General features: G+C 39.9%; 5 protein-coding genes across 5 annotated transcripts in view; 3 read left to right on the top strand and 2 right to left on the bottom strand.

The window, feature by feature from the left end:
• The window catches only part of LOC139721897 (elongation factor Tu, mitochondrial-like), a 15,867-nt gene extending 12,574 nt beyond the window's left edge, over positions 1–3,293 (top strand). The window contains exons 8-10 of the mRNA XM_071633218.1: positions 475–626; positions 1,569–1,704; positions 3,104–3,293. Coding sequence (XP_071489319.1) covers positions 475–626; positions 1,569–1,704; positions 3,104–3,243 — 428 coding nt within the window. The 3' untranslated portion in view covers positions 3,244–3,293. The remainder of the gene's footprint in view (positions 1–474; positions 627–1,568; positions 1,705–3,103) is intronic.
• A 6,180-nt stretch (positions 3,294–9,473) lies between these two features.
• On the bottom strand, positions 9,474–27,761 carry LOC139721896 (nuclear pore complex protein Nup88-like). The gene is made up of 15 exons (XM_071633217.1): positions 27,519–27,761; positions 23,932–24,101; positions 23,295–23,420; positions 22,223–22,495; positions 20,202–20,388; positions 19,419–19,578; positions 18,714–18,812; positions 17,791–17,884; positions 15,459–15,563; positions 14,421–14,570; positions 13,259–13,381; positions 11,857–12,003; positions 11,048–11,174; positions 10,197–10,312; positions 9,474–9,537 (listed from the first exon to the last, which is right to left on the bottom strand). The coding sequence occupies exons 1-15, from the start codon at positions 27,759–27,761 to the stop codon at positions 9,474–9,476; spliced, it is 2,184 nt and encodes a 727-aa protein (XP_071489318.1).
• A 7,082-nt stretch (positions 27,762–34,843) lies between these two features.
• LOC139721852 (uncharacterized) lies at positions 34,844–35,908 on the top strand. Its single transcript, XM_071633171.1, has one exon. The coding sequence runs from the start codon at positions 34,844–34,846 to the stop codon at positions 35,834–35,836; it is 993 nt and encodes a 330-aa protein (XP_071489272.1). The 3' UTR covers positions 35,837–35,908.
• Positions 35,909–67,958: 32,050 nt separating this feature from the next.
• LOC139721918 (protein GUCD1-like) lies at positions 67,959–105,537 on the bottom strand. Its single transcript, XM_071633245.1, has 10 exons — positions 105,226–105,537; positions 84,390–84,508; positions 83,067–83,144; positions 82,254–82,353; positions 80,487–80,587; positions 77,794–77,899; positions 70,496–70,540; positions 69,842–69,917; positions 69,208–69,282; positions 67,959–68,368 (listed from the first exon to the last, which is right to left on the bottom strand). The coding sequence occupies exons 2-10, from the start codon at positions 84,500–84,502 to the stop codon at positions 68,277–68,279; spliced, it is 786 nt and encodes a 261-aa protein (XP_071489346.1). The 5' UTR covers positions 84,503–84,508; positions 105,226–105,537; the 3' UTR covers positions 67,959–68,276.
• Positions 105,538–112,205: 6,668 nt separating this feature from the next.
• Positions 112,206–134,509, top strand: LOC139721851 (serine/threonine-protein kinase Chk2-like). The gene is made up of 13 exons (XM_071633170.1): positions 112,206–112,395; positions 120,348–120,478; positions 121,601–121,679; positions 122,493–122,558; positions 122,999–123,089; positions 123,707–123,815; positions 124,453–124,506; positions 125,625–125,689; positions 127,273–127,372; positions 128,674–128,712; positions 129,431–129,758; positions 130,504–130,667; positions 132,796–134,509. The coding sequence occupies exons 1-13, from the start codon at positions 112,206–112,208 to the stop codon at positions 132,976–132,978; spliced, it is 1,599 nt and encodes a 532-aa protein (XP_071489271.1). The 3' UTR covers positions 132,979–134,509.
• Positions 134,510–144,179: the final 9,670 nt, after the last annotated feature.

The raw sequence follows: 144,179 nt of genomic DNA, 5'->3' as shown, positions 1-144,179 counted from the left end.
TAGAGCTCAAGCCGTACCCACAAGAATCCGTATTTTGATATGAGCGATTCATGAGGATTGATATTTGAATTTGAGATTGTAATTCTTCTGTGGTTATACATTCAAAGAACAAATTTTCTCTGTGCATTACCCCTTAAAATAATGCAGATTTTAAAGGTGCTGTTCCATGAAAAAACAGAAATCGGTCTTAATCACACATGTCTTGCTGCAAAGATGAACTGATAATGTCATTGTCTCACAAGTCATTCATAGCTAATGCAGAAATCCTTAACTGGTTTTGATGTAAATTACCAAGAAAGCGAAAGAAATCTTCCTGCTTTCAACACCACTAAGGCAGCAAAAGGTGGTGAGGTGTCAAAAGCGGAGTTTAGGTATTTGATTCAAACATAATGGGCAATTACCCCTTTGGTATGCATTACCCCTAGACTATCAGAGTGAGAGTTAGGGAATCTCTGGTTTCTTGCTTTGCACCAGGTCTGGAAATGTTCCACAAGATGCTGGACCAGGGCGAAGCTGGGGACCAGATGGGGGCACTGGTGAGGAACGTCAAACGAGATGAGATCCGGAGAGGGATGATCATGGCAAAGCCGGGAGTCCTGTCAGCAAACAACCACTTCAAAGCTCAGGTAAGGCAGATTAGTAGCCTGGCTGTTCATAGCAAACCGTGTAGCATTATCCCATTTGTAACTAAACCTTCTGAAAACTCCCTGTTTTAATGCCTGAAACCACCTGTCTGCTGTTTTAAAGCTTTTTGCTTTGCCATTTTTATTGTTTTCATATAGAATATATGATTACATAATTTTAAAGAGGTCAGAGGTCAACAAAAGTATGCCAGAATTACTTGTGACACTCAAGTCTCTTTATAAAGTCTTAAGAGGCTTTCAAATACATATAACTTATAATGCACAAAAGTAAACATGTTGTGAGCTATTTTGCATAATTTAGAAAGTTGTCAAAATGAGAGCAATATTGCTGTACCTTCTAGGGAACAATAGGCCATTATGTACAGAATATTCGGTTGCTAAAGGGCTACAGGAGAATAAGTTGAATGCTTAGTTAACATTGGCCCCACAATTTGTCCCTGTCTTTGATTCAAAATATTATACACAGATGTAAGGCACTCAACCGAAGTTGTTACTGGAAAACTAGATTGTAAGACAACTGCCCTTTAAGTATACATTGTATGAGAAATTCTAGTGGCTTGAGGTTCAATGATTTTGATTACTGACTACATAAAAAAACAGTTATACTGCAACTGATGTATCCCTTCACAGTTCCGGGTAAGATGTTACATTCTAAATTTTGATTCTGAAGACATGTGGCAATCTTTGCTCGTTTCACAGCATGAGAAAATGGGAGTTCTACATAATTATATCTATTATTCCATGCATTCCTGCACATATGTGGTACACTTGTCGACAATGATGAAGTAAATATGGTTACGATCAAAATGCTCATATCATTCCCATGTGACAGTTGCATCACTGAAAGTATTGGATTTCCCATTTGTGTGTCAAGGTTGAAATAACGACAGGTTTTCCACACACACTTTTCTGACATGACTGCAGGTTTATATTCTCAGCAAGGATGAGGGCGGCAGACACAAACCCTTCACAAGTAACTTCACCCCCATCATGTTCTCCTACACATGGGATGCTGCTGCAAGGATCACGCTGCCAGAGGACAAGGAAATGGTCATGCCGGGTAGGTGAACATTCAGTCTAGCCTCTTAGGCAGCGTTGAATATGAACCTCCCTTGATTTTGGTCTGGCCTGTATAGAAAGGTCAGGTATGAAGGGAGAGCTCCTGTTTGTTTGTTATTGGGTTTTTTGTTTTTTTGTCTTTGCCATGCTTATGAATTGACTATACGGTAATGCCTTTTTAAACTGAACTGGTACCACATATTAAATTTCACAAAATAAAGAGTATAATGGTGTGTAAGAATGGGTTGTTTCTGCTGCACTTACATTTTAGCTCAACATTCATCCCCAGTTCTTTAAACAGAAATCTGATTGTTCTATGGCATTTTGTTGGGGGAAAAAATATAAAAAAACAGGAGTCCAGTGTCATATCAAAACCTGCTGCTTTGTGACAAATAGCCTCTACAAAGGCACAAGTCTGTTTAGTACTTGGCAATTGTGAAAAACGAGTATCAGAATGTCAAATCGAAAGAGCTTATAACACAACTTACTTTTCCATGTTTCTCATGGAAACCCTTGTCATTTAAATCTGAAGTTGTGTAGTGCATGTGGTTTTCAAAAGTTAAAGAAAAAAAACTAGTAAAATACATCTGCTTTAACCCTAAAAAGGCCGGGTGGGGGGGTTGTATCAACCCCCCCTTTGACATTTTTCGCGACTACTCCGCCGCGCGAATTTTTTTGACTGCGCCGTTCGCTGACTCTTTACTTTCAAGTCTCGCGCATTTTTTGACACCATTTCCGCGAAAATCTTGCATACCGTTACGGCGCTGCACTACCTTTTAAACATGCCTGTCAGACCCGAAAATGGCTCAGTCAAAAACGTAATTTTGTGTATAAAGTCTATGCAAATGAAGTTTTCTCTTCTTATTCATAAAGATATGATTATTTTCACTGTGATAGGCTGAAACTAATTAATTTTAGCATAATTATGCTTGAAATAGGTTCTGTCATAATTGTGAGAAAAAAAATGATAAAACAAAAGGTCGAAAAAACAGAGCAATACATAAGAAATTCATGAAACAATAAAATATATAAGATATTGATTTTGATACCGGATTTTTTTTTCAAGCACATTGTTAAGAATGCTACAAAGAATGTTGTCACCAAAAATTAGGATTCTAGGAGCTTTAATTTCTGATTTAGAGCAAAAAGTATGATTTTATGCATATATTAGCATAATTAATCATCATGACAAAAATTTCCATTTCTTTTTATATAGTTTGGTAGATTACGCCACAGGTAATGTATGTGCCAATTTTCATGGCAATTGCGCAAGCGACGGCCGAGATCTCGGGGGGTTTGAATCAACCCCTCCCCAGCCACAGAACACCCAAAAAAGCCCCGCCTGGTTAGGGTTAAATTGAAAATGCCTTTCCCCTTCTCACTCCTCTCCCACTCTCCAGGCGAAGACACATCGCTAACTATCCACCTCAACAAGCCCATGGTGTCCGAGGTCGGGCAGCGCTTCACGTTACGAGACGGCCGCATCACGTTGGGAACCGGAGTCATCACTGAAGTCTTACCGAACATCGAGACCGACTAGGATTCTGCGCTGTGCCCGGTCAAGTCCACGTCAAAAAGATTGGGAAACGTAAATCACACTTCAACCTTCCTTGAAGGCTGCTTTGCTGGTGACAAGTCTCCCTCAAGCAGTCCAGTTTCCTCAGGAGGAGGTGCACTTCAAGGGGAGTTGACGTTTATGTACTAGAAGAGTATGCGATGTATGCAGCAGAACCCTAAGATAGGACATTTTACATCTGTCTCCTCCTCCACCCACCCCACTCCTGGAAAAGTCAAACTAAAGAAGGCACCATTTCTTCAATGCATTTGGAAATCACATGTGGACAGTGGCAGTAATGACAGCAGCTGTATCCCTGTTGAGGCATTACAGCTTTACCAATATTTTCATTAAATGCATATCTATGCCCGATATATTGCACTGTAAGTGTCCGCATTGCTCAGAATCAATGTGATCCAAGTTTAAGAAAGCGTTATTCCCACAGATGCTATTTCTTTAATAGCCAACTATTACCCCTATTCACAATGTGTCCTGGGCTCTTATTGTAAAATCTTTTGGGTATCTTCAGGGATGTCAGGTAGCAGACAGACAGTAGTCTATATTCAGACTTCCCCATTATACTTTTCACAGTCAATGCTGTGAATATAATTATATCATCTTGTTAAGTAGCACACCCACTCTGTTGTGTGGACTTCCAATCTTTTGATAGAATGTACAGGAACATTCATGTTATATTTATCTTGTGCCCATGAATCGATTGCCACATTTAACTTTGCAATAGGCTCTTGTTTTAAAGAAAATGAAAATAGATCTCATGACGGCAGCCAAATTGCAGACTTATTTACTGTGTTACAGGAAGATGACATTTGCATAATTGAAGCACTACTAATGAATAATTATTCTGATTTGCAAATGTGATCAGCAGGCTTTCCTGTCTAGTCTGTGCCTCTAGATGGAGGACACAGTCTTTTTTCCCCAAAAATAGCCCAAATGAGGTTGAGAATTATCTGCATAGCTCATGTTGTCTTTGCTTTTGGTTGGTTGTCAGCATTAATCATTGCCTGTGTACACTTTTTTCTGTTCTACAATCTAGCTCATCCCATGACATTCTCCTTCATGCAAAGCTGAATAGATGACATGTAGTCATGAATTCCACTCTATATGCCTATATCACTCAACTGTCTGTCAACTATTTTGTCTTCTGTTTTGCTTACCTCTCATCAAGACTGCAGGCTGTGTTTTAAAGTTGTGCATTTATTGTAATTGTCTCTAATTCAGTTACATTACTCAGAATGAGTTTTATACGATTGAGTATTTTTTTCTTTTTCTTTTTTATATTGAAGTCTTGTTACCACTGAAAGTTTTCTTCCAATAAATCTGGATGCAGTTGTTTGGACTGTTATACAAAACTGCAGACCTGAGGTGACAAACACTAATGGAAATGAGTGATTGTAAAATTGTCAGTCACAACCAACATAGTAAAATGTATGAAAGTTAAGTTATTGACAAACCACCTCCTATCATGATCAGACATTTGCTTTTCCTTGAAGATATGGTTTTTCATTAGAGATTATTTACCACCCTACTGCTTCTGGATTAATTTATTTGTTGAATTTCATTTTATAGCTCACAGTTCAGTGGCTTTCGAAATCCTTTTATGTGTAAAGAGTTTCATGAGTTTGATAATGTGATGTCGATTAGAAAGATGTTCTCTTTCTGAAAAGAAATAGCTATGGGCAAAACGTACCAAACATGATCGATGCACTCCTTAAAGGTGAGAAATGCAGAGCTCCAGTGTTAGTGGTGTTCAGTGATTTTGCTATGAAATACACATGCATGTCGTGTCATGTGAAGATTTTGTCTGTAAGACATGACGGTGTGAAACTAAGAGGGTTCTGTAACCCTTTGAGCTGTCAACATTTGTAAAATATTAAAATGAATAAAACATGAAATAATGTTCTCCCGGCATTATAATATTCTTGCTTGTGACCTGACACACTATTTCTATCACGTGTGTGATTGAGTGTGGGTTGTTCGTCTTCTGAGCATTGATTACAAGGCAGCTGCTTTACCCACTGTCTGTTTTGAAAATGCAGATGAAATTGTCTGTGTGTACGCCTGTAAAGCCGCTTTGAGTGGGACATTTAGCAGTACCAGTGTGTATGTAAATATGGGGCCCATGTTGTGATATTGTAATGCAATGTAGGAAGTGAAATATGAACCAAAGCACACATTACAACAGACTCAGTTCATATGATTACTGTATGTCAATGGCGATTGTTCCCCCTCATTTGCAAATGTATCGACTCCGTCCCCACAACACACTGAACCCTGTCAGCACCTGAAAATGATTACATGTGTATACAAACCCTCTCTCAGCCAAACTTTGATCACATCAAACCAACATTTGCTTCCTTTGTATACAATGTACCTCTGTAGAGCATATAATTTATTCACAGACTTGTAGCTCATTGGAGCATAATGCCTTGAACTTTTTAATCTGAAATGAAGACATTGATGATCTATTTGATGATCGTCTTACAAGGATTGATGAGCTACATTCCATATGTACAGCAAGACCCAAGACTTCCTGAAAGTAGTATTTTCACTGCTACATGTACATGTACCTTGTGTTCACATAACATTGTTTGACATCTCTTGATATCATCAAGGCTGACAACATCCACATGTCAGAATCATGGAGGTTCTGCAGAGCAATCACAGAGATGCAATAACCAGGTACTTGTGAGTTACATTCATCTTCACGGGCAAAAACCCTTCCCAAGTCTTGGAGGCATGTCATATCATCAGCTGAGTACCAGAAGGGCGCTATCGCATTCTATGATTTGAGCGTAGGCCTAGATATAAACAAAACAGTATTTTATTTTTTTTTTAAATTAAAAGGTTTATTGAACCAAATTGGGTAGATTTATATTAAAGCATTGTTCCAAATATAGGGTAAAAAATCATCCTTGTAATTCCAATTTTTTTTTTTTACATTTTACTGAGAATGAAAATGCAGTTGTAAAACAAAATTCACAATTTAATGTAGAGGAGATTGAGCTCTGCAACATGATATCAATAATTCAGTGACACCCAAAATTGTGATAAAACATTCTGGTTCTCAGCTTACAATATGGTCTTGTCAATACATGGATGAGATGATAATGTATTCAGTTTTTCAGGGAGCTTTGTTTAGCATGGGGGAAACTTAGCAGCTCTTGGGAAATATCATGTAAATAACCCTCCACTGCCTCCCCCCACTCCAAATACAAATATACACAAATACACATGTTCACACAAATACACATATTCACAAATACACATAATTATACACATATTCACTTCACCTTCATCGCTTCACCCCCAATCCACAGAGGTTTTTTTCTGATCGGTCACTCGTAGGAAGCAAAGTTTGTTGCTTTGGCCACCAATCGATGTGTATCAGATCACAGTCTGATGAATGCGACTTGTGTTGGTCAGCTATCAGGTCAGTGTCATACATGTTGCGCGAGATCCTCAGCGGACGATCTTGCGTCATCGGATCATGCCTGACATGTCTGACATGGACCTGATAGTTCACCAACAAGTCGGATTTATCAGACTGCGATCCGATAAACTGTTTGATGGCCAGAAGCAAAAAAACTTTGCTTTGCTTCTGACAAGTGAGTGATGAGAAAAAAAAAATCTCTGTGGAACAGGGCTTTAGCTTTAAACATAATGAATATCTGTACAAGGTTATCGCAGGATAATGATACATGATTAATAACAGTCCTTTTGAAGGCATCATGTTTGGAGCTTCCACATTTATTTACAAATCATTTTCTGACATGGATACATGAGAGGGACATTATGATATTATTCATCTAGGCACTTCCATTTTCCCAAAAGTAGGCGAAAACAGGCAAATGAATATAGATAATACATCAACAAAATATGACACATTGATGCACGCTGCATTGTATATCTATCTTGGAAATCTGCACTTTTCTTTGAATTGGCATTAGCCTGGGTTTCTACTGCATAAACTCTGATAGCAACTTCCCCTGTTTTAGATGGCTACTATGGTGAAACTTCATTGCAATGAGGTCAGATACAGGAAAATACAATGTACCTGATGTAACAAGGTAATTTTGCAGGTCTCATCCTTTTATATTATTTTGTTTTAATCCAGGATATAGCGAGAAACCTGATACAACAAGGAAGTTTCAGTGGTACTATGCAGCTTGTTATAACCAGGTTCCCCTGCATTAGGTGAACAAAATGGGAATTCCTGAAAATGACTAGATGTTACTGTGTTAGTTGCCATGGTAATGACAGAAATGCCAACCTTGTACACACCATTGCAGTATTCTGAGGGCTGAAAAAGCATTTTGGTTTTTTTTATTATAGAAAAACAGTATTATTACCATTTCTGCCACAAATATGTGTATCAATACAACTAGAGAAAAACAGTATGAAGCAGTATTTTAGGCAAAAAACAGTACTTAATGCTGCAAAAAGGGAACAGCTGGCATCTCTGTAATACTGTAAATCAAGATATTCTCGCGGCATGAAATTTTTGCAAATTGGAGCCGATGGACTTTTTTGTGACTCTAAATATTCACCAATTGCCACTGGCATTCAATGCAAAGTGTAGAGAAGAACTCTTGTGTGCAATTTCGCGAATCTTGGCTCTCATGAAATTTGCGAAATTAACCCATTGAGGACGGGCTAATTTTGCTGTAACATGCATCTCCCATAGACACCTGTCTGAGTATACTCAGGACTCGTCCTTTTAAAATGTACACAAACATTTCAGGTTTAACAGCAAGTCATTATTCCAGTACGTCATACACCAGGAGACTAAATGTGAGTCCCAGGAACAGAAGGCAATGGCGAGCTGAGGGTAGTAAATGTGGTGCTCTTTGACATGACGTTGCTTTATGTTGCCTACCACTGAGGCAGCTTGCTACAACACCAGTCCATCTCTGTACATTCATATGGGTTGTCACCTTTAATTGGGTGTTCATGTATGACGTGTGTGAATCTTTGGCTCTACTGGCAGTTTTTGGCACAATTAATGCCTGCATTCTTCTCAATAATCTCACATGATTTTCGGGAGTGGCAGAAGTTGCTGATACATATGTAATGAAGCAATGTATGCATTAGGACATCAAATATACTCCTATGACAAGGAGATGCCAGAAGGATAAGGGAACCTTCCAAGAATCAAACTATCACCACTGATGTTATCTTGTAGCATCCCATTAACCCTTCAATACTTCTCTTGATGCAATAACTGTACTGTAAAAGTGGACATTGTCGCGTGACTAATTTTTTGTGCTCCGCCGGGCAAGAAGAGTTTCGCATGTTTTTCATTCCTTGGAATCAAGACATCAACTACTGGAACATACGACAAGCAAAAATATCCATGTGTTTTCATTTTCATGCTAGTTTCTGGTTGCGCGAAATGCGCGAAAATTTCAACACTGTGAAGACTTCCACTTTTACAGTATATGCTGTTATTTTTGCATCCAGATATTTCTGCAAATTGGGAGGTCATGGAAATTTTCACAAGATTTTTGCAAGTGGACACCGAGGCTATCATAAATGCACTATTACCCTAGCACACTGAGACATTTTCGTGGGTTGTTAAAGTTGGGGTCCGACAGTAATTAATGGAATTAGCAAAAATTAAACCCATGCAAAAATAAGAGCTTATACAGTACAATACATGTGGTCACAAAGAGTCCAGTACAGTAATACCCACTTGCATGGGTAAAACAGATGTCCATCATGTCAAAGAGAACATGATAATAATGTACTAACCCTTTTTAACCCGAGATATGAAAGTAGACGGAAACCACAGGTGTGTTTTGAGAATGTTCAGTGAAAGAAGTTAAAAGAGAACTAACCACTGAGAGACAACATAACATTTTTTTTTTTTTTGGTGACATCAATGACTGTTTGGCGGCTGTCCATCATAGCGCCCTCTCTAGTCTGATGTGTCTTCAAGATAAACCCAACATCCACATTCACTACTTTGGCATCACCACTTGCATTCATTCACTTCTTCATCACTTGCCTTGGCCCTCCATTCACTACTGAAAAAAAAGAAGAAGTATGAGATGCACTGGAAGAATGTGACCTAAATCATACACATGCAGCAGTCACTATCACTGTCAGCCTGCCACAGAAAATGTGAGATTCTCTCGCTAGTGTCCCATCAATGTCCAAGCAAAAAGGCATCACAAGTCCCATCTGACTGGGAGTCAAGGCCCAACGACTGTCGCCAGATTCTGCACTTCTGCAATGAGAGATGAGATCTCTTCCGTTCTGTGGGGAAGACATCAAATGAAAAAGGCCAAAATAATATGTGTGACAGGTTTTAAAAAAAAATCATACTTTGTGCAACTGACAAATTGTTCACTTGAGTTGAGGATCTGTTATACATTCAACTACTGACATATAATATTCCATTTTCTTTTTTATTTCATTGGAATGTTTTATGACATAAAATTTGTTTCAATTATAACCAAAGCAAGTACACTGTAACTACAAGAAGACCACGTGTCTTTGAGACCATAACACAATAACTTCTTGGAAAAACTAAGCAACACCTCTCAGTATGATATTCTATTATTTCTCTCAACACAAAATATCAACACAATCAACTGATTCAACCACCTAATTACACTGTACATGGTTTATGAGTATATCATCAAGACATTTTTCTTTCTTTGCATTGCATAATCACATGGTTAATCAATTTTTGTTGGTGGCATTGTAGACGGATGATTGCTAATGCAGGTGTGACTGTAGATACTTTAAACATAAGTGGCTGGAATTCACAAAGGTAACTGAAATTTTGTCCATGGACTAAATGAAAAACCATGGATTCATTTGAGACCAAAAGCTTTGCTAATTCAGGCCTGTGAATCTATTGAACCATTAAAAAAAATCTTTCAGATTTATGAGAAAGATGCAGGACTTACTGTTCTGTGAGGATCTTTCTCAGATTCTTTTCTTGGTTCTGACTCAGTGCTGGTGTGTTGCTGATCTGCTTCTCTTTCTCCTTGTACTTATCCTGATATTTCTTCTTGGCTTTCACCTTACAAAGGTCACACACACATAGAATAGATAAGCAAAATCAGAAGTCTGTAATTGGTGGATGCCAACTTTTGGGATTAAAATACAATGAACATGGACAGTTTTGTGGTTTGAAAACTTTCACAAATTTCTTGCAACCAGAAGATGGTGCGCAAACAAAAGCACGCAAATATTTTTACATGCCACATGCTCCGGCAACCTATGTCCTGATTCTGCAGAATCTAAAACATGGGAAATTCATCTCACCTAGCCGAGCGTAAAAAAATTACTCGTGCCAATATATCCATTCTTACAGTACACATCCCCAGAAACTGAGAGCATGAGAAAATGTTTAATATTTTGACGATGATCCCATAACAGTCTAGAGCTGTCAAACAAATTAATCTGTGTTTCATTAAATCATGAAACACCCAAAGACAAACTCAATTCTACGACATACATATAAATATGTGAGTGTAGGAAGTGGGGGGGGGGGGGGGGGGGGGGGAGAAGAAGGGTCTGCCATGGGACAGAAAAACTGATGGCACAGTACAAAGGAATTTCCCGTTACATCAGTCTTCATGGTATGTAGTAATCTCTACTGATTAAACAACTGGTCTTCAGCATAATTTTATCAAATATTTCAGGACAAGGAACAACAGATGTCTTTTGTTTTGTTTTGTTTTTTACTATTTGCCAGTGTGTGCGTGTGTTTATGTAAATGAAGACAACACACAGGATTTGAGAAAGTGGTTACCTGGTCAAGAGCTTTCTTGAGATGGTCCATCTTGTCGGTCAGCGACTCCAGCTCTGTCCTCATATTTTGCTCAGCCTCGGACAAAATGGGCAGCTGGCTCTGCAAGGTGTGCAGGACCACTCCAACCCTGAAACAAACACACAGACAGACAGACAGACAGACATGTAAGTTAGCACCTGCCCAAGCTAGTGAAAGCTATCAGTGACAGAAATACAGCTGCTGCATGCATTACTTAAAATTTAATTCAAATTAATGATTCAACATGATTTATGAGCATTACTAATTCAATGCATATCAATGATAAAGAGATTTTACTTCAGAGAATGTTGTTCTATTTTGAATAAAATGTGTAAAGTACAGCACAAATTGCAGCAGTGTTGCTGCCACTGCTCCTCCTATATCTACTGCTGCTACTTTTACTACCACCACACCAACAGAAGAATCATAATGACAACATCAACAACAAACTTGATTAAAAAATTACCATCATCACCATCACCATCATCATCATCATCACCATCGTCACCACTGTCACCATCGTCACTATTGTCATCACTATCACCATCACCATCATCAACATCACCATCATCACCATCACCATCACCATCATCATCATCATCACCATCACCATCATCACCATCACCATCATCATCACCATCACCATCATCACCATCATCATCATCCTCATCCTCATCATCCTCATCATCACTGTATCATAATCATAATTGTCATCATTATCATTACCATCACCACATCATCATTTTTAACCAGTGGATATTGTAATGGTATAGCAGCTCCAGAGTTCTGACCTGTTGATGAGCTCCTCCTGCTTTTCTTCAGCATCACCGTGCCTCTCGGCCAGCTTCTCCGCCTTCCTGCTGATCTCCGCCTTGAACTGCTGACACTCGGCGATGTCGGCCAGCTGCTGCTCTTTCTGCTGCTTCAGGATCTTCACCCTACATCAATGAGTGCGTAGGATAGAAGTTTAGTCCGAATGTGGACACACAAACTCTGTGGTTATCACTCAGAATCACCACACAAGATTTTAGAAAGTTTACCATTGACAGGTCTCTTAAGGAATACAAATTTGTAACTCTATTTCAAATGCAACTAGAGTAGTGTATATGTTATTGTACAATGGCATTTTTTCCCAGTATGTATTCATGCAAAGACAGCAGGTGACAATGAGAATAAGCCCATGAATTTCTTTGCACTTACACTGAACTGCCTCATCATTGTCAAAGTGGAGGCCTGCACCCACCCCTCACAACAATCAGTAAATATGACCAGGCCACGTTTTTACAATGTGTGCATGTTAGTGTTTATGTTTGCAAGTGGAGTGCAGGTGTGTGAAAACGTGTCCATTTCTATGCACAGCTTATAAGATCCCTGACTCGCCCTTCCCTGCAAATCGATCTCCAGTACACTACCACCTTGTCTAAACCAATCCCAAATATTGAAATTTACTCTTTATTGTGGATTTTTTTTTCAGAAGTTGTTTGGTCGTGATCTACTGAAAATTGTGAGGTGATGACATCATCAGCTCACTCATTCCCATATTCATATGAACTGTTTGAGTACTGTTTTGTAAAATATATTTGGTACTCTCTTACATTTCATAACTTCCTTGTGTCTAATTCCATTTTGATTAAATTTTCAATGTCATACTTGTAAATTGCTTGTCTTGTTTTTTCTTTAAATTGAGCCATTTTTAGTCAAGATATTTACTCTTGTGTGCAGTGCAATCGAATTCTTTAATGGGGCACTATCCCTGCAAGAATCTGCTTTTCTGTAGGTTCCCCTGCAAATTATCTTAATTTTCCAACATGAAATTGATATCCTCTGCACCAATCTTAATCTATTCTATATCATGAAATATCACTGCCAGTCTGTGAATAATTTTAAAATATTTGTTACTATTCACTGATCTGTACATGTACAGTCAACCTTGATTAAGTCAACCTCGCAAAAGTCTAATAATCACCTAAGTCAAAGGTTTTTCCAAGTCCTCTTCTCTTTATATTCTATTGATTTTAATCCCTCATAAGTCAAATTTTCTGTAAGTTGAAGCTATTTCTTCAGTCTAAATTGATTTGACTTAGGCAAGGTTGACTTTACAACTGTAACTTGTGTGGAAACTTAATGAATGAATGAATGAATGAATGAATGAATGAAGAAATGAATGAAGAATTGCCATAGAGATGGTCTCACCTCTTCTCCATCTCCTCCCTGACAGTGTCCTGGCGGTGGATGTACTCTTCCCTCAGGGTCTTGGTGGCTCTCAGCAGCAGCTGGAAACACTCCTCCAGACCCAGCTGGGTCTTGGAGCTGGTCCTGGGAGATGGTGAGAGGGGGGGGGGGGGGGGGGGGGGGGGGAGAGGGACAGTGGCCATGATATATACTCAGCACTCATTGACAATAAAATCACTCTCTCATTTTTCCCTTGGGAATTGGTGTTTTGATATCAGGAAAGAGAGAGGCTGGTAAACTAAGGTAGCAATTCATTGGTGCTTAAAAGAAATAGCACAATACTAGATCTTTTTATGGTAAAAACAAGCAAGCAAACAAACAAACAAATAAGCTTGTCTTCCTGCCGTCATTTGATTCTTTGTTCAAATGTCAAATCTTAGGGAACACTATTACTGCCAAAGTAACAATCATACTATTGGAGATAATAGATTGAAACAGACACTGATAAACTGATATCAGCTCCCAAAAGGTGGTTCCTTACACCATCATGTCGTAAAGCTTTCCACTCATGGAGTTCTACACTGTCTTTGGAGTCCTGCCGACTACCAAATATTGAAGGCGGTATCTCTAATTGTTTTCTTTTCCTCCCTTACTGTAATGACTTGACTTGTGAATCTTTCTGATGAGCAGAACGAATTAAAAGCTTACAACTGTAGCTACTTTAAAGTTGTTCACAAACTCTTCACATGTAGCATCCATATCATTTTAAAACCTGCTTCATCTTTAGCCCATCAATTACCAGTTGGAATGGCATGGACACTTTCCCCGAGTTGAATGTGACAAATGGAGAATTTCGCTGGGAAACTACCTGCATAACCTTCTAAATTTTCTTCAAGTCAAATGCATTATTTAAAGTGCTGATTTTGCATACTGTTGACAGAGTAGAATCTGTATCAAAATCACACAATGACAGACCAATAGAGACATAAGATGAAGTGGATTTCATTTTCACTTTTATATCCTCTTGAATGTTACTTATTTTTGTCCATCCCATTCCGTTTCCTAAAAATTAGTGAGGATTTTTTTTTTTCCATCAGATCATCTGGAACTGATGGACAATGCAATTAACATGATTCTATTCCACACCAGGATTTTGTTTGTTTTAAGTCCCTGTAACACTCACTTAAGTATAGGGTTTGAGTGGCTGCGTTGAAGAAGGCGCTTGATGTAATGATGGAATGGTTCCGACATCGTCTGCCTGAGGGGGGACACGGCTGGCTCATCACCCCGCCCCTCTGATATCAGTGCGGGTGGGGTCTTCACATCTACTGGCCTGGCAAACAAAAACAAAAAACAAACAAAAACAAAAAAAAGACCACTTTGTGAGGGTAGAGTCTTGCCATGAGTACACAGTTATCTGATGAATCATGTCCAAAGTTATGTCACGTCTCGTTCTATACGAATACACTAATGGGAAAGAAAACTCGGCACAAACACAAGCACTCCACTTGACTCTAGTACTATGCCAATATCCCTAGATTAAATTTGGAAGAACTTCCTTACACAAGATGATGGAAAAGTATAGTGTTGACACTGCATTATCGCTAAATTTCCCTTCTCTTGACAGTCGTATGCTCCAGACGTTTTGCACATGAACAGGTATTATGGTACAACAGATGCTGTAACTGATTGTACAAGTATCTGTATATTCCTGCCCTCATGATGCTTGGTAACACAATGAAAGTTACATCACAAAAGCTTGCTTGAAACTAGCAATATTATTCATACATGGAGTTAGTCTAACACAGTAGTATTATCATATTTATGAGCTCAAAAAAAAATCAAGTTTGTAAACTATTTTAATCTTTAATTCAATGGCCTTAATACAGAAAATCTTAAAAGGGGAAAATAAAATCATAGCTGATGCAATTGTTTTCTTTTGTCTGACTGTGAAAGAGCGATGCCTTTCCAAAAACTTCATCAGAGCTTTTATGATGCCATAACTATATTTCTTCAAAGCATTTGAAGTTATTTGCAGTGGTGCACTGAGGAAAGAACTAAAAAACATTTGTAGAGGATGTAATTCTCTGCCCAGAAAAAAGCAAAGAGAAGTATATGAAATATCCCCAGCAATAGCTCACATGCTATGAAAGAGACACAATTATATCTTGTTTCATGTAATCTTGCAAACATACGAAAACAGAGGAGCCAAGATACTCACGATAAGGGCGTGGTCATGCACTCTCTGGTCTGTGTCATGCAAAGGAGGATGTTGCCTAGCAACTGATCCATTATGACAGCCAACCCAAGAGGAGGAGAGGTAGGGCTGAAATATGGAGAAAGGGGAAAATATGCTACCATATCGCATCTCAGAGTGCATTAGTCATTCTGATGCATCAATATCTTCAAGGGAAGAGAGGTGAATCTTTTATAGACCATCACTTTTGCGTCTACAAGCCTGTCTTGGCAACTGCAGATTTTGCAGCCATCTGTCTTCAGATATTACTCTACATTTTCCCCGTGGTCCTTACAGCAGTGTTTACTGGTTTGTTTGTTTGTTTATTTGTTTGTTTCCAGCACATGCATGTTATTCACCATTTCTACCAGAGTCATATTTTGATGCTGACTAACAAAAACATGTTTCCTTGATAAGAATATTTTCAAAAGGTTAGAGCAGATCACTATTTCAAATTCACTATTCAAATGAAGATTGAAGATAGTTTATTATGATATTCAGAGTGACACTGATATCATTTCATCAACTGTGCATGTAGAGGGATGATGTATTATCAAGTACATAATATGGTGTACGTTTCATTGATGTCATAGTATTCGGTGTGTGTAGAAAAGAATGGTAAAATCATGTAATTGCCGTGTGTCCTCCACACATTGACATAACTGCCTTGTGCTGGATACTATAATCCCACCATGTTCACTTGCCAAGGGCAACCGACCTGCATTGTTGAGCAAGTACAACGAATGACCACTTCATTGTTATATGTTTGGAGCACTTGCCAGAAATATCCATTAGGGCGAGTGGGAAATAGATTTTGCATAGGACATTGATTGAGTTTTCAACCCTTTGTGTGCTTTGAGTGCCACTGGGTACAGAAAGCTTCATCAGTCACCCTTGTACACACAGTCTGAAGTCCCTGGCACAGACAGTGTCACCAAGTTAGAACATAGTACAGTACTTGTATGGGCTCAAAATTCATCTGTCACCAATTCAAATTTGCTAGCCATATTTCGGAAGGCTCTACCAAGAAACTTGTCTGGCTGATGCGAGTTGCCTGGATAATGAGCTATTTGTTATAGTATACTGACTTTTATTCCTGATGTGCATCTCTGCATGGTAATGTGGGTATGCAGCATGCTGCTAATACTTGATGATGGAATTGTGTCCAAGCAGCAGTATTGAATCGCATGCTCAACAACCAGCAGGCAATTCACTCTCACGTGCAATAGATACCGCTGTGGCCAGATATATTGTAATCGATGTAATCAAACATGAAAAAAATCACGTAGCAACAACGAGTGGGTAAGCTCTGAGATTGTAGTACATCTGGTGAAGCTTTTTGGCTCATACTTCGTTACCCAAGTGAAATTATATTATTCAGCATTATAAAATGGGTTCAAGAATGTAGCCAATTGGAAGCGCTGAAATGAGTCACGTGTGCTTGTATTGATTTCTCACTAACATCCACGGCCGACGTCACAATGTTTGCACTAGCAGTGCGCACTCAATCAGTTGTTACAAGTGCGTCGCGCGCTACTATACGCGCTGTCAATCCTGTAAACAACTTCTAGTTCGGGCTGCCGGACGGCCTTTCGTGTGTGCATAACACTTTGGCATAACATGTGTGGCGTACGTATACTCTTATACGTACAGTACTTATATGTGCGGGATTTCCGAGTGCGACGTGCGTAAATGTTTGGGACAAACATCTTCGGACATCTTGATCCACAAAGGTACGTGAAAAATGCTGTTAGTTTTCGACCCATTTTATAAAACAAATGATGCACAGGATTATTTTGTGGCGTTAGTGGAGATGCTCGTGCATGTTTCACAATTGTAAATACCCTCGAGTGCGCTACATCTCCACTAACGCACTCTATCCTGTGCATCATTTGTATACTATTGCACACATTCCATATGCATTTATATATATCGTCACTGGGGTGACAAGACCTTGTATCTGCAATTTTGGTGAAAATGACTTTTTTGGATTAATGGTCAAATAATAAGTTAAGTGATGTCCTGTTCAAATCTCAACTGTCTTACTCCAAAAATGAACCCACCACGGCATGTCAAAGGAAAGGCTATCCTGTTCGCCACAGTGCTTTGGCAACCATGTTTTTTGGCTCTCCTGAACATTTGACACTTTGTAGATACGAGGTCTTAGGGCATAAATCACCAGTTCTACAGCCATATGAGAACTATGCTTTCACTTTAACCCTAAAAGGGATAGGGGGGGGGGAGGGTGAATAACCCCCCACTCGACATTTTCCACGACCATTCTGGTTAGGGTTAAGCATAGATAGATCCCACTCACCAGGTGTCAGAAGGCATGGTACAGATCATGTGTCTGACCACACACGGCTGGTCCTGACCAACCTCTTGAAGGCTGTCCTCCTCCTCAGCACCCTCTGGAGGATGGTAGAGATGAAGAAAGAGGAGTGAAGTGGATGATTGAGACACCAGCCCATCACAAATGGTTTATTGCCACTTGGTGTAATATCAGATGGTCTACTTCCCAGTTCGTCGAACACCAGTATGGCTAAACTCATTTGGTCAACTATCCATTTCGTCTAATGCCCGTTTGGTCTAATCCTCACTTGGTCTAATGCCCAGTTTGGCTGATCATCGTTTCGTCTAATGACCAGATGGTCTAACTTCAATTTTGCGTCCTTGGATTTTTTCCCATTTTGTCTAATAAACTGTGGGTATTGGACGAAATGGGCATAGCCCATGTGGAAGTAGACCAACTGGTAATGAGGCTAAGTGGCAATTAGACTAAATGATCATTAGGCGAACTGGTTGTAGACGAAACGGGATTAGACTATGTGGGTTGAGACTACATGGCTATTAGACAAAGTGGGAGCAGACCAAGTGATAGATCACCTCACAGATTATTAACAAGAAGTGCATGGGATAAACAAATAATTACTTAGTGTGCAGCTTCCTACAGGACACGGCATGTGACGCTGTCTGAGCTTAACCTCTTAATAGCTTCGGTGAGTAGGTTATCCTTACAAACAATTTGAGTTACATTGGATAAATATATCGATACAATCTACACATTTTGAAAGGCACAAAACAACATATGGTATCGCTAACCAGAGAAATCTATGAGATAACATCACTGAAATCAATGGATATTAGTGAAAACAGCAGTCAATCAAAAAAGATGTTTTACAAAAAGTTTATAGAGTTTACAAAGTGTTTGCAAATGGGAGCATAATGTTTAAAATTTACCATCTTGACAGAACTCTTCCAGTTTTCCCAGCCATGGTAGCAGCAGACCGTGCACCCCTCCACTGTGTGAGCAGAAGTACCTCTTACCACATGATATGTCTGCACCAAACAAAGAGATAAGAACATTATATGAGTTCCTCATAAAATTCACATCCAAAACAGTTTGTTTTCATGCTTTACTTTATATATTTACCACTGCACACTCCTGTTTACAATCTGCAGAGCTGCAATTTGGTTTAAAGGAATTATGCAATGAAAATGCATCTTGACTTGTATTAATTCATAATATGCTGATCATCACTTCATCCCTGCAATGTCTTTTGTTAACCACAGCAGCAACATGGAAACATGCAAGTTATGGTCAGTCTACGGAAAGGTGCATTCCAATGTCTTTTGTTCATCATATCAATTCTTTAGCAATGATTGACAGATGATGTCACTGGCAGAACCCTGGTTTGGGAGGTTTCTTTTAGGGCGTACCCAAGTAATCTGAACACTAACAGTAAAAAAAAAATATTATAAAATAAGTGACACATATTCAGATATCCATTTGGCCGCAAACACATGTAAGTGATAAGGAATACAACAGACAAACAATGTTTTGCTGGCTCTGCTAAAATCAGAGCTGTCACTGACAGCATACAAACCGAGAGGATTCACAAGTATGCAAATCAAGAGAACGTTATTGGAAGACAGTGTGCCTACCTGCATGGAGCATGATGGGATAGGATATGTCACCATCGTAGTCATCCACTGAGACTGGACATCTGGTCAGTTCTACTGTCTCGTAGACAAAGAGAGAGAATGAGGACGTGGACAAGGCCAGGGAACTGATGCTGGATAGATCACTGGAGTGTATGCTGGACTGGAAAACGAATACAACAGTGCATTCCATTGTTTAACACAGAAAAAACAACAACAAATTAAAGCAAAGCACAAAATGAAACTTCCAACTAAACCTTGCTCTATTTCTCCAACACAAAACTGTTGCCCAAGAATGAGGAATGCCACACATTAAATATCTGACTTATTCTAGATGAACTTCTGTAGAAACATTTTACTACAAAAGTATGTGATTACCCACGTTCTGTTGGAGCCACATAAAATCTAAATGGTTAAATGTTGCAATCACTGAAACCATACCAAACTCTCTTGCTTTATTGTATGCCTATAGGTTATAGGGTCTCTTGTATCTACATGATAACCATCTATTCTAGTTAACAAATAGTGTAAGCATCCTGTACTGATGATCAGCTGCAATATCACATGTTAATAAAAAAAATCAAAATGTGATAACAATTTAGTCAATTTGACACAAGAAATTTGAGCATTCAACACACTTGATTGAAATGAAACAGAAGCACTATTTGGCTTTTGTAGATTTTTATTTCTACTAATATCTACTTATCATCTTTGTTTTTCCGACTAAATCATATGGGTGAATACATTATGTAAAACATCAAGTTTTCATCAAAGAAATACACATACTGCATCATCTCTGTCCTCTGTTTCCCCAGCGACCACAATGCAGTGATGGAGCAGACCGGAGGATGTGGCAACGACCAGGACCGGTGGACTGGAAGCCAGACAGCACAGGCTGCACGCATCCATGCCATAGTTATCTTCTGCAGGAGGGTGCATGGTGAGGGGTCCCTGCAGCTTGGTGTGGGAGTACCTGGGAGTTTCAGTTATCATTACAATCATCAACAATGAGTTTCACCATGGTATGGCAAGCAAAATCAAATAAAAACGAAATTAAGTTATGTAAAGTTTTAGTTTATTCCACAGTGACTCCGGCTGCCAAGAGATTCAAATAGGTTACTTTAATCTGAATGAGAGGGGAGATGCAACCAAGCGTTTGGATATCATTATCCTAAGATTTTCTGGAGTAAAATGATATGAATAGTTCACAGTACAGTGCTCCAGAGTAGCACCGTTGGTGTGAAAAAAAATAATTTCTTCAACAATTTCCAAATTTATGCCGAGGTGGGGAAAATATTTCTCTGTAGGTCTCCAGCTCACGATGTACAAGCACGAACTGGCATTTATCCTACATGTATGTAATGAGATTGTCTGATCACAAAATAGGAGATAGAATATTTTCCAACAAGAGTTGAGGGCTCTATAGATCTTAAAACATCAAAAACATCAAAAACAAGTGTGATGAATAATAAATCTGTGATTTTAGGTATGATAAATTAAAAGCTATCATACAGCAAAGGATAAAATGACTTGGCAGATGCACACATACATTTAGTGAGGGTGAGGAGTTTCATGAAATTTTGAACTAGAAATGTCGCTACGGCGACTGATGCCTCCGCCATAATGCATGATTCTCCCAATAGGTGTATAGTACAATGTCTTCACAATGTGTGATGACAGTTTCACATAACTGGCAAAATATTGAAATAACAGGTTTATCAGAAATATCTTGAATGTTCACTTTCCACGAACTGGGTTTGCTATAATTGTCTATTAAAGAGTGCAGGTACATATATTTGGGGAATTGAAAATTTTTACTTAACTTCTGACCGACCTTATTATAAGTTTATGCATTGAGTATAATTTTCAAGGTATGAAGAAAGAGTGTAATTACAGTACAAAATATATCTTTTTTTTTTCATTTAAACCTAACCTTTGACCCTGAACCTTTGACCTTTGACCTTCTGGCTGGAAATTTCCAAGAGAATCTCCATTAAGTAATACATGTACATATATTAAATTTTAAAACTAATAATGCAATCACTGCATATACTAGTATATGAGGGAAATAGTAACATTTTGAGGAGTTGACCTTGACCTTTGACCCCCTGACTATTGACCCATGACCCCTAAATTCCCTAGATAATCCCTGCCAGTCAGTACAAGCATATGTACCAAGTTCCATGAAGATACATTGAACCATTTATGAGAAAAGTGATATTGCAACATTTTCACCTAACCTTTGACCTTTTGACCTTTGACCTTATGACATGAAACTCTCTCTGGAGAATCTTTATGCAGTAGTACATGTCTACACTAAGTTTCAAGAAAATAACTGCGGGCATTGCATAGATATGGGGGAAATAGCAACATTTTTAGCATTTGACCTTGACCTTTTGACCTTTGACCTCTTGTCAATGTCACTAATATCTACTCAACTAATTGTCCCATCATACATCATCCTTGGACCAAGTTTGGTGAAATTTGCTCCATACAGTCTTGAGTTATCGCGTAAACGGATAAATTTCATGATTTGACCTTGACCTTTGACCTTCAGCCGATTTCACCTAAAATCTAATCAAATCATTGCCCCATCATACTTCATACTTGGACCAAGTTTGGTAAAATTCCAGTAAATATTACTCAAGTTATCGCGTAAACGAAAGCGGATGGACGTACGTACGGACGTACGTACGGACGTACGGACGGACGGACGGACAACCCGAAAACATAATGCCTCCGGCACCACTACGTGGCGGAGGCATAAAAATGCTTGACCCTGTGCAATATCTGATTTTCACTCCTACCTGACATCAGTAAGGCTTGTATTCAGCACATAGATGTCACCATTTCCCCGGAGGACGAAGACCGGATGGATGAGACTGTCCTCCTGGTCTCCGCCCCTGCCCCGCCCGGCAGTCTGAGGGGCCTCCGAGGGAGGGCCAAAGTCAAAGGCAATGGCGATCTCTCCCAGGGCTGCATCAAAGGTGGAGTGGGAGGTCGAGAGGGCGTAGCTGGTGGCATGGGAGCCCAGACGATGGGTCTGGACTGGCTTCAGCGGAGACCTTGTATCATACAACCTGCAATGAATAGGACAACATACATGTGTGTGGTACGTGTAACTGTGTCTACTTGCTTGTATAGATTTATTGGCTTATACATAACACAAATGGGAATGGGGAAGACATAAATCTTTACACAAGTGTTCTTATAGAACTTTTAGTGGCTAAAAGCCATGTAATGTATTAAAGACAGTGAAGGTGATGAGGCATGATAATATGACACATATTAAATGTAAGCATGTGCAAGAAGACTTAATTATAATTATTCCCAAATATTGAACACATGTTATCAATTTTCAAGAAAGAGCCAAGCTATGGCTCCATGTTGCCCACATACATTCATTGAATCCTTTCATTTTTCCCATATGGTATCTTACTGACACAGTGCATTTATGAAATGTCATTTCCATTCCAAATTTAAAGCAACGTTTTTCATTGCATAAAGCAACACATTTTCCAAAGATTCAAGAAACACAATCTTCACAGTGAGCATATTTATCTACATATAACTCATCATGAAAAAGACTATGAATTAATGCTCTGGACAGAATTCCCTTTGAAATGCAACTTGATATCTTTCTGCAAGAAATTAATGGATACTATACATTGCTCACTGTAAAAGCAAACTGAACCCCTTCCCAGCTTTTCATTGCCCCTTGTAATTTCCTCTTGAGTTGACTACCAACAGTGCATAGAAAAAACAAACAACAACAACAAATTGAGGGCTTTTCTATGAGGCAGTCACTGCGAAGGATACAGGTAATCATCTTCCTCAGAGTGACATGTAACAAGCACTAACCCTGAACCAAGGACTCACCTGAAGAAGTTGTCTGAGGTGAGAAAAGCCAGATGCATGCCGGTGCTGCTCCCAGGGTACCAAGCAGCCTTCAGCAAGGTCACAGTGGAGTTGGAAATGAAGAATCTCTCAGCTATTCCTGTGACCCTATTCACATGATAAATACAAATGACCATCATTGTCACTGAACCAAAATCGTGAACATGTTGCATTATGTGCCCATGTTGAATATTTAATAAATAATTACAAAGCTATGTGCTGTCTGTCATGCAGGTGTCACAATGACATACATAAAATTTAGACTTCCTTTACGTATCATGATAAACCTTTATCACTGCATCTAGCAACTTCTTGGAGTGTCAACCTCTACTCACTGAAAGACATTTATGTGATGCACAATCTCAGACATACTGGTTATGAAAGAATGTACTATGGAAATCAAAGTACAGAGTATGGATGATGTGAACCATAATTAATACATTACCACACACCCCATGACACTCACACAAACAAGCATACAACATCAGCCACAAGCATTACGAGAGTTGGAGGTTAAAGGGTTATGGCATGACCCTATCATTGCCATTCATTCTTTCTTTCCTTTTTCTGTCATTACTGCACACTGGAAACCTCTGCAATAATTGTGAGGAATTCTGACCTGCAGTTAATCTTGACCTTGCCTCCCTCAAACAGGCCGTGTTTACCATGCCTCCTGGGTAGCTCCAAGACACTGGCTCCTCGCTTCCCGGAAAGCAGCACATGCTGACCTGTTGGACTCAGGGCGAGGTGTTCGACTTCAAAAATTGGAGCACTGATGCACAGCAGTTCCTGGTGGAGAGGATGATATATAATTTGCACAACCACAGTCTAACTTTATAGGGTTCTAGATTTACAGTGTATGTATGTCTTAGCAAAGATACAAAAATAAGACTGACAAACAAGTAAGATTACTTTCTGGAGTCTCATAATGCTCATCTTATTGTTTCCATACAGTGCACTCTGGTTTTAACGAAGTAAAAATTCAGGCCGCAACATTATCCACCCTTATGTATTTTTATTGTTTATTTGTTTCAATATAATGAAATTTCAATGTATCGAAAGAAAACTGCCAGTTCATGCTTGTTGTTGGTGCTTTAAAGGCGCTTCATTCAGTTCAGTATTGAATATTTGTAAACGTCAATTTATTAACTCGATCGGAGCTGCACTTTTAAAGGTCACGCTGCACATAATCTTCGTTTTCAGTAAGTTGTGAATTATGTATGTCAATATTGACAACATTGACATGAAGTCTAATTAATGAAGATTGTCTCTAATGAGTTTGAGGTGACAAAAATGATGTCAAGTATCAACACTCAATGCAATCGACATGTTCGCTTTGTGTTTGCTTTGTTGTTGTGCACCATCCTGGTGATGATATGATGTACGGTCGGGTGCCCCAACACATCGACACCCTATCTTTTTTTTCTATCAATAGAAACGTGAATAATCTCACAATTTGCCTGAAATTTTACTCACATGTGGAGAAAATACTCTGGATTCACAAGTATGCACTGAAAATGCGATCTGACGTACCGGTACGTGCTCTACTCTAGATGGCGGCTTTAAATGTGTGGGGTGTTATTTTTTCCGCACTCAGTAAGTTGCCCTGTAACGGTTGCATTGAAACAGACCACCCCCATCCGCATCCTAGCTCTCAACCCTCTATTGAGTATTGACAATACATATAAAGCACACATTAATTCGATTTTGCTAAATTTAGGTACTTTAGAGCTAATACTTAGATCTCTTCTACTTGTTTTCCCCTCATTTCACTTGGTAGCATAGCCCAGTGAAGAATTACTAGGTTTCACAAGCGATCTACACAAGAACTTGGATGAAGGGCGTCAAACGGATGTCATAATCATGGATAATTTCTCAAAAGCTTTTGACAGGGTTGGACATGAGCGGCTTTTACGTAAACTGGACTACTACGGTATCAGGGGAAAAAATCTGAGATGGATTCAAAGCTTTCTCAGTGGAAAAAGTCAGAGGGTCGTTTTGGATGGTATTAAATCTTCTCCAATAGCGGTAGGATCTGGAGTGCCTCAAGGGTCGGTTCTTGGGCCTTGCCTCTTTCTGCTTAACATTAATGACTTGCCTGATGGTCTAGCGTCAAAGGTTAGCCTTTTTGCTGATGATGCAATTTCCTACATGACCATTGACAATCAACATCATACGCAAAATCTTCAAGAGGACCTAAACAAAATTGGTGACTGGGCGAAAAAATGGATGATGGTTTTGAACACAGATAAGTGTAAGGTTTTGACAATATCCAGGAAAAGAGGAAAGGTGCAACACGTATCATCTAAATAACGCCCCTCTTGAATCTGTTGAATCCGTGAAGTACTTGGGTGTAACCATCACTTCTGATTTGAAGTGGACCCAACACATCAACAATACTGTCAATAAAGCCAATAACGTCCTTGCATTTCTAAGATGCAATCTTCGCATAAAATCTTCTCATGTTAAAGCCACAGCTTACAAAACGTTGGTTCCACCAATTGTTGAGTATGCTTCCACAGTTTGGGACCCATCTTCCAAGAACCTAATCCACCAAGTGGAAATGGTCCAGAGAAGAGCTGCGCGATTCACTTTAAATCGCTACCATAACACCTCAAGTGTCACCAAAATGCTACAGAGAACTTGATTCGACCAGTCTGGAACAACGCAGAAAAAATGACAAGCTCATTATGATGTACAAAATACATAATAATCTACTCCTCTTTCAGCACAGGACTATATTATCAAACAGGCTATTCAGTTGACGAGAGCCTTGCAACCACGCTCCTATCAGGTACCATACTCGAGAACTGAATCGCATCGCCATCGCGCCATTCGCTCATTCCAAGAACTGTAAGGAACTGGCATTCCCTGTCGTCAGAAATTGTTTCAGCGCCATCTGTGACTGTGGGATCATTTCGAAACCGTCTAACGGTTGATCACAGTGGCTAGTTATTTTCATCAAATTTTCTATGTGCTTGTAAATATCTGTAAATAAATTGTATTATAATGTAAATAGCACACAGTCTACAAGAATCTTCAGTCTATTGAAGGAGGCAGACAGACTTAATCAGAAGAAGAATAATTAAACACCATTTATTGCATTGCACATCGCATGCGGCATAACTATACACAGCCCAGTCGCTGTACATGGTACGTCGCATAGCGTCGCATAGCGTAACAGTGTCTGGTCGGGCTACATCAGTTCGGGAAACCCACTCACAAGGGGGGCCCCTCCTTATAAGTAACCCGTCCCCCTTATAAGTAACCCCGTCCCCCTTATAAGTAACCCCCGGGGCACCCCTTATAAGGAGTCTCCACGCTTTTTTGCAATGCAACGCGAAAATGAAAGGACTGCGGCAATTCGCTTGATTATGTCCATAAAGCTTCACAAGTTTCCTAGTTACTCACGAAATTTGAGCAAAATCGGTTTGAGGCATCATATCTAAAATCATGGATTTAAATGCGATGTCAAACGACCCATGCGAATGCTGAAATGCGAGCGATTACTGGCGCGAGTGTCGCCAGGCGCGGCGGCGCGGCAATGCTTGAGTGCAGACGTGGCGAGTGAGTACATGTACTCAGTCGCCACGTCTGCACTCAAGCATTTGCCGCGCCGCCGCGCCTGGCGACACTCGCGCCAGTAATCGCTCGCATTTCAGCATTCGCATGGGTCGTTTGACATCGCATTTAAATCCATGATTTTAGATATGATGCCTCAAACCGATTTTGCTCAAATTTCGTGAGTAACTAGGAAACTTGTGAAGCTTTATGGACATAATCAAGCGAATTGCCGCAGTCCTTTCATTTTCGCGTTGCATTGCAAAAAAGCGTGGAGACTCCTTATAAGGGGTGCCCCGGGGGTTACTTATAAGGGGGACGGGGTTACTTATAAGGGGGACGGGTTACTTATAAGGAGGGGCCCCCCTTGTGAGTGGGTTTCCCGAACTGACATGCGGCATAGCTTGCAGTGTTGCACATAGTCCCATGATATGTGTGTACATTTTCGTTCTGTAAATTTACGCACAATCACGAGACAAATGCCATCATCGTAGAGGGTGGTCGGTTTCTATGCACAGCGACTGGGATGTGTATAAATTACAAGTCACATACCAGGTAAATTTACACACAACACATTGATAGACACAGCAAGTCACAAAAGTACATACAAACGTCGATATCAACGGCTGGGACTAGTTTCATTACCTGTAACGTGTTCAACGTTTGGTCGTTCACAAGAATATCACGAAGACTTGCTGTCAAGAGGCTTGAGTTGTCTTTATCCCACACGAAAATCTGTCCTTCGTGCACGAACATGAGACCCTCTGGCTGCACTTTCGGATCATCTTGAATGCATGACTTCTGTTGTCTCAACTTCTGGAAAATTGCGTGAGAATTCAAATCGTAGCGCCACTCGTCGATGTCGCTTGTATCGCTGAACTCCGCCATTTTCACGTGGGTTTCCCCGGCCAGTCAGTCGGATCGCGATCGGAGTGGAGTACGAGTTCACGAGTGATACAAAAATTAATGTGTGGTACTAGTAATCGCTCTGTCGACTCGCATTGTGGTCGCGTCGCATTGCGCTGCACACTTCAATAAAATAAAAAAGGTACAAAAAGTAGCTCAGTAGCTCGCGCGACATCCCCCCCCCCCCCCCCCATGAAAGCATTTGAAATATTAATGATGTTAATCAGAGGTGAGACTATAAATTATGCAAGTTATAAGGAAAAAAATCAGGTAAGAATAAGGAAACACAATTAAGAAATATAGTTAAGTTAGAAGTAACATTGATATGAAAACAACAGAATAAATAATTTATGTCAGAATTAAGAGTTTTAAGAAAAGAGGAAAAGTTTGGATAAAATTACACTGGAAAAAGTATTTCTCCCCTGATATTGAATTTCATGGCTATATTTGGTGAAGAAGTTCTCAAAATATTTTTTGAACTTGCCTGGGAAACCTTTGTATAATGCCGTAATTTAAACATATTTTACATACAGTTTGTTGATAAAAATTTAAATGATTTGAAATCAACAACATGCAATATCGGGGGAAGTAGCATACATGTATTTTTGTAGTTCTTTATTTAAAAGGCAACATAATGAAGGAATGGATGTGCAATGAAATTTAAAGTATGCATTATTCCATGGTTAAATGATACACTAATATAGATTATCTTTTAAAAGTCCTTTGCTGCAAAGAATTAAAACAAATTTTGAGAAATGTGAAGGCCATTAAATCTGGAATGGATGGGTTTACTTTGGAATTTTTCAAGGATGTTTGGGAAGAATTGAAGTTCTTTGTGTGGGTCTTTGAATTATGAATATGCCTACTCCAGGAAAGATGTCTTTTTCTTTAAAAATTAGGCATTATAACTTTGATACCCTGGTACCTATAGTTTAGAAGGTAAAGACAGCCGTTGTTTAAAAAAGAAATGTGACCTCTTTCTCTGGCGAATGTTGTTTATGAATTAGCATCTAGCTGTATCTCAAATCTAATGTCTTGCATTTGGTGATAAGATAAAATCAGAGAGGGTTTTTATCAGGTAGATCTGTCAGGCAGAATATTCCCTGTTTGTACGATTTGATTCTATACACAGATATTAGGGAAATTCCAGCATTGTTATGCTTGATTGACTTTGAAAAAGTTTAGTCAATTCAATCTCTCACAGTTTTATAACAAATGCAATGGCATTTTCAATTCTGGTCCCTCAATAATTTTCTGGAAGAATATGTTGTATGATGACACTTTTTCATCTGCCCAAATTCAAAGTTTCTTTATTGAGCAATTACAATAAAAAAAGAAGAAGCTGCAATTAAGCAAGGCATCCTCTTTCGCCAATATATTTTTATTTTGTTGCACTGCAGGGAAGTGTAAAATTTGATGATCTGAGGACCTAAATTAATTTGAAGGGATAAGGATAGATAACATGTTTCATAGTTTAAAGGGGATGGCTAGTAACTGATCGGTAGAAATCAGTGGGAATGCTGGGGGATGATTGTTCCAATCCTTGTGGGATTCATTTAAAAGTGCATTATAAATCTATTGTTGTGTGAAAATTGTTTGCTTCAGAATGTTCTCATATTCAAGTAATGTGCAGTTTTATGTTTCCAGGTTAGCATGCCTGTAAAGTGATGGGGCATTAAACTGCACAAGAATTGGAACAATCATCCCCTGGCATCCCCACTGATTCCTACTGATCTGTTACTAGCCATCCCCTTTAATATGCAGATGGCACACTGTTGACATTGAATCATATGGAGAATGATTTCTTTATTTCAATGAATAGGCCGGTTCATTGATTAAAAAGCAAATCAATTCTTGGCATAAATGCTTGGTGCTTGGTAGAGTTTCAGTAATTAAGTTCACTGTTGGTAACAAAACTGAATTATTTGTTTCTGTCTTTGCCAAGTCCTAAAGGTAATATTTCCAATGTAATAAATGATTATGTGTTATAATTTTATATGGGATATCCAAATAAATAGAATGCAAATGTCTCAGGCAAATGCAAAAGAAGTGAAAAATTGTAAATATTTATGTACAGGTTACAGCCTTAAGAAAAGAAACAAACAAGGATTAAATGATTGTTATACTACAGATATATAGTGAGAAAAAAAACTGAGTTATTTTTTTATCAAACTAACAAACTAGACTTGAGCCTTGGAAATGATTTCCAAGTCAAGCTAAGCTCACATACCTTTTTTCTTTTTTTTTTCTTTTTTTGAAGGAAGCATTCAATCTAGTGATTTCCTTTCTGTTGATTGAAATCGATCAATGTCAACTCTTGTGGAGAAATAACAAAACTGTGGGAAATGTGCCTTTTTTATTTTTAAAAAGTGTGCATGAAAAAAAAAAGAATGAATTTTGTTGATGATTTCTTCTACAAAAAAGGAAACATATCATCTTAAAACAATGATACATTTCCTTTTGATAATAAATTTCATTTGATTCTAAACTCTCTCATTTTCAGGAAGAAATATGACGTGGATGTTAATTTCTTACACATATTTTGGAATATCTCAGGCTGTAAAGAAAGGAAGTTGCAATAGAAATGTAAGATGGAAAGGTACTGATGCTTTGAATTTGGTTGTTGAACAAAATAAATGATTTTCGTATATTTATGATGCTTTGCTGAAGAATCAAGTATATCAATGTGAAGTTTTTTTTTTCTTTAAATGGCATTGATTAGTACAACTTGAGGGAGAAAGGTGTCAATTATTTTTGTTAGCCCCGTATATAAGAGTTCACTGGATGTTGATTCATGGGGGTTTCACTTCAAAATATGAAATAGAATACTATACAGATAAGATGTTGAAAAGAGTTGGGTTCATTGAAAGAAAATAATGTTCATTTGGAAATGTGCGTGTAGAAATTTTAATACATCTCTTGAGTGAGTGTCAATATGTTGATATACAAACTGAAGGAAGAGAATGTTTGAATACTTATGTAAAGATAATGACAAGAAAGTAATAGGGGTAATAATAATGACAATCAAAAAGCATTGATTGTAATAATATTATTATCATTACAATAACACATTAGCCGTGTGGAATTGGTATGCTATAAGCACCGTTTATTACAATAATAATAATAATAATAATAATAATAATAATAATAATTGTTATCACAATCATATTATTATTATTATTATTATTATTATTATTATTATTATTATTACTACTACTACTACTACTACTATTATCATTATCATTATTATTATTATCACATACACTATATTATCATCATTAGGCACTGTCATATTCATAAGGTCTATCATCACCATCATTACTGACAGCAGCAGCAGTACACATCATATACATGGACATAAAACACTTTTCCTCATATATTTTTGTGGAAAGATTTATTCTTTGTAACATGATGGTCATAGAAACATAGTCATATAAACACAAATATAAATACACAATTTTTTTCACACACAAAATAAATTCACATCAAATTTGAATGATGAGTGTAATTGTCGCTGGGGTGACACTGCAATCATAGGAAAAGAAACCACTTTCAGGTTTTTATGAGTGATTGTATATTAATCTCCTTTAGGCTATAATTATGACTTCTATGAGCATGTATATGTTGCTTTATGTTTTATCAGAACTAAGTAAACACACTAGAATGACCTCACAATGGTTTTCACACATGGTGCATACTATACTTATACTGTAACAGGGTAAATTTTTGTGGTATGGACATTTTTTTGAGTATTTTATGCAGACCAGAAACTAGCTCAAAAATATAAACATGCAAATATTTTTTTGTTTGTCATACATTCCAGTAATCAATGCCTTGATGCCATGGGATTAAAAACATGAGAAATCCGGGTGAGCTCAACAAATTACTCACATGAAAATATTCACTTTTACAGTAGCCTAAGTACATCAGCTGTCAATTGCCAGGTCCCTGGTTCAAGTCTCATGTCTTGTCCACAGTGGCTGTGGGCTTAATAAAAGTATCAACTTTCTTCCTCGGCTGTCTTGTATGACAAATCGGTTCAAATTCTTCATGTCCAATCTAGGTATATATAACTCTCAAAACGCTTTTAGGGATATCGGATATGAGCTAGTGCAGAGTATAATTAGCATTAAATTATTGAGAAAGCAAAGAAGGTAGAAGTCAGGTGGACTCCTTCCACATGTAGGAACATGTGAAATTGTAAAAGAGCCCATTCAAAACGCAAGTATACTTGATAAACTGTGGGCATACAGAGTTGATCTTGACTTCCTAAAATTTGATGAGCCAGGGCAAGCTATCATGTCCTTGATTCTCACACACTGCATGCTCTGACAAGACAGGACAAGTAGTTACCTAGCCCATGTCATCAGAGGCCCATGAGGGCCATTATTAATGCATGGAGAGAGGGTCAAATGCGAATAACTTAAATATTTAGAAATATACTGTTCATTTTACCTATTTCCTACACTTTGTACAATGTACTATAGAAACCCAATGGGACATGGCAAGCTACCGTGGTCTGGATTATCAAGGCGCTAAATTACCTAACAGGACAAGTGGCTGTCTGGCCCACGTCGATAGAGACCCATCAGAGCACACACTAATTTTGAAAGTCTTCAAAAAGAAAGCAGGAAAGTTCACTCCTTTTATGTATTGCACATTTCAGGTAAGGCAAAATCTGCAAAGCACAAGATACTGAATAAAGATGTTGAGCAATGCGAACCCCTTCCCTGCAAAGTAGTTGGAGCATTGCAGACGTCGGTTTCTTGAACATGCAGATTATTCCAGGACACTACAGATTTGCCCTGATGGATGTGTAAACACATACATCTACCACATGGCAAGGAACCAATATTTAGCCAGCGAGGCAACCTCACAGAGAGAGATCTTTGTCATTCAGAGCAAAACATCATCTCCATGTCCAAATCCTTTGCCCGGTTACATATTCTTATTTGAAAAAAGAAGAAGAAACACTGAGTAACTACAAGGATGTACATGAACTTCTCCTCTATTGCAGCTGTGGTGAATATGTTTGGGAAAACGGACAAGATAGCAGAGGTCTGCAACATGTGTGGAGTTCAAGTTAGTCAGGATAAGGTCAAGAAATTGGAGTTTTCTTCTCGTCATGCCGAATACATATGATATAGCCATAAGGGAGACCCTTCTTGGAAGAGTAATGGGTCGTGTTCATGATGAAATCATTTTAGGCATTATTGACGCCAAGCATTTGCTGCCTATAGTAAGTGAAACAGGTGACATCTTCATTTTGAACTTGTTCTCTATTCTGTTCTTTTCCATTTTGATTCAGCAGGGAACACAACATCTCTCTCACTGTGTACAGTGATGTCAGAGATGCAGATCTTGACCGGCTGGTACACATGTCACAGCATCACAAGGGGCAACACAATGTAAAACCTTCCACTGTAAAATGCATATTATAACTGGAAAAGAAATGTAATCTTGAGATACAGGGAAGTAACAATGAGAGTATTTTTAATATTTCACTTGATAATGGTTTGTAATACAGCCTTTACACATGTATATGCCATTCTACAGTCTAATTTCTGATCCACTGTAAGATACACTGAATGCAAGAATTTTTTGTAGGAGTTTGAAACCATTATGAACTCCAGGTGAGCTGTATAACTAAATTTTGGAAAGTTGTATTTTGCAACAACATACACTCCAGACTGATGTAAAATCATTCAAGGTAAATAGAAAGATTAAATGAGAACTTACCTGTTTGAAATTTGATCTTTATTTTACTTCTGGAGTCTCCGAAAGAGACTACATTGAGAGACCCGCTTTGTGCATGCGCAGTCATATCGCTTTTCTATGCACGAGTATTTGAACGTAGTTCCCTTATCACAGTCAAATCATCTGTTTTTTTATCGCATTTTCGCGGTACTAACGGTTCTGGAAACCAGCAGTTAGTGGAATTTAGATTTCCACAATCTTCCTATATCGTACAACGATTATTCGGTGCTTAGCAAGGTGGCAAGCACACAGCTTCTTCTGTCTCATTCCACGAAACCCTAAATAGAGCTTCAAAATTCCTTTGACTTTATTAACAGCAAACAATGCGTATGCTGCTTCGAGAGTTCAACAGCGGATGGGAGCCTCAAGATACCAAATCTCACGCCAGCAACTTTAAGTTTGTAGCGTCTCGTATCCTACCTACATTGTAGATTCCTCTATCTTAATTCATTGGCAACAGGTGCGTTCCGTCACCTCACCCAGGTTCGAACCCTAGTCAATGTTTTGTAATCGTAGCTAGCCAGCGTCCCGTGACAGGAGTGGCCAATCAACATGTTCTTATGTGGTCAAGCGGCCAATCACCTTTATGCCAAGGCGTGGTCACTCGCTGGCGTGACCAGAACATTTTCCCGAATCAGCAATTTCTGGACAGGAGCAACCGCGTCAGCATTATCGTACTTCACTTCTCCTCGCGATCTCGTTACGATCACTCCGTAGCTTCGCACGTCTAAGGAGTTAGTCGTCCATTGTATTACGTTCTTTTCCCTCCTCCAATCTTGGATATTATACATCGAGTTTCGCTGCATTTTACACCGCGACTCGCCTTCTCTTCAATTTCTACAATCCACCAGCGGATTTCTTATCGCTACGATTACCGCGATCTCCGTCCAGTTTGCATCGCTGCCTCGGTTCAGTTAGCGTGCTGTACATAGCGTGACAGACTCTACCAGGGACTTTAGCGTCTTCTCGTCTCAGTGTTCTAGCTGTGGACTATTCTCGCTTGTGCTAGCCGCGACATCCGGAGGTTTTTCTACGCTGTCGCTGGACCTTTTGTCTAGCTCCTTTCATATAATCTCGGGACGTGCAATAAGGGACATTGTCCATATCTTCCGATGCCCTGGTGATTATTCCGGTGTTCCCACCTCTTCACGTCCAGTTTCGTCTACCAGTACCGCATCTACCTCTCGTGTCACAGTCCTCCGTTCCGTAGTTGGTGAGTAGGTATTTCGTTATTGTCACATACCCGCAATATCCACATTGGTGACCCCGCTATTCTTTTACGGAACTCTTTTCCCGTCGCGTACGTCATGCCTGACACTGAGGAGCAATCTGCCCAACTCCCCGGCGCCGCCGCCCAGCAACCCGGCGCCGCCGCTCAACAGCCCGGCACCGCTGCCCCACCACTCGGTTCCACTCCCCAGCAACCCGGCGCTGTTGCCGCCGCTGTCAGCATCAAGCTGCCCCCGTACTGGCCGGACGATCCCGTCCTATGGTTCGCCCAAGTCGAGGCCCAATTTTCTACGAAAGGCATCACCAGCGAAAAGACCATGTATCATTATGTGGTCTCTTCATTACAACCCCAATATGCCACCGCTGTCCGTGACCTACTCGTTTCTCCACCTCCTTCCAACCCGTACAAAGTTCTCAAATTGGAGTTAACGAAGCGTACGACTGCTTCGGAGCAGCGACGGATACATCAGCTGTTAACCGCCGAAGAACTGGGAGATCGTTCCCCCACGCAACTTCTCCGGCGCATGGAGCAGCTGCTCGCCGGCAAGACGTTGGAAGACAGTTTCTTCCGTCAACTTTTCCTTACACGTCTTCCTCACCACGTCCAGTCCATCCTCGCGTCCAGCAGGGACTCCATGACGGTCCATCAGCTCGCCGAACTCGCTGACAAAATCATCGAGGTTGGTTCTCCTTCCACGTCCAGTCTTCCTATCTTAAATCTTACCGCCTCCAATCTGCCATCAGCACCGGCACAATCTGCATCTGACGATGTCAAAAAACTCGCCGACCAAGTGCAGCATCTCACCTTGCAGGTCCAGTCACTCGCCAAGCAGCTACAGCAGGACCGTGGTCGCTCTCCGACCAGGTTTTCTGGCAGGAATCGTAGCCGCGGTCGTAGTCGAGGTCGCAATTCCGCGGACGAACGCCAACCCAAACAACACGCAGGAGCTGAGTGCTGGTACCACTGGCAGTATGGGGAGGACGCCAAAAATTGCTCGCCTCCGTGTTCCTGGCAAACCAAGCCACACCCTTCTTCTACGCCTCAGGGAAACGCCCCCGCCAACGAGTAGCGGCGACCGACTCGTTTGGTACTGACGCGCCCCCGAGTCGCCTTTTTCATGTCTACGACAAATGTTCAGGTACCAAGTTCCTCGTTGATACTGGAGCTGAGGTTAGCATTTTGCCAGTAACACACAAGCTAGTCTCGTCTACTCAGCCTACTTCCGTCAAACTCCAGGCGGTAAACAGGTCACCCATTGCCACGTACGGACAAAAATCTCTCACATTGAACTTGGGACTGCGGAGAACATTTCGTTGGGTGTTTATCATCGCCGATTTGCCCTCGCCAATCATTGGCGCTGATTTCCTGCGCGAATTTGGTCTGCTGGTGGATGTCAAAAATCGGAAACTCATTGACACTACTACGAATTTAGTGATTCATGGTTTTCAAACCACCCACGCGCATGTCACACCGACTATCATGACTGCTACTTCTTCTTCACGCTACGACGTCCTACTTCGAGAATATCCTGACATCGTGCGGCCGATATGCAGGTACGATGTAGTCAAACACGGCACCACGCATCACATTCCCACCCGGGGCCCGCCAGTTTCAGCCCGCCCGCGCCGCCTCGCTGACGACCGTCTGCGTATAGCGAAAGCGGAATTCGAACACATGATGGAGCTCGGAATAATTCGCCCTTCTCAGAGTAATTGGGCATCGCCCCTACATATGGTTCCGAAGAAAACCCCCGGCGACTGGAGGCCTTGCGGTGACTACCGTGCCCTTAACTCCCGCACCATCCCAGATTGTTATCCAATCCCTCATCTACAGGATTTCTCCACCCATCTCAGCGGCAAACGAGTCTTCTCGAAGATAGATCTAGTACGTGCCTATCACCAAATTCCGGTAGAAGCCGCCGACATCCCCAAGACTGCCATCATCACACCTTTCGGACTTTTCGAATTCGTTCGAATGCCTTTTGGCCTTCGAAACGCCGCGCAATCTTTCCAACGCCTGATGGATGAAGTTGTCAGGGGGTTACCTTTTGTTTTCGTCTATTTGGACGATGTGCTAGTCGCGAGCGACAACGAAGAGGAACATGAGTCACACTTACGTCAGCTTTTTGACAGGCTACAATCATACGGCATTGTCATTAATCCACTCAAGTGTGTGTTCGGTGCTTCGTCGCTTACCTTCCTCAGCCACGTGGTCGACGACCACGGGATCCGCCCACTGGACGATAAGGTACAACACATCCGCGATTTCCCGACACCTACTTCTCTTCGCAAACTCAGAGAATTTCTTGGCCTGATTAACTTCTATCGGAGATTCGTTCCCCATTGTGCCGATACACTTCAACCTCTCACTGATCTTCTCAAAAACAGGAAGAAAAAACATCAATCCATCGAGTTGAACAATTGTGAACTCTCAGCTTTCAACAAAGCCAAGAACGAACTGGTAAACGCCACTCTTCTTGCTCATCCCCAATCGGATACGCCACTCAGCCTTTCAGTCGACGCATCCGATGTTGGCGTCGGCGGGGTCGTTCATCAGCTCGTGAGTAACGAATGGCAACCATTAGCTTTCTTCTCCAAGCGCTTACAAGATCGCGAGACACGATATAGCACATTTGGCCGAGAACTTTTGGCAGCTTATCTCGGTATCCGACATTTCCGACATCTACTGGAGGGCCGGTCATTCATCTTGTTCACTGACCACAAACCTTTGACTTATGCGCTCAACGCGAAGCCCGATCGCTATTCGCCGCGCGAAATCCGTCAGTTGGATTATATCTCGCAATTCACGTCGGATATACGTCATGTCAGCGGTAAGGACAACATACCGGCGGACGTTTTCTCACGAGTTCATATTGACAACGTACGTCTTTCCCCCTCCGTCGATTTCGACGCGATCGCACGCGCTCAGGAGGACGATGAGGAGATTGCAGGCCTCTCAGATGACGACTCGATCAAACTGAAACGTATGCCTATTCTTTCTTCAGGCAATACCATACTGTGTGATGTCTCCACAGGTACACCACGTCCTTACGTCCCTCTTCCTTTTCGTAAGTCAGTTTTCAGTGCCCTACATAATCTCTCACATCCCGGGATTAAAGCGACACAAAAGCTCTGTACTGACCGTTTTGTATGGAAAGGAATCAACCGTGATATACGTTCATGGGCGAAGACGTGCCTTCAATGTCAGAAATGCAAAGTTCATCGCCATACCAAGTCGCCACTGGGAACGTTTTCGACACCTGACGCGAGATTTAATCACGTTCATCTCGATATCGTTGGTCCCCTTCCCCCGTCCGACGGTTACCAGTACCTCCTCACTTGCATTGACCGTTATACACGATGGCCTGAAGTGATTCCAATGAGTGACATCTCAGCAGACACGGTCGCGCGAACGTTTGTTACACATTGGATAGCTCGTTTTGGCGTACCGTCGACGATCACGACCGACCGAGGCCGTCAGTTCGAGTCCCAACTCTTCCGCTCCCTCACTGACCTCCTCGGTACGACACGCATTCGAACCACATCGTATCATCCCATCTCCAACGGTCTAGTAGAGCGACTACACAGACACTTAAAGTCGGCAATCAAAACACACAACAACATACGCTGGACTGAAACCTTACCACTGGTGTTACTAGGTATACGGACTGCCATCAAAGCCGACATCGGTTGTTCATCAGCTGAATTGGTTTACGGGACAGGGATTACATTACCTGCACAGTTTGTTACACCAATTCAGCCAGACGTACATCCGGACCCGACCAACTATGTCCATCGACTCAAAGAGGTCATGCGAAACATCCGCCCCACCCCCACGCGCGGACAACAACGTCCATCATATGTGAATTCTGACTTATCCACGTCTAGTCATGTTTTCATACGGCAGGATGCAGTCAAGCGACCCCTCGAGCCACCCTACCGAGGTCCTTATCCAGTCATCCATCGTACCGGCAAGTTCTTCCGGATCGATATCGACGGTAAACATGATAATGTCAGTATAGATCGACTGAAACCAGCGTATCTGGAACATGACTTCACCTTTCCTCCCGTCTCATCGCCCCTCACAACTCCGGCGGCCACCTCAACGGCACCCTCCACGAGACCACCGACACCGCCACCGCCCGCCCCTTCCCCCGTGCCAGCCTCCCCCGACCCTCGCACGACTCGCTCCGGTCGACAGGTCAGGTGGCCGGCTCGATACGTGAACATTGTTAAACATGGTTGAAGCTATGTATGGACACAGCTCTGTGACTTCACTTTTCGCTTTATGTTTACATCGATATTTTGTGTGTAGTGGTATTCTGGTATGTGACAGCGAAACACGTGGTCGGTGTTGACAAGCGGTCACCTCGGAATTATTTTTTTTTCTTCGCGTTGTGACGCCGTATATTCTAGCACCGCTTACTTGACGGCCATGATATACAACTGTAGTTAGGATCATGATACAAACGGTGAAATGAGTGTCCAACGCGAATGTCCTACATATGACTGAGTTGTTGTTGTTTTTTTTTTTTTTGTATCACTTGCGATTATATCGTGCTTGTGTAAAATCCAGCTATCGCGGTTGACGAAGACTAACTGTAGCCAACATAGGACGCGATATATTCTTTCTAGCATTTCATACCTGTCTACTTTTGGCATCGATTTTTGCTTCTCTTCATTTCGCATCAATCTAGAGGGGAGCTGCTGTAGCGTCTCGTATCCTACCTACATTGTAGATTCCTCTATCTTAATTCATTGGCAACAGGTGCGTTCCGTCACCTCACCCAGGTTCGAACCCTAGTCAATGTTTTGTAATCGTAGCTAGCCAGCGTCCCGTGACAGGAGTGGCCAATCAACATGTTCTTATGTGGTCAAGCGGCCAATCACCTTTATGCCAAGGCGTGGTCACTCGCTGGCGTGACCAGAACATTTTCCCGAATCAGCAATTTCTGGACAGGAGCAACCGCGTCAGCATTATCGTACTTCACTTCTCCTCGCGATCTCGTTACGATCACTCCGTAGCTTCGCACGTCTAAGGAGTTAGTCGTCCATTGTATTACGTTCTTTTCCCTCCTCCAATCTTGGATATTATACATCGAGTTTCGCTGCATTTTACACCGCGACTCGCCTTCTCTTCAATTTCTACAATCCACCAGCGGATTTCTTATCGCTACGATTACCGCGATCTCCGTCCAGTTTGCATCGCTGCCTCGGTTCAGTTAGCGTGCTGTACATAGCGTGACAGACTCTACCAGGGACTTTAGCGTCTTCTCGTCTCAGTGTTCTAGCTGTGGACTATTCTCGCTTGTGCTAGCCGCGACATCCGGAGGTTTTTCTACGCTGTCGCTGGACCTTTTGTCTAGCTCCTTTCATATAATCTCGGGACGTGCAATAAGGGACATTGTCCATATCTTCCGATGCCCTGGTGATTATTCCGGTGTTCCCACCTCTTCACGTCCAGTTTCGTCTACCAGTACCGCATCTACCTCTCGTGTCACAGTCCTCCGTTCCGTAGTTGGTGAGTAGGTATTTCGTTATTGTCACATACCCGCAATATCCACAAGTTCTTCTGCGGTTGTGGATTTCATATAAAAGACATGGTAAGCATCCTTGGAGTGTCATAAAGTACAGTCCGACGTCGCCTTAGGTATCTAAGCAGTTTGATGTTTTCTTCTTTTAGGACCCTATAGCGTGGGGATTTATAGGTGGTCCCATCCATTCAATGCCCACAGTCACACAGTTGAAGAGATGCAAAGGCAGAGAATTGATGCAGCAGAATCTGGATCACTGAAGGAGAAAAGGGAGTAAGTACACCTTCCCTCCTCATGTACTTCAACATCACTGCTGGCTCTGCCCCTCAGTAGGGCCTATATGCACTTCACTGTGCCTGGTAAACAGTGAAAGTGTTCATCAACCTATGGCTTGATTTAACTACTACAGGCGCTGCCTTTTACAGTTGTCAATATGAAAGAAATGATCGATGAGCAGATATCAAAGGCAAAAGTAGTGAAAGGCATTACAGGATGCCATGGTCACTCAAAATCATTCGCTTCTGGAAAGCATTCGAGAAGCATATCTTTTTGTAATTGTAGCCCATCATAGTGCAAGGTCTTTTGGAAGAGAGGTATATGACCCACTGGGTAATGCTGGTGTGGTTTGGATATCATCTAAAATCAAGAAAGTTATTCATCAAGAACTGAAGCATAGTGACTTTTTGCTGGAAAAATTGGTCATGTTTGTTGAACCATTATATGGTCTGAAATCATAAACTACATAGGTAACAAGCATGAACAAGTCTTCAGGGAAGTTCTCCCTCTTGTTTACACACAAGAAGACCCTGTTAGTGTCAGTTTCTTGAGAAATGTTACGTCTGTAGACCTACAGCGTCAAGATTGGCATGATATCATAATTCAGATTATGGCGCTAATTGCAAATTAACAATGGCTTAGGTGGGGTGCACAATAGAAATGCCATTTTTATGGAAAAAAGAAAAACATATCCAGCACTCCACTAAGATCAAAGAGCATCACAACATTTGCACACAACAAGCAGAAATTGTGTTTGAGTAAAAGTTCGAAATGGAGGTGTCGAACTGGTAATTCTTTCCAAGCTGAGATTGACAGAGGATCTTAAGAGAACAGATATAAACAGAAGAGGATACAAATGTAACTTTAGAGCTCAAAGGTATTTCTTTCATCGTTTCGTCTACAATGGCTTGCAGTTTCTGTAAGTGTGTGTACCTGCACATGTGCACTGTGTCCGACTTCTATAATCCCTGGTCATTCTACAACCTCTTCCGCATGCTATCACCCATCGAGGTGCTGAGGTGGCTTCAGAAGGAGAGACCCATCACTGATCACCAGGAGTATAATGTCTGTGGTCATCTTTGTACACTCGCAGAACGGAAGGGCAAATATCACGTACTTATCATGGCACTAATGGCAGAAAGGCTGTTGATCATCCACATGATCGTGAGTTCTCGTTCATGACAGGCTCGTTCTTTCAAAACCACCAATTCACGATACAGGGTATTTCAGAATTTGTCTGCAACATGCTACTTCAGGCTGGCCTCGACTACAAGCGCACAGCTGTGGATTGGGCAAACTTCATGTGAGACATCTTCAAGAAGTTGGAAATGGAGGAGTCAGACTGACAATTCTTTCCAAGTTAAGCATGACAAAGGATCCTAAGAGAATAGACATAAATAGCAGAGGATGACTTCTAAAAGTTAAAGCTCAAAGGTATTTCTTTCATCATTTCATCTACATGGCTTGCAATTTCTGTAAGCGTGTGAATCTGCACTAGTGCACTGTGTTCAACTTCTACTATCCCTGGTCATTCTACAACCTCTTCCTCGTGCTATCACCCATCAAGGTGCTGAGGTGGCTTCAGAAGGAGAGACCCATCACTGATCACCACGACTATGTCTGTGGTCATCCTTATACGCTCGCAGAACGGAAGGGCAAATATCATGTACCTATCATGGCACTAATGGCAGAAAGGCTGTTGATCATCCACATGATTGTGAGTTCTCGATCATGACACGCTCGTTCTATCAAAACAGCCAATTCACGATACAGGGTATTTTAGAGTAAATTTGTCTGCAACATGCTACTTCAGGCTGGCCTTGACTACAAGCGCATAGCTGTGGATTGGGCAAACTTCATGTGAGACTTCTTCAAGAAGTTGGAAATGGAGGTGTCAGACTGACAATTCTTTCCAAGATAAGCTTAACAGAGGATCCTAAGAGAACAGATACAAGTATAAACAGCAGAGGATAACTTCACAGCTTAATGGTATTTCTTTCATCATTTCGTCTATGATGGCTTGCAATTTCTGTAAGTGTGTGAACCTCCACATGTGCACTGTGTCCGACTTCTACTATCCCTGGTCATTCTACAACCTCTCCATCGTGCTATCACCCATAGAGGTGCTGAGGTGGGTTCAGAAGGAGAGACTCATCACTGAGCACCAAGAGTATAATGTCTGTGGTCATCCTTATATACTCACAGAACGGAAGGACAAACATCACATACCTATAGCACTAACGGCAGAAAGGTGTTGATCATCCACGTGATCATGAGTTCTCGATCATGACACGCTCGTTCTTTCAAAACAGCCACTTCACAATACAGGACATTTTAGAATTCATCCGTAACATGCTTCTTCAGAGCTCCCTCTGTTCTTCATCCCTTCCGGCTGGCCTTGACTACAAGTGCACAGCTGTGGATTGTCTAAACTTCATGTGAGACATCTTTTAGAAGTACTTTGACAAAAGACAAAGTAGACACTCAAGAAGATTTGATGAAACTCACTGGCAAAGTAGAGAAGGATGAGTCGCTGTTCGGAAGAAGATGCAAATGTAGCGCCGAAACTCTTAGGGTGGGGGAGGACCTTTCCTAAAACACAGATATTAATACGCAGCGGAAGAATTTTGTTGGGCAAGTATTGTTATGTGTATGTACTATTATGTTAACATACACTAACACTCACAATATATCCCCACCTTTCGGTCTACGGGAAGGTTTCAAACATATGTACAGTGTGCAACAAGTCACATCAACATCACTCAGTCACAACTATACACATTCACACATACAGCATGGTGAAACACTTTCATTTACGCTCACCATCATGCATACTATGCTCACCAGTAAGGAGTAATTAAATAAATTTACTACCATGACTGCTAATCAATAACTATTAGACAACTGTCTTTAAAGGAAATATATAGCTTCCTTTAATGATTATAATAAGAAACACATATACATTATGTACAATATGATTTAGTCATGCCAAGGGCATTCCAATCAGACCCTACATGTCTGGATTTAGTTGTCCTGTTTCTCGACAGTTTTATTTCTTAAGTCATTACAAGCTTGTTCCTAACAATTTAACAAAGTACAAGCCATTGCAACGATTGAGCAAGTTTTCAGTGCAGACATTTTACTTATGCCATTGTTTCAGGTCTCTGTAGTCGAGTTGACCTGAAATACCAAAAGTTGTGAAGACTGTCAAAAGCTGGGATGCTCAACACATCCTCGCTCTTTGAAGAGCGGGAGCAAAAGAGGAGATTATCGAATGATTTCTTATATCTAACTTCAAAAACATAATTTATTAAATGAAGCAAAACTTCATGGATCAAACATGAATCAATTGAATCTTGAAACATTGTGTTAAAACATAAATAACATTCGATACATAAATGCATTGAAAGTAATATACGGCAAGTGCATGATCTGTTCAGTTAAGCTTTACATAAATGCATTGTGAGCCTAATGTGATATCGCAGCAACAGATAGCTGCAGTCTATCTGGTTGTCCTGACAATACCACTTTATTTAAATCCAAAACAAATGTGACTTTCACTTCAAAGTCATGCAATTGAAGCGTCAAACAAAGCACCATGTGCGGCGTATATTAGCAACACTGAACAGATGAACAAATGACCTAATGTACAATTTACCAAAGTGTCAGTACTTATCATTAAAGCAAATGAGCTTAACTTGTGGAATCAATGAAATGTTAAGGCACGTGTTATCAGTTGACTTGTTTCAAATACTTGAACTACAGCAAAATCTCATTAATCCTAAATGATATTACTTGAAAGCAATCACACATATCAATAACTACATACATTAAATTGAGTGCAAATAGCTTACCTGAAATACCAAAAGTTGTGAAGACTGTCAAAAGCTGGGATGCTCAACACATCCTCGCTCTTTGAAGAGCGGGAGCAAAAGAGGAGGAAGTTTGAGCCAAGATGATGCAAGTTGAGGTGGACAGTACCACCTTGCTAAATTAGAGGGTGGATACTGTAATCTGAGGGGGGGGGGGGTGGTTGTGGAGTCTTCAGTTAAAGCATATTTGTACTACATAGTGTGCTGTTTTACCACATTGTAATTAGCACTTATACACATAACACATGAAACACATTGTCTTAAACTAATTACTCTCAAATATCATGATTTCAATATACTCGAGTAACTTTTATCCACCTTCATCTGTTGAGATGGAAGAGCCCATTTCTCATTAAATGACTAACGCTACTTTCTCGAGAAAAGGCAATAGAGAGGGGTAGGGAGAGGAAGTGGTAGGTAGAGAGAGTAAGGGGAGACAGAGAGAGAGGGAGTTTGGGAACCAAGAGTGGGAGTGGATAAAGCAAGAGAGAGGAGAGAGGGAAAGAAAAGGGCAGTGACGCAAGCTCCTACCAGAAGCTGGTATATATCATGTGCATTACCATGGCAACCACACTGGCTGGACTTCGGAACCTGTCAGCACACAGGTGTGTGTTTAGAGCGGTCCATTACTGACCGGTAGTGACCACAGTGCTTAGGAATGTGAGCTGCTTGCCCACTTTCATTTCGTTGCAGCATCCTGGTCATCCTATATACTAGTTTAAACCATTTAAACTATACAACATGAAACATATCATTTAATGTTGCACCAAACAGGGGCTACACAAACATCATCATCAAAAATCGAACGTAGGAGTGAAGGTAAGGATGGTGGGGCTTGTAGAGTGATTGTTAAACAAGGTCATCATGTACTATGTTGACGATCAATCAGAAGACACACTCCTTCACATCATTGAGCACCATGTCGAGATCAGCTCCACCGTCTACACGGATGGCTGGGCAGGGTATGCAGCTCTCAACAGCCAAGGTTTCCATCACTTCTCCATTGTGCATAAGGAGGCATTCAAGATGACCTATGTACACACTGTCACCGGGGGAGAAGAGACAGAGGTGTGTACCAATCACAATGAGGGGGCATGGAAGCATGCCAAAGATCACTTTCGGTAAATCAACAGGACACGATCACTATAAACTTTGAAGCCCATCTTGCCGAAGTTATCTAGCACAACCACAACAGCGGCAGGAATGTTGTTTGAAGCTTTCTTCCAACTGTTGAGGAGCTGCCACCCTCTAACCCCACCCCCCCCCCTTATCTGGAGATGCACTCCCCCCTCTTTGACACATCGTCAGTATTGAATGCCAACACTTCTCAGACGAGAATGAGTGACACCAACATTGCCACCAAATCCTGTTGGATCTTCAACTCCAATAGCTGCTGGCACATCTGGCAGTAAACAGTGGCACAAGCATGGCAAGAGGCCATGACTTTGCACAAGCAGGAGGATCGAGGTGCTGCCTGGATGAGTTCAGACCCATGCAACCAGCTGCAACATTCACTCCTGTTTGTCAATACCACTACAGCAAACAGGCATTCGTCAATCTGTCTGATGACTATGACTTCCAATGATTTGTCATTTATGCAATCTAAAAGGCTCTGTTCAGAGCCATCCTATACTCGAGAAAGAAATTAAAAGAATCTCAAGTGTACATACACATACCTCATACACTCTGCTCATATATTCACCCCTACCTCTTTCCTCCTCGTTTTTGTATATCAATGCAAAATGGAAAGTGGGTTTGAACTATGAACAGAATTTGGATCATGCACATTTAGTTTGACACACATTTATGTACATTAAAGTGCCAGTTTATGCTTGGGGGTGACGGGTGGCGTGGGTTTTTCCTTCAATGTTTATTTCACCAAGCATTGACGGTAAAGGAACGAAGAGGAGACCCTGTGTCTCCTCTTCCGAACAAAATAGAAAATTAAAAGAAAGACAGAAATTATATAGGTCTCGGACAACAGCCATATCTGTTTTGCGAGAAACAATTCAACAACTACGGGCCATTGGCCGAGAAAGTAGGATTTCCAGCAACCAGGTAGTAATATCCCTGCTGATTTCAAGGTGAGTAGCTGGATCATAGACACTGTCACGTACAACTGATAGATTGTATGTAAGATTGACTAGTGAGAATTAGATTACATGAGAGCTAGAGGAGGCTATTGGGTATATTCTTGAAGAACACACTTCTGCATGACATGGCACAAGGTTTTCATGTGCTTTTTGAACATTTTACAGGTGTTCATGCAGTGGGCAGTGTCAGGAAATGCCAGCCCTCCGGGAAAGCACATGCTGCAAAGAGGTGCCACGTGTTGTATAAACAATGGATGACTTTCCAAATGAAAGGGAAGACGAAGCCACAGAGTAGCTACTGGACTGTATCACAGCACACCCTGGTTTCAACCCTGTCTGCCTGAATGGATGGGTCCTAAAAATGGCATATGACCAGCACAGGCAGCAGTATGGATAAATGTGGAGATGGGATGCAAGCATAAACCAGGAAGTGTGATCTTGGTATGATACACATCGATACAGAACCCGTAAATAGGCCCTCATAACATTTTTTTCTTTCTGTACTATGTCAAAATCACAGTCACACCAAAAAACATCTTGTTTCACACAGTCTCTGCCACTTCACTACATATATTCTAAGTTCTGTGGCTCTTCAGTTTTCTGTTTTGCATGATTTGTATTGTGGTTTTTATTTCATAATTGTTTATTTCAATGTGGTATAACACACTGGCACTTTAATTTTGCATTAGCCACTTTCTCATCAAGTCTTCTATTTGGTGCTTCACTACTGTCTCTTATTTTCATTTTGACATTTTGTTTGTGCCACATCACCACCACTCTTTTTTCATTGCTCCTCCCCTTATTTCTTTCTCCATTGATTTCACTAAAACATCATGCCTGATACTGATGTCAGCTCCTCATCTTCTCCCACTGTGGGAGCTTTCATCCCTGTCTAATTCCCTCCTCCTTTTTCTGGCGATGGCACGCCTGACTTTAGGCAGATATTCCAGTGGAATAAATAAAGTACGCTGAACCGGATATATGAATCGGAATATCTCTCTCTTTTGTCGAGCAGATATCATCCATGTGACACCAACAATATACGCCATGGAAAGATATCAAATATACAAGGTGTTACACTGACTTTAAGTGTGCTCCAACTGGAATGACAGTGAACTCTAACTTTACTGTCCTTACATCAAGAGGGAAGTAGATAGCGTGGATGAATAGCCAGTGATTCTTGGTGCTAGTGCCTATCCATTCCTACCATGGCTGATGAAGTCCTTTCCTGATAATAGCCAGCTTTCATGAGAGTGGTGTGAATTCATATCCACGTAGAGCAGGGCAAGGAAGACAGCAGAGAACGCACTAGGACTGAGAGGCAGATGGCAAATTCTACTGAAGGGGGCCGACACTCTCATTGAATTTCTTTGTAACCCTTTGTAACAAATATATTTATTGAGTAAGATCTTTTTAAATCTTGCTGGATCCGTTTATGTGATTACATAGGGGTGAGTTTCATTCTTGGGACAGCCTAGAGACTTAAATCTGTGAAAATTTTGATGTTAGGGTAATTTCCCCAGTAGAGCACAAATCTAGTGATTATTTCTTGTCAAACACTTTCAATTTATGGCTGCCGCTGGACAATGAACTCTATATGTAATGCCTCCTTCACAATGCCCCTCATCTCAGGAATTGAGCTGTCAATCAACATGACGTAATATATGTAACTAAAGGAAGGCACTCTCGCTCTAGCTTGCTTCCAATGACAGCTGATAGTGTATCAACTAAAAAAAAACCCAAAACAACAACAACAAATAAAAATCTGTGTAGCCTACAATGGATGTCAAGTATGTAAGATTGACTCGTGAGAAGTAGATTACATGAGAGCTAGAGGAGGCTAATGCCTATATTCTTAAAGAACACACTTCTGCATGACATGGCACAAGGTTTTCATGTGCTTTTTGAACATTTTAAAGGTGTTCATGCAGTGGGCAATGTCAGGCAATGCCAGCCCTCCGGGAAAGCACATGCTGCAAAGAGGTGCCACGTGTTGTCCAAACAATGGATGACTTTCCAAATGAAATGGAAGATGAAGCCACAGAGGAGCTACTGGACTGCATCATAGCACACCCTGGTTTCAACCCTGTCTGCCTGGGTCCTTAAAATGGCATATCACCAGTACAGGAAGCAGTATGGAGACCAGGGGAGATTGGATGCAAGCATAAACCAGTAAGTGTGATCTTGGTATGATACACAATGATATACCAGGTAGAACCCTTAAATAGGCCCTCATAACATTTTTTTTTTTCCTGTAATATGTCTATATCATACTCACACCATTGTACTAGTGGATACTCCTTTACACATGAAGGATTCCTTTAATCTATGCACAATGATATGGCCTTCACTTCGTTTAAAAAAATCCTTGTTTCACACAGTCTCCGTCACTTCACTACATATATTTTGAGTTCTGTGGCTCTTCAGTTTTCTGTTTTGCATGATTTGTATTGTGGTTTTCATTTCATAATTGTTTATTTCATAGTGGTATAGGACACTGGCACTTTAATTTTGTATTTGCCACTTTCTCATCAAGTCTTCTATGTGGTGCTTCACTACTGTCTCTTCTTTTCATTGTGACAATTTGTTTGTGCCACATCACCACCACTCTTTTTTCATTGCTCCTCCCCTTATTTCTTCCTCCATTGATTTCACTAAAACATCATGCCTGATACTGATGTCAGCTCCTCATCTTCTCCCACTGTGGGAGCTTTCATCCCTGTCTAATTCCCTCCTCCTTTTTCTGGCGATGGCACGTCTGACTTTATGCAGATATTCCATTGGAATAAATAAAGTACTCTGAACCGGATATATGAATCAGAATCTCTCTCTCTTTTGTCGAGCTGTCGAGTAGATATCATCCATGTGACACCGACAATATACGCCATGGAAAGATATCAAATATTCAAGGTGTTACACTGACTTAAACTGTGCTCCAACTGGAATGACAGTGAACTCTGTCCTTATATCAAGAGGGAAGTAGATAACGTGGATGAATAGCCAGTGATTCTTGGTGCTAGTGCCTATCCATTCCTACCATGGCTGATGAAGTCCTTTCCTGATGATAGCCAGCTTTCATGAGAGTGGCGTGAATTCATATCCACGTAGAGCAGGGCAAGGAAGACAGCAGAGAACGCACTAGGACTGAGAGGCAGATGGCGAATTCTACTGAAGGGGGCCGACACTCTCATTGAATTTCTTTGTAACCCTTTGTAACAAATATATTTATTGAGTAAGATCTCTTTAAATCTTGCTGGATCAGTTTATGTGATTACATAGGGGTGAGTTTCATTCTTGGGACAGCCTAGAGACTTAAATCTGTGAAAATTTTGATGTTAGGGTAATTTCCCCAGTAGAGCACGAATCTAGTGATTATTTCTCGTCAAACACTTTCAATTTATGGCTGCCGCTGGACAATGAACTCTATATGTAATGCCCCCTTCACAATGCCCCTCATCTCTGGAATTGAGCTGTCAATCAACAAGACGTAATTCACGTCACTAAAGGAAGGCACTCTCGCTCTAGCTTGCTTCCACTGACAGCTGATAGTGTATCACCTACCCCCCCCCCCCCAAAAAAAAAATAAAAACCCAACAACAACAACAACAACAACAACAAAAACCTGTGTAGCCTACACTGGATGTCAAGTATGTAAGATTGACTAGTGAGAAGTAGATTACATGAGAGCTAGAGGAGGCTATTGGGTATATTCTTGAAGAACACACTTCTGCATGACATGGCAAACGGTTTTCATGTGCTTTTTGTACATTTTACAGGTGATCCTGCAGTGGGCAGTGTCAGGAAATGCCAGCCCTCCGGGAAAGCACATGCTGCAAAGAGGTGCCACGTGTTGTCGAAACAATGGATGACTTTCCAAATGAAATGGAAGATGAAGCCACAGAGGAGCTACTGGACTGTATCACAGCACACCCTGGTTTCAACCCTGTCTGCCTGAATCGATGGGTCCTCAAAACGGCATATCATCAGTACAGGCAGCAGTATGGATACATGGGGAGATGGGATGCAAACATAAACCAGTAAGAATGATCTTGGTATGATACACATCGATAAAGAACCCGTAAATAGGCCCTCATAACATTTTTTTTTTTCTGTACTATGTCAAAATCATAGTCACACCAAAAAATATCTTGTTTCAGACAGTCTCTGTCACTTCACTAGATATATAATTTGATTCTGTGGCTCTTCAGTTTTCTGTTTCGCATGATTTGTATTTTGGTTTATATTTCATAATTGTTAACTTCATAGTGTTATAGGATGCTTGCATTTTAATTTTGTCTTGCCACTTTCTCAACAAGTCATCTATTTGGTGCTTCACTACTGTCTCTTATTTTCATTTTGACATTTTGTTTGTGCCACATCACCACCACTCTTTTTTCATTGCTCCTCCCCTTATTTCTTTCTCCACTGATTTCACTAAAACATCATGCCTGATACTGATGTCGGCTCCTCATCTTCTCCCACTGTGGGAGCTTTCATCCCTGTCTAATTCCCTCCTCCTTTTTCTGGCGATGGCACGCCTGACTTTATGCAGATATTCCATTGGAATAAATAAAGTACGCTGAACCGGATATATGAATCGGAATCTCTCTCTCTTTTGTCGAGCTGTCGAGTAGATATCATCCATGTGACACCAACAATACACGCCATGGAAAGATATCAAATATACAAGGTGTTACACTGATTTAAACTGCGCTCCAACTGGAATGACAGTGAACTCTAACTTTACTGTCCTTACATCAAGAGGAAAGTAGATAGCGTGGATGAATAGCCAGTGATTCTTGGTGCTAGTGCCTATCCATTCCTACCATGGCTGATGAAGTCCTTTCCTGATATCATGAGAGTGGCGTGAATTCATATCCACGTAGAGCAGGGCAAGGAAGGCAGTAGAGAACGCATTAGGACCGAGAGGCAGATGGTAAATTCTACTGAAGGGGGCCGACACTCTCATTGAATTTCTTTGTAACCCTTTGTAACAAATATATTTATTGAGTAAGATCTCTTTAAATCTTGCTGGATGAGTTTATGTGATTACATAGGGGTGAGTTTCATTCTTGGGACAGCCTAGAGACTTAAATCTGTGAAAATTTTGATGTTAGGGTATTTTCCCCAGTAGAGCACGAATCCAGTGATTATTTCTCGTCAAACACTTTCAATTCATGGCTGCCGCTGGACAATGAACTCAATATGTAATGCCTCCTTCACAATGCCCCTCATCTCTGGAATTGAACTGTCAATCAACATGACGTTATTTACGTCACTAAAGGAAGGCACTCTCGCTCTTGCTTGCTTCCAATGACAGCTGATAGTGTAACAACTAAAAAAAAAAACACCCAAAACAACAACAAATAAAAATCTGTGTAGCCTACACTCGATGTCAAGTATGTAAGATTGACTAGTGAGAAGTAGATTACATGAGAGCTAGAGGAGGCTATTGGGTATATTCTTGAAGAACACACTTCTGCATGACATGGCACAAGGTTTTCATGTGCTTTTTGAACATTTTACAGGTGTTCATGCAGTGGGCAATGTCACGCAATGCCAGCCCTCCAGGAAAGCATATGCTGCAAAGAGGTGCCACGTGTTGTATAAACAATGGATGACTTTCCAAATGAAATGGAAGATGAAGCCATAGAGGAGCTACTGGACTGCACCACAGCACACTCTGGTTTCAACCCTGTCTGCCTGAATCGATGGGTCCTCAAAATGGCATATCACCAGTACAGGCAGCAGTATATGGATACATACAGAGATGGGATGCAAGCATAAACCAGGAAGTGTGATCTTGGTATGATACACATCGATACAGAACCCGTAAATAGGCCCTCATAACATTTTTTTTTTTCTGTACTATGTCAAAATCACAGTCACACCAAAAAACATCTTGTTTCACACAGTCTCTGTCACTTCACTACATATATTTTAAGTTCTGTGGCTCTTCAGTTTTCTGTTTTGCATGATTTGTATTGTGGTTTTTATTTCATAATTGTTTATTTCATAGTGGTATAAGACACTGGCACTTTAATTTTGCATTAGCCACTTTCTCATCAAGTCTTCTATTTGGTGCTTCACTCCTGTCTCGTATTTTCATTTTGACATCATGTTTGTGCCACATCACCACCACTCTTTTTTCATTGCTCCTCCCCTTACTTCTTCCTCCATGGATTTCACTAAAACATCATGCCTGATACTGATGTCAGCTCCTCATCTTCTCCCACTGTGGGAGCTTTCATCCCTGTCTAATTCCCTCCTCCTTTTTCTGGCGATGGCACGCCTGACTTTATGCAGATATTCCATTGGAATAAATAAAGTACTCCGAACCTGATATATGAATCAGAATCTCTCTCTCTTTTGTCGAGCTGTCGAGTAGATATCATCCATGTGACACCAACAATATACGCCATGGAAAGATATCAAATATTCAAGGTGTTACACTGATTTAAACTGTGCTCCAACTGGAATGAGGGTGAACTCTAACTTTACTGTCCTTACATCAAGAGGGAAGTAGATAGCATGGAAGAATAGCCAGTGATTTTTGGTGCTAGTGCCTATCCATTCCTACCATGGCTGATGAAGTCCTTTCCTGATAATTGCCAGCTTTCATGAGAGTGGCGTGAATTCATATCCACGTAGAGTAGGGCAAGGAAGGCAGCAGAGAAGGCATTAGGACCGAGAGGCAGATGGCAAATTCTACTGAAGGGGGCCGACACTCTCATTGAATTTCTTAGTAACAAATATATTTATTGAGTAAGATCTCTTTAAATCTTGCTGGATCAGTTTATGTGATTACATAGGGGTGAGTTTCATTCTTGCATGGGACAGCCTAGAGACTTAAATCTGTGAAAATTTTGATGTTAGGGTAATTTCCCCAGTAGAGCAAGAATCTAGTGATTATTTCTCGTCAGACACTTTCAATTTATGGCTGCTGCTGGACAATGAACTCTATATGTAATGCCCCCTTCACAATGCCCCTCATCTCTGGAATTGAGCTGTCAATCAACAAGACGTAATTTACTTCACTAAAGGAAGGCACTCTCGCTCTAGCTTGCTTCCAATGACAGCTGATAGTGTATCACCTAACCCCCCCCCCCAAAAAAAAAAACCAAAAAAAAAAAACAAAGCAAAACAAAACAACAACAACAACAACAACAACAACCTGTGTAGCCTACACTGGATGTCAAGTATGTAAGATTGACTAGTAAGCAGTAGATTACATGACAGCTAGAGGAGGCTAATGTGTATATTCTTGAAGAACACACTTCTGCATGACATGGCACAAGGTTTTCATGTGCTTTTTGAACAGTTTACAGGTGTTCATGCAGTGGGCAATGTCACGCAATGCCAGCCCTCCGGGAAAGCATATGCTGCAAAGAGGTGCCACGTGTTGTATAAACAATGGATGACTTTCCAAATGAAAGGGAAGACGAAGACATACAGGAGCCACTTGACTGCATCACAGCACATCCAGGTTTCAACCCTGTCTGCCTGAATCGATGGGTTCTTAAAACGTTCCAGTACAGGCAGCGGTATATGAAGACATGGGGAGATTGGATGCAAGCATAACACCAGTAAGTGTGATCTTGGTACGATACACATTGATATCTAGAACCCGTAAATAGGCACTCATAACACATACTTCTGCACGACATAGGACAAGGTTTTCATGTGCTTTTTGTACAATTTACAGGTGTTCATGCAGTGGGCAATGTCAGGCAATGCCAGCCCTCCGGGAAAGCATGCTGCAAAGAGGTGCCACGTGTTGTCCAAACAATGGATGACTTTCCAAATGAAATGGAAGATGAAGCCATAGAGGAGCTACTGGACTGCACCACAGCACACTCTGGTTTCAACCCTGTCAGCCTGAATCGATGGGTCCTCAAAATGGCATATCACCAGTACAGGCAGCAGTATGGATAAATGTGGAGATGGGATGCAAGCATAAACCAGGAAGTGTGATCTTGGTATGATACACATCGACAAAGAACCCGTAAATAGGCCCTCATACCATTTTTTTTCTTTCTGTACTATGTCAAAATCACAGTCACACCAAAAAACATCTTGTTTCACACAGTCTCTGTCACTTCACTACATATATTTTGAGTTCTGTGGCTCTTCAGTTTTCTGTTTTGCATGACTTGTATTGTGGTTTTTATTTCATAATTGTTTATTTCATAGTGGTATAAGACACTTGCACTTTAATTTTGCATTAGCCACTTTCTCATCAAGTCTTCTATTTGGTGCTTCACTACTGTCTCTTATTTTCATTTTGACATCATGTTTGTGCCACATCACCACCACTCTTTTTTCATTGCTCCTCCCCTTATTTCTTCCTCCATTGATTTCACTAAAACATCATGCCTGATACTGATGTCAGCTCCTCATCTTCTCCCACTGTGGGAGCTTTCATCCCTGTCTAATTCCCTCCTCCTTTTTCTGGCAACGGCACATCTGACTTTATGCAGATATTCCATTGGAATAAATAAAGTACGCTGAACCGGATATATGAATCAGAATATCTCTCTCTTTTGTCGAGCAGATATCATCCATGTGACACCAACAATACACGCCATGGAAAGATATCAAATATTCAAGGTGTTACACTGACTTAAAACTGTGCTCCAACTGGAATGACGGTGAACTCTAACTTTACTGTCCTTACATCAAGAGGGAAGTAGATGGCGTGGATGAATAGCCAGTGATTCTTGGTGCTAGTGCCTATCCATTCCTACCATGGCTGATGAAGTCCTTTCCTGATAATTGCCAGCTTTCATGAGAGTGGCGTGAATTCATATCCACGTAGAGCATGGCAAGGAAGGCAGCAGAGAACGCATTAGGACCGAGAGGCAGATGGCGAATTCTACTGAAGGAAGCCGACACTCTCATTGAATTTCTTTGTAACCCTTTGTAACAAATATATTTATTGAATAAGATCTCTTTAAATCTTGCTGGATCAGTTTATGTGATTACATAGGGGTGGGTTTCATTCTTGGGACAGCCTAGAGACTTAAATCTGTGAAAATTTTGATGTTAGGGTAATTTCCCCAGTAGAGCACGAATCTAGTGATTATTTCTCGTCAAACACTTTCAATTTATGGCTGCCGCTGGACAATGAACTCAATATGTAATGCCCCCTTCACAATGCCCCTCATCTCTGGAATTGAGCTGTCAATCAACATGACGTAATTTACATCACTAAAGGAAGGCACTCTCGCTCTAGCTTGCTTCCAATGACAGCTGATAGTGAATCACCTAACCCCCCCCAAAAAAAAAAAAACAACAACAACAACAACAACAACAACAAAAACCTGTGTAGCCTACACTGGATGTCAAGCATGTAAGATTGACTAGTGAGCAGTAGATTACATGAGAGCTAGAGGAGGCTAATGTGTATATTCTTGAAGAACACACTTCTGCATGACATGGCACAAGGTTTTCATGTGCTTTTTGAACAGTTTACAAGTGTTCATGCAGTGGGCAGTGTCCGGCAATGCCAACCCTCCAGGAAAGCACATGCTGCAAAGAGGTGCCACGTGTTGTCCAAACAATGGATGACTTTCCAAATGAAATGGAAGATGAAGACACACAGGAGCTACTGGACTGCATCATAGCACACCCTGGTTTCAACCCTGTCTGCCTGAATCGATGGGTCCTCAAAACGGCATATCATCAGTACAGGCAGCAGTATGGATAAATGTGGAGATGGGATGCAAGCATAAACCAGGAAGTGTGATCTTGGTATGATACACATCGACAAAGAACCCGTAAATAGGCCCTCATACCATTTTTTTTTCTGTACTTTGTCAAAATCAGTCATACCATTGTACTTGTGGATACATCTTTACACATGAAGAATTCTTTTAATCGATGCACAGTGATATGGCCTGCACTAAAAAAAAAAAAAACAAACAAACAAACAAACAAAAAAAACAGTTTCACACAGTCTCTGTCATTTCACTACATATATACACTACTCAAAAAAAGTTAAGGACCACTTTTTAATGTGTGTATACAATTTTCAAACCGGGTGTTGTATTTCTAGAAATACCCGAATATGGCTGTCTTGAATCTCCTCAAACACCCTGTAACAATTTCACACATGGGTGGTTTCAGTTGTTGCATGATGTCTCTCGCGTATTGAGGGGATTGAGCGTATGGAGTGGCCAGCGAGGTCCCCGGACTTAAACCCGATAGAGCACGTCTGGGACATGATGGGGAGGAGTCTCGAGCAGCTCGAAGCCCATCCACTTGGACTGCAGCAGCTGGGTGTTGCTCTGGAGGCTGCATGGGATGCACTGGATGTCAGAGACATCAATCGCCTCATCAGCTCCATGAGACAGCGCTGTGAAGCCGTTATTGCTGCAGGAGGTGGTCACACTCGTTACTGAACTGCCTGAAAGACACTCAGACATTCGTTTTTACCACTTCATGTCGGTAGCTGATACCCCTCGGGGCCCACTTTTCAGGATGTGCAGTGATGCGAGAGACATTGTGCAACAACTGAAACCACCCATGCGTGAAATTGATTACAGCGTGTTTAAGGACATTTAGGACAGTTGTACTGAGGTATTTCCAGAAATAAAACACCTTGTATAAAATTTTTATGTACGTTAAAAAGTGGTCCTTAACTTTTTTTGAGTAGTATATTTTGAGTTCTGTGGCTCTTCAATTTTCTGTTTTGCCTGATTTGTATTTTCGTTTATATTTCACAATGGTAAAGAACGCTTGCACCAAGGAGGTATGACAGAACTGGAGTTACAACAGAAAGTTTTACGACCCTGAATGTCCTCCAAGTTACGAAACACTCGTAATCTAACCCGAAGATCAGAGTGCCGCAGCGATCTTATCAGCTCAGTCTTGCCAGCGGCGACAGCTGCAAGCTCGGAGCAGCGCATTTGATGTCATGGGTTCCTTGCCGCGACGAAAATTCAGTGGAGGAAAGAGTTTATCTTCTCCTTTGGACAAACCAAGGGTCTGCTCATGCGCAGTTCTTCATTTTGGGTACTAGCCATGCGTGTTGCCTTTCGATGTTTTCCCTGAGAAATTCTGATTCCAACAATGCTTGACTTGTAAAAATACGTCCAGAAATGGGTGAGTTATTACATTTCTTGTATGAAATCGTATTCTATGATGATTATTTTCATAATTTTATGACAATATGTTCCGCTTACCACCGATGCTTGAGAGATATTTCGTAATCTTCGAGATTCAATCAATCGCACTAACGACCAATGGCGACCACTATGTAGTAATGTGGGTTCTTTGCACCACTGTTTACATGCTCAAATGGGGCGCTCGGATACGGTGTTACACAAGATCACAGGTTAGTCCCATACATGTCATATGATGTGTGTTTATGGAAATGTCATTTTAAGCTATGTTCGTTTGTTCATTTTCCATCTGAGAAGATGGCTGGATAGCTCATATTTTATCCATTATCTAGAACAATGAATGTGATGTAATGTGAGACATTCTTTCTTGCATAAAAATGTTTGAGATATTGACGTCTAGATTTGATTTGCTAGTGGTGTGTCTGTGACTCAGACAAGTGTTTAAGAGTAGACAAGAAAGTGTTTACACTGTTGATCGTTGCCGTTGTGTTGGTGAGTAGATTCTAAAAACTTGAGAAACCAAAAAACTGATACCACCTTTTCTTTACATAGACTCACCATAGACTTGATGGCAAATTTGTGTTTAGAATTTGAGTTTTCTTGTCAATATGAATTAATTTTAGTCATGCTTATGTTACGCGTATTTGAACAAACAATTCAAACTCAAAATCCAATGTACAGTCCAATCACAAGGGACCGATTATTCTGACTTAGAAATATTGGATTGAAAAATAGAAAAATGAAATTTATTCTTTGCAACTGATTGACAAATTGCCCTGCAGCAAGGTAAATTTATTCTTCAAGCAAAATGTATTTTCTGTGTGTAAACCTTAATAAGGCAACATTGTCATTAACTGCACATAAACTTACATGTATAAAATTAAACAAGTTTATATAATAAAACATTCAGACACAGGGTCCTGAAACCTAATTATTTCTTACATTAAAATATGAATAATTACATACCTTCGATAACATACATCTTGGATGTTGGGCGTAAAGTTAAACACAACTTGCACCTCGGTGTCGTCATTACATGACATTATTTACTTTTTGTTACAATAGGTGCTGTGCAGAAACTGTATTACATGGACAAAAAAATATCCCTTCGGGGTTGTATTTGTTCTTGTCTTGACTCCAGAACCTCTCTATGTTAGATTTGAAACTGTTTACAGATGGGCTGTCAACTACAAATGGTGGCAACTTATTCCACTCGCTAATTATTCTTTGAGAGAAAGAGCACTGTCTCAATTTAGACTTTACATGTTTCTTCAGTATCTTGAATTCATGACCACGCATCCTTCCTCCAGATGAGAACTAAAAAAACTTTTTTATTTCATGACTTGTCTAGAGTGTTTAGATGATACATTTGTATTTTTTATTCTTTTTATTCATTCCTCACAGAAACTCACAAGGAGTGGCTGAAGAGTCTGTGCAGACTTTGTGGTGGCGAACTACCAACTGGTCGTCAATATCCCAAGCAACTTAAAAGTTCCAGCATTGAGTCAGCATTTGGATTCAATGTCAACAAAGACAACAGCAAAATTCACCCTCCGTCAATCTGTGGTGGATGCAATGGGAAACTCCATAGATGGAAAGGAGGGAAGGACAAACGGAGAAAAGCGGTACCGACAAATATCACCCTTCACGAGTACTTGCCACATGATGAAGAGTGCAAATGTACGAAAGATGAGCACAATTTTGGAGATGTATTGCAAGATGTTTTACAGGATGTTGGAGGGCAATATCCAACACTTGTCATTTATCATCGAAGCAACAGAACACATGTAGTCGAACTTGATGAAGATGGGAACTCAAGCAAGGTAATCATGGTAAAAAAGGATGGTACATGGACTATTCGTGCATATGGCAAACTGGTGAGTCCAGATCACACCATTTCTCAAGCATTTCATCACCGATCAAAGACGTTGAGGGCGTGAAGTCACTGCTTAAGACCTTCAATGAGCTGAAGGTGTGCGAAAGAAATGCTGAATTTGTGTTATCTGATGAACAATTATTGCACAAACCTGCATACCGGCATTTGTTGCCAGACGCTGCCACCATCAGGCATGAAAGCTGCCCATTTCTCTCCGAGAAACCACGATGTGGACCTTGCACCATATATAGGAGCACGCTGGCTACGGCTGCGTCGAAAGTCACCACAACTACAAGTAGTTCACAGTATGTTCCCTTCCAGCATTTGCCTCGGACAGAACTGGAAGCAAGATTGAGGACTTCCAAAGCCTCAATTAAAAGCATGAAGAAACGAATAACAACAATGGAGCACAGGATGGCAGAGTTAATCAAACACAATGGAGAAGACTTACCGGCTGACCAGGCAGATTCTTTCGCCAGCATACTGACAGTCAGGATAATCATCTGGGCGGCAGAATGAAAGGAATGAAAGGGCCGGAAAATGGAAGAGAAAATGGCTTATTTAGTCTGCAGGATGTGTTCATATGAAAGTAATTCAGTGGTAAATATAGATATTTGTAAAAAATAAAACGATGTCATCCGTTTATAAGCACGCATGATTGTCAATCCCGGGATGGAAGTTTGCGGAATATCAAGATGCTGGAAATCTGACAGCATGCTCCACTGGTCAACATGAACCAGCCTCACACACAGAAGTTCACTAGGAGGGTAAAGTAGAGACAGAGGGACATAGCTCTCCTTTGATGGACTTGGCTTTTACTGTGTGGTATGCTTTGACCACAGATGTTAGGAATGATGATGATAAGGCAAAACAGGGGCTGAGCAAAATCTTCTCAAAGCATGATGAAATAACATACTTTCAGAACATGATCAAGCACAACTTAATCAACCTGGCAAACCACTACAGGTCAATTACACCAGGCTCAACATTCTGACCCCATCTGGAGTGAGGTGGTGTCGTGGGTTCGGTCTGGCCCGTTTTCACCCAGGTCAGCCATCTCTAAGTCTGAGGTCGCTCTACGGGAGTTCTATGTAGAACGCAACAGATTGCAGATTCATGATAGTCTTTTGTATTGTACAAAACTGTCTCCCCTCTGGTGCTACAGAGGATCAAGTTGTCATTCCCCATTCCCTTATCCCTAAGGTTCTCTTCATCCTCAATGACTTCCCTCTCTCTGGTCATTTTGGGTCTGACAAGGTTATATAGAGAGTCACTCAAGTGTGCTTTTGGCTGGAAATGCCTGCTAATATCACAGATTTTTGCAAGCGCTGACTCCCAGGCGTTAACTGTCCCAGCGCTTTGTGCTCCCCTTCAACTGATCACCTCCTTCCAACCTTTTCAACACATTCGTGTGGATATTACTTAAATGCCTCTAATGCCTCAAGGAAGCCAATATGTGCTTGTAGTCAAAGACTACTTTACCAAGTATATCAACCTCTATCCACTACCCCATCAAACAGCAGTGGTGGCGAGCTGCCTATTTGACAAATTCATCTGCCAGCATGGCACCCCGAATTAATCCACTCTGATCAAGGTCGTCAATTTGAGTCTCGTGTTATGAGTACATTATGTCAGAAGATTAGTATTTCTAAGACTGGCACCACCTGATACTACCCTCAGTCTGATGGCATGGTGGAGCGACAAATCCGTACTCTGAAACTTGAAATTGAAAAACACCTCTCCTCTGCCCTCACTGACTGGGACACTGTCCTCGGTCAACACCAGCTTACATACATCACAACACACCACTCATCTACTGGTTTCACCCCTTTCTTTCTCGTTCAGGGTCACGAGGCACAGCTGCCCTACAAGGAAGATGTCAAGGAAGAAATTGGAATACTTCTTCTCATCTCAGGGTGGGCAAGTGAGGTACCATGGGAAACATTACTTCCTAGAGGAACACTTGCACAATTGATTACATGTTGCTAATTATATCTTGTCTTGTTTAATCATACTTACAACTTCATGATGACAAAGTCATGTGCAAACTGCTCCTTGAAATCAAATAACTCTGCAATGATGGAAAGTGGTTATTTGCAAAGTTCAAGAGGCTGCATGAATGCACAAAGTTAAACTGAAACACAATGGATGTCATACCACAGTAAATCCATGTTGCTTTAAAGTGCAACAGAACGACAACACCATACAGTCGGAAACAAGAAGGTATACATGACTTAAAGTGATTGCCATTTGCATGTTTGGTGGATGTTCAAAGTAGTTTTTGTCACAATTCAGAAGTGACCAAAGGGAAAAAGATTGGTGAGGATGAGTATGACTCGAGCTGGGGATCTTTGTCACAAAGGGAGATGAGAGTAAAAAGAGACATATGAAAGGAGAAAGAAGATCATCAGTGGGTGAAGGTATGCAAAGGTCAACAGTTCAAACCTGGTATTACACCACCATTGGATCTATGTCATAAGACAAACAATGTCTGTATCGTCCCCTGCTCAATTGTCCTGTGTTCATTAGCAAAGAGGGTAAAGAGCTGTTGTAAACCCCATCTAGTCACAAACGGCAACATTTGCCAGGATGGGAATTTTCCAATGTATCGAAATCGGGCCAGCCCTATCACTCTGTGAATTGACATGCAACCTTATGTGGCAGTGAAAGGTCTATTTGTTGCTTCTTTTTTTTCCATCTCTTTCTCATGTCCTGGAAGTTGTAGAGACCAAACGATGCAACTGATTCACGATGGCACTATGGACGGAGTATGGACAAAGGACTGGAGGCAAGCCAGAATAAGAACAGACCTTCATACTTACCTCCAGGAGAAACTAAAGTCAGCCATCAAATGCTTTAAAGGTAAGAAACAACAGCGAGCATTGCTTTCAATGATTGACCAAAGTCTAGTTGATCCTCTGAGCGTCAAAATGTAAGAAATACTTAGATTTCTTTTATTAGGAACAAGAGAGTGTGGTATGACAACTTGACAATCGAGGGAACCGTTATGTTCTTGTCATGGATTATTTCACCAAATATGTCAATCTCTTCCCTCTGCCTAATCAGAAAGCTACCACTGTGGCCACATGTCTTTTTGACAAGTATGTGCATCAACATGGTATCCCAGAATCAATCCATACAGACCAGAGACGCCAATTTGAGGTCCAACTGGTTCAAACATTGTGTCTAGAGATGGGTATTACCAAGAAGAGAACGACCCCATACCATCCCTCATCGAATGGTATGGTGGAACAATTCAATCGCACCCTAAAACAAGAGCTAGGTAAGCGTTTGACCCAGGCTGGTTGTGAATGGGACCAGATACTTGTCCTATAACTCAACTCCAATCAGTAAGTCTTTGTGTACATTCACAGTGTCTGTATTGCAAGTTTTTCTTGAAAGCCAGTGTTTATATAAGTCTTCTTCAAAGCCAAATTATATCATAAATTATATGCTTTCTTGCACAGAAATAGTCTTGCCAATTGCACAGAATTAACAAAATATACATGGTGTTATGTCACGATAGACTACTATGTAAGTTGATAAAGCTGACATTGCCCACTCATCTGCATTTGTAATAATTTCGCTACTCAGCTGCACTGTTTCATGCATACACTGTAGACATTTATAGGTAGCAGAATACTTAATGCATCTGGACGTGGATATCACTCCATGCCGACTAACTGTTTATTTACCCTGAAGCTTACATCACAAGATGTGAGAAGATGTATTTTCTAACACTTGTGAAATTTTGAAACGCATGAAAATGTCGATCCATTTTCGTCTCACCTGCCTTCATTGTAGATGTCACTTTCTTTCATTAGCGATGTTGTCAATAATTTGGTGTACTCCCTCTAACTTTCCCCAAATATAAATGTTACCTTGAAGTTTTTCCTACTGACCCACTTGTCAATTTGCTTTCATTTCTTCAAAGAATTAGCCCAGAACTTGAAGGTGCTCAGCCTGTCAGGGAGGAGGAGGAACTGATTGAAGAGGACCAGGAGGAGGAGGAGGATGGTGGGTGTGGAGCAGGACGAAGGTGTGGAGGGGGGGGGGGGAAGAAGTTGTGGCTAGGAAGGAAGGTCCATCACTGAGCAAATCTGGGCTGCATGTGAAGGCAACAGCACAGAATGCTGTTGATGCAGAGTTCAGCCTAATATCTACAAAAAGACTGAAAGAACTGGCATCAAGAGCAGCTGGACGATGTTTGACATGTGGCGGACCAGTGACCACCACAGTGTCACGAGGGAGAGGCACTTGCTGCCCATGTCAGTTGGGTAAGGAAAGCTTTTTGCCCTAGCCTCAACCGTCGGCATCAAAATTGGGGGACCCGGAGGCAGCCAAGAAGAAGGTGGCCTGGTCGTCAGCATCAAACCCATCGCCACTGAGGGAGTTAGGGTCTGCAGGGGAGGAAGCTAGACCATCCACGTCCAGGATGGGAGAGCTCCAGGCCCAATCGCCCGCATCTAAACTGGGGGACGCTACTCAACCATCCACATCCAAGATGGGAGAGCTCCAGGCCCTGTATGCCTCCCTGGACGACGAGAGGGAGTGGGGACAGCGGAAGGGGAGGCGACACTGCTGAGGGATGAAAAGGCAACAACGCCGGAGGATGGAGCTGCTAAAGAGGCCCAAACAGACAAGAGGGATCGGCACGGGGAGCCGAGGGAGTTACGGTGCCCGATTAGTATAACGGCAATCATTGCAGATAAGTGCGTGAAAATCATAGAAAAAAACTGGATCAAAGAATATAAGGGGAACGCACTAAGAAAGGAAAGGACCTTCGAAGGAGTATATATGTTGAGGGACGTAGACGGGGATGAATTCAGAAAAAATTTCATGAAAGAATTCCAGATTCCGAAGTGATTATGAGTAAGTAATAAGACACAGATGTGTCAAAACATTTGTTTTGTTTTTTTGGTAATGCGAGATCAGTTCAGTTTTTTAACATTTTTTTTTTTTTTTTGTATACGTAGTTTCTATATTTTACAGTGTTAAGTAGATGTGTTGTGGTAGTTGTGTTTTCTCGATCCAGGAGTATCGAGCTGGGGAGGGGTTAGTGTAACAGGAAATACACCCAGGACACGCCCTCTGCGGCCAGAAAAGAGAAGGCTTCCTGTCACTCAGCACAAGCCATTCACTCTCAGAGCTATTTACAGAGTAAAAGATAGAGGTTCACAGAGTTAATACTTTTTACCACGTAGACTTCCAGGTGCCAGTGTGGACAATGGCAGCTTGTTAAGTATACATTTAAGACATCTCTTACTGCTGGGTATCAATCGCACTATCCTATGACATTAATCAAAGACTCCCAAAAGTAAAGAGTTAATTACCTTTTGAGATTTCATTATACAGCCAAAAACAATAGATCCCTGTGGGAAGCCTACATTAATTCATTCACTGCCGATGTTTCAGTTGTACACATAAAGTAGGTATATGCAAGAGATTCAGTTATTGGTAGAGTTAATTTCCTTATGCTTTTGAAGACTCTACCTAAAACAATAGAGACCTGTCGGAAACTTTGATTAAGCCATCTATGGCCGCTTTACCCTTGGCACATTTTAGTAACGCCACAGAAGAGTCTAGTTAATGGAAGTGTTAACTTTGATATATGTCTAAAGAAACCTTCCCAAACAGGTGGTCCTTGTCCAAAACTGCATAAAGTCCCTCCCTGTTGTAGAATGTGCAGAAGGTACGCCAAAAGCATTTAGCGATATGTTCCATAATATAAGGAGTTAATTAATTTATGCTTTATATGAAACCCCGGAAAGAACGGTACCGGCGATATGTTCCATAATATAAGGAGTTAATTAATTTATGCTTTATATGAAACCCCGGAAAGAACGGTACCGGCGAGTGTGGTGTTACAGATAGGGTAACAGATAAGGTGTTAAGATCAGAAGCCAAATCTAAACGTAGGGATTGAGTGGAGATATTTTGGTCATCGCTTGCATAGGTTACTTTGTCTAAAATGGGAGAAACGAGAGTAGTTTTCAATTAAGAAGTAATGACCAAATGTAATGTAATGGTTTTCTTTATTTGCCCTTCCATTTGAGTGGTCGGGAAGTGTATAAATATGTCCGGATTTTGGCCTAAAAAATCAGAATCCGACGAGGATCTCAGAGAGCAGACAAGTTCGAAAGAAGGTACGGGCCTGGTCAGGTGGAGGCATTGGGTGCTGCATGTCCCAGCATAGAGCAAAAAGCAACTTTGGTTTGTAAGCTACGAGTTTATTTGCACATTGGCTTACGTCGGGCGGTGGGCCGGAGTTGGTGAGGAACAGAGGATAGCACAGACGGTTACTGGGCATCGGCTTGGTAATAAACATGGGCAGCGGCCCGTCAACGCAAGTATCCCGAGTTTCCTTGCTGCCCAGCTCTCCTCCCTCCCCTGTCAATCTAGTCCCGTTATAGTTTAATCCGTTAAGTCTGTCCCCCTCCCATGAATATGGTAATTCTGGTTGGTAAATATAATGGTAGGTCGTGAGAACTTGACCTCGGCTGATGCTGTTTTTGTCTGGCAGAGCCTTATAATAAAAACATTAGGAGCAGCACCCGATGCTCTCATGCTGCCAGGCCCGATCGTCATTTTCCCATGTGTTTCATGTCATAATTTGATGTAGCAATGTTCTGTGCCACCCAAATATTTGTTTAAACAGAGTTTCACGATTAATAAAAGATAGTGTCTTAGCTGTGCTCAGACTCCCAAACAAACTGTTTCGCAGTCACTGATTCCAGTATTAACCACTAAAGTTGTGATTCGTGAGCTGCTTGCCCACTGACTGCTTTAGACAGCTCGCTACCAGGAACGTTTGGATGTGCTGATGTGGTCGACGCTGTTGTGATGGTGGTGTTGGTGCTATAGTTATTGGGACAAACGTACGGACATAGACACACATCCCTGAAGACACGTGTATACACAGGCACACAGACATTTATATATCGACACGTGATATTATAGGTGATATATCTTTCGCCACGTTGGTGGCAATATTATATCAGAGGACAAATTTTCGCCACAATACATTCCGCTAAAGTGGATGATTACCACAAACTCTATACAGTACATGTATAGCAGAGCATTGCCATGGGGTGGCAAGCCATCGTTCACAAACAATGTGTTTTTGTGGAGAGACGCTTCTGGTACATAGTGATAGACTTATTTTGTATAACAGTGCAGTACTAGCATGCATGTGTATGTGTAGATTCTGCTTGTTGTAACTGTACTCAACTCCTACTCTTAGAGTTTTAGATCATGGCAGAGAAAGGAATGCCTGAGTTGGAAGAAATATTGAAGTTTTGTGTCGTTGAGCCGGGAGTTATGAGATGGGCTGGTGCTCGGAATTTTCTACGATGTGCAGTAACTGGTGAGCGGGGACAGAAATATAGGAGTGAGGTGCACGAACTGTATGTTGATCGTTTTCCACAGTCGGAAGACATAATTGATGATTTGCTGGACATTCCGAGTGGCCACTCTTTCATGGCCAGAGGCATCAGGAAAGGAGAAAGTGGTCTCAACATGGTCATGTCAAAAGCAAAGGTAATTTTGAAGAAATAGTTTAAATCGTTTTCAATTCTAACAAGAGCTCCGGGGGAGCTAACGTAAAGGTTTAGTAAAGCCTTAAACTTTGAAGGATGATGAATTTCAGAATAAAATTTGTCATTCTGATACAAGCTCTGTGTGCAAAAGCCATTGACATTGTGTTGCCAGTAGGAGTAGTATTGCACTTTGAAGAACATAAAATTAATGTTAGCACTTCAACGTAATCTAATTATCATTATCCCAGCAACTGTTCAGGATATAGTACAAGGAAATATGCTGCCACAGAAATATGCTGCAAATTGGCAGGCTGAAGACTTCGCCCTCTGTAAAACCACTGGGCATAGGGTAAACTGGACTTTTTTTTTTTTGTAAGACGTTTTATATAGAGGAGCTTCCTTTCCCTTTCTCTGTTTGAAAGAGAGAAATTTCTCTTTTTTCCCCCTCTTAAAATGTGGGAAAGTGAGAAAAGAGGGGATGTTTGACAAAAGTAGGGCTTTTTGGACAAACTTCTGCAGGAAGCCTCAAATTTGTTTGAAAATAAATATTGAAAAATTTGCACCAGTTATGCAATGATGATGATCCAGCTGGAAGTTGATCCAGCTTGAGAGACTGTAAGGAAGTAATATAGGACTAATATAAGAATGTATAAGGAAACCCTGAATGTCAGGTCATACATTCCATGTAAGACTACATTCATGTTTACGTTGGATTATTGGGGAAAAAATCACTTAACATAAAGTAATGAAACAGAGTGTTATCTATCATGGGACCAGAAAGCGACAAAGTGGGAAATGCATTCAAGTCACCAGGGATTCTAGAAATACAAACTTGTAAGTACACATTGTGTGAGTAGGATATTCAATTGTGCTGGAAGTGGGTAAAGCTGTTGCACTTGCAAGTGAACGAACAGGCAGCACACTGATTCCTTCCCAGTTCCACCAGTGTTGGATGCTGGGTACAAAGATGCTGTGGCTATGGGATTGCACTGCTGAGGTATTGCACTGGAGTTTAGCAGTTAACTACAGTAACTACTCAAACCGCGGGTTCATGAATTCATGTCTTGCCCCAGGCAGATGGAGTCCCAAGATTTTTGCTGCTGGTGTACTGTCGCAGCATCCAGCAAATCGTCGCAAGAGGGAAACTTCTGCAAGTCACAGGAACAAAAATCCTCCGGTCACCGCATGAACTCCTCTACCGCCCTCTATGGATGAACAAGATGTCCTCATCTGTACCATGTGACCGCCTGGCAAGGTCAAAGTTGTCGTATGAGCAACAGCATGTATCTAATCCAAAGACATAAGAAGACATATTATGCATGTTAAAACATGGATTTGACCAATTTCCTTCATATGTATTGCACAAAGAAGAAATCTACATGACAAAGATGAATATGTAACCACCAATTTACTCCATATCGTCGCTGGGGTGACAAAACCTCGTATCTCAAAAATGTCAAATGTTCAGGAGAGCAAAAAAATCATGGCGGCCAAAGCACTATAGTGAATGGGAAAGCCTTTCCTTTGACATGTCATGGTGGCTTCATTGTTCTAGTAAGACAGTTGGGATTTGGCCAAGACATCACTTGACCAATTATTTGACCATTAAGCTAAAAAAAAAAATTGACATTTTTGAGATACGAGGTCTTGTCACCCCAGCGACAATATGAATATTATATTGTACATGAAGAAAAATCAACATGACAAAAATGAATATGCAACCACTATGCCAGATATTTTGAACAAATGATTTCATTATCACTGGAATTATTTTGGAATTGCGATTGACATGAAGCTTGATGTAATGCAGTACGGCGTTGATATCAAATTCACATAATCTGCATGTTGTTACAAACAAAGAGTTACACAGTGCATGAACCTTCACTGCTATTGATATGTCTCTGATATCGTACAATAAACTAGAAATTACATACAAGATTACATTCGTTGCAAGAACTGGAAATGACAAAACTTATCTTCTACAGTCACATGATACTGATTGAAAAGGCTAAAGGAAAGCTAAGGAAGCTGTAGGAAACCATCAAGGCAGATTGTTCTTTACTGTCATTCTGAGCCAAACTCTTTATGGAGAGATTCATTGCACCTGACAGCAAACAGAAACTCACCACAAGATCTGGCTGGATTCTTGTGAAATATATGCTTCTTCTCTCGATCGAGGCCACATATCACCACAAAATGACCTGTAGAGGGATAGAATGTTTTCATAGTGTACAGTCATACTAACGACTAAAAAAAACAAAAACAAAACAAAAACATGCGGTGTTACAAGATAGACGAAAAAATTTCATCACACTAAATTCAATGATTACTAGAATTTGAAACAAAACTCAACAAACCAATCACGTATACAAACTAAATATCCAAAATTGGGTGTTCAGGACCCTATTTTCTTTAAATCAGTGCAAAATCAATCCCCAGTGGCACAAGCAAAGATGCAATCAATGATATACTTATTTAAGTACAATGTAGCTTCAAAAATATGGCAGGTATATGTCATCTAAAAGAAGAAAAAATAACAACAACATAGTCTTAAACCCATAGATCACAAATCTGTTCCTTTTGAAAAAGATTTTGCAATGCCTGTTTATCAGGAATCATAAAAGTCTGGTAAAATACTGTATCATGTGAAACACTGCACTGTGTGAAATCATGTTGCAGGAAAGGCAAATCTGGGCAGAATGTAAGGGATATTGACTGATATCAAGATTAGTAAGAATAGCATGAAATAATCATTATTACCAGCATATCCCTTATCCTCCTCCGTCTCTGAGTCTCCACCCTCGTGTTGGAAACAATTTGTAAGACAATCTGATATCTGTGGACCAAAAAGTGGTGAAAACAGTGGATTGTTACAGAGTGTACACTGAGATACCAGTCATTATTTTCCTTATTATCATTATCATCTTTATTATCACTACTATTACTACTATTACTAGTAGTAATAGTATCATTATCCTTATTATCATGAACTTTACTGTCATTACCATCATTGTCATTTTGATATTATCACCTATTTGTGATATTCAGACGACAATTAACAGAAACAAGGCAATGCTACTCACACAAATACCAAGATGCAGAGTCTTGCAACAGTTATACAGTTCCTCTATCTTTTCTGCACCACAGGGAATATCATCACATCCATGAACGGGTTTGGGTGACAGACAGAATTCTGGTTGGGTCGCTAAGTTTTGTTCTCTTTTATGAGCCACATACAATGTGTTCATCATCAGCCTTCGCACGAATAATGCTTTTCTACAAATTGTGCTATCTTTAGAAATTGTTGCTGTTTTTACCAATTAGCCAGAAAAAGGGGGAAAAAAAGCATACATGAAGAATGAATCCAATAATTAGACTCTCCCGATGGACTTATTCTTGGAATTGATAGCTTACCACATTGCTGGACTCCCCTTCCACCTCAGAGTCCTGTGAACTGAACTGTATGGGGGCGGAGGAGAAAAGATACACAAATGAGATATCACCTGCAATTACCATGGTGCTATAAAAGTGGAACTTTCCATGATGTGGGGCTGAAATTTTCGTGCATTTCGCGCAACCAGAAGCTAGCACGAAAATAATAGAATGTGAATATATTTGCTTGCCATAATGTTCCAGTAGTTAATGTTTTGATTCCGTGGAATTAAAAACATGCGAATCTCTTCTTAACTGGCCACACGCGAAAATATCCACTAATACAGTACTTGTTTCAAATTAAAACATCTGTGCATTCTTTAACCCTAACTAGGCCGAGCTATTTAGGTAGATGATAGAACCAAGGGGGGCCTCCCAGGCCCCTCCTTCATGCCACTGCAAGTCCATTCTTCATTTACTCAAAGTTGCATGTAATGTAATAAGGGATGTACATCTACCACTGGTGTACAGCTAAGGTGTATTCTGCCCTTATGAAATTATACACTTATGACAAAATGTGAAATAGTTCAAGGGTTTTTTTTTTGTGCATTATCATGGAGTTATCAAATAAATGGTTTCTTTACAACATTGACAGATGTTGACCCTTCACGCGAATTGATAAAATGTCCTTAACAGAGCTCAACCATGCTAAGCAGATTTACACTGCTAGTTACAGTATATACCAAAATAAACTTTGCGTTAAATTTACGTGTAACGCAAGCGCCGATCGGTACTGCGTTAATCTTTCTGCGTTACAAAATTAACGATCACCGTGCGTGAATGATCGTTACAGATCGTTACAGATCGTTACTGTGCGTTACAGATCGTTACTGTGCGTTAATTTTTAGATCTTGCGTTAGCGGACTTGTCATGTGGACTGGCAAGAAATCTCGGAAATTGCGAGACTCGGAGATGCCTCGGTTAAGTAACTGTCGTTCGTAATATTTACTACGGACAATTTCCTGCCGGCGGAAGGCATTTAAATAGCGATATCAAATACCGAAAAGATTTTGTAGTTGAGCAGAACTCCCCTGGCAATGTCGTATTGTCATGGTCGTCAAATTTGTACTCATGGGCGCAGTCAATGGAATCGGGCAAGTAAAAATTTCGAAGCCACATTTTTCCCCACAGCCAACATATTCCATCGAACATTGAACCCATGAAATCACGCATACGCAAGCCTAAAACTAACGCCGACTGTCTAACGTTAGCGATGTCACGATTTCAACAACGGTCAGACACTTACTCGATTCAGGAAGGTGCAAAAGTCCATTTATATTCCAATACACAACGTGTGTCTCGCCGAATAACTGGTGGTAGTGTGTGGTGACAAAGCCGAGTATTTCGGCAGTAAAAGTAGCTGCAGCAGAAGAAAATGTCTACCACTTTCTGCTCGCATTATTACACTGCCAGCAGGTGAGTCAAGTGGTGACTTGATAGGCACGCTTCACATGAAAGTTTACCCAGAAACATGAAAAATCCCACGATGCCAAGGTGCCAGAGTGGGGAATGGGGAGGGGTGGAGAGATAGAGATACCAATCAACAGAAGAAACCGCGCGTACTGGCGCATTCTCGGAGGTCATGAACAGTCTGGGGTCTTGGAGTTGAACAGAGAAGGAATGTTTAATTAAAGATAGCTCAAGTCGAAGACCCAGGATTACAAACGTTGATTCTTTTTTTTTTCTCCTTTCATTTATCATGCCTTCACGTTTAGAAATGGTTGCACTCCTTTAAAAAAAAAAAAAAAAAAAAAACTCTCCTGCGATTTTTAAAACGTCAAACTTACCATGAAAGTGTTACTACGTGTAATACAATAGCTAATACTATACCTATTGCTTTAATCATACAATGTATCTGTATAACACAAATTTGACTACCAATGACAATAAAAGATACTTGTATTTGTTTTGTGTGGAGATTTTTTTGTCTTTATCCTGACTAGTTCCTATGAAATTTCTAATGTTTTTACGGCAGCATCAACAGCCTAAAATAAATTACTGAGAGATTTATAGATTATGAAATTTTTGGCAACCATCCATCTGAACGTCAGGCATGAAAAGCTCCTGATATTCAGCAAAAACAACTCAACAGATCAGAGACAAAGTTCCTTCAAATTTTTGAGAAGTAGCACGCAGATTTGCTGGGCGTGGTAGGGTCCATGCTTTGAGATCGTCACAATCGTGTTGTCACCAGGGAGGTGGAGTGTCTCTCTTCCACCTCCCTGTTGTCACCGAGTATCGGGAAGTTCCCACAAACTCCAGGATCACCCCTCCCACCTCCCTGCCAACTCCATGTTGCTCCCAGGGAGGCGGGAAGAGTCTCTTCCCACCTCCCTGTTGCTCCCCAACGTGCATTGTGAATGCGTGGCGTTTCTTGTCACCGTCAGTACCCGAGGCTGCTTTGTATTTGTCTTGGAATATTGATTCTTCTTGTCATAACATGAGTGTAGTAATCGTTTTGCATGGCTATGTAAAAAAATTGTGATACAACGTGTACTCAACTCGTCTTTGTGATTTTTTTCTTCAGTCCAAAAGGAAGACAAAAATTTTAATAGTATCATGACGTTTGCAATTGTTCGAAAGGTCTGCTTTTGATAACTCACAGACTACTCAGTAATCACCCTTGTTTTCCCGCTCCCAGGCCCTCCAATTTTATTGAGCAATCCACAAGCGCGCGCAAATTCCTTTGCCATGTGGTTTTGCCAGCCAGCTGTCGGAATGTGCTTTGAAGTTACATTTCAGCCTGGCCTGGCTGGCATGAATGGGTGTCGAGTTTCAATCAATACCTACTGTTGTTTTATTCTTGTATTTGAACATGTCGTTTCACCTGACAACACACGGAGATCGGGAAGGTGTAGGGCCAGGGAAGAGGTTTTTGTTGTGTGTTGCAACCTAATCCGGGTAATTAACCCCAGAGGGCAATTACCCCCCCCCCCCCCCCCCCCCCCCCCCTCCCCCGCTAAATACTGGTTAATGGTAAGGTTAGAGTAAAGATTAGGGTTAGGTTTAGGGTGAGGAGTTTGGGTTATGGTTAGGATTAGGGCCAGGGGAAGGGTCCGGGGTAATTGCCCAGGAAGAAAAGAGGGACGCGCTTTTGTTCTTGGTCAAATCGATTTCCTAGGTGATGCTGTGGAGCTAGAAAGGAACAAAAAAAGCAATTATGATGTCTGGCGTACTTCCGGGACGTCTTATTTTTCTTGCACTCTGAAATTTCCTATTGTTTGGCGTTATCAATGTCGTTAATTGTTATATAGTTACCCTCTTTCGCATTATAAACTTAAAGTCCATAGAACATTCATACGCATTAAGATCACACTCGAAAAGCTATACTGGTGTATAGTTAGAACACAGCAAAATGAAATAACGAATATCCCGCAGATTTACCAAAATTATGCGTCATGTGGGTCCATTCATTTTCTTTTCTTTTCTTTTTTCATTTGTCTTCTTGTCGATGTGGGGGGTATAGATTCAGGGTGTACTTTTCCTTTTCCCCTTTCGGCCCGGTGCGATTACTCCTGGTACTGACATTCTTTCTGCTCGTCTTCCGATTATACTGTTGTTGTAAATAAATGCGCATGGAGCCCCAGCTGTATCGCACAAAAAAAAAAAAAAAAAAAAAAAAAAAAGTCTATCTAAAGTTGACCTTCAAGTACATGTACTTAAGTAAAATCTGAATCAATTAGCCATGGTACGGGTTTGCGGTTTCAATCCTCTCGAAGCCCGATATTTGCCTTTAAGCAAGACACTTTATCCACAAAAGGCCAGGGCTCCACACTAACTTTTATTTCGGTGGCCCGATCGGGCCACCAAAATGATTGATTTTTATTTTTTGGTGGCCCGAAAAGAAAAACAAACAAGCAAAACTATCGGTCCTACTAAACATAGAAAAATAAATATCAAGTATTACTGAAGTGATACAGGTACCCACGTCTAAAATAAGGAGAAAATTTAATCATCTTATACCGTTATTCTGAGTTCTAAGATTTCGCAAATAGGCTTATAATAGATTATTATAAAAGTTGATGCCTATTAAATTGGTCAAAATTTACGTTTGAAATGAGAAAGTGGGAGCATTTGCAGACATTGTAAACATCTGACATTTGTTTTAGCATCGTAAAGAGCCAAAAAATTACCGTTATTTATTTCTGATGGAAATTCAAGCAATCATTCAACATTTACAAGTATTTTAACACCTTCCGGAATGTAAAACCAAGCAACCGACATTCATTCTATCATCTAACGGACCCGAATATCATCCTTATTCATTTCCGAACGTGAAAGCAAACATCCGCTCTTTATTTTATCATCTAACTGAGCCGATTGATACCGTTTATAATTTCCAAATGTACAAGCAACAATCTGTTACTTATTTTAGCATCGTACGGAGCAGAATATTACCGTTATTCATCTCCAAATTCAAAAGCAAACACCCGACATTTTCTTTATGATCGAAGGAGCCGAATGTTACTGCTGTCCACTTCCGAAAGTGAAATGAATCATCTGACATATTTCAGCATCGTACGGAGCCGAATGTTATACTGTTTTTCACATTCAAACGTCATCCGACATTACATTTACCATCAAACGCAACTGAATGTTATTGTTATTCATTTCGAAATGTTAAATTTATAGCAAATGTCTGATAGTTATTTTAGCATCTTAATTATGGAGCAGAATGTTACTGCTTGTCACTTCCGAACGTTCAAGCAATCATCTGACATTTATTTTGGCATCTTCCGAAGCCGAATGTTATTGAGCACTATTTACTTTCGAACGTAAAAGCGAACATTCGGCATTTCATCGTCGTACGGAGCTGAATATCACTGTTATTCATTTCCGAACGTCAAAGGGATCATTCGACATATATTTTAGTATCTTCCGGAGCTGAATGTTATTGCCATTTACTTTTGAACGTAAAAGCGAAGATCCAGCAATTATTTCATCATCGTACTGAGTTGAATACTATTGTTATTCATTTCCGAACGCCAAAGCAAACATTCAACATTTATTTTAGCATCTTCCGGAGCTGATTGTTATTGCTATTTACTTTCGAACATAAAAGTAAACATCAGACATTTATTTATCATCGGACGGAGTTGAATACTATTGTTATTCATTTCCGAACGTCAAAGCAAACATTAACTTCACCATCAAACGCATTTAAATGTTACTGTTATTCATTTCGAAATTTAAAAGCAAACATCCGACAGTTATTTAGCATCGTATGGAGCAAAATATTACTGTTATTCACTTCCGAACGTAAAAACAATCATCTGACATTTATTTCAGCATCTTCTGGAGCCGAATGTTATTGCTATTCACTTTCGAAAGTAAAAGCAAACATCCAACATTTATCTCGTCGTTGTACGAAGTTTATTATTATTGTTATTCATTTCCGAACGCCAAAGGGATAATTCGACATTTACTTTAGCATATTCCAGAGCTAAATATTATTATTATTTACTTTCGAACGTAAAAGTAAACTTCCGGCATTTATTTTATCATCGTATACGGAGTTGAAATTCATTATCATTTATATCCGACCGTCAAAGCAAACATTCGACATTTATTTCAGCATCTTCCGGAGCCGTATTTTATCCCTATTCATTTCCGAACGCAAAATCAAATATCTGACATTAATTTCAGCACCGTACGGAGCTGAATCTTACCACTATTCATTTCCAAAAGTATGAGCAAACATCCGAACATTTATTTTTGTATAATACGGAGTCGAATATTACCGTTATTCATTTCCAAAATTAAGAGCAAACATCTGACATTTAATCTAGCAGCTTTACAGGCCTCGAAATAGGATTTTGGAGGGGCAAGGCCATTTAGAAAAGGGCACTTTTTCCAAGAGGCCAGGGCACTTAAGTCAGTCAGAGGGGCACCAAGGCCACATTGGAAATGGCATGTTTGGTGTTAATGAAAAAAGAAAGAAGAAAAACAAACCGAGAAAAACAAACACACACACACACACACACACACAAAGTGCAACACACAACAAAAACCTCTTCCCTACAGCTGTAACACATTCCCGATCTCCGCGTTTCTATCAGGTGAAACAACATTTTTTTTTAAAAACAGGAATAAAACAACAGTAGGTATTGATTGAAACGCGACACCCATTCACACCCAGGCTGCCATGAAACTTCAAAGCACATTCCGACAGCTGGCTGGCAAAACCACCAGGCAAAGGAATTTGCGTGCGCGTGTAGATTGCTATGATTAGTCTGTGACAGACAGTTCATGACCTCCAAGAATGCGCCAGTACGCGCGGTTTCTTCTGTTGATTGGTCTCTCTCTCTCTCTCTCCACCCCTCCCCATTCCCCAGTCTGGCACCCCTTGGCATCGTGGGATTTTTCTTTTTTCTTGGTGAACTTGGAGTTCACTCTTTACTCTATCTGAATATGCGCTGCCTAGCTAGTACAGTACTCGCGGCCGCTGCGCTGCGGAGGCAGTCGGGACGGTAAAAGCCGGTCGGGCGTACATGTACGTACACGTCGTCTCGTATATATCTCGGAAAGATACTTTGAGTTTGAATCAGATACATCGGGACGCGAGTGAACTGAAGGTATGATATTTGAGATCAGGAAAGTTGTTCAAGCTTATTAAAGAGACTTTGAGAAAGGGCATATCATACGTCATAAATAATAACTTTCATTCTAAAAGGGCACCACGGCCCCAAGAAAAAGGGCACATTTTTTTTTGGCCGTAAACAAAAGGCATTGCGGCCAACGAGAGGGGCACCGACGGCCATGGCCGTCGGTGGCCGTCGGTTAATTCGAGGCCTGAGCTTACGAAGCCGATAGTTGTTACCGCTGTTCATTTTCAAAACTGAAGGCAAACATCCGGCTTTTTTTGGTGGCCCGGCGTGCGTTTTTGGTGACGCCGGTCGCAAATAAACCATTCGCGAAATCGTGATTCGATTCGCGAAAAGACTCCGCTAAATCGCTACACTCGGCAGGGGCTACGTCGTCCTTTCACCAGGTCTCGTTACAAAACCAAAATCTCGTGTGAGTTCTTGCGTTACCTATCGTTAATTTTAACGAAACATCGTTAATTTGCGTGAGGGATCGTTACTCATCGTTACTCATCGTTACTCATCGTTACTACAAACGTTAATTTTCCCGATCGTTACTTTGCGTTACTAACGATTCGGGTGAAACCGCTTGCGTTAATGAAACGTTAATGTTGATTAACGCAAAGTTTCTTTTGGTATATACTGTACATGTACATCTTGTTTGGATCATAGAAATCTCGGTATAAATCAGCCTACCTGATATCTGTAGCAGGCATCACAGTGTAGAATGTTGGCATCTACCAAAACTATTGCAGGATGGCCATCGTCCAACTGAGAGAGAATTTCTTCTCTTTCCAAAGACCTGAAAATAGAAAGGTAATCAGGGGTCAATAATCCCTATTATATACCTCATATATAGATTCCTCTCATCTGATTGGTTAAAAGTGGAGTCATGAAAATAACTGTGCCCCATTTTTTTATCAAATAGACGTCATGATTTACTGTGCCCGGGGCATAGAATCAACTGTGCCCTGTAAATAGGTTTGGAGACAGTCGCAACCCCGTACACATAGATCGCTCATATTTACGCACCAATGATATGACCGCCGCGCTGTCGATCAGCGTTGATTACGAGTGCTGTAAAAGAGACTAGCGGTCACAGGTCGCGATGAATTTGACCTTTCATTCACGTTCGCAGACGATTGACCTTCGCCAGTTCACGGTAGTAGCGCATTTGTTTACATCTGTCAAAATAGCGAGAACATGGCTGAAAATCAGAGATTTCACCCAGTGGATGACGAGGAACTCAAGGCAATAATGGATGCCGCTGCTAGCAAGAGTACTAAGAAACAAGTGAAGTACGAGGTGAAGGTGTTTGAAGATTACTTGAAGCTTACTGATATGGATTTCGCAACGGCAGTTGCACTGCCGAATTCTGACCTGGATGATATCATCGGGAAGTTCTATTGTAGCGCACATCAACAGAATGGTGAATTGTACTGCAAAAAGACCATGCAGGCAATCCGTTTTGGGCTCCAACGTTTTTTCATCAGTGAACGTAAATCTGACATCATCCTGCATGCTGATTTTGCTGGATCATCAAGAATCTTCAAGAGCTTCTCAGCAACATTGAAACAGAAGGGAAAAGGATATGTAAAACATAAGATGGCAATAGCCGAGGAAGATATGAGCATCATTCAAGATTCTCTCGATGTATCTGATCCATTGGGCCTTCAGAACAAAGTATTTTGGGATTTCATGTTGTACTTTTGTAACAGAGGACGAGAGAATCTGTGAGAAATGACACGTGACAGTTATTAGGTAAATATGGAGTCGCACACTGGAAAGCAATACATAACTTTTAACGATACACTCACAAAAAACAACCGTGAGGATGATCTTGAAAAGAGCCAAGGTGGTGTGATGATTGAAACAAATGAAGCGAGATGTCCCAAGGCTTCTTTCTTGTCACTAATTATGTGGAAAAGCTAAACCCAGAGTGTGAATGGTTCTGGCAGAAACCCAAGCCAAAAGTGCCAATGTCAGGTCCATGGTACTGCAACTCTCCACTTGGGAAAAATAAGCTTGGTGATAAGATGAAGGAAATTTCCCTGAAAGCTGGAACCCGCGTGTATACAAATCACTGTCTGCGTGCCACTAGCATCACGTTTCTGAGGGATGCAGGTTTTAAAGACAGGGACATACATTTGTAATGTCACTGTCTGGTCACCATTCCGAATCCAGTTTGAAGCACTACGCAAGAACCACTGAGAAGAAGAAGGAAGAAATGGCCCGTGCCATAAGTTCAACAATTAATCCAAACCAGCAACTCCAAATCGCACCATCTGCGGGACCATCAGCTATTTACATCCCTTCAACTTCCTTGGTTGCTGATAACATTCCTTGCCATGTAAATCAGGATCTTGATCTGGAGGCAATCTTGCGTGACATTGCTAATTCACCACGGGGCACAATGAACATCCCTGTCACTATAACCAACACCAGCAGCCAGGAGAACAAACCCACCAGTTTCAATTTTCACAACTGCATGGTGCATTTTCATCAGAAGTAACTTCAGAAGTATGATATCAGCCACCTGTAAAATATGTTAAACTGTTCTTGACTGTGTTAAATCATTTGTGTTGGAACAGTTGGATTGATGGATTTCAAATGTTATCCGTGTTGGATTTTAATTGTTAATGACTTTTTTGAGGAACTTGAACTTTCTGATTTGGATGGATCGACACAGTAGGAGAGGTCATAATTTTGGTAAGTTCTAACAATTTTATTACATTTCAAAATCAAAGCTGATGCTATAATTTTAGATAGCTTTTAGTCCTTGTTTAATTCAGGTAACCTTTTAACCAATCAGATAAGAAGAATCTATATTTTCGGTATATAAAACAAATAATGACAGCTTGATATTCGGGACACAGTTAAAATTATGTAGGCCCTCGGTGATGTGAAAACCATAACTATGCCCTCAGCTTCGCTTCGGGCATAGTTATGGTTTTAACATCACCTTGGGCCCATAATTTTAACTGTGCCCCTCATACATGTAGCAGTCATTATTTGTATACTATTGTACAGACCGACTCTGTGGAATTATCTGTATAGAAGTGTTGGCCAGCATATACAATCATATACAGGAAAGACAGAAACAGTTTTGCGCTGTAGAAGAACATAACTTCCCTAGGTATAGGAAAATTTAGTAATTATTAAAAATTGAATATTTTCCTTTTCAAGTAAAATTTTGAAAGTGACATTCCATTTGCAGTATAATAGAAATATGTGCATTATGAACACAAGACTGCATTTACAGGTGAGAACTGCAGCTTTTTTCCCTATGCCACTGTGATGTCCCTTTCATGACACATCCACAATACAAGGGGTGGCACATTGTTGTCGTTTCTGATGTAAGAGTGAATACATTCCTTTAATGTTCCTACCTCTTCTGGACACTTATGCCCTCCTCTGCTGCATTCTTGAATAGATGATTGATTCGTATCTCCTCCTCAGAAAAGTCAAAGTAGTCGCTATTGTAAAATCCCTGGAAAATATAAAATTGGGTGGGAGTGAAAATGACATACATGTGTAAATGCAAATTATTACATTTCACTGTCTGATGAACAAAGGTGTTCAAGTACAATGTATGTAAAATACTGTGGCATGCATATCACAAAGACAGTATCTCACATCCGCTTATAAACTATACCCAAGACAACCATTCCTCGTTGAACATAAATCTATTCTTGTAAGTTTTATATTCAATTTTGATAGACTGTTATGTATAGTGCATTTACTTTGATCCTAGGCTGTTACTTCTGTTTTGCTACACTTGTGCACACCAGATTAAGAGGCTTTTTGTGTGAACCCCCCTCCCCTTCTCTCATCCTGTTGTTATTTCACCCTATTCTTACCCATGGTAACACAATGTCGTTCCTACCACTAAATCTTGCTGGATGTTGCCACCCCAATCATCCTCATTCTTCATAGACTGATGCAAAAGCTTCCCAATCATCACTGGTCCTACCTCTCCTTTTTGCTTGCTCAATCCACTGTTTTACTCCCCCCCCCCCCCCACTTCTTAATAGGCTCCCTAATCTTGCCACCCAAGCTACCCTATTTGTTTTCATTGTTCTGTGTCACTTACAATGTACCCCTCCAAGACAGTGCATTTTACTATACCTCTTGCTTGCACACTCCATTACACATTAATCCCCTCCCCTTCTTAACAACTGGCTCCCTGTGTCCTTTGTTTCCAAGAGGTCTGTACTCCATAAAAAGTGTCTGCTTTAATACCCTTTATGTTTGTCATGGCCACTGATAACGATGCTCTGAGGATCAAAAAGCCCAGTTTTTCATAAACACATACCCCCCCCCCCCCCCAAAAAAAAAGAACTTTAAGTCTTGGATTTGGACATCTGATCTTGTGCTATGATATACTTTGCTGTTATGAATCATTAATTTACATTGCATATTTGGCAAACAAAACTGTGGTACAGTAGTCTCTACATAATCAGGGAGTATGGGACAGAAAATTTCTAACTGAACTGAAGTAGTCTACCTAATTATAAATGGGAGGATACACTTCATTCATATCACAGCAGACATACACTAAATCAGGCACCTTTCTGTATAACATACACAGTATGGTAAGTCACTATTAGCAGAGTTGCACAACAGCCATATCATATTTACACCCATTTTAGAAACTTTATATCAAAATAGGAAGCTATGAGACTAGAAGTTGTTTGTCCAGAAAATTTCCACCATTCCATCCCTGCTACTATAAATATTGTACTCTCTCTTTATTCATGTATAGCACCTTTTGTAGGATTATTCTACTTATCAATGTATAGACACTGAGGCCCGAATTCACAAAGGTGATACAATCTTGTCCATGGTTTAAACCATGGACAAAGACCGTAGTTTTTTACAGGGTGCCAAGTGTCGCATGGCCTACTTCGTTACAAAATCAGTCATTTTGAAGATGAAATGATCATTTCGTAACAAAATGATTGTAATGACAAATATTGTAACAAAATAGGCCATGCGACACTTGGTGCCCCCCAATAAACTACATGTACGGTCTTTGCCCATGGTTTAAGCCATGGACAAGATTGTACCACCTTTGTGAATTTGGGCCCTAGTGATTTCTTGAAGTTCTTTGTCCACTATTGTAACTCTATTAAAATATTCAAACACAGACTTACCACTGAGCTGTATGTTGGATCCACTCCCAGTGTTATTGTGAAGAACTGGTGTTTGATTCCAAAATGGGCCATGAGGTGGGCAATATCTATTGTCCAAACACTGAAGATCAAATGTAACAATTGATGGAGGCTATTAATACATACAATTTTGTACATTGTATGATACAATGTATAAACATTGTCTGTTTCATGACTGGTAAATGGCTGGAAAAAAAAATGAAGCTGCATAACTCTAGGGTTGATTTCTCATTTGCAAAGTATTACTATGGTCTCGAACCAAAAAGATGTTTAAAATAGCATGCTTGAGATTATAGAATGCTGCAGCAGTAATGCAGTACACTGTATAATGAGTTTATGTCATGTTTTTTCCATTTCCTTTCTGAAAATTGTTGAACGGCTGATAACAAAATCAGTCAAGTGAAACTGAAATTTAATGCTGCGGAAATTGACCCAGAATGTGAGTATCAACATCATTGATTGTTAATACAGGCACCTTCCAGGCAATTCCACTTTATGTCAACAGTGAAGTAGAGAGTGTCAAAATCTTAGAACTCAGAATGCAGTTCAAATCTGAACAGGGGAAGTTCTAACCCTTCTCTATTTTCACATTCATTCTGTGATGTGCAAACATGATCGAGTGCTGAGCCTGAGCAACAACCATGTTAACCCGTTGAAGACAAGTCGTGAGTATACTCAGGCAAATGTCTATATGTGAAATGCGTGTTGTAGCAAAAACAGCCCGTCCTCAAGGGGTTAATACTTCTTTTTCTATGTGAGCCAATATATTATTTGCAAACCAAGTGGAGAACAAACCTCTGATGGATTCCAACTGTCTTGCAGGCAAGGTCCAACTTTTCTTCATCGTCATCTCCAGAGAGGATGTCACAGTACCTACATGTAAGCAGAGAGTTTTGTCATACAATAAACATGACCCATACAATGTAAATAGATTTGCTCAACAAGCAATATAAAATCAGTGACAATTTTGCTTTTGTTTCTTCTACAAAGTGGAGCACCAGGTATCATTTCAGCTTGTTTAAACTTTCCTGCACTGTCACTCTTGGAACAGTAGTAGGACAAAACAAACATGCAAACAAGCACGCAAACATCAATCTTCAAGGGAATGAGTCTTCAAGAAAGTTGTTTAGATTAGGAGTAAAATCGTCTAGAATCAAAGATCACCTTGAACACATTCAGATCTGCAAGCCACAATCACACAACTTCAAGAAATGAACTAAGATAAAATCAAACCTACTTAGATGACAAAATCTCAGAAGACAGATCAACAGCTGAGCTGTATGATACCAGGGAGGCATCTCCCTGATGATACATGATGGTCAAAGATATGGTGTTTGAGATCAGGCCTTGGCTAACTCACAACAGGTCACTGCACTGCTCCTTGTTCATTTGGCCTTGTTTGCTGTCGCCTCCCTAGTCATCTTTATCCTTCCCAGGTTGCCCCCTATGATCCTTGGGATCATCACTGGGCCACTACTGCCTTTTGTCTGTTCACCCCTTGCTCTAATTCCCCTCCACAGTCGCATCTGTAGCTATTGTGTACTGACTGTCTGTACAGAACATGCTCACCTTTTTCCAGGTTTAGTGGGGTGCCGTTCGTTATTCTGAAGGTTCGTTAACTTATTCCAAAGGTTCATTATTCCGAAGGTTCGTTAATCTGAAACACACAAATTCCATATACCTAGAGGTTTGATAATCCAAAAATTAAAAAGGGTTCGTTGATCCGAAGGTTCGTTAATCCGAAAATGAAGTAGAGTTCGCTATTCCGAAGGCTCGTTTATCCGAAAATGAAATCGGATTCGTTATTCCAAAGATTCATTAATCCGAAAATGAAATAAGGTTCGTTGATCCGAAAATGAAATAGGGTCCATAACGAACCTTCGGAATAACTAGCTTTGTTTCATTTTAGGATTAACGAACCTTCGGAATTAACGAACCTTATTTCATTTTCGGATTAATGAACCTTCGGAATAACAAACCTCATCACATTTTAGGATTAATGAACCTTCGGAATAACAAATCTTCAGAATGAATCTTCGGAATAACGAACCTTCAGACCAAAGAACCTTTGGAAAAACGAACCCTCGGAATAACAAACTGTAAGTGCAGGTTACTAACCTGAGAATCATCCTGGTGCAAGCCAGGCCACAGTCCCACTCCTTGTTCTGGAGGATGTGAGGCACATTGATGACAACAGCCATCTCACTGTACTCCTCCACAGCACCATCCATGTTCTCCTACAGTGTGTATAACAGGTATTGGCAATATTGAATGTTACGTAGGTAATATTGAATGTTATGTAGGTACAATACATGAAGAATTTGGAATAGACGGTATTTGCAAGACATTCACCAACAACATCCTCTGGTTGGGAAAACAATCTACCTGTACATGTAGATAACATAAGGAAATTTGAATTTTACTATCATGATGATGATAATAAAGCACACTTAACATCAAAATCCAGCAAGATCTGTGGAAAGCACTTTGGAATCATGAAAGCACAAAACACATATCTTGAAAGCTGACAGTCTGTTGCTTAATGGATGGATTTCATCCTAAATAATTTCTTATTATCATCATTATACATAATTACTCATTTGGGATTTCAACAAGGGGCACAATGCAGGAAAAAATGTAGGGAATAACCTGAGAAAAACAAGATTTTGATGAAGGTGAGGCTTCAGTAACCCAGTGGCGTACCGTGGGTCAAGACATGGGGGGAGGGGGGGGCACCTCGTGGAAGAGTAATTTTGAGGGTGTGTATGCTTGTGCGTGCATGCGTGTGTATGTGTGTGTGCCCGTGTGTGTGTGCGCTGTCAGTCTGCAAACTTAATGGGGACTAAAATACATGACAGAATGTGAAACATTCCACAGTGCAGTCATTGAGCAACATTGCAAGTTTTCCTTACATGGATTATGGAATGACAGTGTGAAATGACAAAGTATTGGCAGCATCATCAGGAAATTTGCATATATGTAACAATTAAATGTGAGCGAGTGGAGCGAGCGAGCTTGAAAAGTTTGACATTTTACAGTCCTAAAACTGCCGTTTGTAGCTGTATTTTTTCACTTTGGAAATTAAGGGGGGGGCGAACTGGGCGCAACTGCTGGCAATTACGGGAAGCAACATCAGGAGAATGGCATAACAATTACATGCGAGCGAGCTTGAAAATTTTGACATTTTACAGTCCAAAAACTGCAGTTTGTAGCGATATTTTTTCCCTTTGGAATTTCAAGGGGGGGGGGGGGCACCGGGCGGAACTGCTGGCAATTACTGGCAGCAACATCAGGAGAATGGCATAACAATTAAATGCAAGCGAGCGAAGCGAGCGAGTTTGAAAATTTTGACATTTTACAGTCCAAAAACTGCCGTTTTTAGCTATGGTTTTTTTTTCGCTTTGGAAATTAAGGGGGGGGGGGGGCTTCCGGTGTGCCCCCCTCGATCTGCCACTGGTAGTCAAGGGTGTCAATTTATGTTCATGATTGGGGGAGGTATGACCAGCAAGGGAGCATCGAAGTGACCAAGCGGGGGAAGGATGTCCAAAATCTGCACACGTAGAGCATCCCCTAATTGTTTGTGTTTGTGTGTGTGGTTTTTTTTTTAGAAAGTGTACATGGAAAAGTGAGGAAATAGCCCAGGTCAAGTCTTACTATTGGCAATGCAAGGCATTTTTAATATCGACTAGTATGTAAAGCAACACTGCAAAATCAATGATCTAGCTTTGATATAACGAAGCGGAAGGTGCAAAGGTGTACTTTCACATCATATTGCGCAATATTGCAGTGACTCTTTTTGCCGTTCGGACGTTCTGAGTACACTGCGCCATCCTGCTTATAAATATTCAGAATGCCAACCAGGAATCACGCTGAATCACAATCTTTTGTCGGCTCCGGGCTTTTTGAACAATGTTTCACACTATATACCTCTTTCATTAGGGTTAAAAGAAATCTTAGAAAAATATCTTATTTCTTGATCACCCTTTCATGTCGATTTCAAAAGCAGTTTACCAACCCCTGAATTACCATTTTGGTAAGTTTTGTTTTGGTTGTTTTGTTTTGTTTTTTACCAGCAGATGGGGGGGTGGGCATACCCCCCCCCCCCCTTCATAGTTATGCCACTGTAAAATCCCCACACAATCAATGTACAATGTACATTAATAATGCTTCCGGCAACACTTCGTGGCGAAGGCATAAAAACCACCAACAAACATGCAATTAAATAAACTGTTCGAGTGTTAACAGAGAGTTAATACAAAATTAACACACCGATCTACAGGAAACTGAAAAAAGGATAAAGGTTACATCATGCAGTTTATACAAACCTAATTTTACAGAAATTGTATACAAAGCAGTGGATGCACACAGTACACAGGGCCAGTCCGTCTGCTCTGCAACATTTGAAAAATTAACAGACTATCTATCGATGTACAGCTGTACACCTACAGAATTACACATTGTAACCTAACGTCACACAAACAAAGCAACATTCACTCCTTAGCTACAAATTTCGATAGCTCTGTAATTATGATAAACAAGGAAAAGTAGAAATTACGCGGTGCGTAATATATGTCCCCGCCGGAAGTAGCATTTAGTAGCAAAATATACAATATAGGTAAAAAAATCAAGGTCAAAGGTCAAAGAAGTCAAAGGTCAAAATTCTATGTAGAAGTTTTGAAGCCCTCACCTAGTGCCATCACACAAAGCAAACGGAATCGAAATCGGGTTAGAAATGGCGGAGTAGCATTTTGTAGCCAATGTACAATATAGGTAAAAAATCAAGGTCAAAGGTCAAAGAAGTCAAACGTCAAAATTCTGTGTAGAAGTTTTGAAGCCCTCACCTAGTGCCATCACATAAAGCAAACGGAATCAAAATCGGGTTAGAAATGGCGAAGGAGTAGCATTTGGTAGCAAAATGTACAATACAGGTCAAAAATCAAGGTCAGAGGTCAAAAAAGTCCAAGGTCAAAATTCTGTGTAGAAGTTTTGAAGCCCTCACCTAGTGCCATCACTCAAAGAAAACGGAATTGAAATCGGGTTACAAATGGCGAAGGAGTAGCATTTTGTGGCAAAATGTAATATAGGTCAAAAATCAAGGTCAAAGGTCAAAGAAGTCAAAGGTCAAAATTCTGTGTAGAAGTTTGAAGCCCTCACCTAGTGCCATCACATAAAGCAAACGGAATCAAAATCGGGTTAGAAATGGCGAAGGAGTAGCATTTTGTAGGCAATGTACAATATAGGTCAAAAATCAAGGTCAAAGGTCAAAGAAGTCAAAGGTCAAAATTCTGTGTAGAAGTTTTGAAGCCCTAACCTAGTGCCATCATATAAAGCAAACGGAATCAAAATCGGGTTAGAAATGGCGAAGGAGTAGCATTTTGAAGCAAAATGTACAATATACAATGTAGGTCAAAGGTCAAGGTCAAAGGTCACAACTGAAATTCTGTATGGAAGTTTCAAAGCTCCCATGTCGTGCTATCATATAAAGCAAACAGAATCAAAATCGGGTTAGAAATGGCGAAGGAGTAGCATTTTCAACATTTTGATCACACACGGACGCACGGACGGACAGACGGACAGACGGACTCACACACGTACGGAGCCCGTTTCATAGTCCCCTGCTCAAACTCGTTCGGCGGGGACAATTAACTGTACAGGAACATTTGTACAAGTTTTCATCATTGATCACCAACTGGACGGTATAACAGTTTTGACAGAAAACTACGAATATGAACAATAGACCAACAGGGGGGGTTAGTTTTCTGCATGACAGCAAAGGTGAACATGGCCATCTGATAAAAAAAGTAATTAAGAACATTACAGGATGTCAACCTCATATGACAGAATGCAAAAGGAATCAGATTGTCTCCTAACATCACCTTTTCCCCCTAAACTACAGTAGGAAAACAAATGGCTGACGAATCATCTACTGTTTATGTAATCATAAATTTCAGCAAATAGATGACACTACTTCCTTCAATGCAAACATAGTATGACTTAATCACTATAATAACAAGGAAAAGTAGAAATTACGCAGTGCGTAATATATGTCCCCGCCGGAAGTAGCATTTAGTAGCAAAATGTACAATATAGGTAAAAAGATCAAGGTCAAGGTCAAAGAAGTCAAAGGTCAAAATTCTATGTAGACGTTTTGAAGCCCTCACCTAGTGCCATCACGCCTAAGCGAACGGAATCGAAATCGGGTTAGAAATGGCGAAGGAGTAGCATTTTGTAGCCAATGTACAATATAGGTAAAAAATCAAGGTCAAAGGTCAAAGAAGTCAAAGGTCAAAATTCTGTGTACAAGTTTTGAAGCCCTCACCTAGTGCCATCACTTAAAGCAAACGGAATTGAAATCGGGTTACAAATGGCGAAGGAGTAGCATTTTGTAGCAAAATGTACAATATAGGTCAAAAATCAAGGTCAAAGGTCAAAGAAGTCAAAGGTCAAAATTCTGTGCGGAAGTTTTGAAGCCCTCACCTAGTGCCATCACGTAAAGCAAACGGAATCAAAATTGGGTTAGAAATGGCGAAGGAGTAGCATTTTGTAGGCAATGTACAATATAGGTCAAAAATCAAGGTCAAAGGTCAAAGAAGTCAAAGGTCAAAATTCTGTGTAGAGGTTTTGAAGCCCTCACCTAGTGCCATCATATAAAGCAAACGGAATCAAAATCGGGTTAGAAATGGCGAAGGAGTAGCATTTTGAAGCAAAATGTACAATATAGGTCAAAGGTCAAGGTCAAAGGTCACAACTGAAATTCTGTATAGAAGTTTCAAAGCTCCCATGTAGTGCTATCATATAAAGCAAACAGACTCAAAATCAGGTTAGAAATGGCGAAGGAGTAGCATTTTGAACATTTTGATCACACACGGACGCACAGACGGACGGACAGACGGACACACACACGTACGGAGCCCGTTTCATAGTCCCCTGCTCGAACTCGTTCGGCGGGGACAAAAAGAATGCTAAGCATATATGGTACAGAGCATTATACATATACATCGTATAATGACTCGGTGCAATTGTATCATTTTGTGTGTGTGCATGCTTGTGTGTGTGTGCATGCGTACATGTGAGGTGGGAGAGCACAATGATGTAATTCATCATCACATCAAAAATCAGATGGGAGAAGAAAGCTAACGAAATTAATCCATGCTAAACAGGATCCATTAGCAAATTGCTTCCCCCCCCCCCCGCCATGCTGCATTTTACACCTGCCTTTTTGTGCTTCAACTTTGATAACGTGCCTGAATGTCATTTTTTATGGTAGTACATTTAATCATTAAAAGTTTATGATAAATAATCCAAACAGCAGCCATTGACAGTAGGCCCTACAGTTGATGACAATTAATATTCCTCACTCTATTACTAGCAGGGAGGTGAGCTCTCATCTCACTGCTAGTACAAGGTCTCTGCTACACAATTGTATAGAACCCCTACGGTCCCTAGCCCTACCAAATGTCATGTGACTTCTGTACAGCAACTGGGCTGTGTGTAGAAAATAGTCACTGTACAGCAACAAGGCTGTGTTTAGAAATTAGTCAAGATAGAACCCCTACGATGTACACCAGACTCACTACCTGCCAAGTTTCGTGTTTGCTCAATAAGTAGTTAGGTGAAAATCAGAGAAAAAAAGACAACTGAATTTAAGAGAAAATACTGGACATGCACAACTAAATCATCCTCCTGCGCATGCGTTCTCTACAGGTCAGCGCTCGCTTTAATAGCCAATCAGCGGTGTCAGGTTCGCACATGGCGACAGGGTTCAGTTTTTGGTCTGGACACAGGGTGGTGAGTGGGTGAGAGATGAACCCTGCAATGTGCTTCAACTGCTTCATGCAGCACGAAAACCGATCCATTGGACTGCGTAATGCTTATTGTCACTGGGGTGACAAGACCTCGTATATCTACAAAATGTCAAATGTTCAGGAGAGCCAAATAACATGGCAGCCAAAGCACTATATTAAATGGGAGAGCCTTCCCTCTGACATGCCATTGTGGCTTCATTTTTGGGGTAAGATATGGCTAGGATTTGGACAGGACATCCCTTAACTGATTATCTGACCATTAATCCAAAAGTCATTTTCACCAAAATTGCAGATACAAGGTCTTGTCCCCCCAGCGACGTTATGCTATGGGTTTTACGTGGGTCACAAGTTACAGTGATCTTGACTTTTTCCCCGACATATATATTAACCGTGCGCCAAATGATACACAAAAAATAGGCCTATTTTGAACACAGTATGGATACTACCATAAGTCATACAATTGTATACAAAGTTTCATTTTTGGGCAATGAAGGAAAATGTGAAAAAATAACACTTGTTTAGAGACCAAATTTTCTGTTTTAAAAGCAAAGTTTCAACATTATTTTCACAGGTTTATCCTTAACAAAACCCCAAATAACTAACATTGCAATTTAAAGAATAGTTTCTCCTTCAATTTGCTGTGATAGATTTAATCATTTGATGGCTTCTGAGGTGAGATATTGTGATAGTCCTGCAACACTTCCCTAGCAGTTTTGAGTACACAAGCTGTTTACCACGGTACTTTAAATGCAAATGAGGCTTCAAGATCATATGCTTTTGGCGAGTTAATTGCACCGTATCGCCGCGCCTGACATTTACAATATTGCATCTATGGCGCAAAGTGTGAGGAAGTCTGCTACACAATACAATAGCTTCCATTTTTGAACATCCTAGCTAGCCATAAGTTACATTAATAATTTCATGTCTCCTTCATCCATCCGCCACCATCCGCGATTCATGCAAACCACCTGTGCAGGAGAGGCTTGCATCTGTCTGTGACTGTATGAGTGTGTGTGTGTGTGTGTGTGTGTGTGCATGTAGTGGCTGCCATTAAGTCGCTAAATTGTGTAGTGCTCTCTAGACGGTGACTTTGGGTTGGGGTTTTTTTCCATTAATTCACAGAATGATTTCACCAAGGACAGTGTACATTATTACACGTACAGCTGTATGTAGCGTCTTTCTTTCTACATGTATGTATCTGTGTGTTCTGAGCAAGCTAGTACAATGTAGGATTTTGAGCCGGAAATGTACATGTTTGTACCAGCTACTTGTAGACGTTGTAGTGGCATGCAGGCACATTACAGAGCAACCCGCTCTCACAAATCAACAGCGATCACTCTCTCCACACTAAACATACAAATCCATTAAGAAATAGGCTACTAAAAATGATAAGATGGAGTAATTGGCTTAATTGTAATTACCTGTTCTGCTTAAGGACAGTCTGCAAATAACTCTGGGCTCTCTGGTACTTTGTAACATCTCTCTCGAATCTTACATAACTGCAATGTGTTAGCGTTTTATACTCTTGGCATAGCCCTGCCTCTGTGCTTTGTCCATGGTCAAAGGTCAGTTTAAGACCAGGGAGGCCATCTCCTTGGCTCCAGCAGGGAGGTAATCTCTCCCACCTCGCTGGCTCCAGCGAGGCTGCCACTTTCACAGCACTTTCTTTGTTTTAAAGGGATCGTATAGTTTTGGTTGAGACCTGATTTCAGGTTTCTAACATTTTTTGGTGAGATAATGAGAAACCTTTTATGAAATATGATAGAGCATGTAATTCCATGAGGAATTAAACATTTATTTGATGAAAATTGGTTTTGAAATGGCTGAGATATCCAAAACAGAGCGATTTTAATGAAGTGTGGGACCCACACTTTTTTACGATCGCTTTGTTTTACTTTGTTTTTGGATGTTTCAGTCATTCCAAACCCGATTTTCATCAAATAAACTTTGAATTCCTCTTAAAATGGTATGCTCCGTATTAAGTGTTTTCTTGGTATCTCGCAAAAAGTTTAAAGCCCAATTCTCATCTCCATCAATACTGTACCATTCCTTTAAGGGAGGATGAGGTGGACAAGGGAGGAGCGGAGAGAGGGGAAGGAAGAGGGAGAGAGGTTGAGAAAAGGAGAAGGGAATGTCTCCTAGGAAAGAGGAGTCATGGTTGTACATGTTGGGTGTGTGTGTGTGTATGGAAGAAGATTGTGAAAAATGTGGTTATAAACAATGCGTTAAAGAATATAAAGCCTTTAAAAAAGGCTAGGAAAAGGGGGAAAAGAAATGACAGAAAAGATATCAAAAAATGGAAAAAATGAAACAAAGGTTTCCAAAATAGAGACTTCATTCTAAAGATAATGAAAGGAAGGAAAGAAGAGAAACTTGCATTATAAAGAAAAGCAAGGGAGAGATGGGAGTTTGACAAGAAATGCTGAGAGCAAGAGAAAAATATCTGAAAATAGAAAAGCTTAGGTAGATTAGAATGCATAAATCAAAACTGGATGAAAGCAAAGACTATTAGGAACAAAAGAAAGACTTACACAGGATGAAAAGGAAATGAAAAAAAAAAAGATTCATATCATTAGAGCAACACATAAAAAGATATTAAAGAGGATACAAATGTAGAAAGGAAAAACCATTGTAGTTGGAGGGAAAAAACTCATGAAGAAAACAAAGAACAACGAGGCAGAAAGAACATTTAAAAAGGAAATTGAGAAAGTTAGACACAAGGAAAACGACAAAAAAAAAAAACAATTGATAGGAAGGAAAGGGAAATTTAAGGTATATTTAGATTAATTCCACCTGAAAATGAAAGAAGGAAAGATAGAAAAGAAAGAGAAAGATATAAGTGGCAGCACACACTCACGCACATGCTCAACCGCTTTGAAGCTACAACCGCTAACGCAAGACTTGGTCGAAGAAGAGAAAAACAAATTTTTATCTTTTCGACGACACCATGTCCATAGACCATGGAAAAGGCCACTGTGTCGCTACATGATTCAGACCAACCATGGACCTAATACTGTAAAACGAGGAATTTTCGCGTGCACTTTAATTTCGCGAATTTCGCGAGCGCCAAGATTCGCGAAATTAAAATGCACGCGAAAGTCCTTGTTTACACTATATGCATTGAACGCCAGTGGCACTTCGCGAAAATTTCATGCCACAAAAAAGGCTGTCGGTTCCAATTCGCGAAAAATTCATGCCGCGAAAAATATCATGTTTTACAGTATACAAATTGTAACACAGACTATTCATGGCAGTCCTTCTTTGATGAAATGATCGTCACCTTCACATGATTACAGTACTGTATATGTGCATCTATTTATGCATTCAGGTGTCTTGACAATAACGATTGTGTAATCATGTATCGTCGCTATTAAACAAAAGAATTGTTTCCCGCATTTCAGGCTTGTTTCGCTGATGTGCCTTTTTTCAGATGGAAATGTCGTTGAATAAATACAGATGATGAGGAACAGCAAACTTGAGATCATTACAAATTTTGTGTCAAAAGATGAGTAATTGCTGCTTCGCACATTTTCGCACATACACTGTATGCATAAGACCTTGCCTAATGGCAAGATATAGGTCTGTTCTCTACCATCACCGTCCCTTTTTGCTGTGGAATAAGCTGGAGAAAAGTGAAATATTGAGATCACAAATGACAATCATTCTGCCAAAATGTTAGCTTTCTTTTAAAAACTGCCTGCTTCTCCCAAGCGAAAATTATTTGAGGCATGATTTCCTCACAACATACACCACAACTGCACAGTCACTTTAAATTTACTTGATTTTTGTGAGTTATTTTCTTCTGTGCATATAGTTTTAGATTTCTTGAATCTCTGTCTTGTTCTTCTCCCGGCTTGCTGGTGGTGACGATCATGGGATCAAAGCAGTGAAGCATGCTAAAAACAGGGCTGCCAACACTGGAAACTAGTTGAGAGTGAGACTCCCATACAGTATCTGTCACAATAAAGTTTCACCTAACGTTTCACCTAACGTTGGTGTCGTGAAAATTGTCCTGGCTAACGTTAGCTAACGAAAGCTAACGTTAGCGATCGATACCTAACGTTAGCTATCGATACTGTAGCTAACGTTAGCTGCCAAGCTGGCAGCTAACGTTAGATGCCAGCTAACGTTAGCTAGCTGGCAGCTAACTTGTTTGTGTGTTGGCTCGATGGAAACTCGTGCACCGGACTAGAGTACTAACGTTAGAGTTTTCTCGGTTCCGAAAAGCGAATTCGCGATCGTGATTTTTTCTTCTTTGCTTTCGGAACGGAAAACTCGGAAGCGCGGCGGCGGTGCCGCACGCTTCCACCACCTGCAGGTCGCGTCACAGAGATAACTTCTTCCAGATACTGCACTAGATCTAGGTCTCGTAAAATCTCAGACCTACGTTGCATCATGCATAACTATAAGAAATACAATTAATCTTCGATAAGCTCACTCGATATCTCGGTCCTGAAGGCATCGGGAATTCGTAGTGCTCGCTCGATTGAGCGTAACTTTGCTAGTGGACAGTTTATCATGTAAATTAACGCTCCTGTGGTGCATGGATCGAGCTGCGAGCATGATCGTGCCTCGTATCATTCCTAACGTTACAAGCAATACAACGTACACTGTTACAGGCAGTCTGATTGATGCCTTCTCATTCACGTTCTTACTGTTACTATGTCACTGCATTCGACTGTGTAGCTGTAACTGTTAGTACATTCGGCCTTCCTAACATTAACGTTAGACTTCTTCGTTGGATAGCTGTGTACCGTGCGTTTTATATAGCGAGCTCGCGAGTTGAGTATGGACACAATACCACGCCACAGCACATTAATGTCTCTGCATACAATAACTGGTAGCGAACACGTGTTGATGTCGATCAGTCTGTGAGCTGAGATTTCATTGCGCAATTGAGTAGCACGCGGCGCATGGCACTGCTGGGCCCGCGTGGCAACCTGTAGTGCAGGTGTGTGTACCTTGACCCAGGGAGGTGAGAGCAATACAGTAAAAAGATAAATAAAATAATAATTATAATAAATGAAAAAAATAGAAAGAATTAATGGATAAATAAAGAAAAGAAGACTCCGGACAGACGGATCTTTTTATTCCTATGATGCAATTACTTGGGCTGACGTTAGCTTTAGTCCTATTCAACTACAGCTTTACAAACGTTATTTGGTTTTTTTTTATATATACATTACATATTTTAACCACGCTCAAACACACACACACACACACATACACACACACATCCATCCACAAATCTCATTTGGTGTGCATTGCAGAGAAATATCTTTCCTTTCTCCCGTCCCTACCTTTTGTCAGATAACAATGAATATTAAATTACTAGCTAACGGCAGAATTGAGGAGACAGTATTGAACAGGACAGACCAACCCTCTCTTTTCAGTCCAATAATTAGTGTCAGTAAACGCATAAGTGATGAAAGCTAGGCCTATATTCAGTCAAATTTTTTTTTTTTAATGAATTCGCAAAGAATTGTGTCTTGTGTAACTACAATGGAGCGTGAGTCGTAACGTTAGCTAACGTTAGCTATCGTTAGTCTGTATAATTCTTTACAGACACGCTCTCTCTCTCTCTCACATTATGTACAGCCACCTAAAGCTCATTAGATGTACACTCTGAGAAATTTCTATCCCTCTCCTGCATCTAACGTTAGCTAACGGAAGTTTGTTGGTTACCCTGTGTCAGATATCAGCGAGCTCGCAGAAACGTTTTTTTTTTTAATGAGTATATTGGACAAAGCACTTCTTTTTATCATTGTTCATTAAGTATTGTCAATAAAACGCTTTAGCGATGAAGACTAAGCCTATATTTAGTCAAAAAGGGGAACTTCTAATATGCATTAACAAAGAAAAAAATAAGTCAAAAAAAGGATTTTCCGATTTCACGTTGAATATTCAAGATCATGAATAATCGGAAAGAAAAAAAATCGGCAATATCTCGCTAAATCAGTTCACGATCCTCGGTGTTACACTATCATAAATACTGTAATTATAAATTCACAAACCTATAATATAACCCTATTGTAACGTAATAATAGTAGCGTAGTACAATCACTCGGGTTAAAGTTAGCTCAGACTAGTCCTCAGAATACGTTTGTGTATACAGTGGATCGTTAGCCCTAACAAAATACTTTGAACGAAGTTTTATCCAGCTTGATCTTTGTAGCGTTTGTGTTGTTGTCGGGAAGGTTCTTGGTACTTTGTTACGTGATTATTTTGTTTGCTTCGGTGTGTTTCTCGAGTGATGATGGTGGTCGTGTTTCTGAATGAAAAAAGGCTAAGGATCGAAGTGATGGTGATGATTGTGATGCTGGTGTACAACATACGTGGCATACTTATTTAATTTCTCCCTCTTTTACTCTTCTTTCCCCTCCCATGAATGATTAAAAGAAAATACAAACAACCCAACAAAAAGAAGCACACAAACACAACACAAAGAACCAAAGAATAAGGGGAAAACGCAAAGAGATTGTATTATATGCGGTCTCTTCAGATAGAAGAAACTTGACACCCCTCCCCCAACCCTTGTGAAAAATTTTTTTTTTCACAAAAGCAGGTGCCGGACCATCAGGTGCCAGACGAAAGAATGCACGCACTGGAGTTCTGGTAATATACAGCGTGTAATTAGCCTGGAAATGTCGATCCAAGAATTAGCTAAGTGAGTTGAGTTAAAAGAATCATTGCAAAAATTACAATTTTAAGCAACATAATGATTTTACTTTTAGAGCCTTTCTTTTGGCTCATAGTCGAAATATCAGTCGATTATTATAGTGTACTTAATCGAGTATGCCATAACCGTGATCTGCCATAACCATGATCGCTAAATGCCACGTTGTATTTATCGATCAGATTTATGGTAGACTTTCTGATTTCAGTGAGGTGGAGGGCGGGGGAGAGAACTGGAATACTTAAAGAAAACGATGTTTAAAATCCATGAAATTGAAAAATGAAACAGCCTGAAAATAACGCATGACTATAGCAAACAATTGAAAACAACCCCGCCCCAAAAAGTTTTGCATTCGCTTACACAAAAGCTCTCGTGAAAGATGAAAGCGTACTTTGGCATAAATTATGTCGTAATGTGTTTAGAGCATCTACGCCTTTATATACGTGGGTGAGTTTACTTTAAGTTTTGAAATGGTATAAATATAAAGAAGATTGAAAGTAAGACAGTTAAAAGTAAGTTTCCGCGTCGACAGTAAACCTTTCTAACTTATACAGAATATACCTTAATGTACATGTTGTATACTTTTTTTAAGTGGAGACGTAGCAAATAATCAGATGGTGAATGGATATTTCGTATCTGTTAAATCACGCGAGCGTTGGAAAACGAATTGCAGTTACTTGAGCTAGTATAATTTCTGTCTCTTCATAATCCAGAAATGAGCTATCAAGTCATGTAACTCATGCCTTACTTTCGAAGCAAAATCTAGTTGTCAAAGACCTGTGTGAGGATGTCTCTTTCAGTCCGACTTCTGCTATTTTTTGTCTATGCTGGACCATTGTCCGATGTTGAAGCGATGCGTGAAAATTCTCCTTTGAAATCGGCAGACCTTTTTTGTGCAAGGGCTTTTGTTTTGTTTCTTTTAACGTCCGAACGTAATTAGCTGGCCCAGTTAATGCAGGTAGTTATGACTCTTTCGACTCTGAAATGTCTTTTTGGAGCGCAGAAAATTCTTTTTGTTCAGACAGTAACTACTTTTGCGGATGTGCATCATCCGTCGTTCGTACGATGATTATTTTTTTTCCACACGTTGCGCCTGTGTAATACTAGTAAACTCAACGAGAAGTGGCCTATAGGCGGAGGATGCAGCTATTATTTGCTGCTACGCTATGTACATCTAATACGGCGAGACTTATCTTTGCTGAGCCACACGTCTGATGCGGCGAGACTACGAAGTACGAACAGTGAAAGTGGATCAGCATGCTTCGCTCGCGTCTACTGTTCGTAGTCTCGCCGCATCAGAATTATTGCTCTGCAAAGACAGTCTCGCCACATCAGCTGGTCAGAGTTATAAACAGCATAGACAATATAGCAGAGGTGGCCATGTCTTTAAAATATAAAACGTTATATTTGGGGTAACGTGTAAACAATGTGGACGTGTGAGTGTGTGTGGGGGGGGGGGGTGGGTCAATAAATAACAGTGCAATCTTCTTTCTTCATCATGATAGGTATAACAAAAATATGCAGTGTAATGTACATTATGACTGTGATAACGCATTTCTTCGCTTCATCTCCGCAACGCTTGCAAAAACACGAGATTGAACCATCAATGTTGTGCGTGTGATAAACGATGAAACTCTAAATCTTTTCGTGATATTCAAGGGGGGGGGGGACGACGCTTTTAGACATGTTCATCAGCGAGAATATAAGGCGCGCGGAATGTCAAAACAGGGAGGTAGTTTCAATATTAGTTTGGCAAAGTTGTATTGTCTTCATGTCTTTTCTTAAATTCATAAACATTTACATGTAGTTTGTCGTGATGTTCAATTACTTTTTAAATGAACAAGCACAGCAGAAATCAAACTTAAATGTACAATGTATTTCCGTATTGCCTTTCTTGTAATTCATTTAATTACTGCATGTATTGGCATGATTTGGCGAGATTCAAAGGTGTCTTTCCTTGTCAATCAACGCTGATATCGCGTACCAAGATCATCCAAAGTCAAAAATCTTAGTTGCGAGCCGTGATAAAGGCCTACCTCCTTGGATTTCCATTAAAAGAAGACGCTAAATCTTGCACATTGATTAAAGGTCTGCCGATTTCAAAAGAGTCACATTTTATAGCTGGTAACTCCCTGCATCAACTGGGCCAGCTAATTACGTTCGGACTTTAACAGAAACAAAACCAAAGTCCTTGTATACAAGAAACAAAAACAACAACAAAAGCCTGCCGGTTTCAAAGGAGAATTTTCTCGCATGCCCGATCAACGATAATGGTTTAGCATTTTCGACAAAAACACACGACAAAAGACGGATTGAAAGCACATTCCTCACACAGGTCCTTGACAACTATACGAACTAGATTTTGCTTCGAAAGTACAATTGTATAGGTATGGGTTACAGGACTTGATACCTCATTTCTGGAAATGAACTATGGACAGACAGAAATTATACTCGTTGTAAATTGTAATCTGTTCGCTCACGCTCGCGTTATTCAACAGATAAAGATGAAAATCCATCTCAGTATATTTTATTAGGCCTACTGTTATCATTAATTCCCATGAAATAACTTAAACTAATCCAATCAAAATTCTACCTACAAACATAACCCTAACCCCAATCCAAATCATATCAAAATTAAATCTAAAGCCCTACAGTCTTAACATAATCCGGCGCAACTGTTGCAGGAGCAAATGTTGTGTCACCAACATCTAGAATAAGCTGAAAAGGTTTACGTGTCGATGCGCCAACTTACTTATGACTGTCTTAATACATTGTAACTTTCTCTTGGTTTTCTAAACTGAAGAGTATTCATATTAGACCACGCAAGATTAATTATGAATATATATATATAAAACATCCGAGTGAAAATATTTGCTCATTATATATATATATATATATATATATATATATATATATATATATATACTGTTATATATCAACATGACTGTAGTCTCAATGATGTCTATCATTACCGATTACCGATAAAAACGGTAACGTTTCATTCTCTCTATAATGTGTATCTCACTTTGCTATATACTATAAGCATATATACGTTCTAAAAACTTACATCCCATGTTCATCATCCCTGGATCGTAACAGGTGGCATCCATTGTCACACTCTCTTCCTGCCATTGAGAAGCTCTATAGCAAGTCATTAAGACAATCCTTTGTTCGTTGCCCCTCCCGCTTGCCGAGGTTTTTATTGTTCGTCAACAAACGATCGCCGCGATTCAAATTGTCTTCATCGTGCATCTCGAAGTGGCATCATCATTGCGTGATCGGAGACAATGAGGTCTTAATCTTTTACAGGCGGATGGTTTCAAGGGACGCCTTGAATTCTTTCGTGGATAGGAGATTGGTCCTGAATAGAACCTTCTCTATCTCAACGTTTCGGTAAGCATGTCCTTATTAACCTTCTTTTAAATTTGCCGAAACAACCTGTAACCGGGACAGACACTCAGTTCTGTCTCTCTACTTTAACGTTAGCTACAAACGTTATCTATTGTGGTTTTTGTTTTCCATACATGTCATTATGCTTAAGAAAAAAAAAAGGCGTAATGAAATGAAAGTGATGCTAATATATAATTCTGTTAGTGTGAATGAACTTTTGAACGTGCCTAAGTTGTTGTTTTTTTTTTTAATATGGTATACTCCAGACCAAAAAACCACAATGTTTACTCTTCATCTTCGTAACCAGCATGATACAGCGTATTCACGAGACCTCGCAAAAATTATAACGGCAACAGACCCCGTATTCTCTCATGTCATATCCCTATAACATTGAAGCGTGTCAACTTCTTCTGAGCATGCACAGTAACAAAATGATTTTTACAAGTATCATCGTTGGCATTTTGCGATTTTGTCTACTTTTATGCCTTAAACCAAAACCTCGTAAAGCGAATGTAATTGCAGAATAAAACCAATATAACAACAAGACTCGCTGTATACCCGGTACAGACAATGCAGTTCTGTCTCTTTAACGTTAGCTAACGTTAGCTAATGTTGTTGTTTTTTTTATACATGCCATTAACTATAAAAGGCCAAAGGAAATTAAAGTGATGCTAAACGTGTGTTGGTTACATGTGCATACAAAAATCAGACCAAAGTTCACAATCTTTACGCTTAAGTCATCTCGTATTCAACACGATATTCACGAAATCTTGTTTTGTCTACTTTTATGCATGATATTGTGAAGCGAATGTAGTTACAGAATACAGACCATTGATAACACAGAGAAAATTCACTGGGTACCCGGTAGACGTGCATGCAGTTCTGTCTCACTAATCTAACGTTTATAGCTATAACGTTAGCTATTGTGGTTTTTGTTTATCATACGTTTTTCTATGTTTAGGAGAAAAGGCAATATGAAATTAAAAGGGATGCTGATTATGTGTGTACAAATATAAGACCAAAGTTCACAATCTTTACGCTTCATTTTCGTGTCCAACACGATATTCATGGAACCTCGCAAAAATAATGGCAACTCACCTCGTATACTCTCTACTCTCAAGCACTAACGTTAGCTATACTGATGCGTGTCAACTTGTTCTATAACAGCATGCATAAAAGTAAACAAAAATCGCAAAATGCCAATTTTGGTACTTGTAAAAATATTTCATTTTGCGTGCTCTCATAGAACAAGTTGGCACGCTTCAGTATAACGTTAACATTAGCTAACGTTATAGTGCTTGAGAGTAGAGAATACGGATTGAGTTGCCATAATTTTTGCGAGGTTCCGTGAATATCGTGTTGGACACGAAGATGAAGCGTAAAGATTGTGAACTTTGGTCTTATATTAATTTTGTACACAAATATAAATTACTCACGTTCAAACGTTCATTAAGAGAATATTACGATCCCTTTAATTTCATTTTGCCTTTTCTCTTAAACATAGTTAATTGCATGTATGAAAAACAAAAACCACAATGGCTAACGTTAGTTAGCTAACGTTAGATTAGTGGGACCAGAACTGCACGTCTCTACCGGATACCCAGCGAATTTTCTCTTTGGTATCAATGGTCTGTATTCTGCAATTACATTTGCTTCAAAATGTTTTGGTATCATGCATAGAAGTAGACAAAATCGCAAAATGCGAATGTTGATACTTGTAAGAATATTTCATTATGTATATGCTCTAGAACGAATTGACATGCTTCAGTATCAAAATTAACGTTTGCTAACGTTAGTGCAGAACTGCCTGAGAGTAGAGAATAACGTTAGCTAACGTTAGCTAACGTTAGTTTTTGCTTTTCTTACATGGCATTGCCATTAACTGAGTTTAAGAGAAGAAGACAAAATGAAATTAAAGTGATGCTATAATGAATCATTATGTCGATGAAGGTTTGAACGTGTGGAGTTATAAGTAAGTACAAATATCAATCTAAGACCAATGTTCACAATCTTTGCACTTCATCCGCGTATCGAACGCGATGTGCACGGAACTTATAGAATCGAAAATAATGGCAACACAACCGTATTCTCCAGTCTCAAGCATCCACGATGAAGCGTGTCAATTGCATGTACAATATGTAGCATGCATAATGAAATATTTTACAACTATCAACATTTGAATTTTGTTATTTTTCTACTTTAATGTATGATACCAAAACCTCGTAGCGAATGCAATTGCAGAATAAAACCCACTGAATTCGGCCTACACAGAGAAAAACTCGCTGGCTACCCGGTAGACATGTAGTTTTGTCTCTCTAACGTTAGCTGATTTGGTTTTTGTATTTCATACATGCCGTTTACTGTTTAATAGAAAAAGGAAAATGAAAGTTTTTTTTTTCTCGGTATAGGTATAAACATAACTATTTGCAATTAAAAGTGAGTCTTTATAATATTCAGTCATTCTACCGTAGCATATAAATAAACTGCAAGATTAACAGCGTATTGAACATGCTAGGCACGTTTACTGTCAAGTTACACCCGGTACCCGCGCGCATAATAAATGTCATACTGTTATAATTATATTTCTTCGGAAAACCTGCAAATAATGTCCTGTAAATACTCAGTATAAACACTTTTAATAGCTTGGCGATCGTAAAGAGAGAAAAAAATAAAGTGTTGGTGCACATTGAGAGGTATAGAATTCATTTCAAAATTACGGGACCGACGCTCATCCACGCTTCGATATCTTCTCAGCAGAGAGAGAGAAAAAAAAATGCCTTAGCTAAACATAAATGCTTGCCGATCTCACAATGAAGATCGGAAACGACATCGAAATAAAAAAAAAGACAGGGAAATGTCCAAAAAAAAATTAAATACTCGGATCACCTAATAAAATGGCGATACACTCGATCGGTCTGCCCGGCGAACCGCCGCTTTTCACCCCAAGTATCGGTTAGGCCTCACATTAGTTCTAACAGTAACATTAGGCCTAACATTGTACTGTCATGCTGAAAGTACAGTTCGATTTGATTTTAACGAAAGTAAGTAAGCAGTGTATGATGTTTTCTTTCTCTGGTGCATTGTACATTCTTTACGAATGTACTGTTTCTGCTGAAAGTACAGCTTGGTTTGATTTCATTATAATTATGTCATGCTAAATCGTGGATTTTGTAATACATGTGATTTGATTTGTTGTGAAATTGTTTTGAATATGGAATCAATAACAGATTATGGGAAAAAAATTAGTCCTATACAAACGTTGATAATGTTTTTCAGTACACGGAACGCTACTTTATATCACGGAGGTCGCTTGGCTACCGAAATACATTGACATTGTATCAGTATTATTATCGTTGGGGATATTTTCCGTGGGCATCACTGGTACGTCTGGCTTCACGGAACCCCCTCCAAATTACATAATGATACAAACTGAAGGCTAAGTACATTGTACAACAGGTGGGATGCTCTAGCACGGAAACCGATTCGCCCGTAATCAGCTACTAGTTCAGAAGCGCCGCACGTGCGCGTGACTACACGACACACACATGCTGTTGGCAGAGCTAGTACTTGGTACAGGTAGGTGGAAGTATGTGGGAAGGGGATTTCCTGCACTCAACACGTTATACATTATGAACATTTCACTGTCAAGATAGATCGTTGAGTGTACGATTTATTGTACTGTATCTAGCTAGCTGTATGCATCGTGAGTTTGCAAACAGTGTCGACGAGCGCGAGCTGGTAGCTGTGTTTTCCATGAAAACTACACCCAAATCTTCGCTTTTTCGAGCAGTCGGTGAGCGTGATTGCCGATGTGTTTATGAGATAATACATACAATGTAATAAGATTAATTTTGCCGATCTATCACGTCCGTATAGTCAGTGTAGGGACAGTGGTGCATCCCGCTACGCAGCGTTGTAAATTATGTCGGCCTTCCGTGTGTCTCGATCTCCGGAGCTCGGAGGAGGACCGTAATACTGAACAGTAAAATAAAACTACGAACAGACGAAATTCTCCGTCTAACGTTAGCCCTCACTACTCCTACATTATGAGCAAACGTTAGTTGATATCGATAGCTAACGTTAGCTATCGATAGCTAACGTTAGTCAGCTAACGTTAGTTATCGATAGCTAACGTTAGCTGACTTCCCGGCGGCTCCGTTAGCTAACGTTAGCTAACGATAATCTCCGTTAGCTAACGTTAGAAGTGAAACTTTATTGTGACGGATACTGTAGGCCAATGCTATAATTTAGGAGTCAAAATGAGTGAGATCAATAGAAATGCATATGAAATAAAGTTTTAGAGTGAGAAAGGACCAAAATGAGCGAGTCTCACGCTCAATGCGTGAGAGTTGGCAGCCCTGTAAAAATGTCTTTGTGGCCATGTGGGGCTTTTGAGATGTACAGGTGCATGAATTAATTAGCGATACGATGAATGTCCTTGTTACATTGTCATTACAAATAGGTCCATGAACCAACTGATCAGTGTCAGTGATTTCGAGATTTTCCATTATTTTTTATGTTTGTAACTATACACAGCCCAGTCACTGTATAAATAGCTCGCACAGCATCTGGTCGGACTACGTCTACGACATTTGTAAATATTAAAAGTGTGAACTTCACGTCTAGTCGACTTTGGAGACTAAAAGCAAGATGAAAGTAAAAAAATAGACCTCTAGAGAGAGAGAGAGTCTAAATTAATTCATTTCACATAGGTTGACCGAAAGATCGGTCTGTATCTGGTCATTGGTATCGGGGATATGTTCGGGAGACTGCGTCTGGTTTCACGGATCCAGATCCCCTCCTATGAGGAGAGCGATAACGTCTAAAGAATAAAAGACTCATCTGGACAGACGAATCTTTCTGTCTAACTAAAGTAGAAACAAGGGTGAGCTGAGTTTGTGCTTTTTGGAGATCATTTGACAAACAGGTGCGAAAGTACACTAGCGCCAACTATCCTGTATGTTTTATCCAAATCCACTCAAACTTTTGAAGTTATTTTGCGAACAAACAAATGCTGACATCACGAAAAAAAAGCATAACTAAACTTCTATGCCCAAACCAAGAAGAGATCACGTGCTCTCACCGTCAATACGACGCAGTAGCCGAGTCCAGCCCGCGCTAGCTGGCCGCGCTTGATCTGTTGACAGTGTTGTTAGCGCAGTGGAGTAGCAGCAGGTGCACAGCCTCTCAAGCCCGCTCGCTCTCAAGCCGTTGCCTAGCGGGAGCAGGAGCGTCCAAATAAGATGAAAATTGCGTGGCGCACAAAACGAGGCCCTTGTATCAGCTAGAAACTTCAGGATGACAAATTGTGACAAATTCCTCGGGCTAGGTGGACTAGACTCTAGAGTTCCATTCGGCTCTTCATTTAGTTTATCAGGTAAACGAGGCCTTCCTTGCAAGAGGAACAGTCACTCATTGTCCATGTCTACATCAGCTGTTCGTGCAGGTCTGACGGGCACGCGCGCGCACGTACACACGTGTACCTAGCTGTGTACTGTACCTCACCAAAATGATAAAGCAACGCGCCGATAGTTGAGTGGTGATACATGGGTGCTAGTGTATGTAAATGATTTTTTATATGGAAGGCCATACTTGCCATTAACGCGAACTACTTGACTATGCTCCGAAAGCATGTCATTTTTTTTTTTTACATATATACCAGCTAATTGACCAATCAGAGCCCTCAGTTATGCATACTTATGCTCACTTAAGCATGCTAATGTTATTTTGCTAGTTCAGCACGCTTATGAAACTTGTTCATCTTTTAGCATGCGTACATGCTCAGTACCGCTTGAAAATCGTTCTTGCGGTTGCTTGTCAAATCACATGGCGTCTTTCATCGTCTCGAAGCCGGCTGTTAGTCATCGTTATCGTAATGTGACAGGTAGGAAGAATAAATGTATATCTAAGTAATTTGTTTTCAAAATGATTCCGAGATGACGAATGATTACTACTTCTTTTAAGAATTAATGTATATTTTGAATATTTGATATCAATAGCCTAAGAAATATCAAAACTCCAGTAAAAGATCAGAAAACAAAAACGAAACAAAACCAAGAAGACGACGAGACGAGTCACCTCGGGTGTACGTTGTAAGCATGAGTTGTCTCTATAGTAACGCTGGGGACGAGCTGTTTTGGTGTCAAGTTGACCAGAACATCACCAACCAACCGCACGCACCATTGACTTACATGATTTTGAGATTGTATTGTAGCAGGATTTCTGATTGAACAATTTCGTATAGGTCAACTAATAACTGTGCATACATATAGTAGCAAGCGTATGCTCTGAGGTGATGTATGCATATGTTCGCTTGCACACACAAACCAAGAGCTCTGATTGGCCAGTTATTGTAACCCTCTGTGTGCCACATTAATTTTCTGTCCATAAGTATGAACATGATGAATGTGAAATATATACACTGTCCTTGTAGCCCAGTGTGATTGGTAGTTATTTTTAGGTAGGATGCAATGCACATAACTAGACAATGAGTCAGCTAGGGTTTCTTGATGGCTCTGAAATGCTCTTGAATGCACAGTAGCTCAGGTTGGAGAGAATTACAGAACATTCAAGAAGGGGTGAATGGACCTATATAAGCCACATACATTCTGAAGTAGGCAGAGTACCCAACATTTCTGGTCCGAGAGTTACGTCTACTTCTGGCTCTGAAGCTACTTGTTTAAAGTCAGTCCTGTGTTACTTGCTGACATGCTATATATTTGTGGAGATAAGACCTGGGAGACATTATTGTCTGCAGAGAACTGATGTGCCTAAGTTGGTGCCCGACTCCATTTTCAAGTCTATGGGCATTGCCACATTAAAGCTGTGACGGGCTGGATTCCTCGCTGGATATTACTTGCTAGATTATCATTCATGCATCGAATTGATGCGGTCGTCATTACGTCTGGATTACACGTGTCGCTGTGGATTTATACTTTGGATTTACATCTTGGCTTATGATATAGTAACCTGGGCCCATTGATTTACGTTCGAGGGATCATGTCATCGGCGCATTGAGGATCATTCATCTGTGCATTGAACATCATCTGTAGACATTTCAAGGGGGATTACACTGTACATGGACTTTATAATTTTACATTTGACTGTAATGCATGTTTAGGAAAATATAATGATGTTGAATGAAAGGAAAATTATGTAGTGTGCTTGAGAGGGTAGAAGTATAGGGTTTTCCACCGTAGGACCTTTGACTGTTCCGGAGAGAAGTTGTTTGTGTTTACGTAAATCTACTCAAAGTTAAACTGACAATTGCGAATTAGGCTAAATGGAACCCCAGAAAAGAATAACAAATTGCACAATCCTTTCCTTTATTTCCTTTGTTTTAGTAATAAGGGATATCCGCACCAAAGGCTTAAAGTATGATCACAACACTCGTAGACAATCTACAAGGTAAATAAAAAATGCAGGCATACATTTGCGTACACGGGTGTTCAAGACAGATCGCAATAAATGTCTGAAATTTCTCAATCTAGGCCTACTAAATAGCGAAGTTCACTAATCACCGATTGATTACCGGCTTAAATTTAAAATCTAATCACAACTCACAAGTGTACTCCCTGTTCACAAGATAAGATCTCAAATAATCCTAAGTGAGTCCAAAGTTCTTCCAAGTAGGGTAAGGTCTAGCCATTTTATTGAGGCAGAAATTAGATCTACTTGGAAAACAGATCTAAACCGGTTACTATGGGAGAACCACGGCAAACACGTGCGTTTCCCTTGGGAAACGGCGACTGAACAAACGTGTGATATTGAGCTAAAACAGAAAGTATAGGAGGTGCCAAACTTCCGGCGAATAAAAAAAATCAAAATTAAAACATGAACCAATAACAGCCCTAGGGATCCGACGTAACATGAAAGGGATCCAAACACAAACAGCTAGGCCAATCAGGAAATGCTTGCCCCGCTGTATAAATGAAACCTATGCCGACCACATGGGCAAAATGTGGACGTGAATGACAACATTTTTAATTGCGCTAGGCGCAAAATGCGAAAAACGTGTGGACGTAAATGTAAAGGCTGGTGTGCATGGCGCCGCTACACATGTAAGTGATTATACTAACATTGTACCGATTTATGATTGTATCTATTGTAATCAGCGTCTGCACCCAAAATATCACTATTTATGAATCACCTGAAAATTAGTTTATTGGTTCTTTAGTGCGATCATTCTCAATGTGATTTTGGTCGTAACAGTATGCTTAAAAAAATAGTGACGTATGCTTTCTTTCATACGTCAAGCAGTACCCGTTAATGGCAGCTATGGCCTTCCATACTTCGGCTCTGCATTGTAAAATGCACTACACATGAGTCGACGCGTTGTCGGCCCTAGAGGGCGACAAATTTAATATTTAGTAGGCCTACACTTTCAAGGCAAGTGTCCGATCAAAGAATATTTAGTATAGAATTAAGGGTCATTGACCATGCACAGTCAACCGTTTTGGGCAGATCATACCTTTCTAAGCGTACGAAACATGCGTAATTTACTCGTGAATCTAACTGTTTCTTTTTCCTCCTTTCTTATATTCAAAGTTCATTCAAGACAATGCCTCGGTCCCGTTCCATGAAGTGAAAAGGAAAAAGAAGAAGAAAAAATATATTTAAGAAGTGAGTGTCGTGTTTCATGTAGGCCCTGTAAAACTTAAAAACATAAAAGATGGGTAGGCCTACATAATTCTCATGTCATAAAATTTCGTTCTTGCAATGCTGGCATAAATCACTTTAAGATTTCAAATACATTCATTCCATTCAGATCATATCAATCGAAAGGATATGCTTCCATTGATGAAAAGATAGATACAATAGATTAATTTTGATAAAACATTATTGTGATGTCCCGAGAAGTTACACTATTCAAGATCCTTTAAGTTGGGAATCCCTGACTATCAATAGAACGGTTTTAATAAAATTTATACAAAAATTATGTGCCAAAACGGTGCCAAAACACATAAATACACAAACACACACACACACACACACACACACACACACACACACACACAGAAGAACATATAAGTGGGGTAAACAGTTTCACAAACTTTAAAGAACGAAAGAAAAAGAATAATGTATATTATGTACTGCATTGTATACAGTATACTCGTTTATCAACCCTGGATCAACAATTCCGGCAAATCTTACTTTCTATCCAGTGCATTCATAACAGCTAAATCTGCATTAAATCAGTACGTTAATAGATGAGACACTGGTCATATACAGGCTGAGGCAGTGGTGAGTTCCACAGTTTTGTTCCTGTAAAAATAATATTACACTGGTATAACAAGGTGCATGATGTAGACAAGTCGATGATGTGCTGTATTTTGAAAGCTCTTATTGACTCGGAAACTGTCTCTAAAACAGGATGGTGTACACCTTATTGAAAAATTAGTATACGAGTATCATGGATTGTCATTATAAGCCTTGTCAATGATAATATTATTCAATATTACATAGGGGATGTAGGCCTGATATACCAACTATTAATCGAACAATTTTATTTTGAAGACAAATTGTTTGTTTGTTTGTTTGTTTTGTTGTTGTTGTTGTTGTTTTGAGGCGCAACTGACATTGTGACTTTTGGTGTGTTTGCTCATACCAAATTGCAGTAGAGAAATAGGAGAGGATGAGAGTAGAATACAACATTCACAAGACATTTTTTACACAAAATGTACCGGAGTCTGCAAATTTTATAGGCCTATATACCATTCTAATATACCTTTTCTCAACTTCCCTCATGTGATATAGGTGTATTTTTTGTTCGTGTGTGTGTGTGTGTGTGTGTGTGTGTGTGTGTGAATAATATAGGGCCTATATGCCATTTTGATTAAAATCTGGCAGTAAGTTCCTAATTTTTCCTTTATATATTTTGATAGTGTACTATAATCATTTCCAAATAAAATGATCAGTAAATGCGCTTAAGACGCAACAACTAGAAACTTCAGTTTTGAATTTTTGTTTCTTTTATTTGATAATACATATACCTTGTTATCCTATTCTGTAAGAATATACATTGTACGTGATTTAAATCTGTGACGTCTCCATTCCATGCCCCGAGGCTCTCGGTGACCTCTAAACAGATCCATGCTCCCGACACCTGTTAAAGTACACATTTTCCTTTTGTTCAATTTCGTTTTAGGTTTTATAATACATGTAGTTCCAAAGTGTGAGTTGAGGATTACAATCACCAATATGAAAGTCTTAATCAGTATGAGTAACGTTAAGTAATTTAAAACACGTAAAATGTAGCTATGCTATCTACTGAATTCAGGAGTTTTTTAGCGGTCAATTCACACATTTTGAAGTATATTGAAGAGCGCTACCGTTTAGGGATGCGATCCGTAGGTAGGCCGCGTGACAAAACAAAAGCGAAACGAAACAACTCAAATTTGAGAGTGGCCTCGAAGTCTTGCTGAGACTTATAATATATCAAGCTCTTTACGTAATAGGTCCCTCCCAACACACTGAAGGCGATTTTGACTCTTAAGATATCAGTGGAGATTTCAGTGCTATAACTTGTGTTAATCTCAATGGGTGCAGTCAGAAACCTTAATTCTATATAGCTGTCATCATATCAGCTTGTGGAGTGTCATAGCCCAGTTTCCTCTTTCACATCAAAGCCGGAGGAAAAAAATGAAAGGAAGAGAGGGCCCGGCTGAGGTCATGGCAGAGAAACATATCATTTACCTATATAGTTCCAAATCAGATGCATATCATTTTTGTTTTGTTTAAAGAATGTTCTATTCTTCATCAACGGAATCAATTTGTACAAAACAAAAATAAATGATATTTTACACCAATTTCCTAATCCGGGCATTTTGATGAGTTATTTCACAAAACATAGCCAGCACGTCACAATCCGTAGGCCTACATAATGTCACATTATCTTTTTTAACGTTATTGTTTTGTTTTTGTTTTTACTGACAAACAATCACTTTTAAAGGGGATATTGGTTCATCAATTATATTTACAATTCATAAAAATTATATCTATACTCACTTTCATTCTATACCTAAGTTTAAATTTCAGGATGCATTGATGAAATGTCTAAAACTTAAAAATAAAATGAAATAAAGACCGTCCCCCCTCCTCCTCTCAAGACCACGGTGACCCCAACCCGTTTTTCGGTATTAACCCAATATAACTGCATGTGTGTTCAACCATGGAGCTCGAGTTAGCTCCTCCATGGTTCAACCAGGGAGGTGCACCTCCCTGGTTCAACTTTCCATCCCGATCCGATCCTGTACTAGAATATAGTGACCACATAACGGACGCGCGTAGTACGTACACGTGTGTGCACGCACGTGGGTTCGGTGGGTTGGCTTGGTGGTTTGGTTTGGTGCTCGTGATCTAGTAATGTACAGTGCCGATACAGTACGAAAAAGCTACGAGTTTTCCAGTACAGTACTGCTTCAATTTGTACTGGTTTGTGTGATCATATGAGCATGTCTGGTAAGTTTAAAGTTTCAGCTAATTTTTAAGAGATTTTGTACCCTTTTGAAGGCTGATATAGCTTCAAATTCGTTAAATGTGATGCCCGTTCTGAAGTTCTGATTCTGTTTCTGCCAGTATAAACATGATAAAGTTTTGTGGTGTGTTTGTGTTTGTGTTAGAACTACAAATCGTATATGGAACTTGTTCGATGAGGAAACTTCTTTCGTGAGATTATATTATCGTCATTTACGGCGTAAATTTTGTTGATTTCTTCTCTATTCAGGTTCTTCGTTCTTTCATGTATTTAGATATGTATTTTTAATCGATTGCTTACTTTTTAGGATCTATAGTCGGCCGGACAAACTGCTGTTGACTGAATTCAGAACTTCCGAAAGTGTACAAATCTCGCGCGCTGATTGCTGCTGCTGCTGTGTGTAAAGTGGGCGTTGTGTACAGCTACGGTACTCTATTACTGCGAGCAGCGGCCGAGACCACATGTCACCCAACCGGGTCAGCCAGGCGAGGGACTTCGCGAGAGGTGACATCGAGAAAAAGGCAACGCACTCGCGCTGAATCATTTTGTACTGTTGCTCTACTGCGTACACGTTACACAGTAGTAGCATGAGTGTTGAATGCATGAGTCAGTCCGCTGTCGTCAACAGTTCGAGCAGTCTATCGTCAGCAGGCACAATTTCAAGTATGGAAACCATTCCGACCCAGGATGTTGTTGAAACGGATTACGACTTTGCAGAGGAGAAAAACACAGTGTGGGCCCGTCTGTATCCAGTTGGGAAATGTTTTAGGAGTGTTGGTGAGTAGGCAGAGTTGGAATCAGAATTTTTCACAAATATTCCAGTTCAAGTTCAAGATGGCATGCATGGCCAAGTGTCGAAGTGAATTATATATGATCCGCATGGCATGGATGATAAGAGTCAATATGACGAGCTGTAACTGTTAGTGTAACGTACATGTAGTCTAACATGTTAGTCACTAAGTCAGTCACTAGACAGAAAGATCCGTCTGTCCGCACTGGTCCGGAGGAGTCTTTTATTTTTTTGACGTTATCGCTCTCATCTGTGAAGCCAGACGCAGCTCAATCTCCACGTGACATTTCCCCAACGACCAGGTACAGACCGATCTTTTGGTCAAGTCGGTCACTAGCTACCTTGCTGTAAATCAGTGTGTTAATTTAAGTTTATTAATAATAGGCCTATTACCATATCTATCCATGTGCAGTGCGTGCATATGAAGGTGGCGTGCAAGATGCTGAGGTTTGATTAATGAGTTGAGTGTCACACTAAGCTTTCATCACTTTTCTTCATTTTCATAACAAACCTTATTTGTGTATTTCTGCATATTTTATAACAATTTCTTTTGTTTGCAGATGTTGAATTAAAAGTTTTGCAAATTCAGTAATTTACTCTCCGCTTCATCAGGTACCACTTCATTGGGTACTCTGCTTAGTATTAGAATACAAAGTGAAAAAACAGTTCCGGACAAGTGTTATACAATGTATTTACCAGATAATTGGGTACGTGTAGGCATTCTGCATAAACGGGTAGGGATATACCTGATTATCTCGATCTACACCGTATTTCCATAGTTTCCCACAGAGAAGGTCTGTATAATTTGTGTAAATACAGTATGAATCATGAAGAAACTGAATTGTTTAAAATAGTAGAGAGCTTTAGGATAGACATTCTAACATGTTGAATGTGCAGTGTGCAAGCCATTTGCCGTATGACTTGTAAAAGTATGCATTTTTTATGCTGTGTACATATATGTATGTACAAACCCTTGCACCAGCACTACATTTATTGTACACACACCCAACACACACATACACACAAAGCTGCAGAGTGACACACTAAAATAAACACTATAGTCTATACAATAACGTAAATGTGCGGATGACTTATGGCTAGCTCTCGAGAAAAACAAAAAATAAACTGACTTCATCAAGACTCTAACCTTTCTTAAGGCCAATAATTGAAAAAAACCCAAAAACTAACGGGCCCCATGAAACACATAGGGACGCAGCAGAATTTGTAGCAGACACTATACAACTGCAAGGCTGTTGTGTGACTGTAGATTAGCTGTGGTTGTAAATGACAAACCATGCTGTGTGTCTGATGCAGCTAGAGAGGTGTGTGATTACCATGTGGTGTATCTGCATTGCTCTTTGTATCTAAGACTGCTGAAATCACCTTTAGTACAAATGGTGTGGTTCCATAGCCTCTTGTAGCAACCTTGAAGAGCCTCGGCTGCAGTACATGTACAGTGTATGCCTATGTACAGATTCAAAAAAGCGGCTTATCTGCCAGTCCTGAAGTAAATCACTGAAGGTCATTGCCAGCTACCATAAACCAAATGTCCCGACTGACTGCCACTGATGAATGCTACACAACTTGCACACTTTTGTGCTCAATGACATTTGCAGTTACTGTATATAAGAAATTCAAAGCCTGTGCCATCTATTTGTTACCATAAAAAGGGAGCCAGGGCTTTCGGGGGGTTGTCCAAGCAGTATACAAAAGACAAGAGCCCGCTTTTTTTGAAGGGTTTTCTTTAAACAGCTCAAGGAGGCTCCAAATTTTGGTCTCGGTGTAATTAATGGGGCTCGTGATATGTAAACACCATTAAGGGAGTATCTTACCGGGCTTGAAACTAGTTCGCTACTCCAGATTTTGCTAGCTGCAGAGACGTCTCCTGAAAATTACAGAGTCTCCGAGGAGTCGCAAGAAATTTAAACATGTTTGATTTTTTGCGAAGTCTCCGCGACGTCTCCATCAGTTGTGGGGACGTCGCGGAGACTAATTATATCCGTGACTGCTGAGACGTCTCCGAGACGTCGCCGAGACCTGCCGGAGACCAGAAAAACTGGTGAGAGGTCAGGGAGATGTCTCCGCGACTCTATTTGACGCTGTTAGACCTACTTTAGAAACCACGTGACCCATCTGCTTGCTGACATCCTGCCTAGATCAAGTCAGCTGATCCTGCCACGGCTCCATCATATTTGAAATTTTTTGACATCTGCCATAACTCGTCTAAGAGATGTCTCCTTGGTGAGATGCGGCCTTTACCCACCAGTATAACTACCATACCATGTATTGTTCATCCCCCAAAACATTGAACCCATCGATGGAAATCATTCATGATCATTACCAGTAGTTGCTTGAAGTTTTTCTGCCCTGTTGTTATTGATTGAATTGTAAATAGCTATCTTCCTTCAGTTTAGAGAGAATAAATCTCATGATTTACACAAGTCACAGAACTCAGACGGCATTTTAGTAAACACTTTGCTGTTGGTATCATAAGATTGCATTGGCTCTGATCTAGCATCTATTGAGTATTCCTATTATTTTTTTTTCTTTTTCTTGGTGTTTGTTTGTGTGTGTGTATGTGTGTGTGCTGTCACAATACACAATGTCCTGTCATCATGTACAGGGTGCTTCAAACACATTTGCCTGTTTGCCCAGGCAACTCAAACTCTTTGTAGGACAAGTGATACAAATGGACACTTCCCTGTTGAATTAACAGAATGGGTCCCTTTTTAGACAAGTGAGAGAATATCTTCTACAGTGACCTGATATATACATTTTTTGTACAATTGTAGATGCAGATGTACCCTGGAGACTCTTCTAATCCTTTCATTGTATGATGAACATACATCATGATTTGATACCATCATTATCATTATAGATACGGCCTTTTTTACGATCAGTGGTGTAACTTTTGTACTCGGAGGGTCAAAATTTCAAACAAAATATTTTTTCATTATTCTGTTTGATTCCTGTTTGAAAGTATTCAAATTTTTGAAAAAATAACATTTCAGACCTTAAAGCTGAAGGGTTATTGGTGTAATTTAAGGAAAACCCTGGCACCTGAAGTAACTTTAAGCAAAATTTTGCTTTCATGAATTGCACCATATTGACAAAATTCTGTAGTCAAACTTCACCATGCAAAGTTTATATGGTTAACAACAATATATAGCTTGTGAATCAAAACTATTTGGGGGTTGAATATAAAGTGAATTTTAAAAAAAATACATGAGATTTATAAATTTTTGCTAAAAATACCAATTGACATGTAATCTTTAAGATTTTAACTATTTATTGGAGGGCAGGCCAGGTCAAACTCTTACTACAACAAGTCTTTAAGAAGGGCTACCTTCCTATGTAGGTTAAATGAAATTCCAATCATTTCTTTAAAACTTGGATTTTTCACACATGGATGTTTCGGAGGTGACAGTTAACATATTAGAATGTTTCGGAGGTGACAGTAATATTAACACTCACTTATTTTGAGAATAAGTGACAATAACACAAAAACTTCTTTTTATCAATGTTTTTAATAATTATAACTCGAGAACAAGAAATTAACTCCTGTTTCAAGCAGATAAACCACACAGAACAAGTGTTTTTTTTACACTTCATTAATTAGCATGGGTACCGGTAGTTTGCCTTCCATTTGGACGAAGGATGTAAGCTAAATATTGTAATCTGAAGAAACATGGCATTCCATTTTCTACCTTAACTTGAGATGAGGGTGTGAGATCATTTTAGTAATGTTTCTTTGCTCTCTGAACATTTTATTCCACAACACCAGGGAAGAATCACTTCGTTTCGGAGGTGACATTCAATGTTAACATTGTGTTAAAATATTAATTTACAGTAAGAATATGATGGACATAAGCTAGATATTGTAACCTGAAGAAACATGGCATTCCATTTTCTACCTTAAATTAAAATGAGGGTGTAAGATCATTTCAGTAATGTTTCTTTACTCTCAGAATATTTTATTCCACAACACCAGGGAAGAATAACTTTGTTTCGGAGGTGACATTCAATGTTAACATTGTGTTCATGTATTCATATAGGATGTCCCCCCCAAAAAAATTTACAATTAGACTTTTGCATTGATAGCACCCAATATGACTAAATCACCTAAATTCTACTTTGGGGTCTTAAATTATAACATCTTACATTGTAGCTCTATTTTGCAGAAAGCCCCAGTCAATTTGGTTAAGTGATCTCAAAGAAATGTGGATTGTTATAAAGGATGTCAGGAGTCTGATTCTTCCAAGTTCAGCACTTGGATGCTCTTGGAACTGCATACACGTATTAATGTGTAAACACATGCAGAACTTGGAGGGAAGGGATTCCTCACATGCTCTACAAAAATCCTCAATTCTCTTTGACCTCTGAAGCAAATTGAATGGGGTTTTTTTGTAAGGTGTGGGCAATGAGTTATAGTTTCAATCCCTTACATTGTATTTTAGATTGATTCACTATCTTTAAAGTTATTGTTGCGGAGGGTACCACTGTAATTTTTTGGCGGGGACATACAGTATGAATACCAAAAGCAAAAATTCTTATTTGACTTGTGTAAGTTTTTGTTTGCACATAGTTTTATAAATAGATTAATTCAAGGATGTTCATGAATTCTTCATCATCCTTGATAGCCACCATACAAATGTTATAATACTGGTGAAAGGTGTTTGGTTCATCTGGGGTAAATTTTCTATACACCAGATTCATTTAAACTGTTGACATTACTAAAATATATTTTACATATCATTTTGAATTGATTGAAAATTACCAGCAAATCATGCATATTTAACAGTCACTTTTGAGAGTAAAAAGTATATGATAAGAAAAAACATTTCATTGTTTTTGAGGTGACACAACACAGAGACAACCCAACTTCTCAGGTGTTAACTATTTAGTGAACATTCATGTCTTTCCTCATGGCTTTAATTTTCAAATATTAGCTCTTTCTTTCAGTTCTTACTTGTTATTTTGTTTGGTTATTCTCTTTCATGATAATGGATACCAGCTCATATTTTGTTTGAGATTGTAATTCATACTAATCTTTAACAGGTTTTTACAGTTTGGTTAAGACAACAGTTTGTGTTTCCCAGCTGAAGACAGCAGCATAATGCTTTTCTGTGAACTTGAGGGGAAAATTTGTTTTTGTTCAGTAATTTTCCCCATCAACTTCACAGAAGGTCCCGGACACAAACTGGTCTCAAATAAATCTATAAGGGACCGAAACTGGAAAAGGACAAGTTCACCTCAATAGACATGAGGGTTGCGTAAATATAGCAATATTAGTAAAACACATCAGTGAGAGTTTGAGGAAAGTAAGGCAATCCGTTCCAGAGTTATGGATTTTTAAAGTTTCTGCTCAGTCAAAGCTGAATGAGAAGACTTCTATAGCTTGTGATGTCACATGTGTACAAGGATGTAGACAAAGTATCAAGAAAATTCAACATTCTGTATTTTCACTTTTCTTGCATAACAAAAGAACACATGACTTCTCTCTTTTGGAAGGCAGGGTGAATAATATTGCCCTAAAATACATCAGAAGCAAGTTGAAGAAATGTGCACTTTTTTCAAAAAGTAAAGTTTTGTGAAATTCACTTATATTTTCCTTATATCGTTGTATGCATGTGACATCATACACTCTCGTAGTCTTCTCATCCAGCAGTGATTGCGCAGATACTTAAAAAGCCCATAACTTTTGAATGGATTGTCCAATTTCCCCCAAACTTTCAATGATATGTTTTACTGTTGAACATTTGCATTCACTCAATCCACATGTATATGAAAGTGGACTTGTCCTTTAAGAAACCATTTTCTTTTCCTTGAAATTCCAGTACTTAAAGCCAAATTCTAAGATAAAACATAATAACAAAACAAGGTAAACACCTCATCAAAAGTATTGAAATAGAACTACAAATCTTGTTTTTTTTTATCTTTCCCTTTCCAGTCCTGGGGACTTGTTCCTCTGTTCACTATAGTTGTCACATAACTTCAATAATCTTAAAAAATACAATGTCATAAACAGTTGGTTCAACTTGGAAAATGTAATAATTATTGTCATATGAAAAAAAAAATCACATAATTTTGTTTATGATTACCACATTGTACATGGAAAAACAACAACTATGAATTCAAGAACAAGTTGTGCACCAGCTATAGGCATGTGGCCTTTTTGTGGAGTTTGATTATTTGATGATTTTTTTTTTTTACATTCTTTTTTTTTTAAAGATTGTGGACTAGGGCATGCATGAACTGCCACATGTATTACTTTGGTATCAAGGGAATTCTGGTGAGCTATGTATACAAAAGTCACTTCTGTTGTGATGATTTTGTAGATATTAAATGTATTAGAAAATGTTAATAGATAGTGAAAAGGAACTGAAGTCTTGCCTTTCACTATCACATAACAATATGGTGTTAACAAACAATGTCACCTCCGAAACACAAGAAAAAGCAACCTACAAGGAAAGCTGTGATTGGTAAATCTTCACAACTAAATTGCTTGTTGGAAATCAAGCTTCTAAGATGAAAGCATCTATATGTTTACTTTACTAAAGCAGGAGAAATGATCTTGATTACAATATTATATATACAACAGATGGGTGTATTTTGTGCATTCTCATTGTTAAAAAAAGTGAAAAAATGTAAATTTGCCCTAAAACGTGCAGTCTAGTAATAAAAAAAAGAGTGAGAGTGTGGTAGTTGATTTCTCCACTTTGAGACTTATGTTACTAAAATAAATGAAACCATTGGTGTACATGATATGGTTTCTCTTCAACAGAAATTAACAAAAAATCTTGTTAACAGTGTTTTGTCACCTCCGAAACAGTAATTTTTAGTTTTTATTGAGTCTTTTATTAATCCCTAGAATATTCTCACTTCCTGTTGCCATATTACTATTGTCATCCAAAAGAGATTCCTGTCAATTGGACAGAATCAAACAAAATTGCTTTGTCTTCGAGAAATTATCAAATATAATATGCCTGTTGTTTCGGAGGTGACAATTGTTTCGGAGGTGACAAGTGTTAACGGAAAATTGTAAATTGCTCCGATATGAAAACAACAGGCTATATTTCTACTACCTTCCTTCAGAGATAATGTGAGGGGATATGTTACATTTTTGCAAATGTGATGTAAAACTGATGTCAAGAATAAAAGAATTAAATACATAAATCTGTTGTCTCGGAGGTGACAGAAATGTTAACGGAAAAGTTACATAAATTTATAAACGCTCACCAAAAAATGATAAGTTATTTGAATTAAATAATCTTTGGATCAGAGTTAAGTCAGATTGATTACTATTCTGTTTTGATGGAAATTAGCAAAGTTGAATTTTATAATTGTGAACAAGAGCTAACTCAAAAGAGGGGTTAATTGTTAACGGAAAATGTCACCTCCGAAACATAAAGTTTGGACAATTTCAGTATTTAAAGAAGACAAAGCAGAACCTGGTAAACATAATAGTTCTTAATGTTGGATACCTGTCTATCACAACAGCAACAAAAATAATGAAAAGGAATAAACAATTTAATATGCTAGCTCTGACAAAAATACTATGTCAGAGTGAGTACACCAAAAGTGTTGGATTTCAAGCATGTAAGTGCCTGCCACATCTGAAAGAAAAAGAGAGGAAAGTTCATTAAGGTACCCAAGGTAGACACTGTGGGTGGTAAGTTTATGAGAAAAAATAATGCATATCTGTCAGTGTATGAGAAAGTTATACACCAATTAGTGCCAATACTGCGTTTTACACCACTGATTGTAAAAATGGCCATACAGGACTGGAACTTGAATGGTACTTACCTTCAAATAAATTGCCTGTGCAAGTGACCTTCGTGCTACAGTACAGGGTCATTGCAAGAAATACAGATATAAAAGCGTAATGATTACATACATTGCTCAAATGCCTTCTTTTGACGTCTTGTTTTCATGCCAGATTTTGTGGAGCCAAAGGACGAATACCTTTTTGGGAGGGACCCCCAGTGTGACATCTGCTACAATGGGCCAGAAATCAGCAAGAATCCCTGCTATCAGACCCTCTCCAAGACCCACTTCAGAATATTCAAGGTGAGTTTGAATACCCTTTGAGACGAATTGTGAGTTGAGGGAAGAGGCATGCAACCATGGACCGAGTAACTTAGTAAAAACTTAGTATGTATACATGTATGAGTGGGAGAACTTGTGCCTATTAACTTTTGGGTGCACTTGCTCAAGGTCAAAGGTCAAGGTCAAATGCTCAAAATTTCCCCCATATCTGTGCAATGCCTGTAGCTACTTTCTTGAAACTTAGTGTATACATGTACATGTACTTCCCAATAAAGAGAGAGTTTCGGGCCATGAGGTCAAAAGTGAAAGGTCAGATGAAAAAATTAAAATTCACTTTTTTCTCCTTATCTCAGAAATAGTTCTTCAAGGTATCTTCGGGGAACTTAGTACATATATGCATGTACTGGCAGTGATTATCTAAGGAATTTTGGGGTTATGAGATTAAAGGACAGGGGTCAAAGGTCAAGGTCAAATCCTCAAAATTTCACTTTTTCCCACATATAGTTGCAATGCCTGCGGGATTTTTCTTGAAACTTAGTGCATACATAAATGTATATCTACCCAATAGAGATTCTCTTGGAAAGTTTTAGTTTTTTGTTTTTTGCCAGAAGGTCAAAGGCCAGGTTAAAATGCTAAAATTTTACTATTTGACACTGAAATTACACCTTTTCTCAATATCTTGGAAATTACTCTGTGTATAAAGTTATAAAAGGGTCAAAAGTCCAGTAAAAATTTTCAAATCCCCAAATACCTGCTCTCTTAGACAATATTGCTGTTCATTCTAAACCTAGTTCAAGGAAAGTGAACATTCAACACATTTGTAACAAACATGTCGTTTTGATACTTTGTCAATTACATGAAACTGTCATCACACATTGTCAAGGCGTACTATAGACCTATTTGGAGAACCATGCATTATGGCCGAGGCACACCAGGCGCCATAGCGACATTTCTAGTTGAATGTCTAGTTCAATGTCAAGATCAAAATGTGTTCTACCTGAGCACTGTGGCCAGCAACAATCCAACTTTGACAATATATTCTATGATTTGGTGTTTTCAGTGGATTTTCAATTTGACTTTGAAACAGCTTTACATCCTCTGATACTTTGCTTCTGTTTTCTTGCTTTGCTTTTTTTTTTCCAGGAGACCAAAGACCACTGCAGCTTCTATTTTATTGAAGATAAGAGCTCAAATGGGACATTTGTCAATGGAGAGAAACTTGGTAATAAGAAAGTTGCAATATATGCCAGATTACTCTTCAGATGTCACTCTCTTTCTCTCTCCCCATCCAAAAAAAGGGGGAAAAAGAAAAAGAAAACAATTTAGAACATACCACCTTCTGTGTTTACTGGCTAGTATTAGTAGAATGGCAATGGAAAAGTACTTGAGATCTTTGATGTTTTCCCCAATGTCACTTTTGTGATCAATTCTACACATGTCACTAAACTCGACAAGATTGCTAGTTATTGTTGTCACTGAAATAAATGACAGTGTGTTATGCACAAAAGCAAGTACAAATTACATGTAGATGTTTACTGTAAAGCATGATATTTTAGTGGCATGAAATTTTTGCGAATTGGAGCAGACGGCCTTTTTCACGGCATGAAATTTTCGCTAAATGCCTCTGGCATTCAATGCATATAGTGTAGACAAGAGCCTTCATGTCACGTGCACTTTCATTTCGCGAATCTTGGCTCTTGCAAAATTGCGAAATTAAAATGCACACAAACATTCCTTGTTTTACAGTACATAGAATGACAGATTCAACATGAAAGTAAAACACCTGTGAAACTTTGATTCTCCAACATTTATGTGATTATAACTCTTTGCAGTTTGTTCAGTTCCTCTTAAATATTCCTTGATTTGCTGCTGCTTTTATTTTTCTGCTTACTATAGGCATATTGGAATTTATTCTGTAAGCTTTTGTTTTGCCATCATAGTATACAGTAACTTTCATTGCTCCGTGGAGTGTAATACCAATGCAACTTACCTTCTTTCCTCATCCTCCATGTAATCTCTTTTCTCCTGTTCACAGGTAAAGGACGGAAGCAAGTCCTAAACAATAACGATGAAATTGCCTTGTCCATGCCCAAGAACAAAGGTGAGATTCTTCGATTTATGCTAGAAATGCGTGTGATTTATGGATGACAAACATGATTTATTTAGTGCTGGTGGTACATGCAAAACTGGGCAAAATCAGCAGATGTGCTATTGCTACTGACAACAAGTTCTCAAACAGACCTTTGCGAACTTGGCTGGGAATACAGTTGTACCTGCTGAAGTTGACTTCATAGGTGCGTGTGATGGCTGGCCCAAGCTGCATGTGATCTGCTGTGCCATTATGGCTATCTACTAACTTTTTGACCTCAGATGCTCCAATGCTGTACCTCTGCTATCTTGTATAATCCAATCTTCCCACCATGAGACGAAACTTTGAAATAAGATTTACCTTGAGCAGCCAACGTACATTATCACCACAAGCCCACACTTTAGACATTGTTGTTAGAAGCAACCTCTGTTACTTTCTTCTTCCAAATGCAGCATATGTCTTCATGGATACATCAGACTCGGACCAAAGCAGTCTTCCAGAAGCGCTGAGGGAGAAGTACATCATGTCCAAGCTTCTAGGAAGGTCAGTGTCCAGTCACATAATGCAGGGCTGCACACTACTGTAAATGTGGAAATTTTCGCGGTGTTGAAATTTTTCGCTCATTTCGCGCAACCAGAAACTAGTGCGAAAGTAAAAGCAGGCGAATATTTTTCCTTGCCATTATGTTCCAGTAGTTGATGTCTTGATTCCCTGGAATTAAAAACACGCAAAACTTATCTTACCCAGCCGAGCGCAAAAAATTAGTCATGCGAATCATGCATCCATTTCTACAGTAACCCATTTTTCCTACTGGTCCAACCAGTCTGTTGGACCAGTAGTCACCCATTTGTTTCTATTTTTTCACTTGTCCATTCGTGAAAAAGTTACTGGTCTGACAGTGATTTTTACTGGTCCTGGACCGTCGGACCAGTGCCAGTGTGTAGCCTTTCATAATGGATGATTTTGTTCTTGCACTCTGCAGTTGAGACTTTAGCAAATGATGTAATTGATCTTTATTCTGCCTCACTGACAGGGTCATTGGCAATAACAACGGGAATGAAATAACGTTGGTATTTCTGTTGATATTCTTGTTTTCATAGTTGATGGACTGTGACCCTGTATTGACATTGCTTATATTATTGTACTCTGGTGCGTTTCAGGGGAGCATGTGGACAGGTGAAGCTGGCCTTTGAGAAAGGAAATTGCCGGAAAGTGGCCGTCAAGATCATAGAGAAGAAGACATTCTCCATGGGGGGCACGATGGTGCGGGTAAGATTGCAAGTTTAATGCTCAATCAGCTTGTGTGTGTGTTTTATTTTTCTTTTCTTTTTGCTGTTACTTTCCTGGAATGAGATTGTATGATCAATCTGCATTGTTATGAACGTCAAGTGGAAGAGACCATAATGATCTTATTCCAGGAAAGTAACAGCAGATAATGAAAAATGCCTTTACTTTCTCTGCACAATGAATTCCCTTTATTCTTATATGGTCATTCAGATCGCTTTCGAGAGCCAATTTAATTGTTTCTTATATCTGTCAGCTTATATTAGACTGGTTAGAGAGATCCTATAAATCAAACTGCTCTCAGAATTAGTTATTAGTAGTGTTTGACATTTTGTAGGAACCCGTTGGCTGAGTATTGTCTAAAATTTAGGGTTAAGGATTTCTGCTCATAACTTCTGTCATGCTTGCACATTTTAGTGATTAATTACCCGAGACACATTCAGCATTGATCTGGCATATCATGGCTGCCTTCTTTTTGAATAGTGCACCTTTCAGATGCACAATAATATTTTTGCTGATCATGTCAACCTGATTTGACGACAGAACAAATCATAAATTCTGCCGCACTGTGCCTGTTGCCCTCATAGTGATTTGAAGCATTCGTTTTCTTATGTCAATGCAGAATATGGAGAAGACTGTGATGGAAGAAGTGAGGATACTGAAGAGACTTCACCATGTAAGTTGATGATGTGAATATTTCAGATTGTCACAGTGAATCTTTGTACTGTTTCGGGATAGCATGGTGTCAGAAGTGTTGCAGGAATAGACTGGTCATCTCCCATAGTCACTGCCCAGAATTAGATAGAATCAACCTCCCCTCAGTTAAATCCAGTGGGACCAACCAAAAAAATTCTCCAAATTTTGATTTGAACAGTAGAATTAACACATGTTTATATACATCCGCATAATTTTTTTTTTTTTTTTTTTTTTTTTTTGACGTAGCCCTTGCTAGAATGATTTAGGCTAGGTTGACTGTATTTTCTTCTTATCTTTTTGTCGTATTGGATTTGGCAGAAAATGAAAGCTGGGATTGAAGGCATGCACACTGGGTTCATACTGTAAAACCAGAAATGTTTGCAGCATGAAACTTTCGTGACTTTGAGCTTTTCACTTTCGCAAATCGTGACTACTCACAAAATTTGCAAAAGTTGCATTCACACAAACATTTCTGGTTTTACAGTTTATTGAAGACTGAACCAGGATCTGTGTTGCATGGGTTCTCTGCTTTATGAGTACCTTAGGAAGTTAGCTTCAACTTGTCTGGTGTGTGATGTACATGACAGAAAAGAAGGAGAAGAAGAAGAAGAAGAAGAAGAAGAAAAAAGGAAACCCTCCATTGCTGTGAAACTGAAACTTTGACGAATTATTCTTGGCTCTGTATGCAAGATGTATTGGAAAATAATTAAGTGATGTTACATATTGGTAGATATAGTCACCAGGAAGAGCAATATGTGTTATGTGCCAAGTCAGATTTTGTTTCATTCTTGGGATGCATCACAGAAAAAAAAAAAAAAAAATTAACAAAGTTAAAAAAGAAATTAAAAAAGATGTTGGTACATTTCCTGTTTTTTTGTTTTTGTTTTTTGTTTTTGCTTTAGAGACTACGGAGAATGAAAAGTGATTCCAACACAAATTTTATTTTAATAGATTCATACCAAACAGAAAGGCTTTTGGCCTGAAAAACTTCATAGTGATGTACTGTTCATGCTTAAAAAATAATAAGAAGTAAAAACAGAAATAGAAAATTCTATGACTTGAAGAAAAGTTGACTGCTCTTTTATGTCTCTTATCCAGCCTTGTATTATAGGCATAGAAGACGTCTTTGATACACCTGATGTCCTGTACATAGTACTAGAGTTGTAAGTATTTACATTTTTTTCTGTGCCAAAAAAACGAGGGGGGGGGGGGCTGAAGCATTAGTTGTAGGCCAGATTAACCATAGTGCAGCTTTGTTGTTAGAGAATTTTTACACAAGTCTACATGCTGATTATGCTTTTGGCTACATATGTGACTCAAATTATGTCTTAACTCAAAATCCTTCACAAAATATGAGGCAATAAATATGTTTCAGAGTAATACTCTTGGAATATTACTATTAAATGCAAGGAACATTATTATTATTATTATTATTATTATTATTATTATTATTATTATTATTATTATTATTATTATGTGCAACATCTGAGTTATTTTTTCTGCAAAGAAAAGGGCCTGTAAATTATGTGATTTAATTTTGTTTCATTTCTGTATTCCTCTTTCATGCATGATTATAATGCAAAGTCATCTAAACAGTATAAGTTATTGAGTAATATTTGAATTAAACAGTCGGAGTACTTGGAAACAGTTAAATGACCAATTTAAATGCACAGCATTTTTTTTTCTTGTTTATACATAATGGAAACAGGTACAGTTGAACCTCTCGTATCCGGACAAGTCGGGACCGGGGCTCATCCGGATAAGGGATTTGGCCGGATACTGGAGACTCAATGCTTTATACATGTACATATACATACACATGTACTGATGTAGCCCATTGTAGTACCACATGTAGTAATGTGTATACTGCAACCTTTTCATTGTTACATTTGGGGATGTTTGGGGATGTTAAAAAGGTAAGCAATTTGGGAGGAAATTTGATGTAATGTATGTTAATCATGTTGGAAGTAATATGTAATTCATGTGTGTTTGTGTAGGAGTTCTCAAGGAGTTGGGAATCCCCCTTTCCTCCCGTAATTATTTAAAAAAAATCACGGCGAGATTGCGTCCGTATAATAGAGAGATCCGGATAAAGGGAGGCCGGATAAGAGAGGTTCAACTGTATGTATCATATTATGCATATTGAAACTTTTAAAATTTCATGTATCTGCTGTTCAAGTGACACATTTAGCAAATTTGAGTGTAATAGAAATGTTGGCAACCATTATTATAAGCAGATAGATCACAAGGATAATGGCCTAAGAAAATATGTGTGTCTGCAATTCTCATTGAACAATCTAATGAGGGTATTTTCAGAGCATATCAAAACCCTTGGGTCACAGAGCTGTTAATCCTTGACAGAGTACTGTGTACGGCATATATTTAGTGAGTCTAATTTTTTAGGGATTGGAACTTCCCAACAACTTTGCAAGTGGTTAAATTGGCAATTGTGGAGTAAAGTGCCGAATAGAGCTAAGTGTACGTGTGCTTCTCGCATTCATGTCGGGATCAGCGTTAATATTTTCACCTGTTCTTAAATTCCCAAATAGCATCTGACTTGTGAAATTCGCGAAAATAAAAACCTTGCTAAATATTTGGCGTATACAAGTAGTCTTTGGTGCCATGTACAAAACTATCACCCATGTCTTATTTCCCTGGAGGCATTTCTCTCAGTGTGCCAGGGATATTCCCTGTAAGCTCTCAATTCTTACTTGTTACTGTACGTATATCATATTCAATCCTTCAGAGTTGAGGGTGGTGAGCTGTTTGACAGGGTGGTCAGTGTGGGGAAGTTTGAAGAACCGCTGGCCAAGCTCTACTTCTACCAGATGGTCACAGCATGTAAGGTATGCATGGCTTCACCTGTGCTGTCATTGTCAAAGCAAAGCAACTATTTCTGCTTTTGTTTCATAAGATCTCTCCTTGTTTGCTGTTACAATGAATGGGAATATTCATATTTTGTTGTTATTGCTTTTTTAAAGATAATTTCCCCTTTCTTAGGCGTGTAAAATTTGCCCATGATATTTCTTGCAGAGAAAGCATGCAAAGTCTAGACATTTTTGGATTTGCTGTACATGCAGTAACATGCCTACAAGAGCATCTTATGATTTATACTGTTATAAAGTGATTAATAGCATGCACTAATTGTACAATTTTCTTTTGATTGCTTTAAACTTCTTATCATTTTTAGTGTATTGCATTTTTCTCTTTGTGTTTGTGTGTGTGTGCTTGAGGCCAAGTATGGTCTATGATGCAAAAACAAGGATATACTGACTTTAGGTACTCCTGCTTGTCAAAGCACATCAGTAGTAGGTTTTCTGTTAAAACTAAAAAAAAACAAACAAACAAACAAATGTGTCTTTTGTTCATTTAATGTATAAAAAAAAAAGGGAAGAAACTTATAACATACCTTATCTCCCCAGGGCCTTATCTCAGTCAAGTTAATTGCTCAGTTATGACGATCCCCTCCAAATGTACGTTCAAATACAATACGAAGTATGTTCATAACTATCTTCTAGGTAGTCTCTAAGTACTCCTGTTTATATATTGGTGAGAACGTTGTTGATTTGTTATAATCATGTTTCATTTGTACAAGTGGACAATTTAAATACATTGAAATTGAATTGAATGAGATGCCGCAGATTTGATCTTATGTACCAAGGACCCTAGCACCTCCTTGATCTTACTTTGAGAAGTGTTCATGATGATTCATTTAAGTAAGATGAATGTCACATTGACGTCACAGAAGGTGGACATTCACTTTTCAGAAATAGAGTTCAAATTGTGATATTTACTGGATATAGAGGTACAGTCAAAGGAGGATCACAGCAATTATTGAGCATTTGATATGAAGAAAGTGTGAGGAATTATTATTTTCTTTTGCTGACCTCACAAGTAATGGGTAGACAGATGGCTTATTGTAGTTGTTCTTTGTGAAGAAAATCCCCTGGGCTTGTGGCATTTTATGTTGCATTGTCTTGGAGGTATCATCTTTTAGATTCATTATTGACAGACTGTATGATAATGAGAGTTTGCAGACATATGGTATTCTGAAATCAATTTGTTTCTTTCCTGTTTTTGTTGAGAGAAATGAAGCAAAAAAGGAAATCAAGGGTTTATCAAGCTAATTATTTTCTCTCTTCTTCAGTATCTCCACGACAATGGAATAACGCACAGAGATTTGAAGGTAAGAATACAAGTTTAGAAGCCCACTAATACTTCATGAATGTTTATTTCTTGTTGATTAAGACATCCTGGGTATAAATGACATATGTGCATACACTGTACACGTATGTCACATTGCTAAGAGGTACTGTCAAGCAAGAAATGTTTGTGACATAAAAATTTTTGTGAACTGGAGCTGGTTGCCTTTTTTGTCACAACAAATTTTTGGGAACATCACTGATATTCGACGCATATAGTGTAGACAAGGGCTTTGGCGTGCATTGTAATTTCACAAATCTTGGCTCTCACAGATTTCGCAAACTTAAAATGTATGTGAGAATTTCTGGTTTTACAGTAGTCTGTAGAGTAAATGTATGGTCTGGCCATGGAAAGCTCATTCTACTTCTTGGCTCTGTGTTCTGAAGAAGTGGAATCAATCGTGGGTGTGATATCAATGGCTGCCAAAACTTAGGTACATTGATTCTGAGTTGATGGTTTATTATATATTGCATTGCTGTTCATTGCTCTCCCTTGTGAAGCTTTTGCAGAACGATTGGTTCATCATTTGTGTCTGATGTCATACAAGAGACTTATTTAGATTGTTATGATATCAGATTTTTGTACAAAAGCTACTCCAAACGATGTTGCTGTAACCACTGTTGGAAGCAGTGTAAAAGATGGTATCTGCTCTCCGTCAGCCTCTGATTGGTTGATTACCCCCCTTGCACCCTGCCCGACAGCCGGAGAACCTCCTCCTCATGAACGACAGCAAGGAGACGGTTGTCAAGGTAACCGACTTTGGCCTATCCAAGTTTGTCGGGGAACAGTCCCTGATGAAGACGCTGTGTGGCACACCCACCTACCTGGCCCCCGAGATTCTCACCAGCATGGGGATGGGGGGCTACACCAAGGCTGTGGACTGCTGGAGCCTGGGGGTCATCCTATACATCTGCCTGGCTGGCTACCCGCCTTTCTCCGATGAGATCAAGGCCATGCCGCTGCAGGACCAGATCAAGAGGGGCTACTACAGCTTCCCCAAAAAGTACTGGGGCTCTGTCTCCGAGGACGGTGAGTAACATCAAGACTAGGCCTAGACTTTCCTCTCTTGCTTCCATGCGGTAGACTTTGCTTCATTGCTAAGCCCACCTCACATTTCTTGCAATATGAAATCGCATCACATAAGATTGCATGATGGCGCACAGTGTGATGAGGTCTGTGATGCATTAGCCGGCAATTTTTGTAACATCTTGCAATGGAGAGAGCCACAGTGCGTGATATATCACTCAGTGTTGCTTTGAAGCGCAGCACAAGCTATCACAAGTCAAAATCGTGCAGTGTGAGGCAGATTTTATTAGAAATGTATGGTGGGCATTGTTGCATGTGCACCGAAGGCACAGGCGACATCAGATTTTTTGCAGAATTTTCCTATTTCCATTAATTGTATCAAAACATGTCATGCTACACCAAGAAAGATATATTTGCCCCAGTGCCAGAGAAAATGCAAACAAACAAGAGACTTATTGGAAGCAAGAGAATATTAAGTGGAGAGGGGAAAGTTTGGGTTTGAATTTTCTTTAATTTGTCTCCCACTACAAATGAAATTTGTAAGATCGCAACTGCTGACAAGTAATTTAATGAACATGTCGGAAAAAAGAGACTTATTCTGCAAAGAAAAAGCCCTACTTCTGAGGAACAGTTCTTTTGATTTGTTCTTGTATTTGTTTGTTTGCTGTTTCCCTGCCATTCACTATAGACCGTCTTCTCTTCTCCTCGTAATACGTAATTAATTGTTACTGTGGTTATTATATCTCAGCCATTGACATGGTCAAGAAACTCCTGACTGTGGACCCCAAGCGACGGCTGACCACCCAGCAGGCCCTGGCTCACCCTTGGCTTGAAGACCAGGAGGTGATTGCCAGGGCGGAGCTCCTGATGTACCCCGGTAGAAACGGCTCCATGCCTCCACCGGCTGCTCCCGTGAGTATGGCATGGGCCCTGTGCCAGACTGAGGCATAATAGTAATGTGTTTGATTGGAGCCTTAACCCTAATTAGGCCAGGCTAGTAACATAGATGATAGAGCTGGGAGGCTCCCTCGCGATCACAACATTAATTGGCACACACATTTCCTGCGATGTCATCTCCACAATTGTCGAGATGATTTTCTTCAAAAAGAAAAATGTGTAATTGATGCCAATTTATGCATGATGTATGTGCGAAGTTGACTTTTGCAATAAATCACTAAACAAAACTCCAATGAATTGGCAGAAAATTAACTTGAAAGTGCAAATGACCTTGAAAGTGTACATGAATGCACGCTTTTGAGCTACAGTATGTTTGGTCCAACATGCATGTATGGATATATTTATGCATAACTTCGAAATCATGCACCCAGGCATTGCAAATTTGGTTTCAAAAGATGCAGGAGACTTGAGAAAAAAAAGTCATGAAACATTGCAACATGTGGGCCGGAATGTTGAGTGGGGACCCCCATGGCCTATTTAAGATTTGTTTAGCATTCTGTCAACGAGTGTCACTGATAAATGCATGTAATAGTGACTGATATTTTCTGACGAGTAAAGCAGGACATTTCATTTTTATTTGAAAGTGAAGCAGTTAAGTTATTCTTTCACTTGCCGGCCCCAGAACTGTTCACAGCTGCCCATCTTAAAACAACTAAACTGCATATGGCCACTCTTGTGTGTGAGAGTATGTGTTAGGTGTGATGTGAGCTGTGAAAATGTGTGTCTGTCTTTCCCATACACATGTTTCATTCTTCTGCTAACTTCCTCAGTCTGCTTTTCATTTTCTAAGAAAGCACAGTCACTCTGTGTAAAGCAATGCACATTGGTGAGAAACTTACTGCTCCCTTCTTTGAGTGAGGCTGACATTGCAAGAAAGCTGTAGGATCCAAAGGGTTAAAAGATGCTGCCACAAGTAGTACTCTCCAATTTCAAGTGGTCATGTAGGATCCGGTTTTGATGGCTCTGGAGACAGTTGGGGCAGAGTTTTCACAAATCCTTGTATCCTTGACTGGTATCCTGTATCCCTGGATTTTTTTTGTTGTTGCTTTCATTATTATTACTACCAGTGTTATACAGTATCCCTGTAATTCATCGTCTGAGGAGGATGCTTCTGCTGTAGGATATCGCATACATGCAGCTATGGCTGGAATCCAAAGGAACAGGTTTTTAACCCATTGAGGACAGACTGATTTTGCTACAGCACACATTTCCCATAGATCCTTTCCGGAGTATACTTGGGACTCGTCCTCAGTGGATTAAAAGGAAAACTTATATCCGTACTTAAATGTTGTGTCTAGCCATTATGAAGAAACTACATCCATCTTTACATGTACACTAGGAATGCCATTTCAGACCTGTGTTTAGGTATTTTGTCTTACTCAGAATCTCTTTCTGTACCAATCCAAACAGGACAGCATGCACGCTGCCAAATAATCTTGGCATGAAAAACATGTTGTTGTGGACTTGCATGTATTCTAATGCCAACAGGTGGTAATGATGGTGAAGATACCAGAGAAATAATCTGGGGTCCTGAGCAATGGTGGTCCAATATTCTGTATACATATATCTTCTTTTTTTTTTTGATGGTCTTCATAAAAAGTTTTCATTTTAGCTCAAAGTGAATTGGTGCCTCGGAAAGTACAAATACAAATTTAACAGTCACAAAGTTGACTTGTTTTAAATGCTTTTGTTATGGTGGCACCTGCTCATAAAACTTTGTTTTTCTGGCTGTCTCCACATTCTGTTACATTTGTATTGTCAATTTATATTTATTTAGTTGCCTTGTCTGAATGTTTTTATCTGTTTGAATGAATTAAACATGAATTGAACTTGAACTTGAAATTAATTGAATTTGGAACATGCTTTTGAGCCACCTTTGCTTCCTACAAAGATCTTCCACAACAGAGATTTGCATACTTTGGCTCGGTTGGCAAAAGTTTTTTTATTAACCCGTAGAAGACTAGTCCCGCATATTTTCTGGCTGAAGTGAAATGGAAATGCATGCTAAAGGGAAATCAGTCCATCTATAACAGGGTAATATTGCATGTTCCCTTCAATTTGGACTCTGCTTTTGCCTCTGCAGCCCGGATCCAAGAAGCGCCCTCGTGAGACAGGAGCCAGTGCAGAGGAAGGAAGCGACCACCAGGTCGGCCCCGGCGGCGAGAGCATGCGGAAGATGTCACGGAGCGACGACAGTGGCGAGGGTGGGAGCGGCGAGATGGAGGAGCCAAGCGAAAAGACTACGGAGCTTGGAAAAATCCTCTGATAGGACTGAGAAAAAGACTACAAATTTTGGTAGCTGATTGCACCAAATTCTTTCATCTCTCGAGTTGGTACACATCTCATGGGATTCCCCAGTGCCTCTGTCATAGCAAGGACATCAGGCACTGGCTTTGTCTGCTATGTCCACAGTGCAAGAAGGTAGCTGGTCCAGTTTAGTCCCTACTCTTGTCCACGTATGACCACTACGTTATTTGGAGCATGGGGCAAGCTGTAATTGAAAAGAAAGGAAATTCCCAAGGGAGTGTCTTTGCAAAAAGAAGTACTGTAAAAGCTGTTATTTTTGCGAGGGTTTAATCTTTGTGAATTTCGCAAATCACTGTTTGGTCGCAAATTTAACAACACATACAAATGTCACCACACGGTAGGGTGTTAGTACACGCACAATAGCCTCGGCGTCCGATCACGAAAACAACATTTTGTGAAAATGGCTGTAACCTCCTCATGCGCGAAAATAACAGCTTTTACATTAGTAAAAAGTAAAATTTCACCATCATTTCATACAGTTGGACATCCAAGGGAGCACACAGCAAGGAGCAGTCACGGTCAGTGAATGTCTCTTGCTTGATTATATGTTTGTCTTATGCACAACAGCAACACCATACAAACCAAAGATACATATGTGTATTCCAGGTTTTCTTGAAGTTGTTGGTGACTGTTCACTTATGTGATGTGCAGGAGCCCCGAGTACCTTAGCCATATTTTTTGAGCCATTGTTTTCAAAATATTTCCTTCAAGTGAAAGTGAAGTTAGTCACATTTCATTCAGAAGGCAAATAGGAATCTACAAGAAGCAGCTCACTGCATGTTCATATAAGTTTTCTTGAGATGCCCTTTGAAGAAGCAAACTAGTTGACAAAGTTACATTCAAATGGTTGTAACCATCCTCTGATTTTATGCAATATTTACCCAAGTGCTGCCTGTCACCACTTTCACATAGAACAACCAGTGGAGTAACTCGTGGTGTGCAACAGTGTTCAGTTTATATTCTACTTCATGTTTGTATTTGTGTGTGAAGTTGGCCTTATGTAAATTGGGTACGAGGCTAGTGACTGGCTTGAGGTACATGTATGTCACTGGCCTATTTGGGCTACCTTATCGAGAGTCATTCACATCGATTTCATCATGCGGGCACATTGGTGTGCAGACAGGGCAACTAGAATGCTACTAATTTGCCCAATTTGGTCACTTTGCCCATGTGCCCAGTTCTCCACTTGCCTGAGGCAAAAAGAAATTCACTGTCAGGCAAGCATAATCTATGGGTACTAGCCGGTCAGTCAGAATGGCCCTTTGGCGAAACTTCAAGTTATCATTGCTGTGATAGTTTGCTCATAAACACTTAAATACCACCTTAGTCCAATCCAATCACAATCCAAATGTAAGGCTCACTGGCTCAAATTTGGCAAACATTTGGGCAAGTTTGAGAAATACTTCTCTGTAGTGTCTTTGACTGGCTGGGAAAATAATGAAAGTTTTTGAACAGATTCAGTGCTGGAGCATCATGCAGAGACTTGAAAGCCTTAACACTATTGACAAGGTTTTGCTAAATGATGCTGGCTGTGTGTGAATAGGAGAGTTTCATTCATTTGAATTGCTCCTGGTACAAGTACATTCTAAATCAAACATTTTCTCTAGGTGCTTCTTGTGCTTTGTACCAAGCATTCTTGAGAGAGATGACCAGATGAGAGGTAGAGATGAACTGTGGATGTCAAAATTTATAAATGAAGGAAAAATTAATTTCAAGCAAGGATTCACATTGCCACTCCAATATATTGGACATTCAAAAGCAAAAAGATCTAGCACTGAGTACCTGTAGTAGTGAAAGTAAGGTGGTAGAAGTAGCATAATGTATAGGTACTAGTATTTAAGTTGCACAGCTTACCATAAACACTTTAAAAAATAAAATCATGGCTGCTGTGAATATTATGTTGCATGAAATGAATTACTTTCCTTCATAGAGCTGTTAAAAGATGTACTACTTTAATTGCCACACACATGAATGCCATTCTTGATGCACAACTTGTGTGATCTTCATGTAAATATGAAATATGAGTTTAAACAAGTGAGGCCAATCGAAAACTTCATCTGAACGTGTAAAGCACACTGATGGGGTGATAGCAATATTTGTTGTTTACCCTGTGACTGCCTCCTCTGAAAGGGCAATGAGGGTAGAAGTATTTGTGGTCAATTTTGTGGTCAAAAGTTTCATGATTTTGTATATCTGAGTGATTCGTTCCTTTGACCACCATGGTGATCTTTTAAGACTCTTTTCTGATGTGATAGCAATCATGCAGATAAATGTCATAGTCAACAATGTCAAGCTCGGAATATACCGGTATTTGTTGACATCAGCGGTGAGGACCAATGTCTTTTCAGCCACTCTTGCTTAGATGGTACTCCACTGGCTAGTACATGTCAATCATGTATGTATCCTGATATGGATATATTGTATAATCTGTACATTGTGTAGTAATGTTATTCTTGCACTTTCAAGGGAGTCAAACGATATTGGTGAAATTAACAACCCGCAAAAGTATTGCTCCCTGTAGCACAAATGTGTTGCATAGCACATCCAAGGTGGGAAATTGCTCTAGGGTCTTTATGCCTCCGCCCGAAGGGTGCTGGAGGCGTTATGTTTTCGGGTTGTCCGTACGTATGTCCATACGCCCGTTCCCATTTGTTTACGCAATAACTTGAGTAATATTCAGTGGAATTTTACTAAACTTGGTCCAAGTATAAAGTATGATGGGGCAATTACTTGATTAGATTTTGGGTGAAGTCATCCAGAGGACAAAGGTCAAAGATTATGGTCAAACCCTAAAATCTATCTGTTTACGCGATAACTCAAGACTGGAGGAAGCATTTTTCACCAAACCTCATGCCAGGATGACGTACGAAGGGGCAGTTAAGTAGGTAGTGTTTAAGTGAAATTGGCAATAGGTCAAAGGTCAAAAGGTCAAGGTCAGATGCTAAGAATTATGCTATTCCCCCATATCTGTGCAGTGCCTCAAGGTATTTTCTTGAAACTCAGTGTAGACATGTAATACTGAATAAAGATTCTCCAGAGAGCGTTTCAAGTCCTGAGGTCAAAGGTCAAGAGGTGAAATGTCAGGAGAAAATGTTAAAATTGCACTTCTTTCCATATCTTGCAAATGGTTCAAGGTATCTTCATGGAACTTGGTACATATGCATGTACTGAATGGCAGGGATTATCTAGGGAATTTAGGGGTCAAAGGTCAAGGTCAACTCAAAATTGTACTGTTTACATCATATTTTTGCAGTGCTTGCAGGATTTTTCTTGAAACCTAATATATACATATATTGCCCAATGGAGATTCTCTTGGAAACTTCCTGCTGATACGTCAAAGGTCAAGTGAAAGTGCTATATTCACTTTTATCCTCCATATCTTGAAAGTTACTCAATGTATCATGAAACTTGGTACATATTTATGCGTGTTCTTCCTGACAGCAATTCTCTTGGGAATTTTAAGGTCAAAGGTCAAAGGCCAGGCTAATATGCTAATATGAGTAAAGCCCATACACTATTTGTTCTATACAACGTCTCCAAAGTCAACAGATGTGGTCCACAGAGATTCTTGAATTTAGCACAGAAATGGCAACCGTTTTCTGTGAATCTTGAGTTTAACATCGTGACTCGGTAGAAATGGGTGACGTCAACCATGCGCTATCCAATTTTGCTCCAACAAAATTGCATGGCTGACACCCACAGCATGCGATGGAACTTTTAACTAATTGTCATGTGATGGGCAATTGACCAATTGGATAGCTACATTCTTTTTAGGTGTTGTAAAAGAGCTTGTTCTTGGCTTAATTGCCTTCTCCGCTAATGGCTCCAACTGAACCAGGTCCATCCTCATTCTCAATTATTTCCTGAGGGTGCTCTGTGACCTTATGGAAGTAATTGGGCCATGTGACATAATCAAAGTGAGAGATCAATTCTCTACCCATTTCCACAGCGACATCCTCAAACTGGTGGAGTTCATTGACATGTGTAACACGTGGCGTATTTGCACTATACACTGAACGTAACAAACAGAACTTCTCCATAACAGCATCCAAACGCTTCTGCCTTTCCTCATTGGGAATACGTGAGAGGATGACTTGTGCATTCTTCTCAGAACACAACTGTCTGGAGTAGTTCCCAGGCATCACAAGCTGGGGAACTGATCCAACATGCTTTCTTATGTGAGCATCAAATTTATGTTCAGCATGCTCCACTAGTCCTTTGATGTCTTATGTCAGCTCCCACTTCGCACTCCTGCAATTTTTCTCACGATGATTTTTTTTGAAGAAAATGCCAAGATTAATGTTGGATTGAGTAGCATCTAGAAGTATTGCCTCAGCATCGGACTTCAATAAGGGACGCTGTTTCACACCAAGTGAGAGACTGTCCAATTCAGCTTCTGACAGCTTATCTGGATTTACTTGAATGTAATCAGCAATCGCTGAAGTCATGCGATATAGGTTTGATTAACTTAAAAAGAACCCAGTCTGGACTTACCACTTTCCTGAGTAGCAGTGCACAAAATGCACAGGTACCTGGAACCACTGCCAGCAAGTCCGCCTTCAGCTCTGTCGAGCTACTCATCAGTCATGGAATTGAAAAATCAAGAGTGGAAACGTCTCCACAGATCCGTGCACCACACTTTCATAACCTTTCCCTTAAGAAACTCCCTCTTTTCCTCGATAGGAATCTGCAACAGATTAGCCGTCAATATATCATTATCGTCACTGAATCCTTCCAGCAATGGCCCTTTGCATTGAACAGAGTTAGGCTTTCCTTCTTCAAATACCATAATATTGCCTCCTACATTGTACTTGGTGGATAGCCTTGATGCGAAGAATAGCAAAACTCGGGTGAAATGCCTTGTCCAGGAGAAAAGTGTCATTTTTTACCTTGTACACTGACACATCTGCCATCCCATCTGAACCATCTTTTATTAGGACTGTGAATTCTTCATTTTCATCATGAGGATCAATCCCCTCTTTCCTTAAACCATCCTGAATTTGAGGATCTAACTCCTTTAGAGTTTTCGCTAAAGCACTTGGATATGGCCACCTAACTGGTACATTCAGGACGTTTTATCTCTGGGTATTGCCTGTGATCAAACTTGAACCTATATGGGTTCATACAAGCTCTCTCCAACAACAGCTGAGCCTGTTACTGTCTTTATTTGGGTATGATGGAAGGAAGTGTCAGTGGGTGCTTGACCCTCTATTTCATACCTGGCAGAGCCAGGCATGAAAGTTTTTTCAATGCTATCGAGAACCCCCACTGGCTTCAGCACCTCTTCTCCAGATTTTTGTTTTAAGAATGAATCATGTTTCCTGTATTGCTGTTCACTTTGCAATGAAGAAACTAAGTGCAAGGCACTCCACTAGTGTAAGTGAACCTAACCTATTCTGCATACGTTATCTACTTGCTTCCACCTAGCATCTTTCTTGCACTTCAGATGATTAATTAAAATTCAAAAACAGGATGTAGGTCTTGTCTTCTAATGTTCTATTACAAAAACGATCTATCTGAGATAAAACTGGGGCTAACCTCTTAGTCTTTACGTAATCTTTCCTTGCGTCAATTAGAGGGGTTTTGGACTTCTAACCTGATCGAGATGCACTTTTATTACATGCTTTTTTTGACAGGAGGTTCTGACTTTCTACTTCAAGCTACTTCATGCTGTTTGAACTCGGCCAGTTTACATGTATAAGAACAACTATTCACATGATAGCTACACTGTACTTTCAAAGAAGAGAAAATATCATTAAACCAACCCTGACTTTCCTGAAAATTCACCTTCTACTACAATAAACTTACATTTAGCACAGACACTACTATTTGAAAACCACTGGTTGTAACAATCTCTACAATAGATGTGTTCACATTGTCCAGTAAGTGGGCCTTTTGTAATACAATTACAAATTACACACGATAAAATATCTGCCAAGTGATTATGAACAAATCTCTTTGGTGCGTATTTTTCAGCTGGAAAAGCTTGCTCTTCAATTTCTAGTGGTGCTGTGCTTGTTGTAGTAGGTGAATCAATAACAGAAGGTTTACACAGATCTGATGAAAATTTCTGCAGTTAGATTTCTGACATGAGCAGCTGTAGATAAAGGGATATCAGTCTTATGTCATTCTACTCCAGAACTATCCTTGCAGCAGTACTCTTCTTTGGTCTACCTTTTCTTCGTAGAACACAATTGACAGTCTGTGTCATGTGGTTTGAATGTAAATAGTTCAATGTGATGGCTTGGGTCTTCGTTCCTTTTCAACAAATTGTGGCGGCACTTGTTACAGGCTTTCTTCCCATGTATGCCATCTACATCATGGTCAATGCATATTATACTGACAGTCTCTTGCAGAAGACCTTGATATGATGCTAAGTTGAGACTCTGCTTGAGGTTGGCTTTGCCGCATACTCTACACGATTTGCTTCAGAAGAGACATGCTTTTCAGCCTCACCATCTTGGGTCTGAAATTAAATGAGAGCAGGAAAAAATTGAAGGAAATAATTATTTTTCTCCAATCAATCATCATATCAATTGGTAAAAATCACAGAATGCATGCAGCTGTGGCATGCAGCATTTGATAATTTATATTTGTGAAGTTGTTTGGAAAACTAATGGGAAGTCTACTGGACATTGACCTGACCCTTTTGTCCAACTTTTGTCTCCCTAGATTTATAATCTATCAACAGAACCTCACACCTATAGCTGTAGGCCTATGGATCTCTTATATCTCGCATATGATGGCACCCATCTAAAATACATATGATTGATACATCAAACATAATATGGAAGCCCAACATATAAAAAACCAAAAACTTTGGTTGGTGCATGTCTGCATGGAAGACTGCTGTGGTGTACTGGCAGAAAGAGATGTCATGGAGATTGAGATGGCAGCTGATGTGACTCCAGATGCTGTCGTCACTGTCGCTGGCCTGGTCGTTGGATGTTGCAGGAATGTTATGGTGTCCCATTCTTTCCCAGATGTTTTTGGGCGGAGATGATGGGCCATCAGGGACATCAATAGGTTCGGCTTGAATGCTTCCTCTTGAGGCTGAAATCCGGCTTTCTCAAAACAATGAGCAATGCATGCTGCACTGATCTGCTCCCATGAAGAGTGGATTGCTTTGATGGCTTCTTTGACGGTTACAAGTGATGGGGTTTCGCCCACTTGATACTTACCTAGCAGGCTTTCATTAGTTGTATATGATGGGTCTTAAAGCTCTGAATGACCCCCTGGTCCATCGGCTGCAGGTGTGACGTCGTGTTTGGAGGGAGGAATTGAAGAATGATGGACTGCAGGCCGGTGATGTTGGGGTGAGCGGAGCAGTTGTTGACAAACAGGAGAACTCGTCTTTTTTGGGCCAAGAACTTCCTGTCCAGCTGCCTCAAATTTATCTGATATCATCAACACCTTCTTGTTGGCGATGTAATCTACCGAAAGAGCACGCACATTTTTCAGTGATCTTAGTGTTTTCGCTTTACTGATGACAAGTGGCCTGATTTTACTCCGTCCCCATCATGTTCGAACACAACATCACTGTGAGTCGATCTTTGGCCTGCTTCACGCCGTAGCACTCCTCCCCGTCAAAAAGCCAGAGTCCTATCCGGAGTCATTCGATGGAAAAGACCAGTCTCGTCAGCGTTAAAAATGTTCTCCGGTGTGTAATCTTTCATGATTGCAGGCAATGTCTTGGTTTGCCACGTATCAACAGTCTCAGCATCAACTCCAGCACTCTCTCCACATACCCGTAGTTGACGAATACCGTTTCTCTCATTGAAATGATTTAACCAGCCAGTTGAAGTATTGAAGCCATCATGGCCCATTTGCCGGGCAAAGTTTTCCGCTTTCTCCTTTAGCAGTGGTCCGCTCACAGGCAGGTTTTTGGCGCGAACATCACGGAACCAAGTCAGAAGTGCTTCTTCCACATCCTCCAGAGCTGCCGTGCGCAGACTTAAGGATGTCTATCAATTGTTCGGATACGACGAGAATCCGGATATAACGAGAAAAATTGGCTGGAATGATCTCGTTAGAACAGGATTCTCCTGTAGTACAATGTCTTGACAATGTGTGATAGGACTTTCACATAATTAGCAAAATATTAAAATGACAGGTTTGTCACAAACAGTGTTGAATGTTCGCTATCCTTGGGCCGAATACATAAAACTAGCAATTGCTTGTAAGCAATTGCTTCAAGCAAAAGCACAAGCTAGTCTAGCAAAAGGTCTAGCTCGAGCAATTGCCTCCATATGCATAACCTTTTGCTTGTCCTGCACAAGCAATTGCTTGCATTTTCAACAAAAGGGACGTCACGCCTGTGCAAACACAAGAACAAAGGCGGGTGTGAGAGCATGAATTTGAAAGGGCGTGTGTGTGCGGAAACATTTCCTGACATAGCAGAGTTTCAAGAAAGTACCTTCTGGCATTGCATAGATATGGGGGACATAGTGAAATTTTGTGCATTTGACCTTGACCTCTTGACCTTGAGCATGTGTGCCCAAAAGTTGATACACACAACTTTGCCCACTCATACATTGTACATGCCAAGTTTCATTCAAATATTTGTAGGTTAGTCAACTGTGCACAAGTAAAAGTTGCACAGGATTTATTTCTGACACAGTAGCAGTCAAATACTCAGACCAAACTGTCAGGAATATGTGCCAGTTACATCAATCATGTATTAAAGTCAAATATTTCTTCATTTGAAGCATATTGTCCATTCATAGATTTGACTTCAATATATAGAATTGATTATACATGTATGAAGGGAAACCCTATTGTATTGATGTCACTGGGACTGCCAGTAGGGAGCTTTAGATTTGTGACACCAATGTTAAGACGACTTTGCGTTTACCGTTCTCCTCTCTCCTTGCATCATGTTACAGAGTAGCTTTAGATTTTTGCGAAGACGCAGCCGTTGCAAAGTGAAAAATAGCGCCCCCATGTGTCTTTTGTCCTTTATATGGCATCAAGTAATATTGTCTGTGTCATTAATCTGAGCGGACACTAAAATTGCTAAGAACAGTTGTGAAAACGCACATGAGGCGAGATCGATTCTGATATTGAAAGCAGTCTTGCGCATGTGCAGAACAGGGTCTTTTGTATTCCTCTCTTAATATCCGCTTCACAAATCTGAATCTCCCTATTTTAAAGTCATAACTGGTATGTCATTATTAATGTACTATAGAAGAGACCAGCTGAACACAGTAGTGCAGTAGTGGAAAACCAGGACCGCAGAATTCACCTTGTTACAAGCGGGACCTTGTGAGTGAGCTTGTTACAGTGGTGTTTCCATGTATTACAGAATTGTAGAATTACAGGACCTCAGGCATGATGTATAACAGACACTCCCTCTGCTGAGACATTCTGCAGGGTTCTTTGCTAATCAGTTGTGAATACCTGATGTCATCAGTGCCTTGTGAACATTAGATGTGGATGAAAATGAAATATGTTTTTCTCTTTAATAGTGTGTGTGTATGTTTGTGTATTGAGCTCTGTGAACTAGTGTATGTTTGTGTGTTGAGCTCTATGAACTATGGTGTCAACTGGTAACTTGGGATTTAAAGATATAGCCAAGTATGTACACATAGGAGCGAATAACCAACAATAATCAGAATTCGATATGAGATATGTTGAGAGACTCGCATAAATGTTTAAAATGGCAGCATTAGGAAATAGGAAAGAAGAATATGATTATTTTAATCCACACGTGGTATATTTAGCATTGAATTTATTATTTGTGTTTTTTCACCAAGAAAGTATAGATATATAAGGTCTTTGTAGCAGACTCATTGAGAGTTTCTGGAAAGCATTTGTTTTACTCACCATTTGTAAGAGATGACAAAAGGGGCAACATGCTAGTTAACGACATCATTATTTCCTACTTGCAGAATGCAAACGCTGATAGTAATTTTTTCCCCCCAGCAATGTTGGTTTGTAAAGACATAATATTTCATCCTCTCGTGTATGAATGTAATGTAGATACTGTAAAAGTGGATATTTTTGCGCAACTGATTTTCGTGCTTGGACGGGTAAGAAGAGTTTTGCGTGTTTTTAATTCCGCGGAACCAAGACATCAACTACTGGAACATATGGCACGCAAAAATATTGACGTGCTTTTATTTTCGCGCAAGCTTATGGTTGCACGAAAATTTCAACACCGTGAAAATTTCCACATTTACAGTAGGGCACTGTATTTTTTTGGGTATCTATTTATAAGGTTTTTTTTTAAAAGGTTTGTATGGTTTAGATTTGTAGCGTATCTTTGCTGTAAAACCAAGAACGTTTGCAGCATGAAACTTTTGCGAATTGGAGCCGAATTTCGCGGCATGAAACTTTTGTGAATTACCACCGGGGCTCAGTGCAGACAAAATTTTTCGTGTGCACTTTGATTTTGGGAATATTGGCCCCTCACAGAATTTGTGAGAGTTTCTTACACACAAAAATGTTGTAGTTTTGCAATATCAGCACAAGTTTTTCGATGCAGATTGGATTCATGTGGGTTTTTTTTCAGTGCAAATACATGCAAGCATTAATAACAGGAATGGTGCATTCATGTGCAAACCTCCCTGTGCTAGTGTAAATCGTTTTCTGTGCATCACGGATCCTTGAAGGTCTTGCATGTTATTTGTTGGTTTTTTTTCTTTGAAAGGAGAGCAAAAAAAATGTGTTATTGTCACCTGCTTGAGATATGTTTCTTTTGTCCAAGTGTTCAAGCCTGTTTGTATAATATTTTGTGAATAACTTCTGATTTGTATGACTACCTTGTACATAATGTGTATCTATTTGCAAAAGTATTAATGACACAACACTCCAATGACATTTGAGTCTGCATGAATACTGATTAAATTTTGATACCTAGATTTATTCAATTTATCATGAATCTCTTAAAACAGCTGGTCATATGGATGTATAGAGTGTTGTATTAAAAATCTGAAATTCCTTCAAAGTCTAGGTGCTTAGAGGCTCTCTCGTCACATTACCTGTTATTCTGATGATCTGCTTGTTGTTTGAATAGAAATGCAACTAGATACATTGTATTTACAAAATCTGTTTCCTGCAAAGTATTATTGCGTTTTATTATAAATAATGTTAATTGTGAAGTTCTCATATGGCATCAACATCCATTGTGTGATCTTTTCAGTTGTGTGAATCATGTCT

The sequence above is a fragment of the Diadema antillarum genome, unplaced genomic scaffold (genome assembly GCF_040938485.1).
Source record: "Diadema antillarum isolate AM-2024a unplaced genomic scaffold, OU_Dant_1.0 scf00000151, whole genome shotgun sequence".
NCBI classification, from domain to species: domain Eukaryota; kingdom Metazoa; phylum Echinodermata; class Echinoidea; order Diadematoida; family Diadematidae; genus Diadema; species Diadema antillarum.
This window is presented reverse-complemented; position numbering and strand designations above follow the sequence as displayed.

What these genes read in the sequence shown, in the direction of transcription:
- LOC139721896 (XM_071633217.1), bottom strand. Translation starts at nt 27,761, where the DNA reads ATGGCGGAGTTCAGCGATACAAGCGACATCGACGAGTGGCGCTACGAT. An exon ending in TCCCATCATGCTCCATGCAG is followed by an intron (nt 18,813 to 19,418) that starts GTAGGCACACTG and finishes TGTTTGGTGCAG; the next exon opens with ACATATCATGTGGTAAGAGG. An exon ending in TCAAGAAAGCTCTTGACCAG is followed by an intron (nt 10,313 to 11,047) that starts GTAACCACTTTC and finishes GACCTTTGTAAG; the next exon opens with GTGAAAGCCAAGAAGAAATA.
- LOC139721852 (XM_071633171.1), top strand. Translation starts at nt 34,844, where the DNA reads ATGCCTGACACTGAGGAGCAATCTGCCCAACTCCCCGGCGCCGCCGCC.
- LOC139721918 (XM_071633245.1), bottom strand. Translation starts at nt 84,502, where the DNA reads ATGGATGGTGCTGTGGAGGAGTACAGTGAGATGGCTGTTGTCATCAAT. An exon ending in ACAGTTGGAATCCATCAGAG is followed by an intron (nt 82,354 to 83,066) that starts GTTTGTTCTCCA and finishes TTTGATCTTCAG; the next exon opens with TGTTTGGACAATAGATATTG. An exon ending in GAATCCAGCCAGATCTTGTG is followed by an intron (nt 68,369 to 69,207) that starts GTGAGTTTCTGT and finishes TCTTTGGATTAG; the next exon opens with ATACATGCTGTTGCTCATAC.
- LOC139721851 (XM_071633170.1), top strand. Translation starts at nt 112,206, where the DNA reads ATGAGTGTTGAATGCATGAGTCAGTCCGCTGTCGTCAACAGTTCGAGC. An exon ending in GAAATGTTTTAGGAGTGTTG is followed by an intron (nt 112,396 to 120,347) that starts GTGAGTAGGCAG and finishes TTTTCATGCCAG; the next exon opens with ATTTTGTGGAGCCAAAGGAC. An exon ending in ATGTCCAAGCTTCTAGGAAG is followed by an intron (nt 123,090 to 123,706) that starts GTCAGTGTCCAG and finishes GGTGCGTTTCAG; the next exon opens with GGGAGCATGTGGACAGGTGA.